The sequence below is a fragment of the Apus apus genome, chromosome Z (genome assembly GCF_020740795.1).
Source record: "Apus apus isolate bApuApu2 chromosome Z, bApuApu2.pri.cur, whole genome shotgun sequence".
Lineage (NCBI taxonomy): Eukaryota > Metazoa > Chordata > Aves > Apodiformes > Apodidae > Apus > Apus apus.
Window position 1 is genome coordinate 11,804,159 of NC_067312.1, and position 144,179 is coordinate 11,948,337.

Sequence of the window (144,179 nt, forward strand, 5' to 3'; positions counted from 1 at the left end):
GCCAGTTGCAAACTAAGATGAAAGTTAGAAAAAAAAAGTAGTGAAGAAACCCAGCTGATGACTGGTAATAGAAATACATCCAGCAGCCTAAGAAGGTGGCCACATTGTGGTCCAGGAACCTCCAAACAACATGGATGCATCTGCAAGTGAAGTCCCTGGCTGCAGCAAGGAATGTTTACTGAAGCACCAGCTTAATTCTCTTTGCCAAAGGATAAAACAATTGTTTTACTTAACAGCTATTTACTACACAGTAAAATATAGTAAAAAAAAAAAAAAGCCTGTCAGAAATTATATTTTTAAAATCCTTTTAAAATCCCCCCAAACTAAAACTAGTCTCATTGTTCATAACTGAAATTATGGAGCTGCAAATGTAATTCTTGTGCTTCTGCAGAACTTCACTGGCCTTAAGCATCAAAAGGCACCTGTAGCTGAAGTGCAGAGGTGATCTTGCACTGCTACAGTAGGAGAGCAGGACAAGGCACTGCGCCAAAGCAAAGATAGCACTCCTTATCCTGGAAGCACGGTCTCACTCTGAAACACAGGTCTGTAAAAAACAGATGTAGGACTTTCCCTCTTCTTTAAATCAAATGGGCTCTGCTTTCTTAGCTGCAAAGTTTGTCTGGAACTGGAGAACCAACTTGGCGCTGCAACATCAGTCATAACATAAAGATCATGCAGCCAAAACCAGAGCATTATTACTTACATCTGCAGAACTCCAGGATTGTGAACTGGCCTCAGATATGAATGTTGTGTTTGAATATGTATTTGCTAGTCATTGTTAATATAAGGTTAATACAGGTACTAAGTGTTTCTAACATCCTGTTCTGCCATAGAGGCTATTTCTGATGCTTCACAAGGCCACAGCTATACTACTGCAACTGAACTGAAACTGTCAGCAAATAGTTTTTATGAAGGTGTACTCCAAGCTGGTAGTAGCAAGGACATGATTTTGCCATGAACATCAGGAAATACAGCATGGAATATACAGGAGGACCAAAACTGTTTAAGGAAGAAGATGCCATTTTTACCACTTTTGGCAAAACCATATTGGAAAAATACTGTAGAATGGAAATAATTCTGACATTTGAAAAGACATAGATAGATAAAACTACTTCAAAGTAGAATTTTTACCATGTCTCTTCAGCACAGCTGACAAAAATAAAAAAACAATCAAGATTCCTAGTTCTGCTCCATCTGCCAGTTTCCCTTCCGCAGGAAGAGATCTTTCTTGATCTGGGCTGTTGGCCAGCTCAGAGTCTGATAGGTTTCTCCAGTTAGGAATAAAGCATCTTTGATGCAGTTTGGTTTATTTACAAAAATATGCAGCCCTGCTTCTTTCAGCACAGTATAAATCAAACAGCTGGAGACAGTTTCTTTAAACACAGCCCTTTCAGCAAGCACTTGACCCAAGAGCCCTTTTGTGATGCTTCTCCTACCAGTCCTCCACAGGGCAATACATGTCAGGCTGCTTCCTGCCATTGAGTACATCTCAAAGTCTGATCTGATTGACACACCAGAGTTACTGATGAGCAGTTGCACAGCTATTGCCGGCCCCAACGTGGGACAGGCTGCTTAGACTTCATTAAGTCAGCAGTGAGGATTTGGTGATAGGCATGGCGAGATTACTTGCTTGTTAGTGCAACATGTGCCTTCTCACAGCAGGCCCAGGGAGACATTCAGGAGACTTGGAAATATGAATCAGTAAGAGATTTTAACTGAGAAAGATACTCTTATGAGTGTAGCTATCTGGGTGGTACCTGCTGGGGAACCAGTAATTAAATTACTTCAACAATATAGATGCATGAAATAAACATTCTACACCTTTAAAACTCAGCAATACCTGTAAGAACTGAAAATCCCACCATAAAAGCTTTCAAAAAACTCACAGCCAAACAGACCATGTTAAAGGGTGCAACTATTAAAGCGGTCGTGGTGGGTTGACGTTGGCTGGCTGCCAGGTGCCCACCAATCTGCTCTATTACTCCTCCTCCTCAGCAGGGCAGGGGGACAAAATATGGTGGAGGGCTCATGTGTCATGATATGACATGAGCATGAGCTTCTCAGGTGGTTGTGACCACAGCCTCCTTCAGACACGACTGCCTATTCTACCACGGACCTCATGTGCTGCCGGGTGGATACCTGCTCCGCTGTGGATCTCTATGGGCTGCAGGGGAACAGCCAGTACATAGTTTCTCTTCTCCCACCTGTTGATGAGAAGAGCTAATCCTCGCTTCCTCACTCAGAAGAGTTCAGGTGCACTAAATAATTCCTTTTCAATCCTGTGATTAAATCAACCTTATCAACACCAGTTAAATACACTCAAGATATTATTTAACTAACAATATAATTTTAAAAATAAATTTCTTGGCACGAGTATCAGCTGAATTGAGTGTTCCTCTGACTAATGCAAAGGTGCAAAAGTCAACTTTTCCCTTTGAATGCACTTTTCAGTGGGTCAGACATTTGCCTTGTGAGGGTGGAGCTAGATGGCCAGCAGCAAGTTGTGTATTAACAACTGAGAGGGAAAACTTTCAACAAAGGGGAGGGTATCTACCAGCCTAGACTGCAGCCAGCACCAGTGGAGCTATTACTACTTTAATAAGATCCAAATATAATGAAGAAATGTTTCAGCTGTTTCCAGCATCCATTATTACCTGCAGAAATTCAGAGGCTTTGCATATACATGCAACCTCTACTTAATACCAAGACATTAAGTAATGGTTTTACTATTAACATATTTTATTTCAATAACTAGCCCTTTTTATCATAATTTCTGCTAGGTAGCTACTTACCTGCAATTTGAATCGTAAAAATGACACTGGAATGACACTGAGTGGTTAAATAACCCTGGAATGTTATAGTCTCTCAATATAGAGAGAGCTCCATCTTACACCTGAGACAGATAATGGGCTGTGTGTGGAAAAGCACATCACCCACATTGAATCTAAATAAAAATGAGAAGTAACTAAGTAAAATATTCTGAAAAGGTGGGAGGAGGGAGTAACCAGTCATCTTGGCTATGTGGGGCTGAAGCTTAGAAGGGAAACACAGGAATGCATCAGGAATCCAAAATCACTTTCCCAGTGATGACTGTTTTCAGATTGCAAGTCAGAACATGATTTTTGCTCAATCCCTGCTTTATCACAGCCCAGGCAGCATGATGGTATTTAAAAACTCTGGGCAGTCCAAACCAAAGCACAGCCTGGGGAACAATAGGCCTGAAAAGCATTGAAGTGTGTTTGATGGCCATAGATTGGATTAACTGGACTTGTTTACCTTCTTGCTGTAGCAAACAGGTCAGATCCAGCTGTTCATTACATGACTCTGTAAGGCTTCTACAGGCAACCTCAAACCAAAGCTATTTTGGGGTTGGTTTTGGTTTGGTTTGGTTGTGTTTTTTGTTGTGGTGCTGGTGGTGGTTTGTTTTGTTGTTTGGTTGGTTTTTTTGTGGGGTTTTTTTTTCCCCCTCAGAAGTGTTACACAGCTGGTTAGTTGTGCATGTTATTTAGAACACTTCAGCTAGCCACACACTAGTTGTGTTTCCTAGGATTTATCTTTTTCTACAACATGGCAGCTCTAGAACCAGATTTACTTCACCTCATCTGCTGTAACTGGTGGCTGCCTGTTTAAAAGGACATCGTCAATCAGTCTGCTCCTGTTGTTTCCTTGTGCACCCCCATGGGGTGATTTTGATCAACAAGGGCATCTGATAGAAACCAAATCCACCAAAGCAAAATATGTATTTCCATAAAATCAGCTGGCAGCTACATGAGACTAATAGCAACAGTGGTGGAAGCGCACCGCAGCACACAGCAGAGCACCCTTTGGTGGCCCTCTGCGGTTCCTGCACATCAGGTGTAGCTCAAACCCGAATCCTGCTGGTAGAACAGACCATCATTCTTCACTCGTGACTTCCCACTGCAGCATCAGCACAGCAAAGTACTGAAAGCTAGAGGGGAAGTGCTGCATGCGAAAAAACAGTTTGGGATTATTGCCCTGCTTTTTCTTTGATGCAGTTCTTGTTTGTATAAAGTGCTGCACAAGAAGATTTTACTTATTCTGAAAAATTATTATCACAGGACAACTTCCAGTGCTGCCATGCCCTACACTGGCAGGGAAGTGAGGGGCTTTGTACTTTGAAAAGAAAATGTAACAAAAAAACTAAGGCAGGTATAAGAACAACCTATGGCAGGTATAAAACCGATCTTTTTCAAACTTAAACAAATAGCTGTCAGAAAAGCATGTCAAGAAGGATTTTCTAAGAGTGAACCCACAATGGGAAGTTTGGATGGGAAACTGGAAAATGCAGGAAGTGGCTTGTAGGAATCCCACTGGGTTCATCTGTGTAGGGAACTGAAGGAGCTTGGTAAGGAGCATCCTGTTTTGTGAACTGAGGTCAGAGTGGAAGTTGAAGCACCTTCTTGTGTCATCCCTAAAACATGAAGCAAAGAGCACTTACACCCTCTGCATAAAATCTCTGTCATCACATTCATGTGTACATATACTTTAAATCAACACTGGTAGAAACACAAAATTGAGTGAAGTGACTGCAAAGTCAGCTAGCTAGCTAGCAAGCCCACAAAACTCTGACCTTTTAAAGCTTACCAGTATTTCTAAAATACTTGAAGATTTACACTCTTAATTAGCAAAACTGTACATTAATTCTAGCTCTGTTAGCTGTTCTTGTTTGGAAATTTTCTTCAGATGGGAATAAAAAGAACAGTGAGGATTATGAGTGACCTTTCAGAAGCCATACAAATGTCAGATGATTTCCAGGAAACTCAGTGGTTCCCTAGGCTGAATTTTCATTCGTACCATATAATGAAAAGTTAATTTCAGAACACAAAACCAGACATTACCCAAGGAAAAAAAAAATTTAAAAATTGCATTAACAGAAGAATGGGATTCCTGATCTGACTGTAAATGAGCAGATTTTTCTATCTAGGAGATGCATTGCTTTTAGCTTGAAAACCAGAGATTGTAGTCATGCCTGAGCTGCAGATGCAGGGGTTTTAGTTTCATTCTCTCACCCTGATTTGCTCATCAGTTTCCTCTCCACCCACCTGAACCAAAGCTTTGGAAACCAGTGGGTAAGTCTGATGATATTTGATAGAAATAGATTTCAGAAGTGACAAGATTCCCCCATAAAACATCAGCTATCCTCACCTTCTGTATTGACTCCTTTCCAAGATAACTCTACCATCCCACCAGGTTAAGAGTTCTGTCCTTCTGCAAACACTGACAAGAAGCATTTCTCATGACGTAACTTTCCTGTAAACTATGATAAAGGACCTGAGACCATAAGAAGGGTTTTGCCCCCCAACCAGCCAACCACTATATTAATCCTGGAAGGGCATATATAGTTCTGTCTATAGCACGCTCTTTTTAGACTCATGAGTTCACTAATCCATCTGCTCTCTGTCCACACCACATGGCTTATAAATACACGTTTTAAACAACACCTAGCTCTTTTCTAAAGAGAGCACCAGGCAGTAAATACTACATAAGAAGTTTCCAGCTAAAGATTAGAATGAAGGTAACATCTAGTGTACAAAACTAATCAATCATGAGACATTTAGAGCACCAAGTATTCTGCTGCCACCTGAAGTTATGCTTCTATGCTTTGAACAAGGATTGACAAAGTTATAACTGCAGCGAGAGATCAGGAGGCCAAATTGGTTGTTAGTTCCTTTATGAAGTACATTGCATTCCAATATGGTGTACATCAATAGCTGAACATCTTCACTAGTAAACAGCCTTGAATCACAGCTGTGCCATCCAAGTCCACACACTGATGTCTAGATGTGGGTCAGGCGGAGGCACACCCTGCATTACAGCGTGACCTGGCCCTTCACAGAGTAACAGTGTGTGCAGATGCTATGAGACTTTGGGAACAAGTCTGTCACAGCCTTGTAACACTCCCTTCAGGAAATACCTGAAGTGGCATGATTTTGGAATGTGTGATTTGCACTAGTGCTGTTCTTGTACAGAAGCTAGTAATCTGCAATCTCTGGAAAAAAGCTGAAGTTTAAGCTCATTGTCACCATCTTGCAGTCCATGCTCCAAACACACTTGGCTGGAGAAATACCCTGCTGTAGTGACTGCAAGTTGCTTAGTTTAACACAGTGTAAGAACGATGTTCCCCCTTGAAATAGGGGTAACATTGCCAAGACCGAAATCAAGTGTTCAATAAAACCCCAAACACTGACATTCAGCAGACACTTTCTAAGCCACCTTAGTAAATTCCAACAGCCATCCTGCAACACTGCACTAATCTTTTCCTCCTTCCTGAGCTGACAGGAAACAGGTGTAACAAGGCCAAAACTATGCATTTTCCTCCTTTTAACAGCCTGTAAAACCCAGCATGTAACTAGAACAGCCTTGTCTCTGCAGATGGTGAAGTCTGCCATGATTTACAGCATCATTTGCAAAATACTACTTTAAACACACACACTAATTTCTGGACAAATAAAGTATATTTTATTGACATTCTCCAAACAGCCTGCTAGAGAGAAATGACAGTATTAAAAAAAACCAAACTGTAAAGCTTCTAGCTTGCATTCAGTGTAAAAACTTGGGAGGTATAAACAGAAGCCTGGAATAAAAATATTAAGTACATTTTCAATCTGACAGTGCAGAAAACTGATAACAATGGTATTTTCTCTACATTAGAAGTGTTTCCATGTTCAATTCTACATATGTTTCTCTTTTATATAAACTTCTGATAACTTATGTACAAATAAGATGTCCAACATCTGTTCTTTAATATAAATATGTAATTTCCATGACTGAAACATTACAACAGTTTGATCAAAACTATAGAAAAATCAATTTATTTTTTTTCCAATAGCAGTGTTCAACAAAAATCCTTTATCCCAAATGACCTTAGAATGACAAGTATTTCTTTGCCATAAAAATGCATTGCTCATTCAACATGCAAAGTATTATTGCATACACAAGTCACTGAAACTACAACAACAGTATCTGACGGACATGTGCTGGACTGCCCAATCTAGCAAGTGCTAGCTGTAACACCATATGTATCACAGAAGAAAGCATAAGTACTAGTGTATTTTTAAATAAAATGCTACAAACTCAAGTATTGTCCTCAGACTACTAAGACTTAAGGCAATCAAGAGTTGGAAGCTTCAGCTTGGCATACTGGCATTAAGCTCTCCCACTTTCCCCATTAATACATTTAATTTAACTTTAAAATTTATTTTTAGAGGGCTGCTGATAAAATTTTGCTACACATATTGATACAACTCAGTGTGAAGTGATTAAGCAGTAACCTAGTTCAATATCCCCAATTACACTGAGCTGATCTAATGTAAGCAACAACAGTTTTTCTACCAGCTAAGTTTTCCAGCATGTATTTCTAAATTGTTATGAGAATAGAGAAAATATTCAATGTCTATCCTCTCAGTGTTAACTGATTGTACGATTTCAGTCCATTTTCAAATTTACAGGTTCAAAATAGATTTGACAGTCAAGTAACATTCAGCTTTACAAAAGATTATTATTTGCAGTAAAAATACTATATATATATAAACATACACACAGTAGATTAAAGTCAACAGGCATTTCTTTATGGCTTTTTTCACTGAGGTACTGTTATAACATCCAGCAACAGGATGCGAGTGTTCATATGGTATGAACGCCACATTCATAAGCTGTACCACCAACTCATGACAAGTGGCAACAGACTGCAAGTCTAGCCTTCACTGCAGGATTAGATAAAGAGTCTTCTCTTCCACATGGAAGGTCTCAGTGCAAGCTACAGAAAGCCTCAAAGGCAACTGGCATAAATGGGGAAAGTCAAAGTCTCAGTCTATTAAAAGGAGAAAAAAAATACTCATGGCAAATTAGAATCTCAGGGTCAGGCCATTTCTTACAAATAACAGCAAACATTTGGGACTTAATATTCCAAGGCAGCGAGGGCATATAGCACAGCAACCAGGCAGTTAAGACTTGAAATGTGTAGTTAAGCTCTTGCATCTGATTTTTAAGCTAAGTGCATGCACAGGCCTAGAGCAGCCAAGCTGCTATTGTAATAGCACACAAGGTGAAGTGCTGCAAGCCAAAGATGAACACTGTCAGAAAAGATGAGGTTTACAAACATTACTTCAGTTGATGCCACAGCAGACAGAAAACCCCTGGTGACCAAGTCTATTCCTCAGCTGTAAAAAGCTTATTTGTGAATGCACCTTTTCCTGTTTGTTTTACATGGGGAGCAGGGGCAGAAATGCAGATTTATTAACTTCCTAGTCACAATTCCTCCAATCCTAGTGATCTTACAGGTTATGTTAAGATAGTGATTGTTGCTGTATGTATTTAGTATTTTACCCATACATCAGAAAATATGGGCATTTTGTTGTTTCTTCTTGTTTTAAACAAAGTAGCCATATGACTTCTGTTTTTATTACACTAATGCTAAACTGTATTTGTGCAATAAATACTAGAGTGAAACAGAAGTTAAAAATACAAACAGTTAATCATGGCAACTAGTTCTTTCCAACCAAGTTTTCTTTTTTAACCCCACAAACCCATTAAACAGGCTGCTGATGTTTGAGTGACCTCCTTATATGAGGATACAGGACAACATCTAGAACTCAGAGCTTATCCACTTACAATTTATACTTTATATACACCTTAAGACATATCACCACTTAGATCAACAAATTCATCATCCCTCTTGACCAAGTCCTCTTCATCTTCCAAGTCTTTCCAGGTGCTAGTGGGTAAAGCTGGTTTGACAGACTGTCTCTGAAGTAAAGCAAATGGAAACAAGGATGACAAACGGGCAGAATTTCTCAGCAGTGGAACAGAATGTATATCCCCAGAAATAGCTTGGCTATGTTCTTCATCCATTTTCACCTGCAAGCTTTGCACTTCCTCCATCAAGTCCAAAATCTTGGCAGCTGTAGCTATTGTTCCACCACCATGAAGCTGGGCTTCAGGAATCCATCGTAGATACCGTTGTGCCCAGACTTTGATTTCAGGGCCATCGATGCGAGGTAACAGAAGACCGTGATAGTCAACAGGTTTGCTATGCCAGCTATCATAAAATTCCCTGAAGCTATTAGGAGGTTCATCTGAAGAATTTATGAACTTGCCAATTCTTTTGCCTAGAATGTTTTTAATTAAATGATCTGTTTCCTCCCTGAAAAATCCTCTCTTCGTGGAAGGTTTTGTTGGCGTCAATGGCAATGAAAGCTGCCGCTGATGCTTGAAGAGGAAAGAAAAGAAAACTATACTGAGATAAATATTGATGGCACTTGGGAGACAGCTTAAGAGAAAGAAAAACATCACTTGCATTCAGAAAATACTTACAAGCAACAAAGTCACTGAGAACACAGTCAGTGCTCTGCTATATAGTCTGAAAGTGTTAACTCTTCAGTGGATAATACACCAAATATTTCACACAGCATACTTGGTATTCCCAGATACTTCACTGCTGCAGTTAGTGCCAGGAACGTAACACTGAATAAAGCCTTTTTCTTTGAGAAAAGAGAATTCTTTGCATATAATGAAGTATTACGGACTTCCATGTTTAGTTTAAGCTAGCCACACAAATCAAAGAGCACTTGATTTATAAGTTTTAATCCAGTGGGTCCTCATTGCATCCCACTGCGTAAGAGCTCCTGATTAATGCTGTAGGTCACACTCACAGTGTCTGACCTGAGAATGCTTTGTACAGAATGGAATTTAATCAACAGGAATATTTCAGGCAAAAGAGGTTACTCCAGACAAACCTTTGTTACTGAATTTGTGCTACTTTCCACTAATGCGGTCACTGACCCATAATCCTCCACACCCTACACAGTTTTTGCTGTTGGTCACTGTTCCTCCCCCTCCAAGTCCATGCACATACTCCAGTTACACTCAGGGAGCCAATGACAAACCTCCTATACATCTCAGCTAGGTACTCTGTGGAACAACAAAATAAAGTCCCTTCAAACATGTTGGTGCAACTCACCTGGATGTTAAATCCTACGAGTTATCATTACACTTGCACAAAAGTATGAAGAAAAAAAACCAACATTCAAAGCTATGCAGGGTAACTGCAAAGCAGTGACTTATAAGTGGACTTGTAAGCGAGGTGGGTGCAAACTGCTTTCACAAGATCCACGTGAGTCAGATGTGTGCACATACTCTGTCAATTAAAAACTCTGCACCACTGCTTCCACTGTAAGCACATTTGAAGTATGAGCTGTGCAAAATATTTTTACCATTAAAAAAACAACTATTTAAGCAGCACATATCTTACTTTGAATCGTGCAGTTTTCCGTTGACTTTTATCTGGTTTTGGCTTCTCTGCATAAAGAGGGTTGTTCAGGAAAGCCTGGGCCTTGAGGTCAAACTGCACAGACCAGTCCCACACAGTAAGAAATCTGAAAGGACCGCTTTGTGTCTTGAGGCTTTCACCAGTCTGCCAAAACAAACAGGTCACAATGAATACTGCCAGAAGGGAACTCTGACCAAGTCAAGGTGAAAATGAGAAACTGGCTTTTTCCAGAAGAGGCCACAGAGTTGCAGCAACACTCTGATTTCTGTGTAATCAATAGCTGAACTTTATTAGATGCCAGTGAGTACAGACACAAAGGCTATCTATATATCATTCTCTGTAACTACAGATAGTATTTCAACAGTGCAATGAGACAGAACAAATAATTTCTTTCCCGGTTGAAAGTAACATTAACTAACCTGAGGGGGAAAAAAGCTTTGAAAATTGGGCAGGAGACAGACACTTAAAATTATTTAAATGTCAGAGGTATGATATGATTGTGAAATAAACTTCTACAAACTTCACAACTCAACTTCAGTTATGAAGTGCTACCAGTTTAAATATTGTGACCAACATTTTATTTATATGCAAGACAGTGATCTTTACTTTTTTTAGCCTCTGTGCAGCCTTGCAGAGGATACTCCTACTGCTTTCCAGCTTCTTAAGACTAGAGAAAAGCGTGAATGTAATGTAAATCAACATCCAGGAAATGCTGATTTTGGAACAGAAAATACCATACGTGAGCTTTGTAGATAATTTAATTCTACAGGACAGCAGAATATTCCTCTTGGGTTAAGGAGCTCCACTGTCATGAAAGAATAAGAAACATGAATCCAGAGCCACCTATTAGAAGTAATATATTCCTAAGTTATTTTCCTTCTGTCATCATAAGCACCTAAGTCCTGAACTTGACTCCTTTAAAAGCAAAGCTGCACTCTTTCACCTTTCAAGGCACCACTCTTCAAACAAGTATGGAAAAAAGTGCTACTTAGGAATTTTTTTCAGTGTACCTTTGCTTGTTGGTCAAACCTCTTCTCCAACACATTGCACCCAGCAAATAACTAACCCTTACCGTACTAGTGTCTTTTTGATGTTGCGAGTTGAAGAAGAAAGTGCTAAAAATAGGCACATAGAGGCTGTCTGACAAGACAGTTAAGTAAGTTTCTGTGAACTCAAATGCTGGAGGATACTGTTGTACCAATTGCCAAACACAATTTAGCAGGAGCAGAAAAACAGGAGCCTAAGTAAAGAAAATATTGCATTAGTTTCAGAAAAAGTATATTCTACTCCACAGACTATTTATTTTACAGTATTCAGTGTCTTCAAATACAAATCTTAAGGAAAGCAATCTGGTTAACTACAGAACTGCTGCATACAACTCTGGCTGAACTCTAAACAACTATCATGTGAGCTACTCTTGGCCAGCTGTTGACAGAGGAACACTTTCTAACATGAATTTGCACACATTAACTTGTTATGAAAGCTGCTACTATGCAGCTTTTTCTTCAAGTTAGCAAAGCAGAACTAGTTCATAGCAATTCTTGATCAGAACAAGTCAGTTTACACTTTTGATTTCCACTCTGTATAGCAGTCTGATCTATTCCCAAAATATAAACAAAAATGGAGAGGTGGGACTCCAACATTTAGCAAGACTGTATAACATTAAAACTAGATGTGACAAGAATAGGCAATTAAGTTGTGGGGTTTTTTTGACACTACTACCATTTAATGCAGTTTAAAAGGCAGTGAGATACATGTCTTTCAAAAGACTCTAAGACTGAATGGGAAGGTTTACATTTGTTCTCTTTAGTTATGAAGACACTGCTGAACTCTAAAGGGCACTGTACAGAACATCAACCCATAAAGCTACAAGTAAAATTAAAGATACTCAGAGTAACTGGAACTTTTGAACCGACAACTAAATCCCTTCTTAGGCTGAGTAAATTTTTAAATAGTAAATAAAGTAATAAAGAAATCATACCTCTTCTTTGTCACTTTTATGTAAATGGTTACAACGATCCAAAAAGCTATGCCCTCCAATTACCCACTCCTTCTGAATGAGGCTCTGAAACCCTGACTTTGTTCTGCTGTATGAATCCATCATCACTTGAACCAGACTAGAGATTACACAGCACAGATCAGTAGCACTCTCTTCTACAGAAAAAAACAGAAACCACATTGTTTACTAAGCCATTCCTAAAACTTCGGACAAGAAAAAAAAGTATTGCTATTTTTACACAAACAAAACTGTATTTCAAGATCCAAGAAGCACACAACTTCTTACAAGTGTTACAGCACAAAACTTATGTTTCCAGTACTTCCCTTTGTAAAAACAAGGTTCCTGATACACTTCTATTAGGATACTACTTTGACAATAAAACCTGCAAACAAGCTTTTACTACTGTAACTTTGATGCCTATGCTCTTCCATCTCCCACAATGCACATACTGCCCCTCCTGCCCTATGCTACCATGGCAGCTATCTGCCCTTACCCTTCCTATCTTGCTTGCATCTTTTATTAGGATGTGAAGTTGCCTCCTCATGTAACATGCATTCTTGACCCTTCAGATGCCTTCTAGAAGCATCTCTTCCCCATGCTAGTTTTCTCAAATGGCAATGTATGGAAAAAAAAACAACTGCATTGCTAATCCAAAAATAGCTTAATGGTTAACACTGAGTTTGGTTTTCCGTGTGATTACTTTACTTAATCTAGAAAAACTGCTCAAGATGTGTGCAGTAAGCACGTTCTTTCATGTGTTCTTAAGACAACATGGCATTCAACGTGTAGAACATAATAGCATCCTTCTACAAAGTTTTCATACTCTGTGTTCTTTATGTATGTGTTCTCCCAACCCCTTAAAGTACAGCAAAAGCTCTAGGACACCTTTAATAAAATAAGTTCAGAAAAAGGAATGCATGAACAAGAGGCAGGATGACTCTCCTGCCAATTTAATAGTCTGCTAAGGCACACAGAAAATAAGGAGGTGACTGGTGGCAGCCAACATAGTTTCACTAAGAGCAAATAATGCCTGTCCAATTTGGTGGCCTTTCATGACAAGGCTACAGAGATGGTAGGTAATGGCAGAGCAACTGACTTCATCTACCTGGATTTGTGCAAGGCATTTGACACTGTCCCAAAGGACATCCTGGTCTGCAAACTGACAAGACATGGAATAGATAGGTGTGCCACTCGGTGGACCTGACTGGATGGCCACACCCAGAGAGTTGTGGTCAACGGCTCAATGTCCAAACTGAGGCAGGTGACGAGCAGTGTCCCTCAGGGGTCAGTACTAGGACCACTGCTGTTGAACATCTTTGTTGGAGACGTGGACTGTGGGATTGAGTGTATACTCAGCAGGTTTGCTGACAATACCAAGCTGTGTGGTGCGGTTGATACCCTAGAGGGAAGGGACACCATCCAGAGGGACCTTGGCAGGCTGGAGAGGTGGGCCAGTGCCAACCTCATGAAGTTCAACAAGGCCAAGTGCAGGGTCCTGCACCTGGGTCAGTGCAACCCCAGGCACAAATACAGGCTGGGTGGTGAATGGCTAGAGAGCAGTCCTGAGGAGAAGGACTTGGGGCTGGTAGTAGATGAGAAGCTCGACATGAGCCACCAGTGTGTGCTGGAGCCCAGAGAGCAACACATCCTGGGCTGTATCAGAAGAAGTGTGGCCAGCAGGGCCAGGGAGGTGATTCTGACCCTCTTCTCTGCTCTGGTGAGACCCTACCTGGAGTACTGTATATAGTTCTGCTGTCCTCAGCACAGGAAAGGCATGGAGTTCTTGGAAAGGATCTTGAGAAGGGCCATGAAGACGATCAAAGGCCTGGAGCAGCTGTGCTATGGATACAGGCTGAGAGAGTTGGAGAAGAGAAGGGTTTGGGGAGACACAGCACCTTCCAGTACTTGAAGGGGCTACAGGAAAGCTGGGGAGGGGCTTTTCATCAGAAAGGGCAGTGACAGGACAAAGGGTAATGGTTTTAAACTGAAAGAGGGGAGATTTAGGTTAGACATGAGGAAGAAATTCTTCACCATAAGGGTAGTAAGGCACTGGAATAGGTTGCCCAGGGAGACTGAAAACTCCATCCCTGGAGGTGTTCAAGGCCAGGCTGGATGAGGCTTGTGCAGCCTGGTCTAGTGTGAGGTGTCCCTGCTCATAGCTGAGAGGTTGGAATTTGATGATCTTTAAGGTCCCTTCCAACCATTATGATTCTATGATTCTCTAATTTGTAAGCAGCTTTCACATTCACAACATATTATCTTAGCCTGGAACTATGCGTACCATGTTTTTTTAACTACAGGAAGCATTTCAAGTAGTTAAGAGATACTGATGTCTGGTACTTGCAGTACTCTGAATTTTACCAGCCTCTACCACAATAAACTTGCAGTTTAGGCTACATCTAAAAAAATTAAAAAAAATAATTAAAAATACATAATCTCTTTAAATTCTTACCTATAAGGAGAACATTTGTATGCTGTCTTTCCAGACACTCAGCAACTTCAATTGCTTTTTTCAAGACTCGCCTGTTGTGGTACAGAAGATAAGCAAACATTTTTGTACCATTTTTACAATTCAGCTTCTTATATTACTTTCCCCTAAAAGGGGCTAGAATGTCATACTACTGAAACTTGACTAGTCCTTTAAAACAAAAACCATGCTCAGCATGTGAATTAAGAACTCTCTATCCTCAAAAGCAAACTTTGAAGAGGTATCTTTATTTGGCCATTGGTCATGCATGTCCAACTGTTGTCTTTGTACATCTGTAATACAATACTTGACTGCATCAATAGGAGCCATCACACACACCAAAGTATTACAATTACTAAAAGCCAGATCTTTACCCTGCCAAGAGTCAACATCACCACACTTATGTTCTATCTACCACAAACTACATTTCTCCCACAGTCTGGCTTTAAGAGGCAGAGGGAAGTATCAGCAATCAGATTTTGTAAACATGCAGACAAAATTTATTCAGAAACTATCATTACACGAGGAACACTGAGTGGAATCAAAGATCACATAAAACCAGATGTAACAGTGTTGGTTTCTAGACCTAACTCTTCATAAGGTTGGTTATTTTCAGCACAAGTTTGCACCCAAATTAGGACTCTTGCAACTGCTTAGGTCACTAATAGAAGCTGACAACTAGTTTTGCAAGTGTGGAGTTGTCAGATTCTTTCTTCTAGCATCTAGAGTAGGTGAGAAGGCATTCCTGCTAACTGCAGGAGTCAAAAACATGCTGATCCAGGAAGCAACTGGATCCAAGTATGGAAATGATCAGCTTCAAAGCAGTGTAAGGATAGGAACTTGGGCTGGCATTTCCTTTAAAGTACTTTTAATCTTGATTATGTCAGTGCATTTCTCAACATATGACCTTTACTAGAACCTCTAATTCAACATACATTTAAATTATGGATAAGGAATGAAAAAGATCAGTATTTATTAAGGCTAGAAAGAACTGAAGTTTACTGCAGAAGATTGCAGATGCAATTAATGGCAACAAGCTGATCACAGAATGAACTGGCATACAATAGAACTAGCACAAGTAACACTGAAAACAAAGAAAACTCAACATTCCAGTATAACAAGCCTCAAGGTAGCCAACACTATTCCAACACTTACTCACTGTGGACTGCTGAGAGAAGAAAAAAGAACTTGAGGAACAATCAGGAGAGGAAGGGGACAAAACTGAGAACAACTGTCATTTTATAAATCTTTGGTGGGCTAATATCTTGAATACTGCAGTTCATCCCGTCCTAAAGGATATTACAGAAGTAGAGAGTACAAAGAAGAATGGCAAGGCTAGTCAGAGACACGGAATAGTTTCATGCAAGAAACAAACAGGATTCTTCAGTTTGGAAAGATGACTAAGTGCAGGAGGGAAAATACTGGACCTATAGTTTTAACAGGTTTTCTGGAAGAGTTGTAATTGGAATTATCTGCTGCTTCTCACATCCTTTCATGTGGAAGGCTTATCATAAGCCTGCACTGTAAAAATACTGTCTCAAGTTGTAGAAATAAGATACATAAATGGGACCATAAGTCTGTCTTAAATTTATTTCCTACTGGAGGTGAAGAACATAGTAGTATTTCAAGGAATTAGCTAGAAAACCCACTACAAATGCATTTAATAACAAACAATCTGAAACCCAGAAGGTGAAATATAGCAAACCTGATTATCTCTAGCCAGTTTGTGCTCTCCAGTAATGAAAACCATTTCACATCAGTTGCCCAGAAGTCTGCACTGTTATCTGAAAAAAAAAAAACAACAACCCAAAAAATTGGTTTGTTCACATACACAGTGCTAAATGATAGCCATCCATCTTCAGTTATGCACTGTTCTAAACCAGCCAATACTAAGGAGTCAGTAAATCTAAATCACTGTTAAAGTCAACACTCAGTAACTAAATAAGGAACTGAAGTATTTCTAACACCAGTAATTTTATAGCACCATAAGCTTTTTAAAAAAATATGCTGTAGGTTGATAGCAACCAAGCCAAGTTAATAAATCTATTGAAAAAATGGGAAAGGAAAAGAAGTTTAATCACAGGTGATGCTTCTTCCAAGTTCCATTTGCCTTGACTCTAAAGGATTATCTATACAGAGCTTAGTATCAGGAGGCTGGATTTTGAAAGTCACTACCATTAGAGCCAGAAACACAAATGAGTTTTAGAAGGGGGTTACACAGATTTACCAGATGTAAGACTACCTGAAATGTTTTAAACAGTTTTCACTGAAACTGATGAGGCATTAAAATACGTCTAGAAGGCAGTAGCTAACAAAAAACAGGAGTCCAAGTACAAATTTAAGAATTTCACTCAGATTTTTGTAGCTAGTTAAATGCAACCTTAATCTCTATTGCTTTTATTTCTATCAAAGTCAGTACTCAGAAATTGAAAAGCTCTCGGAAGATGATACATTCAACTAAAACCAGAACAAATTACCTTTTCCTGCAGAAGACAACAACTACTGAGAAGCAATTGAGATACACCACATTTCCCTCCTTCCCTTCACTGCCCTGGTAGCTTCTGTCCTGCATGTTTCCATATAACTTCTTTTCATCTCCCAAAGCCTCTCCATATGCTTCCAGTGTTTACTTCAAAACATACTCACTTCTGTCTTGTTTTCTGGAGCTTATATCTATGGTCCTAAAGTGCACAGGCATTTTTCTGTTTTGTTGCTGTAGCTGTTCTGCCTCTGACTGCTCGTGTCCCTCATTCTGTTCATTACACATTTAAAAAAAAAAAATTTTTTTTTCTTTCCCTGATTCCTGTCTCCCTGGCCATAGAAGCTAGTTCTCAATAAAATAAGCATTAGAATACATCTTAAAAGCTCCTTAGTCATTTCTGTTCACATTAGATGTAGTTTTTTCAATTTTTTTGGGATTAACGTCTTCAAATTCACTTCCAACTTTTAAGTGTTATACACTTTGAAGACTAAAGTATGTACATTTCAGTAATTCAAGTAAGATATCCTTTACTCCCCAGTTCACCCTGTTTCCATGCGAATTTTAAAATATTGCCTTGCACCCAAGTCTCACATTTCATTTGGCCTGCCACCACTATTTGAAAAACTCTCCCCATTCCAAACCAAGGCAAAATTACAGTACTAATTTCTAGTCCTTCAAAACCACCCAAAAAAACCCAACAAACACATGATAAGGAAGAGGAATTTCTGTCTTTTTTCCTGTAGAAATAAAGAGGCTTCATCTATAGCAATAACATTTATATTCCATACAGAAGTTTTTCTTTAGTTCTCTCTTACATTATGAAGAGTATAGAAAAGTTTTACTTCAAAAAGTTGAGTAGCCACATTAAGTGTGGCTGGCTGTTTGTTTTGCTAAACTGTGCTCGAACCACAATTAGATTCAACCACTAGTTTGCAGGTGTCTACAGACAATTGCTTGGTCTGGCAGTTCTGCCCCAGCCAAACTCATCTGCAAGTCAAAACAGGAACTTCTTTTTAAAGGCACAATAAAACACCTGCAGAATGTTTTACCCCATAATCAGGGTATTTTGCTTAATATTATCATAAGAAGGGATCAAGTTTTCCCTTCCTCCTTGTCTTCTAGGACACTGAAGAAATATTCCACTAGGATTTGAGAAATGAAGTGTAGGTATGTGGGGAAATGGCATACAATAAAACTTGTGAGTAGTCTAGCAAAACTAGCATCTGCCTTTGCAACACTTCAAGTAAGAGGAATAACAGAAGAGGATCCAAGCTTTCCCCATCAAAACCCTCTTTTAAGCAGCTACATACTATTGTGGTTTATACTTTGCCTAATGAAGACTCTTACAACTGAAACTTCAGTTTGGGCATGTGTTCAGGAAATTTAAATTACACTGGAAGTTACCTAAATAACTAGACCTATAGAACAAAAATAATGGTTAGTGTTCTAAGACTTTGAAAAAATAGTAATGTAGTCAATTCCTGTAAGATCTTAATATTTCTGCAAGAAGTTACCTGAATGGTTTTCTCAGACTGCTAGAGTGTAGTGCCATAGTCTAACAAAGCTTATTTAAAAAGCTGCATGACAAAAACACTTCCTGGAATGCAGTTTTAACCTATTCCTTTTTGTTTCAAGTAATGTAAGACAAGGATAAACTTACACCATGGAAATATGCACTGTTTCCTGAGAGAATTCAAGCTTTGGCCTTTTTCTACAGGAAGGAAACTACATGAAAATCTAAGTAACTGCTTTTAGCTCTTCAGTTTCGCTGTGGATCTGACAGTGTGTTCCAGACAAAATCCTCAATGTGAAACTCTGCCAAGCCTTAGACTTCAGAGCGTCACTCAAATCTTTACCACATAGTTACCAGAAATAATTCATACTAATTTGCATTCAATATCAATTTACCAGTTAAACTGCATGTATAAAACTACTTACTGTCTGTATGCTACACTGCAAATACACAGTTCCTCAATGATAATCAGTTCAATTATGCCCAAAATCAACAGCCAGAGCTGAACTGCCCCAGTGTTCAGCTGTGGTCCTCAAAGTAAAGATCACAACAAGCTAACAAAGGATAACAAAGGAATGAACTGAGGCCATCAAAGATTAATCACGCCCTGGCCAGAGGGAAAGGAGCAAGTAGGGTTGCTTGAGAATAATCTCAAGTAACCTAAGACTAATTAACATGATAAAAATCACACTCTTGAGAGAAGGGTCTGCATGCTAATTTCAGACCACCTTTCTATAATGAACCAGGCACTAATCGGAGCATGTACAAAGGGCATTAGTTACATAAACAAAAGGTGACCAATGAACAAATACTGTATACTTCCCTTTGCTGTAGCCTGTATAAAAACCTGCAACCCCTCTGAAGGGGTGTGCTAGGTTTACAACAATTGCCTGGCACCCCTTTCTGTACAGAACTGGATTAAAAGTGGATCTCAACTTTATGTGCCCATTTTGCAGGGGCCAGTGAGCATGAACCTAAGCCCTCACTGAGGGGCAACACAGCATGCCAGCAGAGGGTACTGCAGCATTTCCGCATTATCTGGTAGGAGACCCCCAACGCTAAGGCACATTGCACTGTCTCAAGGTGGTGTCGAGCTTTTTACATGCCAAGAGGTGACGTCAAAACACTGTTTTCTGACAGCAAAACAGAGTCACAAAAAAAGTCTGAAATCCTTGATTATACTTTCTCATGGCTTTCATTTTTACTCCTTTCAAGTGGACTTACTATTTACAGCAGTTGAGTTTAGCCCTGCAGTCAGAGTGAAGGAATTTTAAGCAAGCTCAAGTTTCCTGTTTTGAGAGGTGAACAGTTTGTAACAAAAGCTAGGGCAAAAATTAGAGCTTAGACTTAACTCTTGACACACCACAAAGACTTAAAAGGTCAACACTTCACATTCTATTTCAATGGACTACAGAAAACTGAAAAATCTCTCCTATAAATTTCAGTCCAACTAACTTTCAGTCACTCTTTTAAAAGATATTTTCAGATAATGTGACTGCTCAGCAAGAGGTAATAAGTCTAAGACCTACAAGCCTCCATTAACACACCAGTCATAAGCAGTCTTCAGTTACATATTTAAGAGTCTGCTTTTAACTACCGTCAAAAGCAAGATACCAATCAAGACAAGGACTGCTTTCATGAGACATAAACCAGCATTGTTATGCTTCGCATCACAGTCACTTCAGAGACAAAAGACTGAAGTTTGACTTACCTATCAAAAACAGCTGTTTAAATTTTGTGTATGCAGTCTGGATATCTTGCAGAGATGGAAGGCTGCTTGACAAGTCATCCGTCTTCAGGAGTTCATAGGGAGGTTTGCTAATTGTCTTATAGATTCTAAATCAGATCATCAAGATATTAAAGCTTTCTGCTTCACAAGTCAAATAATGCATTGTTATCACTGAAGACAAAGTTAATAAGCATGGATTGGGAAATAGCTGTAAGATGGAAAGATACACACCCCAGAAAGCTAATGGCCTCTGTGCACTTTGGAATCCTGGCTGGAAGCTTGCCAGCAAGTGTTTGACAAGTTTTTCTGCTCTTAACTGTTACACCAGCAAGATAATATTAAGGTGTATTTGTGCATTTATGAATATTACAAGCATGACCTGATTTTTTTTTTACTACTGCTTCTTTAGTATTGTCTTCACTAGATAAACAAAAAATTGGTTTACTAGGGGGCTATTTAGAGGTGACTCCAGAAAGAGGATATGGATAGAAACACCCAAACCTCCCAGCAGACACGTAAAATTTTTCTTAAGTTTTACCAACCAAATTACATTCTGATACCTAGCTGTCAAGTCTGCTAATGAAGCACATGAGTAAAAGCAAGAAGAAACAATTCAGACTCAAAGTCAGGATTCCTGCCTTGTACTTTCCTATGCATCTGCTAATTTTTTTTTTTTTTTTCCTTAGGAAGAAAGGAAAAAAAAAAAACACACTAGATGAAGATTTGGTTTGGACCAAGAACATCCTCTCTCAAGCAGTTTCCAGAGCTCAGATGAACATCGGTGTAGCAAACACCTCTGTTGACATGATGGCTTTTCATTGTCAAAACTGCTCTAGCTCTTACTTCAGAAGTGAAGCCTTGTGGGCACTCACCCAGAAAGGACAGTACTTTGTTTCCTGTATGTTGTAGCACAGAAGCCTGCTTTATGTGAGAACTACAGAAGGCCACAGCAGAAATGCAGATTACTAGATCAACCAGGAGACGCATTAGATAAGAGAACTGAGGGAAAGCAACCACCTGTCAATTATGATACTTCTTCCAAATTGAAGTTAACAGTAAGTGATAAAAGACCTGGCTCTAAACAACTTTTTCAATAGAAAAAGTTGAATGTCAAGCTGTGCTGTGTGGTTGAATTCAGACTACTCTACAATGGCATGTTAAGACACTTTTATGGACAATTTGCAGATACATTTTTAAATTAGTGGTTAACCACCAGTACTCCATAACAAAAAAACCACACCCATACTGCCCCAAGTCCAGATGGCCACAGACAAGAGATTAAAATACCAATTACAGTTTACTGCTAGTTTTACTTACTTTCACACAATGAGCTCTAAGTCATGTAAACTTCCCCATTTCAGGGGAGAAACATTAGAGGATCAACAAAGGGTCAAAAGCCTTTCCTATGCAAGTATAATTAATTTTATAAACAAAAGCATTTTAAGAGCCTTTCACACTATTTTCTGTTAGTTCTGTGTGATTCTGTGTGGAAGGTTGCTCCCTTCCAAGCCCTAACATTTTGTGATTCTGTGTGATTCAGTCAGTATAAATGATGCATAGCCTGATCTAATAGCTTGCTGCCAAGACAGAACTTCTCACCAGGACACCCAACAGGTTAAAAAAAGCCAGAAAAAAGAGCATCATGTCACTGGTATCTCTCAGCCAGGCAGCTGCTGTGCTCTTCCCCTTATGTTAACTTAGGCATTTTTCAGACTGCTGAGCTAATTCAGCCCACTAACGTATCTGAGGCAAAGTGCTGTCTGCCATTGCATCTAAAAGTAACAGTACCTAACTGCTAAATGGTCTCAGTCATCTTAGGCCACTTTCTCTAGAGTTACTGAAGAACACAAATCTAGTTCTGAGAAAACAGAGCTCAGAGAGATTTAAAACTCAGCTTGCAAATTCATGTTTAGAGATGGAGTCTAGAATTCACCTACCTACAAACACTATGGATCACATCAGCTACTGACACTTTACTGAAGACCTACAGGCTTTGGTGCTGCTTTACCTAATAACATGCCACAATTTGTGCACAGATTCATCTGATATATAGATTTTTTTTCCTCCAATATGCATTCAGTGATGTTACAGTCCTGCACAATTAGCTGTTAAGCCAAGCGCTTAAACCCATTCCACTACAGAAAACTACATCTAGAACTTGCTTCCTGATGTGTGCAAGCTTAAAGATACAGCATTTATGTGAAAAAGAGAAGCAAGGTCCATACCAAGCAAAGTGTTGCGGACAGAATAGCTATTACTGACCCATCCAAGAAGGCTTTTTGCATTTGTGATGTGCTGTCATCCTGTTCTTTGGGAAATGCAGACATTTTGAGAAGAGCAGCACCATTATGGCAAGACCAACACCAAATCTGTAGGAAGACATTTACCAGGCAGATAAAAATTGGTAAACTGTCCCATCCAAAGTATTTGCTTAAGTGACTAAGTGATTACAGGAATTTTCTCTATGCTGTGCCTACAGAATTTTTGGTATATTCAACAAACCCATCAGTAGAAGCAAACTTCAACTTCTGCACCAAAACTAAGTAACTCAGTACCACTGTGTTACCACTTGCAAGTTTTAAGTTTTATACAGGCACAGGGAAATATAAAAATGTCAGATTATATCAGTACATTACTTTCTCAACTGTGCTCAAGACTGAAAATTGATCAAAATGTCTATGTCTTCCAAATTTTGTTGGAAGACAATCACCACAGCAAGATGGCTCTTACAATTAACTCCTGTATTAGCCATCAATTTCTGCACACAGAGGAGCAGTGTTTTTCCTATTGGTCAGCCTTGAGATACCTCAAAATAGATACACTCTCATGCCTGTCCAGGTGGCCTACACATGAAGGGTCATTTAGGGATATGAAATAAAGATACTGAACAAGAATTCCATGACTAAATTAGATTGCATAGTTACAGGTATTTCTAGTGGTAAGTCAGTCCTCAAAGCTTCTGACCTCCCCTTACACATTCTTGACTTACACCTACTGCTTGAAGCTCTTAAGTTGATCTTTAAATTTGCTATGAAACTGGGAGTCAGAATAATTTTCATCAGGAATATTACACAAGTCAAATCAGGAAGTTAGAATTCTCCTACAAATTTACAGTAGCCAAGGAGTGCACCTCAGAATGATGCAGAAACCTCAAAATCATAAGGAGTGGAAAAAATTACTATGCCATCTCAAACTGATATAAATGGTCAAGCTATTTTGACAGTAGCTCTCCAAAAAGGATTCAGAACTAATTACAACAGTTCTACAAGACCTCTGAAGAATGCAAGATGCAATAAAAAAAAAAAATCACTTCCATTTCTGTGTAACAACCACTGTTATTTGTCTGGTTGACTATCTGAGAAAAAGTGAAGCAAACTATTTTTAACTTCACTATCTGAAAGGACAAATTAGGCAGGACAACACAGCACTGTCTTCTCCATGTGTTGATTCATTTAAGACCATGAAGTGAATATGGTTTTCCTTGGCAAACTTGATGGGCATGCAGCAACTAAGGGAAGACCTCACAAGCGAGATGACTTTGCTCCTTGTTTCTATCTACTGTCTTACTGGTTCTCAAACCCTGGTACAGGGTAGGAAGCCAAAGGCAGCTTGCGGGGTGCACAACAATATACTTAACTTCATTTACTGTTGAGACTAGTAGAACTAGTTTTTCAGCTAGGCTACTTGGCTGTGTAAAGATGCTGCATCATCACAGCTATACTACTTACCAGTACCCAAGCTGGGCAACTGAAGGTATTCCACTACACCCGCACATTCATGGTCTTCAATGCAATATCCAAACAGCATTTCAGGCCCTACATCCTGCCCCAGCGAGATGCCAGTCTTACGAAAAACGAGCTGGTGGATAGACAGACTAGTATATATGAAGACTACAGGACTTCAGACATCTGATATAAGTAAATGGGGGCTGTGAACCCCTATTTTGCTTTACACTCTTTAAGGTGAATTCAGAATACTTTGAGCACCTCTTCATCCAGCATCTACTTCCTGTGCTATAGATGACTAAGTCTAAGTGTGAGCTGTTAAAAATAATATTCAGTAACGTCTGAAGTGCTCATTGAAATTACACTTTCTCAGTAAGATTTCTTACCCTCAGTCATGCATATATACTTACAGGAATGCCTCTGCCTTCATACTTCAAGATACTCTCTTCAGAAACACATATGGGAACAACAAAATACAAAGGCAGCCTAAGATAAAAAAAAAGTTTCTTGCACTTAATCTGAGCAGAGCAGTCACCAAGGTCTTTTCATGATGGTCAGTGTTCAAGCCCACATGCTAATTATATATTCACACTTACAGCTGTGACAATCCTTACTGCTACATAATTGTATTGTCCTCAACACCTTCTGCTTATTTTGAGCTAGATAAGGTATTTTCATTCAATCTTGAGCTGTTCATTATTTTCACTGCAGCACTTCCCTGACTTCCCAAGGCTGCGATTAAATCCTACATCTAATTTTAATATCCAAGACTGACTGTTGAGACTGCCTTGGTACTCTCACTCTTTGCTGTTTCAAAAGATGCTCTTTTACCATTAGATAACTAGTGCTATTTCTGAGCCTTGTAAGCAGTTCACATCACAATTCAACGAAATAATTTAATGTATAGTGATTTTCCAGTATCAGCCAACACCTCCTCAGGTCCCAAATCAGAAGTATCCTTTAAGTCAAAGTGCAACCTTATCCTGAAAAACCCTCTAAAGTAGCCGTGTAGTGCTCAGTGTCAAAGGTAGCACAGATTATGCAAGCGTTAATGAGAGATATATCCAAAGTTCACTATTAACCAGGGCAAGCTTACTTTTCAGAGACTCTGTAGCCTTCGTTGGTAGTCACTGCTTTGTACTTCACATTTCCTTTGGTCCGCTCCAACTCATCACGCCAGTCCTCAAGAGTATCAAACATCACAGTTTGGTTTCTTCCATCTGTGCAGACATCAATGTTAATTGTGCAGGCTATCAAAATTCTAACATGAAGTAGTTCTTAAATCAGTCAGTTTTTGTTAAGGTCAGCAAGCAAAACCTCTCATGTGCAGAAAGCCTCTATACAAAGATCTCTAGAACTACCTGAGAGGGGGTTGTAGTGAGGTTGGGGTGGGTCTCTTCTCCCAAGTAAGAAGTGACAGAAGAAGAGGGAAAGGCCTCAAATTGTGCCAAGTGAGGTTTAGATTGGATATTAGGAAAATTTTTTTTACTGAGAGGGTTGTCACACACTGAACAAGCTGCCCAGGGAAGCAGTGGAGTCATCATCTCCACATATTTTAAAAACATGTACATGTGGTGCTCAGGAACATGGTTTAGTGGTGGATGTGGCAGTGTACTGGATTAATGGTTTTACTTGATCTTAAACATCTTTCCCAACCAGAACAGTTGTATGATTCTATAAAATGCCTTTGTGTGACACACTGCTTCTGTCTGATCTTAAAACAATTCTTCTGTCAAATACTTACTAAACTAGTAACTTCAGGAATAGTTTCTCTTACAGAAACTAATCAGGTCTTACAGAACTTCTGTACAGTTGAGGCTGTTCTCACATCTAGCCAGGATGCTGTGCAGCAAATACCACTGCATACTAGTGCAGCTGACTGCCATCTAGTAATACAGACTTAATGTAGAATTAACAATCATACCAAAAGTCCTTCTTCAATTCAGATACTGCATTTCATTTGAAGTTTATTCTTTCATCATGGATGATGAAAACTCCATGGATGGGAGTTTTGTACTGAATAGAACATTACATTTCAGGCATTTGATAAGAGCAGAAAATAAATTACAGCAGAAAATTGATTACAGCAATTCAGTCTTAAGTCAATTCAGCTAAGAACAATTCCTGATTTTAGCCACCTCAGCAATAGTTAAGACAGCAGGTAGATTGAGCCTCAGATCCTGCATAATAATCATATAATTTATGGAATAAGGTCAATTGTTTTAGACACCTGACATAACTAAGTATTCTGCAACATCAGCTAACATTGAAATATTAAATAGACCTAGAATTTCTACAGCAGATGCATTAGAGAGTTTCTACTTGCTATTGTAAGAAGATAAGCTAGATGAAATATTTACAGCTGGAGACAGAGCATTATTAAGGAGCTATAAGGGGTAAGTTAAGATCTTGAGACTATCAGATCATAAGAGGTCTAAAACCCAGTTCCTGAAGCTTACTTGGTTTGTCCCTAACAACTTCATAAAGAATGAGACCTAGGAATTTATTAAGACAGTTACTAAAATATGAAAGAATTCTGGTGCAACACTTCAAAGTTGCTATAAAACATAGGCTTCTACCACATTTGCTTAGTGTCTACCTGGAAAAGCCTCCTGATGTTTGTAGTCCAAACTGAACACCAGTTACAGATGAAGCCTGCAGAAACTATCTGAGCCAGAAATACACCCTTGAAGCAATGGCCACCAATGTATTCCTGGGCTGCATTAGGAAAACCATGGCCTACAGGTTGAATGAGGTGGTGGTTGTTCTCAGCTCAGCACTGGTGAGGCAGTATCTGGAGTGCTCAGTCCAGTGCTGAGTTCCCCAGTCCAAGACAGGCACAGGCCTACTGAACCAAGTCCAGTGAAGGCCCATGGAGATCATTAAAATGCTTGAAGTGCCTGATCTGGAGACTGAGAGCTGGGAACATTTAGCCTGGAAGAGTAGGCTTGGCAGGGGAACAGAGGGGCAAGAAATCCTTCCAGTGTATATAAACAACTGATTGGGGATGGAAGGAGGAGAGGGAAGTAAAGAAGACCCATCTAGACTCAGTGGTATCCAGTAACATGACAAAAGGCAGTGTGCACAAGCTTAACTACAGCAAATCCTATTTAAATGTAATAATAAACTTTTCACTATAAGGACAGTCAGATAATCAAACGGGCTGTCCAGAAAGGTTGTGGCATCTCAATCCTTGGAGATTTTCAAAACCCAAGTAGATGTGACCCTGGTAAGTTTGCTGTGGTTAACCCTAGTCTAAACTGGCAAGATGGACATGAAACACATCTAAATTATCTCCAGAGATTTCTTCTAACCTCAATGATTCTTTAATGCCACCATATATTTTGGTCAGTATCTGACTAAGACCTTCAGTACAACAAAACTTCCTACCATAAATGGAACAGGTGTTCCTGGTGCACTAAGAATCAGATTCCTAAAAACAGAGCTATTACTTCAATTGAAGTCTGAACTGTGAAACACTAGAAAGCACACACAAATTCTTATTTTTAATTTTGCAGCTTACTGTATTATTCAGCCAAGTTTGATCAAATGGGAAGATTATGTCATAAGTTAGCTGTAGGAGGAAGTCAGATGTCCACTGGAATCTTGCTATGCAAACCTATGCTTTTTTTGCAGTTGCCTGGGAGAAGTAGATTGCTTACAAATATGAGCAAAAATAAGGGAAATACTTTGTCAGATGCCACTGAAAATGTAGTAATTCAAGAATTAAGAGCAGGAATTTTGGTTCACTGCAATAATACAGAAAAAAACATTGATAAAATAAGCAAAAATATTTTCTAGATGAGAGCACTCTAGACAGCAGCACATGAAAAGCATTTATACATCTTGACCACAGCTGAGCTTTCAATCCAGTCATGTCACTCTTGCTTGGAAAACTTCTGTGCAAGTACACTATGGGACAGAAACCAGCAGTGGACAATTTAGATTTTTAGCAACAAGTCTACAATGCATAGTGAGATAATCTTTTGAGGCTATCTGCCAGCAGGGAAGAGTCATAAGCCAAGTACAGACTCGGCTAGCAAGTGTCCCAGACTGCTTAAGGAACTAACAGTATGCAACAAATGCAACTCAAAAACAGAAAAAACATTTACCTGTGTTGTTTGGGGCAGCTGATGCATAAGAGAACAGAAACAAGCGTTTAAGCAGCTTAGGAGTCTGGCTATGATGAACTATACCACTGACGATCTAGGAAAGGACCAAAAATTAATACCCAAACAGACTAAGACTGCCATGGAAAAAAAAAAAAAAAACACACCAACTTTTTTTTAACCCCCCCTCCCAAGTCTAAAACAAAACTGTTCAATGAGTTTTATTCTTAACAGCTGAAAACTGACTTTTAGAAAGCCTCCTCCATTGTCTGCAAGACAATATACCTACTTAGCTTAATGAAAAGTATTACATCTGTTCAACATCCAGAATGATGTATTATTTAAATAAAGGTGGTAGATTCCTAGTTTGAAGTTCCTATTAACCTGCTAAGAGAACTTAAGTTATAAGGAAAACTGCTTTCATATGAAAAAGGCTGAAATCTAAAATTGTAATAAAATTGTAACACAACAGAACAGCTTTACAAGTGTGCCTGAGCTGAAGCTAATCTCATTTGGCACTCTCAAGCTCCAGTTTTCTTCAAAAAGCCAATGCATCTCATTTTTAACTGCTGTATGCAATGTTTAATTAGTGAGGTTAGCTAGAAATCAATGTCTTACTTTCTCAATTGTGAATGATAAGAAAATAAGTTTAAGGGATATCTCAGGGTGAATTCCATTCTTCCCTCATCCTCACAACTAAACACCCAACACTAAGCTTAAAAAAGAAAAATTAAGTTGCTATACTTACTCTTTTCACTTCCTCTTCTTTTGTGTATCTCAGGCAGAAATGAAATACTCTAAGGTCTTTACAGTAGATAATTAGTGTCTCTGGGTATTTTCTCAGTTGTCCAGTTAGTAGTTTCTTTTTCTCATCATAAACTGCAACATCAAAAAGTCTCAGTAAGTATCAAAAAGGACTGTCATCAGTGGATAAAGCTCTCCATGCTTGACTTTTCAAAATTCTCAAGAAACTAATTCAAGCCCAATGTTAAGCAAGTCAAAACAAGGATACTACAACAGACTCAAGTTTTTCAACTAATACACCCACCTTGCTTATTTTAAACCCACTTAAACTACTTCCTGCATGATAGAAATCAAACTTGCCAGCCACTCAGTGATTATTTCTGCTCACAACCTGGCTGCATAAAACATTCAAAGTTTTGAGATGCGTAAATAAAATAATTTACTTAGTTTTGCCTGAGGGAACACTCCCAAACAACTGAGATAATTCTAAGTTCCTAAATAAATAAATAAATTATAGTTTTTTAAACCACCATAAATCCCCCAGGGGAGTCCTTTTTTCTGTTCCATTTGAGGATGTATCATTTATTGACTTCCAGTGCTGCCAGCTAAGCCATTGTATATGAAACTACATAGTGTTTCATAACCAGACTCCACTAGTCTTTCCATAGTTCAGTCCTTCACCACCATTCATAAATACTCAGAATACTCTAGTCCAAATGCAGGCTTCTCAATAAAGCTTTCCTTAGTATTTACAGATTACCAGCCCCATTTTTGTTTGCCTTTTTTTAGCAATGCAAGCATACCTGAATGTCCTATTACAAAACACTAATTGATTTATTTGTAAATTAAAGCCTTGTTTTCTATCTCCTGTACCCAGGGGAAGTGGTCTAGTCACCATCCCTAGAGATACTCAAAAGATGTGCAAATATTGTACATAGGGACATGGTTTAGAGGTAGCCTTAGCAGCATGCTATGTTAAGAGTTGGACTTGATGATTTTAAAGGTCCTTTCCAACCAAAATGATTCTGTGATTATATTTTGAAGACATCGTGAATCTCTTAAAACAAAGTCTCCTCAGATAAACAAAATATATTGTTTGGGAAGCTGGTACCTGTATTGCTCTGCAGTGCTATTGCTCAAATGAAGTAAAAACCTCCATATTTTTAAAAATGGTTGGTACACTGGAAGAAACTTGTGCACCAATCTTAACCAAATACTTTCCACAGTACATTCTTCTCTGCTTTGAATCATGGCATTTTGAAGGAATTGTTTCGTCTGTCCTAGCAAGAGGTAGCTCTGACAAGCACGAGGGTTAAGACTGGACTCATAGATCTCTTCTCTGTCATTTTATTATTAAATATAACTGCAGTTGTTTTTTTTCCACACTACCCACTCATAGTTCCAAAGTTTGACTATTATCAATTTACCAAAAACAATGTATGTGTAGAGGCAAAAAAACAGCATTACAAGACACTTAGAGATGTGAGGCCTGTTAAAGAGGAGAAAACTGACCTACCTCCATATATTTGGTCTACACATTGCAGGGTTATGTCATTTTCTCCTACAATCTTATTCTTAAATTGTGGATCCTGGAACATGAAAAAAATGCTTAGAAATTTCACCCTACTAGGCAGTAACAACTCACAAGTAAACGATGTATTCAGTACCTATTTTAATATCAACATTACTACTTGTTCTCATAAGTTGTGTAAGGCAGAACACTGGAGAACAGTTACCAAAATAGAGACCGATTGCACAGGCATAGTTTATAAAAGTGCAGATTCATATTTATTTAAGCCTCAGCCATGCTTGAAAATGTTGAGCTTTTACTTTTCATATAGCTTCAAAGCACGCATTTGCATGGAGTAATTTAACAAACTAGAATCATTGCAGTAAACAGGAAATACAGTAACTTGATATAATCCAAGCCCTTTTACAAGTTTCCTTGCTATGGGAATCTGGCAGGAAATAGAAAGTCTCTTAAAAGAACAAATATCCCACGAAAATTCTAACCTAACAGCCAGATTTATTAGTGACTAAAAGGAATTCTCTTATCTACTTTTTTTCCCAAACTCAAATTGATTTGGAGCTCCCTTCACTTTTATAATTTCATGAGTTCAGAGTTAAAAATTACATTTCAGACAATGCCACACAATTAAATGTTGTTACACTAAATATTACCAGAAGGCTGATGTACACTACATCAACAAATTACATTTTACATGAAGACAGCTCTGAACAGAGTTAACCTCAGTCAAGTTACTTCCAGGTCTATGCTACTCTCAATCAGGTGGCTAACACCGAACTTTTGTTAAGAGAAGCACAGCTGACTTGGCATGTTACAAAAGCAAGACTTAAGGTTAGTGATTCAACAGAAATTAGTATGGTCACTACCAACTTCAGCGTAAGTCTCATGTGATCTGTGGAAAGGGCTCTGCAGCTTTGTCCCAGTTAATTCCAGAAGGTTCGTATTTGGTGGCAGAAGCCTTAGTTTAACATTTAAACTCCCTAAAATTTTACCCCAAGAAAATTCCATCTACAATCAGTGTGAGTCAAAACATATTATTCTCATTCTGCTTCACTGTCAAGATCACACGGCACTCAAAAGCCATATACTATGCTCCTGTTCACTTTTATCCCCTAAATGGACCAGGCTGTTTCAGATGCTTAGGCATATCAAAAAAAGTGTGGTGTTACCATTCCCCTTTGACAGCTGAATGTGAACACCTAAAACAGAGGAAAGAAGAGTCAACTGATTTCTAAGATTTGGAGACTTTTCAGCTTTTTTAATGTTTGCCAGCTCAACAGTAAGAGGTTTTTAAATCTTTGCGGTCAACACCTGAAATTTGAATGAAGTAATTCAGAGCTTTACTAAGTCACACAATTATCTAAAGCATTTCCACTGAAATGTTTCTAAATCAAGTCAGTCAGATGTTACACATCAGAAGTATGTATGACATTACACTTTTGCATTTGCTACTAGATAAGCAGTCAGAAATCAGGTTTAAACCAACTGTTAATTCAGTTTCCAAAATATATCATTCTTTTAACTTCATCTTCACAAAATTACCATCTCACAAGGTTTAAAGTCATAAGCTATGTCTAAAATAAGAGTCTGAATACAGGCTTGCAATATTTTTACTCAAATAGTCACTAAAGCTTGAGGAACAACATGCATAGACCAAGCAGATAAAGCCTGATTAGAGTTAGTCTGCAGCCATTAAAACTTTTTATAAATCAATATTCATACTGCATCGTGTAAGAGGGAAAGACATAATTTTTTAGTCAGAAACACGGTAAGTCTTCAGAGCCTATTTGGTCATAATTAGAAGACTTGTCCTCCTACATTATCATCTGAAGAAGAATCATCATCCAGGAAAGCAATCTTGAAGTTTGTGCATACAAGTTTTCCATAGGTGCCACGATTAGATCCATCCTCTGGTATATACTTGTATACTGTGCTTGCCTCACAAAGCAGCAATTCACCTGTATAAAAGAAACACTAACTTGCAACATAATCAACTGACATTTGTAATTTAATTATTTCAACTGTTATCTTAACATTAACTTCCTGACAGCTTCTCATAACCATTATGCCTGAACATATTTCATCACTGTTACACAAAAAGATTAAAAGGCAGCTCCTGGAATCAGCACATTAAGAGTTTTCCAGGTTACTAGTATTACTCAAGAAGGACTGAACGCTGTTTAACTGGACACATTTAGTACAAGTTCTGTAACTAGAGGTACCTGTTATCATGGTCTGCTCAAAGTGGTAGGAGAACAACATGTGAAGCTGCAGTGCACAACCAGACAAGTATGCAGTCACAAAAAAACAAAGCCCACTGAAGAGTAGTTAATACAGTCAATAGACAAGTTGAAAACTGTTCCAGTTTTCCTTATTATTAAACTCTAAGGATGCTGGATGATTTGAGTGGATTATTACAAGCTCATCAGCATTAATTTTCCAAAGCTTTGACTGGAGACATTGCTTATCTTACAGGTCCAGGGGCTATTTTAACGTTCTCAAACACAAGTCTGAATAACGGCCAATGAAATTCTAATCTTAAAATTAGCAGGAACTGAACTTCAAGAAAATAAAAAAAAGTTTTAACAAGGCATAATGAGCCAGACTACTGGTCTTTCCTACAAAGTGCAGAAAACCCAACAGAACAATGCTAGTTTATTCTAAGCTTTTACTTGTATTTTTATCTTAGTAGTATCATCTTCCCTGATCTTGGAAAACATTTTTTAAAAGAATGAGTTGTAAATTTTATTTTAAAAAAATCTTAACTGTGAATGAGGCATCAATAGGCCTAAGTATCTTATAGTAGAAGCAAAGCAACTAGAACGTAGATTTCCACTAGTTCTTGGTCTTCAGTTCCCAAATGAAAAAAAATCACCCAATTACATCTTTTAAGAAAAAGGGCAAACTAAGTATAGACAGTTCTTCCCATGCAGCTTACCTCAAGATACTTCATAACAATTTCAATTTTTATCATTTTTTCCAACAACCTGACAGATAAAGATATTTAAAACATTTCAACTTCTGTGGGTTGTTACAACAAAATAGTCTACTTCCTGAGACATTGACACTGTTTACATGACTGATTTTTTAGTATTTAATTCAATTAATACAACATGCTCCAGTTACCTGGTAATAGGCGAGGACTTACTTCCTTTTCTATGGGTTCCTTTATGTGTATTTCCTAAACAGAAAACAAGTAATTATTACTTTACAGACTGTACCTTCAATTCAATTCAGTGGATTGACACCTACTGTGTCAGTTACAGTTGTGGACACAAAAAAGGAAATGCATTATTTATGTAAGTAACAAGACAGAAATAAAGCATTACCCACACTTCTTAAACTCAGCAGATGTAAATGGATAAGCATAAACTTAGTATTACAGCACATCTCCCAGGGTTCATTCATAGCTTTTCTGTTTATGACAATATTTGTTTCTAATGTACCTTCAGTTTTTTCAAGTGTCATCTTTCATTACCTGTTTTTCTTACTATTGCAATCAAAGTACAAAAGTTACTTAAACAGTACTATCCAAGATTATAAGGAAAGGGATTTCAGAACCTCAGAGCGAAGAAGTAAAACCAGTCACAGGATATCCTTTAGTCTGGACCCAAATTGCACAAAGCAAACCTATTAAATTCTTAGTATCATTTATTCTAGCCTTGAGGCACTGATAGTTGGGCTAAAAGCTACAGCCAAAACACTATTAAGCTTGAGGACATGCTACACCCTTCCTGCTCAGCCAGTTCAGAACTTCCTCCTCCAACTCCAAAGCGCTTCACATGCACTGTAGTCGTTCTGGAAAACTGTTAGTTAACTGAAACCCTGCCACAGCAGCAGTAGGCAGACTAGTTTTAGTTTGTCAACCAGCATCCAGAGTCAGATACTGCAAATACCAGCAACCAAAAGGAGACATAAGGTGTAACAGTTTTGCTGGATTAAATACAGGGAAACAACAGGCTCTGAGAGCATTAAAAAAATCCCCTTTGCCATTCAACACTCAGAAGACTCAAAACAAAGCTTGAAGGCTGCACAGAAAAGCTAAAACCACCAGGAAGCCATGTCATGAGAACAAGAGACATTAAAACAGGTTGAAAAGAGGCAAAGATTATAAAATGAAAGTGGTGGTGGTGGTGTGAAGGAAAGAATCTGCAACTACAGCTGGCAGCAAATGCAGAAACCAAAACACGATTTGCTGCCTTTGACTCCCAAGTCTGGATGTTCTACAAGTCAAAGTTAATGCTTGTCAGCTAAATAGGTTACTATGCAAACCTGGCTCAAGCTGAACACTGCTACATTCAGACAAGAAGTACATACACTTTCACCCAATGTTGTCTCTTCACCACTACTGAAGGTTCACTAGTGCCTTTACACCTATGCCTTCTACTACCACTATTCACATGCAAGTAAATGCGACACTGTGCTCACAAACTATGTGCCAACAATCATTGCTACTGAACAGTAAAAGCAGTATATTAACTAGGTATTTTCCCAGCAACTTTTAATTTAGGAGATAGCCTAAGGCACATAATAGCTACTGCTTACGTAATACACACTGCTGAACTTTCATACTTACTGCTATCAGTGCCAGTTTATGCTAGTGTTGCCACATAAAACCTGAGGAAAAAAAAATTTACCCCAAACAACTTCTTTGAACTTGTGTCCATTTGTTAAAATGCAATTAACCTTTTATAATAAGGATATAGAGGCAAAAAATTTTGAAACAGCAGTTTGTCATTGGCATACAAGTTAAAACTGTTATCTTCGGGAAGGAACAGATGCAGGCTGCGCCAGCGGAGGTTTAGGTTAGATATTAGGAAGCATTTTTTCACTGAAAGGGTTGTCAGGCACTGGAATAGGTTGCCCAAGGCAGTGGTGGAGTCACCACCTCTGAATGCATTTAAATGGCATGTGGACCTGGTGCTTAGGGACATGGTTTAGTGTTGAGTTTGTGGTGTTAGGTCTAAGGCTGGACTGGATGATCTTGGAGGTCTCTTCCAGCCAGGAACATTCTGTGATTCTGTAAGTTAAAATTTTAATTATATAGCATTACAGCACAAGAGAGACCTCAGGCAAACACCAAGATTGGCTCGTGAAGTCCAGTTTCACTCTGTGTTGACAAAAAACCACCGACATTGAAACGCTTACTACAGAATCACAGAATCATTGAGGCTGGAAAAGACCTCTAAGATCACCAATCCCAACTGTCAACCCAACAGCACCATGCCCACTCAACCATGTCCTGCAGTGCCACATTTTTGAACATTTACAGGGTGATGGTGACTCCACCACTTCCCTGGGCAACCTGTTCCAACACTTGACTACTCCTTCAGTAAATAAATTTTTCCTAAAATCCAGATTCAATCTGAGCCTCCAGAAGAGTTCTACTTGAAAGTCAACATTCATATTCCTGCAATAAAGTCCCAATTATTTTAAAGACAGTTTTTATTCATGCACACTAGAGATAGCTAGAATGCAAACTGTGAACACTGCTGAAGAATCCATGCTGCTGTGCTTTTTTTCCAAGGGAGAATATTAGAGCACATTAATGTCACATTGTGCATTTGCTCTTTTAAGAGAGATCCTTTCTTCTTACATTTTTAACTCACTGTGAGTCACTAAGGTGTGTAGGAACACCCATAAGTTCAGCTAATGTGTCTACTCGTTTCAAATTTATTTTTCTAGTGGATTTCAGTCTTGGGGCAACATAGATCTTAAGACCAATTTAAAAGCCTGCTGACACTAAAACACATGCTCCTCAATACCCTTTTAATCACTCATACAGTTAATACTCAACCACCCACTCATTTTATCACTGGGTTTGTCTGACTACACAGTGAGGTAACTGGGTTCTTAAGATCAGCTGGAAATACATTTGGTTTTGTTGTTACTGCCTATTGTTAGCAGAACTGGCTCATCATCAGGTCAGATGAGCACAGAAACAAAAGAAAGGGAAGCAGGACAAGCAAGTCTCTCCCTGTCCACAAGCTACTAAATCCACTCAGACCTCAGGAAACTTCATCCTCTGACTCTTCATTGTAGTTAAGCATGCAAACACTTTCCATATATGACCACTGAAAGCCACATACACCTCTAGATAAGATACTTCTTCATCTGTAGCTTCGCTGTTACACATGCCCCAAGCAGTATTTTGAGACTTCTTAAGATAAAACACAGGAAACCCAACTGCAAGCAACAGTTAAAAGCATATAACCATAGGACACCATACAAATGAGGAAAATTTACTTTCATTTGCCTCAGAAATTATAGAAACAAAGACCTCAACCTGGCCGAAGGTTTTAGAAATTTCTTACAGATTCTTCCCATCTGTGCACTTACCTGATGCTACATTCCTTTTTCCAGATGAGAGTGAACAGTGGTAGGCAATACAGCAACACCTCAAAATTATCAGTTGTAACAGTACAGAGAGTACCAAACCACACCAAACCTGCAGGCTGACAGGTCACACCATATTAATTCATGATCCATTATCTCTCATTAGTTCAAACCTACTTCAGCTGATAGAAGTATGAAACCATGAACCAGGGAAGGGAGACACTATGCTCCTTCAGATTCTCTGCTTCAACAGACAGGAGATAACAGAGAAATTGTTTGTCTTAAGGAAAGGCTTTCCTCTTCTTCCCTTCCTCCTACCTGAGCACAGGGAAGAACTATACAGTGTCTAATACCCAGGGACTATATTCAGCTCTCCTGCAAACACAGATTTAAGGCGGCTAAAATATATTTCCAAAAGTTTGTTTGGAGAAACATCTCTTTCCCAAATTCTGAAGCATAAAAGAGCCACCATGTGTGAGGCAACATCAAATGAAAGCAGTAAGAACAAGTAGCACATTTGCTGTAACAGGGTCCTAAGCGTTAGGGTAGGAGAGGGTTCCCACATGACCCCTGCTCTTTGTCCTAAAGCCTCACCACAATTGAGAGCAATTCTTCACCTGCCACTGCACAGGGAGGAACACAACTGTGGAAAACAATTTAGTAAAAAGTGAAAAACATTTCCTGCATGCAAGTATCCAGATTACTCTGATCTTGTCACAGAAATGGGATTTTTTTTTTAGCAGTATTGCAAAATATGTATACAAGCTAATTGATACTGGATGTTGCTCACTGCTCTTAACAGGTACTGTGCATACAGTCTGCTGCTGCAAATTGTATGCTGTAAGCTTTGAACCTGCCCTATCCAGCAGTGATGTTTCCATTTATCCTCAGCCAGATTTTTGTGCTAGAGATAATTCCAACAAATGAAAACAAGGGTTGTTGTTTTGTTTGTTTGTTTTTTGTAAACGTACTGGGAAAAACATTATTGAATTGAAGACTGAAGTAAGGAAGGAACCAGTTATAACTTCACAGGTTTCAAGAGCATTGGCTGAAACATGCATTCTTTAAAGGCTGACAGCAAACAGTGGTGTTGTGAGAACACAGAATATTCTTATGTTATTACATAGTTTTCCAAAAGTAGTATCTCCACAGAAAAGTTCTACATAATGGTGAAGCTTGCATTGAACATCCATTTTTAATTCTTCACTTATACTTCCCTAAACAACTAACAGAGCTGAGATAGCTTACTTAACTATACATTTATCTTCTTTACCAGCTGTAAAACCCAAACTGTATAATAAAACACTTGCAAGTTGGTCTTGGTGCTTCAACAAGCTGATACAGTATTCGTGAGTAAAACAAAGCAAACTTCGGTCTAACAGGTCTACTGAAATGTCATGCAAAAAAAGGAAATACCTGTGCATATGGTTAGCACATGCTTTGTATTCAGAAATGAACCAAAATACATATTTTGTCTTTTCTGTTTTTTGGTCAAACAAGCCTAATCCTGTATTGTAATCCATGCAGTCCAGAGCTTACTACACTTTAATAATAGTGCTGAAAATAATCTCTAAAGACTTTTTTCCTTCCTTTCACATTTTTTTCATTATCCAAAAGCCCATTAGATCATAGTTCATGTTTTCCACGTCTGTTTCATCTTTTATCCTTTCCTCTTTCCTTTCATTGTCCTGTCCATCAGTTCTGACATCAACACCCAGCTTCCCCTATGCCAATCCAGAGCTCAGCTGTCTGTTCTAGTATCTCCTACTCCTTATGCTACTCTTAAATGCCCTCACTCATGTTCAGAAGGAGAATCACACCATCATAAAAGTTATCACTGCAGAACACACAATACTGTACCAAGATTTACACACAATGTGTTTGTAGCTGTTATGAGCCAAGAGCAGTGTATGATTTCAGATCAAGCACAAGAGAGATAAAAGTTATCCTCACAACTTGGCAGCCTAAGGTATGCTCTAGATTTCACAAAAAAGCAGCATGAAGCAGAAAAAACTCTTTTAAAGTTTAAGGGCTAATACACATCCTAAGATCCTATAAGAATTATCATGAAGAATTTAATTTATAAGAATGCACACACAAAAAGTAACATTAAGCTTCACACCAAGTTTAATAACCAAACTTTTATTCAAACTGAGATGTCAAGGAAAACATGATCCAGGTTGCTAGCCTTCTAAATGCTTTCAGTTTTGAAACATTAGAGTTAAAAATCATGAAGTAATTCACTGGTTCTTGTTTCTATGTCTCAATAGACAAATATTCCTAGTCTATGATCAGACATGTCAAAACATTGGCTTTCATACCCTAGTATTCACCCCACTTCCTGCAGGGTAGCCAAGTCTGTCCTGAGGGGAAGTGTGTCACTAGTATCAACATCCTATGTTCTCGCTCTCAACAAACCATTGATTGATCTGGGGCTCCATACAGCAGAGCATAACTAGGTTATATATAGTCAGATGTCAAAAATGCTGCTTTGCCAGACATTCTGGGGTTTCACAGCGGAAATCACTTATGTTCCTTTCAAACAGCATTTTCTGTTCACTTCTTAATTCCGTCTTGCCATAGATTAACATGAATAGAGTTCCTGTTTCTTTTCATATTTAAACAAACAAATCCTAAAAGCACTTTAAAGCTAGCTTCATTTTATTTTCTGAAAGTTACCTAGTGTATCCTTCAGGTATTTGAGGACAGACTAAACAAGCTGGGGCTAGAACAACTCAGCTCTCTGCCTGTTGCATCTTCTTATTGGAGGGCTCCCCTAACCTCAAAGAAGCAGCTTTAGACCTCAACTTTCCAGACAAATGAGGACAAGCCAAATGAATCTGTAGGCTTCAAGCAAGGAGGATGATAGCATAACACTACTTCTTTTTTCTTTGTACAGGGGTTGACAAAATCCTTTTGCAAGTCAGAAGTATACAGAGGCAAGGCTCCAGAAGTTCAGAGGCAAGTCCATCGTAACTCAAATGCTATTTGGCTGTAACCTCAAGCTCATTAAGTCCCTGAATTGCTATTTCCCACCTTTTTACAGAGTCTACTAGAATAAGCCTGATACTAAACATATCTGTCATATATACTCTTCCCCAAGCACCCAGTACTGGAAGAGACAGGGTACTAGCCTGCCCTAATACAGAATTAGAGCATTTCAATGAAAGGAACGTTTCCAGTTGACCAAATTATTTTCTGTGTAAGGTGGACTGAAGTATTTCCACTGTTCTATCAGTCTAGAACCAATTTTAAATCTCGACTACATGAAATTTAACAGGTACAGGAAAATTGTGTTCAGGAAGTTGTCTCACATGCACATGGAATGCAGTTGCTTAAGACACACTTGCTTCTGCTTGTTTTAGGATATCTAATCAATATTTTTTTTTTCCAGATCCCAAATTAGCCTCACAGGTTTCATCACATATCTACAGCTCTATTTTTGATCGTCAAAAAACCCACTGAAGTCTTCAGCTTCCTGTGTAACCAACCCACTAAGTCAGTTACAGGCTGTTGAAAAGAGAGCAATAACCAGCAGAGGAAAGAGTTAAACTTGCTTTACTTGTAACTGGAATCTGACCTCAGTTTCAGCGAGCTTTCCAACCTGTATCAGAGACACCAATTCTATGGCAGAAGTCAGGTCTGTATTTCAAAGCTTCTGCTGCAAAAGCCCATGAAATTATTTAAGTGCATCAAGGAGATAGTTAAAAGCAATATAAATAAATAAAGTGAATTACTGCAAGCACTGGTGCATCAGGACATTTAATTAAGATCTTAATCTTCCAGTATTAAATACCTTTGGTATTCTTCTTGCAGCCATTAGGATCATCTTTGAAGAGTTACATTACTGTAGTTAGAATCAAGATAAAGTACACTTTACTGTTTGGTATCTTACTGCATTACATATATTTGACTTGCGCATTTTCCCCCTGGACGTTTTTTCCAGCAACCTTTAATCATCCACCATCCTTGCTTAAACGGTGAAGTCTCTTTCAGTAAGTCCAAGCAGTGAAGTTCTTACCTTTGCAAAATTCACTTTTTTTGTGTATTTGCAAAACAGACATCGTAAGGTGAAAGACTGACCTCACACAGACATTTGCTGACTCCAGAAACATTTGCACCTATCATTTACACACATTTTTCACTGCTAAATACAAGACTGAAAGCTTTTAAAGTAAACTGATGAAACTACAAATCACCGGGGCAGAACAATGTATAAAAAGAATTGCTACCATAAAATAAGGACAGAAGTTTTCAACAGCACAGCTGACTTCAGCCGTAGTAACTGCATTGGTATTTCAAATTGAGTGAAAAACAAGAACAGCAGACTCTCCAAGGTCCAATCAGTGACAAACTCCATACTCATTAACAAGACACACAAAAAAATCTCTTAAAAAGCTCTTGAGAGAATCGAACAACTGAGAAGAACTAGTGTGACACAGAGTGCAAAGAACTAAGGAGGAAAAAACCCCAACCACACAAAGGGCTAGTTTTCATGAAGACTGGTCTTCCTAGAAAACAGCTGTTTATCAGGAATAAGAAGGAAGGAAAACTGAATAAAAATACTGATCTAATACCACCTGCTAACAACACGACCGCAGTACATTTAGTCTAAAGCCACTTCAACCGAACTGCTAACTTCAGTTTCAATAAATAAGTGAAAGGGTAACAGGAAGAACAATACTATGACATGCACAGCCAAGAGTTCATCACCAAGCTGCTAAGGGAAGAGATCCAGGGCTTTCCAGAGACAGGACTGAAAACAAGGAACGTGCAAAGACAGAGCACGCATTGGGAGTGATGTTCGGGGACGCGAAGAAAAAACAGGTTCAGAAATTCCCAGCTTACAAACTGAACCGCCACAACGACAGCCTGACGTGTGTTCACTGGCTTACTGAAACAATTCAAGCGAATTACCGGGAAAATAATCAGCTTAAAACTCACCAGCCAACTACACTGCGAAAACTTTCTCGAGAAGCAACAAGCATTCGGACAAGCACTTTCGAGACACCAGACATGCCCACCCCCCCCGAAAGAGAACCCCTAACAACCCCGGCACCAGCCCTGCACCACCCACACGCCCGCCCCGTCCCGTCCCACCACCGAACTCTCCACAACTCCCCGGGAAAAGCCCCGTCCCGGCACCCGAGCGGGGCGAGAGGGCGGGGGGCAGACCCCCCGGCCTGGCCGCGCACCCCGGCCCAGGGCTCCCCCCGCCCCGCAGGCCTGGCCGCCCGCCCCTCCGCAGCCCCTGCTCCCTTCCCCCGCCACGGCCGCGCCCGCCGCGCACCTCCGGGCTGATGTAGGACACGAAGGAGGGCTTGGCCGCCTTGGCCCCGCTGCCCAACATGGCTCCGGCCGCCTCCTGCCTGTCCCCGGAGCCCGCGGCGGCACCGGCCGCTAGCGACGCCGCTTCCCAAGGCTCCGCCTCAAGCCTGCCGCGGCGGGAGGGAGGCCGTGGCGGCGGTGGCGGCGGTGGCAGCGGCCGCGGCGGCGAGGGCGGCAGCAGCAGCAGCCCGGGCGGCAGTATCCGGATCGAGCAGTTCACCCCGCCCATGGCCGCCCGCAGCCCGCCCAGCCCCGCCGCCGGCCATTTCTGGGCCGCCGCCTCCCCGCCGCGCCCGGTCTCATTGGGCAAAGCCTCTGTCAATCATGAGCGTGCGCTCTTCCTATTGGAAGAGGGCCTGCAGGGGGCGGGACGCGGGCAAGGGGCCGGGGAGGCCGGGCGGGGCGCGGCCCGGCCGCCGGGGGGCGCTGTTCGCCGCGGGGCCCGCGGGCCGCGCTGGGGCCCTGGGCTGGGAGCGGAGCGCGGGAGCCGAGCCCCGCAGCGCCGGGGGCGGCGGCAGCTGCGGGGCAGCTGGTGGGCACCGGCTTCCCGGCGCTCCCTGCCCGCGCAGGGCGGCGGCAGCCCGCCGGGAGGGCAGCCACACCCGGGGGCTCTCCAGGGAGTATCGCCGCCGCTTTGCTCGGTGCTGCTGCCGGTGGGAGAGCAGAGCAGAGCAGAGCAGAGCAGAGCAGAGCAGACACCAGTCCAGACCGTCTGGCTTCGAGATCCCCCCCCGAAATGTTTCGTCTCAGGGCAACCACCTCGGCTCTGTGCCCCTGCCGCTGCTCCTGCCGCGTGGTGGTCGCAGTTGGAGCCGTCGAACCGTTCGTTCCCTGCTCGGGACAAGCTGCCCGCCCGGTGTCCGGGCGCGCTCAGGAGCACACGCCGGGAGCCAAGCGTTCAGGTGCTCTCGGTGCTTTTACCTGGGCCACGGGGACAGGCATGAAACGAGCCCTCCGTGAAACCATCCTCTGCACCCCCTAAAACCTGCCTGCTCCTCCGCCCCGCAGCCCTCTGCCCTACATCCATCGGGGTGTTCCCGCTGCGGCCCCCCCGGAGCGTCGGCTTTGGGCGCCGTGTCATCGGAGCCGTGAATGAACACCGGGTTCAGCAGGTTTCGAGGTTACCTTTAAAAGCTTTGACAGCGCAATGCAAATACTGTGAGCTGCCCGGGGCAGTGCGGCCGGAGCAGCCAGCGGCTGAAGTGGCAAACAGTGACCCAGGTGCTCCAAACCCAGACCTAGGAAAATTAAAAGAAATAAAAAGAGGTGCATGGAGTCATAAGGCAGCATTTATAAAAGTAACATGGAGTGACTTTTAGTTCAGAAATAAATTAATGTCCCTACTTTCAGTCTCAGATTGAAGGTATGAGAAATCTTTTGCATTTAATCACCCTCTGCCTGAAGGAAAAAAAATAATCAGAGATTAGGTTTAATTAATAGTTCTGCAGCAAAGGCCATTCTGGTGTGGGATCCCACACGGAAGAGCTCTCATATTTCACTACACAGCTGCTTCCACATAATTCCTTTGCTTTGCATCTGACCTCAGCTGCATGGGTCAAAGGAACAGCCCGTGAGATTACACTGGTGTAAACCTAGGGGGGGGTGGGAATTGGGACAGCACCTCCGTGCTCTCTAGTGTATTAAAATACACAAAGAGAATAATACTATAAAAAAAAATCCTTGGAAGTATCTGAATTTACAGAGGCAATTGCAGGATTACCTCTGAGCAGAGCCTGAAGTTGACAGCAGACTGAGGCAAAAATCAGCTACTTACTGCATAGCATGTATCAAAGAGAAAGGCAAGTTTTGACACTAGGCCAGAGTCTTAACTCCAATAGGAAGTGCAAAAGGAGCTCTAATTCCCACATAGCACATGGGAATTCATTCTTCAACATCTCATAAAAAAAAACTACAAACAGTACATCCAAAAAATTTGAATGTAACTGCTATTCTGCACCAGCAGAATACCCACATAGTTCCGTGTCCTGTCCCTGGCAATGAACAGGGAGTGCTCCTTCCTGGGGTTTGCTCCCCAGGCTGCCAAATATGCCAGGCTGAACACGTTGCGGAAGGGATTTGAAGTCTTGTTTTCTGGAATTTGAGGGCCAGATTCAGGTCCTCACTTTCATTAGTCACTGTGTTCATCTTTTCTGGAGTGGATGAAGTAAAGCTATCACACATGCAAGTTACCTTACCTCAGAAAAGTACATTTGCATCTGAAAAGGCCAGCTGCAACCCACACACATCGAGCCCCAACAGATTTCAGAGCACCGAGGGCTCTAGCTCTCTTCCTTTTCCCCAGAAAGACCCCTGTGCAGTCTTTACCCTTTCTCTTTTAAAAAATTAAGTGCCCATGAGGAGTACTCAGAAAAGACAGCTTCAGCCCAGCCACCCAATCTCTGTAAATTCCCCCTGCTGTCTGCAGGGGGAAATAGGCTCCTTCTGAAGGTAATGTGGGTACCCAAAGAAAATCCTTATTCAGAAACAGCCTCAAAAGACTGCCCCAGTGCTCAGGGCACCACTGGAAATCAGCTTAGCCAGGCTGGTGTTGGCCTGAGTGTCTCCTTGCCCTGCCTCATCTTCACGCTCCCTATCCATGAGGAAACAAGATGTTTTGGTGTAGTGTCATCCAGAATTCTTCTCTTCACTAACGAAGACTTATTTAAAAGATAATTTCTGCAGCAAGTTGAAGTTCCTGGGATGGTGTATTAACAGGATCTGTCTTGCCATGTTGCTTCTAAATGGGAAGTCTCATTCCATACTGCCAATAACTTTCTGTCCATTAAAAAAATAAGTGAGTTTATAAAATCCTGCAATTTAATTTTATTTAATTTTTGTTAATTCAGGTGTATGTTAATGACAGTCATGACAATGTAGAAGAGTAAAACTTTTTCCAAGTCAAGTTCTAGTTTGCCTGTGGTGCGTGAAGAACACACGGCATTTCACTGCCCCCATTTTATCCTTGTGTTTTGCACTCTTTCTGTAAGATAATCACAGTATTTACCTTTAAAGCAGTCTGCAGAAGGGGAACTCACAGACCAGCTCTGCTCTTCCCATGAACAGAGACTGCTTTGTTTAAAAAACTTACATGCCATTAATTTGAGTAATTCTGTGGGCTGAATTCTGTGCCCAGGCTCAATGGGAACAGCTGATGGATGGAAGCCACAAAGGAGTTGTTTGCAGTTTTTCTATCAGTTTTTTATCAGGGCTTCTCTTAATTACAACAAATTGTTTCTCATATTTTCCTTTGTGGCAGTCCTGCTTGTCAGTGTTTCCTTGGCTCTGGGAAGTGAGTAGCCTGGATAAGGCATTATCCTAGGCAATATCTGGAGCACAGCTGGCAAAGATCCCCGAATACAGCTTTATACCCCATTTCAGCTTTCCTGAGGCTGTGGCTTTGAACACCTCTGTGCCTTGGGGAGCCCCAAAGGTGCTCAGTTGGACAGGGGTGCAGGCTACTGTGTGTAGTGAACACTTTAATGAAGGTTGCACAGGTGTAATGAACTTGTATGACTACAGCTGAATTTCTACTCCTTATTTCCTTTTATAAAGGGGGGTTTGTCTTGCTGTAGACTGGCAAAAGCACAGGGATGTGCAGAGCTCCCATTCCAGAGTGTTAAATCACTGGCAGAACACTGCAACTGTGCTCCCCCTTTGCCCTGCACCACAGCTAGATCCAGGTGTGGGGAGTGTTCAATGATTCACAGGTAAAGATTTTGAAGTACCAGCTTGAGGGAGAATCCCACTAAGTTACCATTTGACAATGTTTCCCTATCCTCTTTTTCTGTCCAGAAGAGCTACTTGCATAGAGTTTGAAAATTTTAAGACTTTGGGTTTTTTAAGACCTTGGGTTTTTTAACACTTGTCCAAGCATTACCAGAACCATTGCCCTTATGTGTAGAAATGTAGGCATTTCTGTAGTATATGCATAATTAGTCTGACACTCTCCAGAGCCTCATAGATGGCTGTGCATGCTCAGAAGGTAGGAGGTGTCCCAAAAGTGTTGTTTTTCCCCAGAGTATACAGAGATCAATCATGCATGATGGGTCTGGTACTCCGTATTTGTATTGTTCAATTAAACAGCTCAGTTCAGGGTTTAGTATATTAAACAGCATGAGACCAGATTAGAGTAGCTGAAATCAGCATGCAAGAAATGTAGACTAAGCTGTAACTCAGATGACTAGAAACTATCAAAAAAAAAAGATTGGAAATGAGGAATGTCCTTTGGGAAAAGGTCAGCAAATCCACCTGCCTATAGACAGCCAGAAGCTATCTCTGCATTACACAGGTTTGATCATTTCCTGCTAAGGTTATGTATGTTGGCTTTATGCAAGTTGAGATGATTGTGTAATGTCATGCTATATGAATTCTTTATCTTTTTGTTGCAGTATTCTTTCTTTATTGACTCTATTGTTTATTTCATTTTTTTAAAGCAGAGTTTTCTATTAATTCTATTATTTCCTTGGGGAAAGCTGTGTGAATCTCCTCTAGTAAAGATGAAGTATACTGCTCTATACCAGCTTTCTTCAGCTGAAACCTCCTGCTCTGACTCCTGCACCATCCCATCTCTCAGTCCCCAGACATGATGTGCCCAGTTCCTCCCTGATGGTGGTTGAAGAGATGAAGAGATGCATTTTACTTCTTGAGTGAAGCTGCCTGGGAGGTCCCAGGTGGCCTGTTTGTGACTCAACAGCAAATAGCAGTTCCTTCAGCCATAGCAATTCAGAACATTGCAATTCTGTGTCTCCACCCTAATTTATGAGTGTTTTTATTTTACCAGGGCCTTCCAGAGCTAATGAACAAACTGAAATACTACCTCTTGGTCAAGTGTTAATCTAGATCTTGAAAAATTGTGGAAAGGGATTGTGGGAGCATCCCACCACTTACCAGGAAAGTTCAGTTGCCATTTGGGGCATAAATTGCCAAAACAGGAATGCAGGAGAGTGTAAGACTAAATGAACAAGTACACAATGAAGAGTAGGATGGAGGCATTAATCACGGAAAACACCCTGGTCCAGAGTATTTAGTTATAGTGACACAGCTGGGAATTACATGGTTTAAATTTGAGGATGGGAAACAAAGTATTACTTTGAGAGCTGTGAAAATTGAGGGCACAAAGCACCTCACATTTAATAGCAAAACCATCTGCTTTTCTTAGCTACCAGTGAGAGAAGAGGAAGTGAAGAACTAGTAATTCTACTCACACAAGGAAGCATGAGTATCAGAAAGAAGAACTTAGGAGCTAGGGAACTTCCCCACCTTTTTTTTAGCTGTCTTGAAAGCAAGAACAATTACTTGCTCACGGGAACACAGAGATTTCTTTGTGGTGTGTTGAACCTCTACCTTTTATTCTCCAGAAGGCTGTGAATCTGAATGACTTCAGGCTGAAGTCTTCTTTTTAACAGTATGCAAAGGGTGAGACAAAGCCCATCCATATCAGGAGAAAACCCACTCCACGGCTGGATGAGAGGCTGAATTAAATCAGGGCTCACCTCTCACCCTCAGTTCTTCTCAACCTGCAGCCCAAGGGAGGTACTAAGGATCATAAGCTCATAGAAAACTAGAACAATAAATAGCTATAAGTGCCTTCTGATATAAAGAAGTGGAATTGATGCTTCTGTCTTGGAATGAGCCCTAAGAAAGAAAAGAGCAACATTCAGCTCTCAATTTGGATGCCAGTCTCAGATCCAGGTGGTGGAAAAAGCTGCCAAGGGGATCCTTGCTGGAGTTAATGGGAGGCCCTGGTTCTTTCTGCCCAAGCAGCTTCTCCAAACATAGTGAGGACAGAAAGTCCTTGCAGAAGATTTCCAGCTATTTATCACCAGCTGGGAATCTGGTCCATCTGGTTAAATAGCTACTTTTGTAGGACTCTTCCTACCTGCCATGAAGACTCCTGCTGTGGGAGAAGAGAAGCTAGTGCAAATCTTCTAGCATCTGAGTCATACGGTACAGGACAAGTAGGTTACAGGGCAGGGAGAAATACTCAGTATTAAGCCTAGACAGTAGCCTGTTCTCTTTGTCAAATGCACAGGGAGACCTGAAGCTTTTGCTTTCAACTCCCTATCTCTTCTCTCCTTTAGCAGTGAAAATTCTATCTACCACATGACTGCAGTAAAAAATGTCCTTGCTTTATTTTGCCTACCAGGTCCTTAACATACTCTTGATGTCCTTTAATTTCCTCAACAATTGATGTGTGAGTCACTCATCATGGACGCTGGGTATTGGGAGAAGTCATCCAGCTAAATGCTCATGCTGTTGTTCCCAGCTCCCATGCAGCTGCTGTAACTATAAAATCCAGCCCAGATAATTGAAGAAACAGGTACCAACCTCACCCTTAAGGAGATATATATGGTCCTTAGCAAATACCAATGGTAGAACACAAATGTGAGTCTAGAGGCTGGCTCTAGCTTACATTTTTTGTCCCTGACTTCAAAGAGGCCTTTGTCTAAGCAAGGTAAACTTTTATTTAGCTAAGACAAACCAACCTTTGAAGCAGCAAACTTTGCAGAAGCAGCAAATCTTGTAAAAGAAGTCTCATAAACCCATACATTCTTTCCTGTTGGCAATGGTCATTGATTTGATAGAACATTTTTCTCCAGAACTGCTGTGCTTTTCAGCTACAGAGCTTTGGAACATTTCTTGATCAAACTTCCTAGAATTAAAACATATTCATGCTGCTTTCTGCAGGGGAATTTGACAAGCCTGGATAGGTATTTGGAAACATTTGTCTTGGGGACTCCAGACTTGACCCGCACTTCCAGAACTCCAGGAAATTTTTCCAAGTTATTTTAAATCTCCTATTATTTTCCAATGCATGAGTGACATTTCTAGAGGGACTGCATCTTGGGGAGAATATATAAACCAGAGGAGGGGCAGTGGACTTTGCTTGCAAGGACTTTATTCCAAGCTCTTGGCTTTCAGGTCTGTTTTCTCTCACTGCTTCACTGCTGCTGAGGAAACACTTCAGTGCTGGCTACTCCTGTAACAGGAGCTGGTCACATAGCTTGTAAATTGGCACATCTTATGCCTTCAGATATGCTGGAGAACATGCTGGGGACATCAGTTAAAGCACCCAGAGTCTTAGTTTATGATTTACCACTTCCTTATGAGGAACACTTATCCTGAATCCATTGTCCTGAAATCACCCCTGGCAGCAGCTGCAAGTTTCATAAGACATGCAAGAAAGCAAAAATGGACACTATCTCCTCACACAATAATTACATCTGCAATGTCTCTCTCCTCCTGTTCTCAATGATTTGCCAGATATACTCTTCTGACACACATTTTATCAAGTCTTCCTTTATAACTGCTTTCTCAGGTTGCCTTCCTCAGCAGGAACTTCCTCAGAGAACTTCAATAGCTCCTTTGTTCTTTGCAGTCTGCCACTGAGTCTGGAAAAATGGAATTTTTCTCGTCCATCCTCCTATGCCTGCTCTGAAGTGTTTAATTTGTTTTCCTCCAAAAGTATTTACTTCTAGCTTATTGATGAGATAGCCCTCATTGTGTTTCTAACCATTGCTCTCTTCTTACGGACTAACAGAGATTTTTTATTGGATTTTGCTGCCATGGCAACTTTGATGCATTTTTCTTAAAAAAAATTAATTTTAATATCATTTGAAAATGCATTCTTTGGCAACAGAGAGGAGGACTGGACTACTGAAAGGTCAGAGTTTTCAGTTTGTGCTTGTCACAGCCAAGCTGAAAATTAACTGCCTTTCCAACCAGAAGCTCCTGCTAGTGACACAGCGCTCTCTGCTGCTGGGAGCAGAGGCGTTTCAAATATTCACCCAGCCGAGCCTGCTGATTTGCTGCATAGAAGTGCATTTAAATTTTTTTTTAATCTGTTTTGTTGTTGTTGTTTTTGTTGTTGTTTGGTGTTTTGCTTTGCTTTTTTTTTTTGTCTGTGCAGCATTCATTTTGATTTCCAAGTGTTTGGACAAGTGTGCTCGCACACTCTCCAACACTCTCCTTGTCATTCACGTGCAAGGGAGCAAGGCAAGGACACTAAGATGCACAGCTCTGTGAAGTAAGAGCTTTGTGAAGTAGCTTCACAGCTTTCTGAAGCAGCACGAAAGGTCAGTCCCTTCTCTTCATCTTTCCCTCCACCTTTCATCCCAGCTCCTTTGCAGTGACATTTCATGTAACATATATTAATGTTACAGCTCGGATCAACTGGTCTAAACCATTTCAGTCTCAGCCTCCTCAAATCACCTGGCACTTCTCTTTCTTCTTCTGTGATTTTTTCTGGAGTGCTGCAGTTGCTGCATGGGTAGTAAATCACATACTGTATAAATAGGGAGAGCAGCCCTGCAGAAAGGGATCTGGGGGTGCTGGTGGGCACCAGAAGGCTCAAGGGGAGCCAGCAGTGTGCCCTGGCAGCCAAGAGGACAAACTCCATCCTGGGGATTACAAGACACAGCGTGACCAGCCAGTCAAAACAGGTGATTATCCTGCTGTATTCAGCACTGCTGTGAGCTCACCTTGAGCTCTGTGTGCAGTTCTGGGCTCCACAGCTTAAGAAGGATCTGAAGGTCCTTGAATGCCTCCAGAGGAAGGCAACAAAGGTGGTGAAAGGGCTGGAAGATGTGTCCTGTGAGGAGCAGCTGAGAACTCTGGGTTTCTCTAGGCTGGAGAAGAGGAGGCTGAGGAGCGACCTCATTGCTCTCTGCAGCTTCTTGAGGAGGGGACGTGGAGAGTGAGGTGCTGAGCTCTTCTCCCTGGGATCAAGGGACAGGACACCTGGGAATGGTTCAAAGCTGCATCAGGGGAGATTTAGGCTGGACATCAGGAAGCATTTCTTTACCAGGAATGTGGTTGAACACTGGAAAAGGCTTCCTAGAAAGGTGGTCATTGCCCCAAGCCTGTCAGGGTTTGAGAGGCACTTGGACAATGCCCTTAACAATATGCCTTAACTTCTGGGCAGCTCTGAAGTGGTCAGGCAGTTGGACTAGATGATCCTTGTAGGTCCCTTCCAACTTAAATCACCTTGTCATCTTGTATTCAGTTCTGTTCTATTCAGTCTCCACTTATAAAACATACTAAAAAATAAATTCTTGGAAGGTACTGGGAGAAATTGGGATGGCATTTAATTATCATTGGCACTTAATTGCAAGAAGCACACAGGGTTGCTGATACCACAACTACTCCATCAGTAGTACACCATTCTATGATTCTCATATAGAAACAAGAGGTTTTTGTTTCCCTTCTAGTGTTACACTACTTAACTGTAGAAAAGGAGCATTGTCTTAGGCAACTATTCCATTCTACAGTCTTAGATTTTTAAATTCAAGAAACTTCAAGAATCTAGAGGTTCTCTCATGCCATTCTATGTTTCTTTGGATTTAGGATATCAATTTGAAATAGGACTGATGTAGGATATATGTGAAAGTATTTAAGCTAGGCTAGAATCATAGAATCATTAAGGTTGGAAGTGACCTTAAAGAGCATCAGGATCCAACCCCCTTGCTATGAGTAGGGACCCCTCACACTAGACCAGGCTGCACAAAGGCTCACCCAACCTGGCCCTGAACATCTCCAGGGAGGGGACAATCACCACTTCCCTGGACAACCTGTTCCAGTTCCTCACTACCCTTATAGTGAAGAATTTCTTCCTAATATCTAACCTAAATCTCCCCTCTCTGAGTTTAAAACCATTGCTCCTTGACCTACCACTATCTTCTCTGATGAAAAGCCCTTCCCCAGCTTTCCTGTAGGCCCCTTCAGGTACTGGAAGGACCCTGTAACATCTCCCTGGAACAGCCCCAATTTTCTTAACCTCTCTTCATAGCAGCGCTGCTCTGGACCTTTGATCATCTTGGTGGCCCTTCTGTGGACCCTCTCCAACAGCTCCATGTCCTTACTGTGCTGAGGGCACCACAGCTGTACACAGCACTCCAGGTGGGGTCTGACCAGAGCAGAGCAGAGGGGCAGAACCGCCTCCCTGGCCCTGCTGGCCACACTTCTTTTGATGCAGCCCAGGATGTGTTGCTCTCTGGGCTCCAGCACACACTGGCAGCTCATGTTGAGCTTCTCATCAACTACCACCCCCAAGTCCTTCTCCTCAGGACTGCTCTCCAGCCATTCTTCCCCAGTCTGTATTTGTGCCTGGGGTTGCACTGACCCAGGTGCAGGACCCTGCACTTGGCCTTGTTGAACGTCATGAGGTTGGCACTGTCCATGTCTCCAACAAAGATGTTAAACAGCACTGGTCCTCTGAGGAACAACCACTTGTCACCTGCCTCCATTTGGACATTGAGCTGTTGACCACGACACTCTGGGTGTGGCCATCCAGACAATCTCTTATCCACCAACTGGTCCATCTGTGCAATCCATGTCTTGTCAGTCTGGAGATTAGGATGTCATGTGGGACAGTGTCAAATACCTTGCACAAATGCAGGCAGATGACATCAGTTGCTCTGCCACCATCCACCATCTCTGTTACCTTGTTGTACAAGGCCACCAGATTGGTCAGGCATGACTTGCCCTTAGTGAAGCCATGCTGGCTGGCACCAGTCACCTCCTTATTTTCCATGTGCCTTAGCAGACCTTCCAGGAGGATCTGCTCCATGATCTTGCCGGGCACAGAGGTGAGACTGACTGGCCTGTGGTTCCCCAGGTCTTCCTTTTTCTCCTTTTTAAAAACAGGGGCTATGTTCCCTTTTTTCCAATCAGCAGGAACCTCATCAGACTGCCATGACCTCTCAAATATGATGGACAGAGGCTTAGCAATTGCATCCACCATCTCCCTCAGGACTTGTGTGTGAATCCCATCAGGTCCCATAGATTTATGCACCTTCAGATTCTTCAGATGGTCATGAACCTGCTCTACTCCTACAGTGGGGAGTAATTCACTCTCCCAGTCCCTGCTTCCACCTGCTGTGGCCTTTGTGTTGAGGCTGGAGCACTTGTCTGAGAAGACTGAAGCATAGAAGTGATTGAGGACCTCAGCCTTCTCAATATCCTGTGTTGATACCTCACCCGTTTCCTTCAGGAGAGGGCCTACATTCTCCTTGGATGTCCTTTTCTCCCCAACATACCTATAGAAGCTTTTCTTATTGTTCTTAACATTGCTGGTGAGATTTAATTCTAGCAGGGATTTGGCTCTCCTAACCTGATCCCTTGTTAGATCCTTAGAAGCTGATGGACTTCAAATTACCCTGCAATGAATATATCACTGGTTTCAAAATAAACATTAATTGCCATGGCTTTGCAAAATTGTTTAAGAAAACAGACATATTAAAACCAGCAGCACTTAACTATGACCCTTGCTAACACAAGAAATGTTAAGGCTATTTAAATGGGAAAGTGTGCACTGCGTGGGATAAAAATCCCCAGCAACAGCTGCCAATCATGTACTCATGAAAGACAATCACTTTTATCATGTTAGGATCATTCCACTCACCAGATACCTGGGCAGCATTTCTTAAAATGCACATTGCAAAACATGAGAAAGCAGTTCAATAATCAATAGCAAACTTCTCTCAATGCTAAGGCTATATACGCATGTTTTCACAATCCAAGTGAGAAAGTGGAACAAAATGGGAGATACAAATTAACAGGTATTTACAGACTTAAGTCTGGTTTTTGTTTGGATGCAAATGACAAGCATTGTGATGACTCTGTAGATGACACTCTTGGAACTGTTTTTTTTCCTTCCCAAAAGACCAGGGTTCTGTTTAATTTTAAAAAGGCTGAGAAATCCCATGCTAAAAGAAAAAAGAACTTGAGAAAATTTATGAAAGAATCTCTCAGGAGAAACGTGATTTGCTAGCCTTTTTGGCCAGAAAGCTCTTTGGCTTACAGCGGTCAAAGAAAAAAAAAATAACAGAAGGAAAACAGATGTTTTTTGTTGAATCTATAACTGTATTTTGTAAACATACAACGTAACTGGAAAAAACCAGACTGCAAATTGTGCCTACTACCATTTTTTCCATCTATTACTAATACTATGCTGTCAAAATCCATTTGGGTAGTCCAAACAAGTCTTAATAACAAAGAAGTTAATTTTGCAGTGTGAATATTTATCAGACTAATGATCAGCTGATAATTCAACCAGCAAGAAGAACATTAAATATGCCTACAAACTGTTGTGGGAACATTTAAAGTTGATTTCAACTCTCACAAAATCGATAGGTACAATAATTTTAAGTATTATTAAATAACTTCTGAGTGGTGAAATGGGTCTAAAAACAGAAGCAGCAAATTTACCCTTCATATTCAATAGCTCTGTAAAATTAACAGTTCATCTAGAGCTTTAAAAAAGGGCAAGGAGTTGATGGGAGTATGTCCAATAGACTTTAACTTTCAGCAATGCCTCTCTACACAGGAATCTATGTGAAACCACACTGCTTACAGACAGGACACACTTATAAACTAGACAGGCAAGTCTGTTTAAAAGACAAGTTTGAAAAAGCTTCCAAATAAAACCGCTCACATTTTTACAAACTGTTCCTGCAAGGTGAGAACTGAGGGGAAAAGTCTTGCTCTGTACATTTCTCTTTTGCGTAGGATGTCTATGACATCATGGCAAGACTCTAAGGTGTCTGGGATTTTGAGATTGAACACACCACACTGACGAATAAAAAAAGGAAGCACTACTTGCATTACCAAAACACAGGATATTAATCATAAATTGATTACTTGGTCTTGGTTTTGTCTTCCTGAGTGCACAGTGTAACATTTAAAGTCAAAGTTAAGTCTGTACTTTTACAAACCTTGTTTTTCCATTCTTCTTAGATTAACAAGAGCCAGAAGTTACCTAATACAGCCCATTAAAATCAGCAGGAAAAACAGAAACAAACTGCAGATTCAGTCTTCACCACACAGCACAAAAATAATGGTCACAGCTTCATGTTTAATGTGGAATCACTTTAAGTATACAAGATTTCAAAAGATCCAGAAACTGGTCAAGAGTTAAAAGCCCATAGAACAAAAATACAGGAAATCCAAAATACATCTTCATCCTTTTTAATCCTAAATTTTAGGGTCACATGCCTGAATAGACAAGTTTGCTTTATAAGGAAAGAAACTTTGGTATGGAGTTGGACTAGCCACATGAATAGCACCTGTAGCTTTCAAAATAAATAGTAATGGCTTACTAGACACCATGTCAGCATAATACCATCTTAAAGAAAAACAAAGACCAAGCATATGCTTGAAGCTATGCATCAATGCTGGACAACAGAAACTAGTGTAACCTCTTTTTAAAGTAACTTTAAAGCACTTCTGCTTTCTACATTTCTGATGCTGAACTCAGTAAGAAATCTTCCTTACAGTGAAAAAAATTTCCTTTTTAGCTAACCAATGGTAATTCCTTAACAATTGCAGTCTGATGCTTGAAGAACACTGTACTAAATTGTTCCTTTAAATCTTCAGACTCAGTTTTTCTAAAATATTGTATTTTTATTCCATAGGCCTATGCTGTTTGCAGTAGGTGTTGCAAACAGAAATATCCCCAAGAGTTACTTATTAAAAAGGTCAAAGATAAATTCGACCTCAAAGTGAATTTTTTTTCTTTTTTTCTTTTTTTCTTTTTTTTTTTTCTTTTTTTTTTTTTCTTTTTTTTTTTACAATAACTGGTACCAGGAGTTAACAAGTGATCTTTGTAATGTGTGATGCTCTCCCACAGCCAGTAATGAACTAGTTACCGGAATGTTAGTCTATGTTACTCGGTGTTTTAAGGGTTTGCAACAAAGCATAATACACATAGAACAGAATGAGTGAAACTTCAGTTCCCAGTGTATAATGAATTTTAGTAATTTAATAAATTTTAGTTTTTATTTGTGTATTCCACTGTAGTGCTGTGACAACAAATCACACCTGTGTACCAGAGCATACATCAACAGTATGATGTAACTTGACTTACACCACTGCTATATTTAGCTTTTTGAAAGAGACATAAGCATACACTATGGCCACATGAAATAATTTTCTGGGTTTTTTCTTTGATAACCTTCACTTTTTCAGTAATACTTCACTTTCAATTTTTGAGTTATTGAAAAAAAAAACCACAGAAGGTTTATACAGGAATAGCTATTAGGAATAACCTCACAGGCACTGATATGACCAACATTTAGTTTAAGGGCTGAGAGGCATTAATATCATATCAACAGTTTACTGAAAGAATGACTAACTTTGTCTACATGGGAAATGCCTGCTTCTGCTTGTATGTTGAGAAAAGAAATTCAGAAAGTTATTTTTTGGCCTTGCTATGTCACAAAGTCAATCGTACAAAGGCCTATGCATTTAAACTAAGGTGATAAATTTCAAAAGCCCTTCTATTAAAAAAAAAACAACAACAAACCATCATGCAAAACTCTGATCAATTATGCAGCTGCTTTAAAACTGTTGCAAGACCATACTGTATATATTAGCTTTTATACTGCTAATGCACAACTAACAGCAAACTTGATTAGATTAACACAAATTTGTCTTAATTACACCGTTATATCACACTAAGGAGACAAATGCCACAATATTGGCAAAAAACATTTAATTCTGAGCACTCAAATGGCAGGATAATTATGTGTTGTAACCCCTTCATGTTTAGAAAAAAAAACCATAATCCTGCAGTCTCACTTTACAAAAAAAAATTTTGTAAAATATTAACTGGAAGGGGAACAGTTTATCTATCTAACACAAAGTAACTTATACAACTAGTGTCAAAGGCAAACAGAAAAACTTCTCAATAAAAAGTCAAAATACACCTAGCAACAGAAGCACAAATGCTGCATTAAAAAGTCAAGATAAGAAGACAACGCACTTGTTAATAAAAAAGACCAAAAAAACCCAGAAGAAAAGTTACTAAAGTTAGCAACATATTTAAAGAAAATACAACAAGAGAAAACTATTTTTCTTAGTATAACAGTTTCCATTTGCAGTCTTGCCATCCATAATTTGTCTGGTACAGTACATCCATTAAATTATTCAGAATCTCTTGGAAGACCTAGGATGTTCTCTTCCAAATCTAACTTCTGAGTTGGTTTTGGATGTTTTAAACAGACATTATTATGAATGAAATAAAAGCAAGGCAGCAAATGGACTTTTTATCACCTTTGATCTTAGCACTGATGACAAACATTTTTAAAAGTTATCATAATCTTTTTTGTCTTTTTTTCCTTCCGCTTCAAATCCATCAACCCCATCACTGTCCCTTCTCCTTTTACGATTATTATGGATGTTGAAGCGTTGATTCATTTGTGGTAACGGATCCATTCCTAAAACTTTGTGTATTTGACGGAATGCAAGGAGTCGCAGTGCAAACTAAAAAAGGGTAGAAAGAAGACATTTCTGTTAGAAAGAGTACTTTGTCAAACAAATGAAGAACCTTAGTGGTCTATGATACTATCCTTAGCTCTCATTATCTCCTCTTCCTTCCTTCAACAAAGTCAACACAATAAAATGTGTGTGTCATATTCACTGCTTCTGTACAAAGTGTATCATCTTAGTGTAAAAATAATGTACATCAGTTTCGAGCTGCTGGACTTGCACTGAGACAGCCAAAGCCTGTTAAATGTCCCATTACACATTAGTAATAATCTTTAGCAAAAGGACCAAATGAAGAGGTAGGGGCAGTAACCTCTTAAGCTGCAGGTATGAATGGTCAACACTGTAAGTGGACACAACACATATTAAAAATTAAACTTACACGGACTTATTAATAAAATATTAAATGCCAACGTAATTTTAAATCTAGTAACATACTGCTGTGAGCATCTTTACAGATACATGCAGATGGAAGTACTCCAAACTTTTCAGGAAAAAATGGTAACTTTTGTGCAAAAATGAACACTATTCTACATCCTCCATTGTGACATTTTTATTGCCTAGCTTAAGAATGAGTATCTGAATGGTCAAACGATATTCTGTGAAAGGAAAATAGCTCCATAAAAAAACCCCCAACAACCAAACCAAAACAACCCCCCAAAAAAAACAGCCATAAAATTTACTTACTTCACACATATGTTTCCTCACCTGTGCACTTGAAGTAATATCCTCTCGTTGCTGATCTGTCATTACAGCAAGTGTATCAAAAGGATCTTTTTCACAAGGGTCCAGAAGGCCAGGACCACCTGCAATGGTTTGGCTGATTAGTAGCACATCTCTACCTTATTTCAACCAAGAATACAGATTTTACATTAGTTTACAATGAGTACCAAGACACTGATCAAATGCAACTTGCCTTTAAGGATGATCCCTGAAGATATACACTCAAAAACTCTTCTCAGTGCATCCCCAGGACTCTGTGGTCCAGTAGCGCTGCTAATTGCTTTTTCCACAAGCAGCTCCATAGCCTAGACCAACAATAAGAAAATACAGTCAATTTCCAAGACACATTAAACAAGAAAAAAGTTGCTACTGTTGTTCAATACAGTACTTTTGAATCTGGAATTCTGAAAAACATTACATCATAGAATGATTTTGGTTAAAAACCACTTTATTTTATAAAGATGAATAGAAAGAAAGGTGGTGGAAGATTTGAGTATTGGTACTGATATGCTTCTCCTCATCACAAGTTCTTCAAAAGTTTTATAGAAATGTATAGAGTAGTAACCTGCCTGTGAAGGTAGACAACTTATCCAGCCATTTTTCTGAGTGTATGAAACATGGTGGGGTCACCTGAATCCTGTCAGCCACATGAATATACTGCACACAGTGTATCTAATGAAATTAACAGGACGCTCTAGAAAGTTTTTGTGGTTTTTTTCTACCAGAGTACAGAAACTTAGAGCATCAACAATCTAATGATCTTTCAACATTTAAGTGGTTACTGGTTCTTCAGTTTAGCAAAACTGAAGTTCACGGCATGTTTTTTCCTGGGTATTGGCCAAAGTTAACTCAGATGTTAAACGAGTGTAAAAATGATAATACATAGGTTTTCTAAAATTTAGACTTTATTTGATATCAGTTAAAATGGTTTCAGTCATTAGCTGTATTTTAAATACGTTTCTGTGAACATTTCAATTTTTTACTTTTATTAGACATTTTTTCCAGAAAAACCTACAAAAGGTAGTTGTAAAAGTAAGGAACAGCTTTCCCGATTTTCAGCATTGAAATGATGTTTCAATACTACCTCTTGTCCAAATTTAATTCTCAATGTCTCTCGTTTTTTGGTTGGTTTTCTTTTTGAGGTTTGTTTTTTGGTCCTTCCCCTCCCCACTGAGTTTACAGTTGTTTAAATGTTGCCTTTTATTTGTTCTTTCCTGGATTAAAAGCCTATTCTGATGCCTGCGAGGAACTCAGGCAGTGATGATTACAATCCGTCCCTAGGGGCACCCATTCCTTTCTATTTGACCTCCATTTAACTGACAAATTTTGATCCTTGAGCATGGTTATTTCCATTATATCACTTAGGACTTAGCAACAGTAATATAGTTGTTTTCAAATATGAAATAAAACGTAGCAGGAAAGAAAAAAAGCAGCTAATGATTTTGCATTTATTCAAGTCTAGTTTTTTTGGATCCTTATACAATACATTGAACCCTACAACTTAATCCAAGGAAAACGTCCAGTACGATGCCCTGATGTTTATATGCACAAAAGATTGGACTTCAGGTTTGAAAAAATCAACCTTGAATAATAGTTTCTTCTAACTTCTAGGAAGCTGACAAAATTATTTTAATTTAGTTTTTTTAGTATACATAAACGCTACTAATGTCTGTATTTAGACTTCCTAATATCTTTTATTTTCACAACTACTTAGATTATTTTTGCAAAGCTCTGGTATCTCTTTGGCTTGTAATAGGCTTGTAGCACACAGGCTAGGAGAAGCTCTCTGACAAAAAAAATGGATTTCTTTGATCTATAAAATTCCACCAGTGACTGGCAGAAATTATATATGTATTTTAAACCACCATTTTAATTCTGTTATTTTTTTTTCTTTTCAGTAAGACTTTGCCAGTGGGCCAGAAAACAGCTGACAACACAGACTTCCATGTTGATACATGTCACTGACAATGCATCAGGTACCAGGAGCATATCAGGAATCACTTTTGGAGAGAACTGAGATGAATCTAAGCCTGACATACTGATGCATTCATTTCTTCTCTTCTGGAAGCACCTTAGAACAGATAATGTGAGAACTGAGAAGCAATATTCCTTGTCCTTCATCTGTGTGCCTGATGTGTGTTGCAACAGTTCTAAGGACACTTTTCCACAAGTATGCCAGAGCTTACTTTTCGGCAATTCAGCATCATAGTTGGATTAAGAGGACACTTGCGTATTTCCTCTAAGGTATGTTTGTACAGTGAAAGGCAGCGCAGAAACTGTCACTATTTTTTTTAACTTTAAATACTTAAAACCCAGAAATAACCATCCCACATTTATTCCAGAAGCAATAAAAACTATCAGAAGTGATTTAATAAAGTTGCCTGCAAGCCTAGTACAGTTGTAGAACATTTCTCATTGAAACAGTTCCAGCTGCTCTGTCTTGACAATGCTACTGCTCTTCCTATCAAAACTGAAAAGGAAGAAGCACAGTGCAACAGGGTTTGGTCTGTGAAACAAAAGTCAGAGCTAAGTGTACTTCCACATGATACGTGTTTCAGAGATTTTGCTTCAGACTAACTTTGTCGAGTCCACAGACTGAACATCTGTTAGTATTTGAAGCAAAAGTTGCACCCCTGGAGGGCATCTTTTAAGATAGTAAATGCAAAAGGAATGCCCCAAGAACACTCAGCAGCAAGAATGAAGAAGCAACTAAATACAACGTAGGAGATTCAAGTTCTGCTGATTAAACGCTAATGGTGACAGATGCACAGTGTTCATCTCACAGAAGGGACATTATTAATGATCACTGGAATTACTGTGATTTTTTTCTTTCAAGTAGCTTTCTGTTAGCACAGAACTATCTGGGCACAGCTGACATTATTTTAGGTAAGTTTCAGTAAACTCCAAGAAACTCGTGGTTAGAAAAAAAATAATTATTTTATACAGAATAAAGGAAAAAAAAAAGCTGAAATCCAGAATAAGAATGTGACCAACCAAGAACACAAAAGAACAAGAGAATTCCTTTTTCTGAGAAAAAATTTCCAGTTTCAAGTGACAAAGCTTCCTAACACTAAATTTTTACAGGAAACCTGGATTTTTTTTGTTAGGAAAAAACCTCAAAACCACCAAAAGAACCCCCTCCTCACTTCCTGAAAACGTCTACGTTTAAAAACTGTAGTAACGCTTCCCTATGGTTTACTTGCAGTACCATGTGCATTAAAAATACTCATTCAAAAGAACATTACTCACCCAGCTTGGAAAATCAGACCAAGTTGGAACTCGCTGACAAAGGTCACGAAGAATACGTATGATAATCACACAGGACTGCAGACCATTAGCTCTAGCCTTGAGAGCAATACAAAACCAAATTAATTAATCCCAGCACTTCCAGCAAAATAGGAATTGCTGAAAGACTAAAACACCACTGTTCAATGGAAGCTCAGATACAAGATTGAAACAAGTAATTCTACAACTTTATTCCATGAGCTGCCATTTACAGCAGTATTTTATACAGGGTTAGTAATTTAAGGTGGCAGAAGTCAAAGTGCACAGGTTATACAAGAATAACATTTCTTGATCCCCTGTACACTTTGACCTATGTTCACTTGTAACAATAAATACAGTATCTTTCTATATTAGAAATAAAAAGGATAAAGTAAAGATCTAAGAAATAGGTATAGAGACTGAAAGGTCAAGGGAATCTGTTTGGTTTCTTTATTGTGCCTTTGCCAGAATGCAAAGTCACTAAACCAAACAGTTGCTTCTCACCTTTCATTCCCTACACTTAATACACTTAAAGAAATAGGAAAAAAAGTCTTAAATTTAAACACAAAGCTTTAAACACATTTTCCATTATTTAAAGCAAAGTTACTCTGCAGCCTTATGGAATATATAACAAATATACAACATATGATCACCCCAAGCGAGTCAAGCTTTCAACATCGCCTCCTCAATGACCAGAAAAAAAAAATACCGTGTCAAATGAGCCATTAACTGCATAAAGCAGTTCCTCCATACTCAACCTTCTACATTTAAATTTAGGGACCAGAAAAATGTTAAGTATTATTAGCATGAGCAACGTTGAAGTGTTTTCAGACAATTAAACATTTATAGTGCAACGGAACTAATCTCTCATAAGGCTACACGAAGAAAGTAAAATGATGTTCCGAACCTGGAACCACTTAGCGTGGCGTAGAGCAGCCAGAGCGTCAAGGCATTTTTGCCTGTCCAAGACGTCCGGTGGGTCTTTCACCATACCCGAGGTTACATCTAAAATGGATTGAATTGGCAAAATGCAGTGAGGAATGGGTGTTTGACCAGGTGAGCAAGACACTTCCTTAAAATAGCTTCAATGTCACACATGCCATTTGAAGTTTAAACCCTTGAGTAACAAATGTGAATATTCAACAAAAGCCATTCAATTGGGATTAGGGGATCAACCCGGTATAAAGTTCAAGAGCATATAATATTTAGCTCTGAGGTTATTTTCAAATGCATTGCAGATTATGCAATGCGTAGTACTTCTTTATTTAAACTAACACTGGAAAAACACATATCCCCTAAAATTAAATACTGAAGGAAGGATGGTTGGACACAGTGCACCAGCACAGAGAACACAAGACAGAAGGAACACAAAAATCCACTTTAACCAAGTAGAAACATTGAAACTTAGTTTCTTTAAAATTTAATGGTTATGTGTTATTTAGGACCTCTTCCTAAAAGAAAATCTATGTATTAACAAGCTTTAAAAGCACTAGATGTTTAGTAATGATGTTATTTTCATCATATCTTAAACTTGGTATTATTTTGCTTAAAAAACCTGACTAAAGGAATATGAAATGTTCTTCAATATTACAGAGTTCCATTAACTTCTAGTACTCTGTCTTACTGATATAAACAAAATTCCTCAGCCCAATAATATATGTGCTCCAATATAATTTAGGATGCAAGGATCTGAAAAGGCACTGCTTTACTCAAGATTCAGCAGGAAAAAGAAAAGATAGAAAGAGTCTGAAAACCAAAGCAGAATGTCTGAAAGACAAATATAGTAGATATTTTCTTTTTAAATGTTCAGAAAAGGATTTAATTACTAAGCTGACTGCTTTGTTACCAGAAAGGAACAGACCACATGGAGTGGGTTAATCAATGAAACTGGAACCCCTGAACAATGAGTTCCTTAAAAACTGTACAGATATAATGCAATTATCAGCTTTAGTACTTCTCTTTTAATAATTATGAAAACTGTATTGGTAGGACAACTGGTGATTCACCAGAAAAGATGAAACAAGAAGCCCTCACTCAATGACACTCATTTCACAGGAACTGGCTGTATGGAACAATAGTTTACTCCAGCAAGATATAAATTTAGGTAAGTCAGAGAACAAAATCAATAAAATAAATAAATAAATAAATAAGACTCATGAAACATGCCTGCAAGGAGCTTTTAGGGATGCTGCAGAAAGACAGCTCTGAAATCACCTATTTTACACAAATATAAATTAAATAGTAGGATACTTTACTATACAAAGAGTTAAACAGCCATGAATTAACATGGTGGTATGACTTTGCAATATGATACTGAAATTTAATCTGAAGTACTACAGTCAGATTTGAGCATTACTACTTAAGGGATAGTCCCATTGCTCTGCACAGAGCTAAAAGGGATTTCAAAGTAAGACTGAAGCTGAGAAGAACAGAGGTATCTTCTCACACAGATATTCGAACTGATGAACTATCTATTAAAGCAGAAAGATGAAAAACTGCACTAACAAGGTACTTACAGAGCAAATGAACACATTTAAAGCCGTATTTCCTTTAAAACAGAACAAACTTAAAAGAACTCAAACCGAAACCTATGTAAGAAAGGTGCCAGATAAGGTAACAAGTACAGTCTGGATAGAAAAGACATTTAGAGAAAACCCACAGCAGGAAAAAAGTGGCAAAGTAAGGTTGAGAAATTAAAAATAGAAACAGGGATTGCTGGACCTAGTAGCCTAATCAGTCAACTGTTTTCATTATTTTAAAACTAATATGCAAGTAGGTGATGCTGTGCCAACTTTTAGCACAATAATTCATTATATAATTTGAAACTCCAATTACTTCTAGCTCTGAGAAACTTCAATTTGGAATATAATTTTACTAAAGAGAATTACAGCTGAAGTGCACAGAAGTGAATCTTTCTCAGTGCTGGAAACGTCGACCTAAAATGTGCTACTAATAGATATCGTATGAATACCCTTGAAACTTAGAAAGACTCTTGAAAGTCAGAAGTTGCCAAGGCACCTATTGCACTGAGACTACACGAGCTAAAAAAAAAAAAAATGTATCAAGGAAATTCTTGTAATATTTAATCTGTGGATTTTTGCATCTGTTTCACAGGTCAGGATTAACCCCTTAAAGACTACTTAACTAAATTCAGATGCCTAACCTACCACCCTGTTAAGCTAAGACAAAAAACGGAATTAATTTGCAAAACACAAGCACGAATTCTTACCCTATATAACTTATGACTAGCCTAAATATAAGGGGTTAATCTTATTCAGTTAGACATGCTGTGTCCACACTACCTCTTCATTGAAAGTTAAAAGGTATATAAATTTGGTAAGTTTCATTATGTGAAATACATCTTACCCAGCCAACTATTCCAAGACTAGTGTGAACACTGCTTAATTCTAGGAGAGAGACAAAGACGAAAAGAAAAAACAAAACAAAACAAAACCACAGAGTACAGCAGATGCTAGGACTATGCATCCAAACCCCCTCCTTTGTAAAGCATGGCAGGTGTGACACTGAGCTGTAGAAAACCTTGGTCAAAAATCCTTCCGATGTCTTGGCAGCAACCCCTGACAGGAATCAAGTCTCTCAGCTAGAAGGCTTTGGACCGGGGCTGTTAGCTAAGGATAAAAAAGACACACGCGCACACATATGTGTTTACAAGTATGTACACTTTGTTTGCTGAGGGAAGGGTTCCACAGCAGGGGTTAGAACACTTCGAATACATCAGATTTGGTAAACTGTCAAACGCACAATACTGCAAGGAACAGTAGCTATGCGGTTAACAATTTTATTTCACTATTTTTTCTTGTTTTTCAGCCTTTTATCATATAATGGGATTATTACACATCAAACATGATTCTACTCCATGTGCAAGTCTCAGTCTCATCTTTACTCAAACTGGTTCTTCCGGTAAAGCCTTCCTTGTCACCTGAACTAGCTCCCCAAGCAGGCTAAAAAACCCTTTAAACCATTGTAAGACACAGAGCATGAGAAGCTGCAGTAAGAAAAAACAAACACATACTGTTACTCTGCAGCAAATAAGGAGCAGTCTTCATGATAAGGCCTTCTTTGCTGCAATAATTTGCAATTCAGTCTTCTATTTGCTCTAGTTTGAAAAGTTTTCTGCACATCCATTTTAGGATGCTCAGTGTCTTGAAGAGAAATCTAACTTGATTTTGCTTGCCTAGAGGTTCTTTATTCAGCAGTGAATAAACTCACAATGATAATTTTAACTCAAGTGTGGGTCAGACAAAAATACTGATTTGTTTCCTTTAGGTGCAATAAATTAAGGGATAGATGGCAGTAACTTGAAATTCATTTTGCATCATAGAATTTCAGGCCTGAAACCACTTAATTGAAATTGAGTATTGTGGCAGGATCAATATTATACTTTTACACAGTATGTTAAAAAATAAACATGGTGTTTAAGGTTAACTTCATTTAATAGTTAATCTAATTTAATAATAAAATATTTTAAGTTTAATTATTCTTTATAAACTTAAATAATCTGTGAAGTCTGACTTAGCACAGACAAACCAAGAGTGATGTTACCTTTAGACTGTTAAAAAACAAGTAAAATTGGCTGAGTGTGACAGTACATGTACAAAGCCTTTGCAGCTAGGAATAATATGTATAGCTGAAAAATCATGTACAAAGCACTCTTACAGACTCTTCAGAAGTCATCCAAACCAGAGAGTGCATCTCTGGACTTTTCTTTCTGACTATGGAGGATGACTTTTCAACTCAGCTTGCTTACAATGCCCTAATCAAAGCTACAGGACATTTACTAATGCAATACAAAAACCTAAGGTATTTTAGAGGACATGTAATGATGACATGAAATAAAAAAAAACCTCAGTGGCTTATATAAATACGTATATACACAAGCACATGTATACATACACACATACAAATTTTTTCAACCAGTATATGAGAAGTGTTAAGATAGCCTCAGATTTCCTACTTGTATGTTCACTGTCAAACACCAGAACTCTGGTTGCCCTATCTCTTTCAACTAGGAAAATACAGGTTTGAAAGGAAACAAAAGTGAATTTTATCTGACCCGTAAACAAAAAGAACCAATGTACTGCAGACATTAATCATGCTTGTTGGCTTTAAAGCTTTTGGAGCTTTGAAAGTGTTACAGAACAGACCCTAAAGCAACACTGCTGGCACCAGGGAAACTGTGGACTTCAGAAATGAAAATTGATTTACAAGCTCCGCCTTCCACTTCAGCTCAACACAAAGCCATTTCTTATTGTACTAGTCTGGGTTTGCCAGTTGGATAGAAGACTGATTGTAATACCAGGAGCCTAAATATACTCAAAAAGCACTCCAGACCAAAAAGCAACCTCAGAGAGCTGGAAAAAATTGCAGTCTTTTAAAGTTAGAAGCACTGTTACCATCCAAAGTATTATAAAAGTGCAATTAAAGTGGCACTGCTATTTGGAATATGTAAATGATAGTAATGCTGATCCAGTTGAAAACCAAAAACCTGTGATCTAATTTTCTAAAACCATACAATCTTTCTCTTAGGGGAAGACTGCTCTAGTAAGCCAGTTTATAGCCACTTGCTATAAAATACTTAAGTTTTCCACATAATTTTAAAAGTGAGGAAAAAAATATTCAACTTTGTACCTTTTCCAGAAAGCTGAGGTTGGATATAAAGTTAGAAATTTAAAAAATTAAATAAATCAATCATATAAGCATTTATTTTAACCAACTGTTCTCTACCAAGACTTGTTGTTGAAAAATAAGGTTTTGATCAAATGCATGTGCCAGCATGTTGCCTTCCAGGACCTTAATGTCATCTTAAGCAGAATAGATAAAACATAAAAAAAATGGGTGAGAAAGAAGTAACATCTTTAACAGCTTCCCAACCTCCATCCCTCATGTTCTCCTCCCGAATGATTGGAGATGTCAGTGTGATAGTAACTTGCATTTTGGGTTCCACACATGAATTTAAAATTATTGCTGCTTCTGGGACTGCACACTTGATATCATATTTCTCAGGACTTATTACCTAAATATTGAGAAACAGAAATTTTCATTAGCATGTAGTCATGAAAAGTATGGGGAAGAAAATGGATTTCAACAGAAAGATTAACACAGCATAATTACATGAAGCAGGTAGCTCTGTATTCAAAGAAACCAAAGCATACACAATTAAGATATACATATGGATTTGCATACTGTTTCCAAATAACAAAAGAAAATACACAGCAGTCACCAAGACTGCAAAAGAAATAGAACTTCCTATATAGGAAATTAATATACAATTAAGTTTTGTTACAAGACCACTTGACAGTGTTTCGGATAAAGAAAATCCTCAGTGCATTTAAAAAGTCAGCTGGTATGTTTCTCATTAGAACACAGGAGCCTTTAAAAAGCAGGAAGGTGCAGTGGTCATTCTTCAAGCTCACAGTTACAGGATGGGTACTGCTAGGTAGATGCTATACCTGGCTATCACAACATGGTAAGGACCAAGGGCAAAATAAAAACCAGTGAAAAAATGAAAGAGTAATTAACCCAGCGGTTATTTTGAATTGCTTCCTGCAACTACATTTAATAATACCCTTAAAAGGAAGCTGTAGGCACCTCAGTCACCTTCTTCAACAAGAGGGACAAGTGACTTCTCCACAAATTCAGATCAAGAGGTGTAGTTTGAATTTTTTTTTCTGGTCTGTTACTTCAAAGAAGAGCAAACTCAAGATTATTTTCTAATTACTCTGATTCTGCTAAAGCTTCCACCATGCCACTGATTCTGCCAAACATTTCAGCAGGCTGCACTGAAATGCTGTGACAAGCATTCTATAATGGTGGTAGACAGGCTTTGTGCAGCAGAGGGCAGAGACTTTATTCTGTACTTGTTTTCTTATAGGAATACAGCAAATGGTTTATATTAATTCCACTGAATAGTCTAAGACTCCACGTTCTTTTTTTTTTTTTAAAGGGCCAAATTAAAAAAAAAAAAACAAACAAGAACACACAGCACCTATTTCACTAACTGTGAAACTACGAAATGCTAACACATACAAATTGGAAACAAGATGTGAGTACAAAAAGACTGGCATTAATGGAGAATTTTGACCTTCAGGCAGCATGTTTCCTGTTATCAATGCACAAATTCCCTATATTGCTTCTGGTTACTGGGTAACAATCTGTCTTCTCCTCATTTCTATTTCCCAATTAAATTGAATCTAAATTATGATTGATACTACACCACTGGCATAAACACCTAGAGATGTGTATGAATACAACATAGAGAAAGCAAAACATGCAGCACAGTCCCTTAATTCAAACATGCAGAAAATTGGAAGAAATTGAACCTGAGCTATAAATGTGGCACAGTGAGCCCTGCAGACATTTGACTTCAGGCTAGATTCATACAGTATCTTTACAAAAATTAGAATCCAAAAAAACTAAATGCTACTTACTGCAAGTTGTTTGGGAAGACTTTCAGCAATACGGCTGAGTAATGTCTTTGAAGGCTTCTCAGCACATAACAAAACAAGATTGACATTTCGGTCTCCACGGAGCAGCAAACCTTTAGCCAAAACGCCTACCCGTAAAACTCCTTTCAAAGCTCTGTGAATTACAGTTAAAAGTTGCATTTTAGTTAATATTGCAACGTTCAAACTAATCCTGAAGATAGAAAAGTGAAATAAAATCGGAGTATACTCTTGAGACCATGGTGACTTACACCATATCAAAACCCAAAGAGAAGAGAATCCGTAGAAGACTCACTGACAAGTGAAGCGATGAAATTCTTAAAAAGTAACTAAAAACATACCTGTCTTTACTGCCATCTTTTTTGTCATCTCCCTCTTTGTTCTTGCTTTTCTCATGATCAGTCATGTTGTCAGAAACAAGCTTCAAAGCACGTTCAGTAATAGAAACAATTTTTTGGACTGCCTGAAGTTCCTCCTCTGTTGGATATATAGCGGCATGCTTGGTCATCACATAGCGGTCATCAGAGGAGTCAGGGCGACGCAGAGGCTGGACAGAGAAAACAGCATATTTCTGAAATCTGGGTACACCTCCAAGTGTGAAAGTGTGACTGAAATCCAAACACGTGGCTAAACAACAGAATATGCAAACCTCAAAACTGCTGAAATGCAATAAAACATGAACAGAAATGCCCTTAGCAAGTTATACTGGTCACAGTCAATCATATCTGAGAAACTGTTAAATGTATCAAAATAAAACAAATTATGAAATCCCAGGATCAAAAGTATCTTCTCAACATAAATATCTATTGTCTTTCTGTCAAGTGGGAAATACCTGCCTACTGCTACAAAATAGTGACCATGACTGCCTTCACAGAATCACAGAGGAATTCAAATAGCAAGAGACCTCAGAAGGCTCCCTAGTCCAGCCTCTTGGGCAGACCATGGTCAACTATATGATCATATCATATTGCTCAGGGCTTTATCCAATTAGTTCTTGAAAACTGACAAAGGTGGAGGCTGCACAACATCTGTGTGGAAAAAAAAAATATTCCTGTATTCAATCTGAACCTCTTTTGTCTCAGCTTAACCTGGTTGGATCTCACCCTCTCTTGACTGTGTAGAGCCTGGCTCCATTGCCCTCATAACGCACAGATATCAGAAGGCTATTATGTCCCACTGAAGCTGTCTGTCTCTTCTTCAGGCTCAACAAGGCCAGTTCCCTCCATCTGTCCTCACAGGGCAAGAGTTCCAGACCCCTACACTGAACCTGCTATGGGTTACAGTATCTCTCTTGTACTGGAAAACCCAAAACTGAATGCAGTTTTGTAGTCTGTGTCTAAAGAAAGCTGATAACTTCCCTTCATCTATGGATTATAGTCCTGTTAATATAACCCAGGATGCTCTTGGCCTCCACTGCTGCTGCTGACTCATGTTCAGCTTTGCTCTCTGCCATGATACCCAGACCTCTTTCAGCAGGGCTGCTACCCAGCCCGTACCTCCCCAGCTTGTATCAGTGAAAGGGGTTATTCCTTCCCAAGTGCAATATCTGCCCTTGCAGAATTCCATACAGTTCCTGCTGGTCCATTACTCCAGTCTGCCCAGGTTACTCTGAACAGCAGCCCTGTCCTCGAAGATATCAACTCTTCTCCCCACCCTGAACTGATTCAGTTTCATGCCAGTTGCAAACCTTACAAGTGTGTAGCTACTTCATCACCTTTCAGGTGCTAATGAGACAAATTCCAGGGTAAACCCATGTGGTATTGCTCTTGCTACTGAAGTCCAGGAAGAGCATGACTCATCACTAACCATTATCCTTTGGGACTGAAAATCCGACCACCTTTTATCCATATATTTGTTCACAATTAGATAAATAATGTTGCATATTGCAATAAAATAAAAAAAATAAAATTTAATAAAATAAAATGTAGCATACAAATTCAGAGCAACTTGTACTTCAGAAGGTGTCTTTAAGGCATCCTTTGGTAATTTCAATGGAATTGTTTTGAAAGATAGGTCCACCTATAGTTTCATTAGCATACAATTCATTCTTCACTTTTCAAACATTTATTAAGAAACAACGGAGATAACTAAAGTAATATGGAACTATTTACAGATTTTAATTGTGAACCCTGGTGAGTGTGGTTTAATTTATTTTTCTCAAATTAAGAAACTCACAGCTGGTCCTTGGGGCTGAGGAGGCATTCCTGGTCTAACTCCCAGAAGGCCTAAGGGTCCTGGAGGGCCATGAGGATATCCTCCATCTGGTATTCTGCGACGGTCATCCCAGTGATGCTGCTCTTCCTCCATTCTTCTCCAATACATGTCCTCTTCGTATCGTCTGAAAAGCATCAATTAAAGCGTTCTCTTTATATAGCAGTTAATACCCACAATCATTCTAAATAAATTCTTGTATGTCCTCACTGACTCATTTCTAGCAGTCATCATCAAACACCAGTGAGCTTCGGAGGGTAAGTAAAATGAATAGCTATTGTGAAAGTGAGTCTGTATTTATAGCAAAATAATTCTACTAAGTTTGTGTTCTTCAGGGGGATAGAACACTAACAAACAAAAACCCCAGACGGATACTGACAACTTAATTTAAAACAAAACAATACGGAGTTCCAAAAACAAGTGTTCAAAATAAGTAACTAGAGAAGCAGATTAAGTTGTAGATCATCTGGCTGCAGCTTTGTCTCATTCACTGACAAAACCAGAATTTATTACCTCATTTCCATCCTCCAGCGCTCTTCCTCTTCTCGCCTTCTCCAGTATTCTTCTTTCTGCATCTGTTTCCTCATTTTCTCTTCTTGAATTTTTCTTGCACGAATACTGGGCTTTACTTCTACTTGTAAGTCCGGGTTTACTTTTTTCTAGTTTAGAGAAAAAATGAATGGAATGTTGCTTTTCTTTGTCCTCTTAAGGTTTAAAAGTGCTTCTGACATGTTTAACACACACTAGTGGAGTACAATAAAATTAAGGGGAGTAAAATGCAGTTTTGGAACTGCACTGAATGAGTGGTTGGAGAAAAATCTGTGTCTGGTATTTTAAAGGAAAGAAGTAACATATTACAAGTAGCACAAGGTCCTTATTCACTTGCTTGAGAACAAAGCAATTTATGATTAAAATGTTATGTGGAATACTAAGGTATTTTCTATTCATTTTATAGAAGGATGACTACTCTGTAGCCTGAAAAAACATTTAATCGTAATTACAATGTGCTCCCTCATGCTCTGTTCGTGAGGTTCCTCATATGGGGGAATAATCGTGAGTTACTGAATACAATTTTCTGGCAGTTTTGTCTCTTCTTTCATCCATTTCATGATTATTGAGGCCCACTGTGACTCCTGTGACCACAGTACATTTTTCCAATATAATCTTAAAATAATAATAATGATGTGCACCATGTATCAGTACAAGCATGTCCCCACTCATGACTAAAAAATCTGCAACACTTGTTTCTCAAATGTCTCCACAAAGGGTTTATGTGGTTTATTCTGCCAAAAACTTTGAGCACTACTATTTTACACTATTCAAAACTCATTGCAAGCAACAAAAAGAACCTACTGTTGCTTGCATAGGTTGTACTGTATTTTAATGTTGAAAAGGCAGTCTTAGAGCAATGCTTAAAATGTTTTAAAAAACCCAAACCAAAACGCAGCTTCACAGTCTGCATTACTTCTTTGAAGACCTAAGAAATATATTCCCCATCCTTTTTCTATATGCTATTTACTTAGAGAACCTACTTTTGCCTAGTCTTTAAATGTAAGGACATGCCATCAGTAAGCTGACATCTGGTGGATTTTCCATAGAAGCACTTGCACTAACCTTATACTGAAGTCTGTGACGCCTCCCTTTTAAGTGCATCTCCTTGGCATTAGGATCATTAAAACTGCATTCACAAAGTTTACAGTGAAAGCGGATCACCTTTCCTTCATCATTTCTAACCTGGAAAACAAAGTAAGAACACAGTTGGCTTTTTAAAAGAAACAGAAACAAAGCTGATGTGAAAATGTATCTAATTCAGTGAGACTGGATAACATCTACTCATCTCAAAACTTGCTAAAAAGTTTGCACAGTAACTGAAAGAAGGCAAAGTTGAACTTTCAATTCAGACAGACATACCATTGTGCTGAGTAATGAACAAAGTTCTTACATTCCAAAAGGTATACAGCTATAAACCTGAGCCTGAACATACTAAGTTGAACAATTACAAACCTGCAAATTATGAAAAATTTATGTTAGACTTATCCACTATCTCATGCCACCCACAGAACATAAAAAGAAATGTGCACTACAAAAAAAATTAAACACATGCACAAGCCTTTGCAGAGTCAATGCCATGACATTCTTATCTTCAAGGAGAACCCAGGGAACTACAGGTCAGTCAACTTCACCTCAATCCCTAAGAAGGTGACAAAGAACTATTTCTAGGAATGTTAAAGGTAAGAAAATCATCAGGAGTGGTCAGAATGGCTTCACTAAGGGCAAGACAGGCCTGATCAACTTCATAAACTTCTGCAAAAAAAATGACTGGCCTGGTAAATGAGGGGAGAGCAGTTGATATTGACCAACTGGATTTCCATAAGGCCTTTTACAGTCTCACACTGATACCCTCCATACACAAACTGTTGAAGTGTGGGCTGAATAAGCATACAGTGAGGTGGACTGGAAACTGGCTGATTGGCCAGGCCCAAAGGGCAGTGCTCAGAAAAACGAATTCCAGCTGGAATCTAGTAACTGGCAGTGTACCCCAGGGGTCAATACTAAGTCCAGTCCCATTTAACATCTTCCTTAATGATTTGGGTGATAGGGCAGAGTGTACCCTCTCCAGGTTTGCTGATGACACAAACTGAGAGGAGTGGCTAATATGCCTGTGTGTTGCACTGCAGTCCAGAAGGACCTCAGTAGTCTGGAGAAATGGGCTGACAGGAATCACATGGAGTTCAACAAGGGGAAGTGCAAAGTTCTGTACCTGGGCAGGAACCACTTCTTGCACCAGTATGTGCCGGGGGCCACCCAGCTGGAAAGCAGCTTGACAGAAAAGAGCCTGGGATGCTGGTGGACACCAAGTTGGACGTCAGCCAGCAATGTGCCCCAGCAGCAAAGAAAGCAAATGGTGTCCTGGGCTGCATTAGACAGAGACTGCTGTCAGCAGGCCAGGAGCAGTGATCCTTCCCCTCTAACTGTGCTATGTTGAGGCTACACCTGCGGCCCTGTGTCCCATTCTGGGCTCCTCATTACCAGAGGAACATGGACATAGTGGAGAGAGTCCAAGAAAGGGCAATAGAAGATGATGAAGGGACTGAAGCCTGTCCAGTGGCAGGACCAGATGTGACAGGCACAAACCGAAACACAAAAGGTTCCCTCTGAACAACAGGGAATGCTTTTTAATGTGAGGGTGAATGAGCCCCAGCACAGGTTGTCCAAGAAGTTGTGGATTCTCCATCACTGGAGATATTCAAAAGCTGCCTAGACATGGTCCTGGGTGAACCTAATGACCTCCAGAGGTCCCTTCTGAACTCAACTTTTCTGTCATTCTGTTTCATGTTGAACAGATTTTCACTAAATACAGTACTCATTTTCATATCAGTACCTCCTCCACATAGTCATGGCCCACTGGTTGGACATCACTTTGCAAGGCAGCAAGAGTTGTGGGAGTCACTGGTTCGGTTGCTGGGTCTGGTTTTACTTCCTGTGTTTGCACTGTAGCAGCAGCAGTTGTTTTAACACTTTCAGCTGATTTCATTTCTTCCAGTTTACTTCCTGTTGTCTGAAGCTTATTGCCACCTACAAATAAAAAAAGTTAAATCATTAACTTCCATAAAATGAGAATGTGATCACATATGATGTGCAAACTGAAGATTTAATTTGCAAACAGCAGTGTTCTCACCAGAGAATTATCTTTTAAAATTAGTTAAAACTTCAGTATATTTTAAATACAATTAAAAGATTTTGAAAAATAAGTTTAACAACATTCAAGTTATTTAAATACTTGGGTTTTTTGTTTTAGCAAGAAAAGCTTTTGCTTTTAGGTAACTACAATTTTCATGCTATTCAAAAGAGGTAGGACCGAAGGGGAACAACTCTGCAAATATGTTTTAATTATATCTTTTTTGTAATCAGATTATATTTTTTCATAAATGAATCAAAAAAAGTACTTCAAAATCTTACAATCTTTGTTCTAACAAAGGTAGTACAATCTCTGTTGCAACTGCACAGGTCTTCTAAATACCTGTCATGCTCATTTCAAGTCTCCAATGTTTTATTTCTACTGTAATAAAGTTGTTTTAGCTGTCCAGATATCAACTAACAACCCACTGCAAGTTGCCTTAACAGCCCAGGCTGTAAACTGAAATTTGGATCAACTGGACTATGAACTGCGATACTCCAGCAGCTACTACATAAGAAACCAAAGGTGAGAGGCTTCTTATGAAGGTGTGAGAAGCCTCCAAGACAGGGCAGCTGCAGACAACTGGGCAGAAAACATAAATTTTGAGGCAAAACTTTACTATATACATTCTTATTTTCACCTATCCACAATTCTCTTCAAAACAACAGAGTTACTCATGCATAAAGTTAACACATTTGCATTTGCTGCACTAACTCTTAAAAAATTATAGAATAGGTTAGGTTTCAAAATAAAGACTGACTTCTGTACTTGCCAACAAAGTTTATTTTCGGTGTAGATATTTTCTTTACAGCTATATTAGCAGCAGCTGAAGATGTTTTGTTGTTGGATGCAGTGTTAAGCGGTGTGTTTGCCGTGGGAGTAAGAATTTTCACCGCAGAGGATGCAACAGAGGAGTTCACAGTACTGCTGCTAGTTGCTATATTTGAAGCAGTGGCAGTTGGTTTGGAAGCAGATGTGGATGTTGAGGAAGTAGCTTGGGTAACCACATTTGGTTCAGTTGAAGGAATGGGTTTGCCAAGTTTTGTGTGCAATTTTACCACCTGTAATAATAAAAGAGAAATTTATCATATGATCTCCCTGGGACAATTATATAAATTACACAACATAATCTTCAACATAACTAAAAAACTGAATATAACTAAGAAGAGATCTAATGCTTCTTTACAAAAAGTGATCTTGGAAGGAAAAGAGGGAGAAGGAAAAGAGAGAGAAGAAAAAGAGAGGGAGAGGATTTTTTTATCCTTCTGAAGTGCGAAGAGCTACAAAAGCAGAATATTAATACTATATTTGTTAACAACATTAAAATTTCAATAGTTATATGAGAAAAATCTGTAATATTGTTCTGGTTTTGGCTGGTAGAGTTACTTATCTCCATAGTAGTTGGTACGGGGCTATGTTTTGGATTTGTGCTGAAAACAGCATTGACAATTCAGGGATATTTTTGTTACAGCTGAGCAGTGCTTTCACAGAGTCAAGGCCTTTTCGGTTCCTCACACCACCCCATCAGCGAGCAGGCAGGGGGTGCACAAGAAGCTGAGAGGGGACACAGCTGGGACAGCTGACCCCAACTGGCCAAAGGGATATTCCACACTGTATGATCACAGAATCACAGAATTTTTGGAGTTGGAAGGGACCTTAAAGATCATCAAGTTCCAACTCCCCTGCATGGGCAGGGGCACCTCCCACTAGAACAGGCTGCTCAGAGCCCCATCCAACCTGCCCTTGAACACCTCGAGGGATGGAGCCCCCACAACATCTCTGGGCAGCCTGTTTCAGTGTCTCACCACCCTTATACTGAAGAATTTAAACCTGATCTATAACCTAAATCTCTCTTCTGTCAGCCTAAAACCATTACCTGTTGTCCTCTCACTGCAAGCCCCTGTAAAAAGCCCCTCCCCAACTTTCCTGTAGCCCCTTCAGGTACTGGAAGGCCACTATGAGCTCCCACCAGAGCCTTCTCTTCTTCAGGCTGAACAACCCAAACTCCCTCAGCGTGTCCTCATAAGGGAGATGCTCCAGCCCTCAGATCGTTTTCATGGCCCTTCTCTGGACTTCTTCCAACAGCTCCACATCTTTCTTGTGCTGGGGGCACCAGAGCTGGACACAGTGTTCTAGTTGAGGTCTCACCAGGGCAGAGCAGAGGGGCAGAATCATCCCTCTCCATCTTCTTTTGGCCACACTTCTTTAAATACAGCCCAGGATGCAGTTGGCCTTCAGGGCTGCAACAGCACATTGGTGGCTTGTGTCCAGCCTTTGATCCACTAGTACCCCCAGGTCCTTTTCCGCAGGGCTGCTCTCAAGTGTGACCCCCCCAGCCTGTATTCATATCTTGGGTTACCTTGGCCCAGGTGCAGGACCCTGCACTTGGCCTTGTTGAACCTCATGAGTTTCTCCTGGGCCCACTTCTCTAGCTTGTCCAGGTCCCTCTGGATGGCATCTCGTCCCTCTGGCATGTCAACCGCACCACCCAGCTTCGTGTCATTGGCAAACCTGCTGAGGGTGCTCTCGATGCCACCATCAATATCGTTAATGAAGACATTAAACAACACTGGGCCCAGCACTGACCCCTGAAGGACATCACTTGTCACTGCTTTCCATCTGAACTTAAGAGCCATTGACCACTACCCTCTGGGCATGACCACCTAGCCAGTTTCTTATCCATTGAACAGTCCACTCATCAAACCCAAATCTCTCCAAATTAGTGAGAAGGCTGTTGTGGGGGATCATGTCAAAGGCCTTGCAGAAGTCCAGATAGATGACATCCATAGGTCTTTCCTTGTCCACTGATGTAGTCACTTTGCTGTAGAAAGTCACTAGGTTGGTCAGGGAGGATTTGCCCCTGGTAAAGTCATGCTGGCTGTCTTGGATCACCTCCTTGTCCTCCACGTGCCTTAGCATGTATTCTAGGAGGATCTGTTCCATGATTTTCCCAGGCGCAGAGATGAGGCTGACAGGTCAGTAGTTTCCAGGGTCCTCCTTTCTACCCTTTTTAAATATGGGCATAACATGTCCTTTCTTCCAATCACCAGGGACTTCACCTGACTGCCAAGATTTTTCAACTATCATGGATAGTGGTTTGGCAACTACATCCACCAGTTCCTTCAAGACTCTGGGATTTATCTCATCAGGTCCCATGGACTTGCATATCTTTAGTTTCCTCAGATGGTTACAAACCTTATCTTTACTTACAGTGGAGGGGACTTTGTCTCTCTGGTCTGCATCTTGTGGGCCATCAACTTGAGAGCTGTGAGAAGTGGTACTGGCAGTGAAGACTGAGGCAAAAAAGTTGTTGTGTTTCTCAGCCTTCTCCTCGTCTGTTGTTACCATTTCACCATTGTGGCTCATCAGGGGGGCTTCGCTTTCTTTAACCTTCCTTTTCTGGTTTATGTACCTGTAGAAGCCCTTCTTGTTTTTCTTAACATCTCTTGCCAAGTTCAGTTCTAGGTGTGCCTTGGCCTTCCTGACCTCATCCCTGCATAACAGGGCACAACCGGGTAGTATGATCTCATGATCAGCAATAAAACTGGGGGACAAATAAGAAAGGAGGGGGGGAAGGTAGGGAAAGGATGTTCAGAGTGATGGTGTTTGTCTTCCCAAGTAACTCTTACATGTGATGATGCCCAGCTTTCCTGAAGATGGCTGAACACCTGCCTGCCAATGGGAGGTGATGAAGGAATTCCTTGTTTTGCTTTGCTTGCACATGTGGTTTTTGCTTTACGTGTTAAACTGTCTTTATCTCAACCCATGAGTTTTCCTGCTTTTACTCTTCCAATTCTCTCTTCCATCCCACCAGGGAGGAGTGAGGGAGCAGCTGTGTGGGGCTTAGTTGCCAGATGGGGTTAAAACAAGACAAATACCTAAACAAACATTCTACACTGGCATTGAATTTGGAAAAATTTAAAACACAGGTCACAGGGGGTCACAATGCAGCCCAGTCTTTATTCCAGGGTGCTCACCTAATTGCACTCAAACAGTAGGGAAAACATGCTTACCTAAAGCCTTCTGAACATACCCACTACAAAATCTACAGGATGCTGTTCCTTGCTGCCATATGCCAATTTTCTTTGCAAGAAATACCAAGGAGCGATGCATAATAGTCCTGTCCCTGGGCACTGACACAGCTTAGTGTTTCAAGGTGCACTGAAAGCTTCCCAGCACCAGACTGGTAAGACGAATGTCAATGAAATTACTGAGAACACTTACGGGGCACAAGTATGCTACCTGATGTCCTCATTAGCTCTTTTCTCCATCTTACTCTACACCTCCTTCCTACAATTTGTATACTTTCCCTATTACATCCTCTTCTCATTGATGTCATGGCAATATTCTTCCTCCTTTCTCCCCACAAGGCCCTTCCAATACTGTGCTTAAAGATAAGTTAGAAACAAAAAGGAGAACATCTTAAAACAAAAGGATTCAAATTACATTGTTTCTATGTATTTTATCTCTGAGAAAAAAACTATGGGAATAAATGTAAGACTGACTTGTATAATAAGAACAAGAGAAAACTCTTACTTTTTGATGCTTGGCTCCACGGATATGAGCAGCATAAGCATCTGCTCCTGTACAAGATACATCACAAAGCTCACAGCGCAACTGATTCTGAGTTCCACGAGCAGAAGTGCTGCTGTTATTGGTGTTCTGGGAAGCTTTTAATGCTGCTTCTTTCTTTTTGTGCTTCTGGCCTTCTAAGTGTTCTTTATAAGTCTGTTTAAATAAACCATACACATAAAATAAGCTCTGTACTGCTCATTCATCATTCATGTGAACACATCTAATACAGAACATAGCATAAAACACATGCTTTGTATAAGAAACTCCCTACACTGAACGTTTCCTTACAACGTCTTCTAAGGCATCAGCAGGCCACTTCTTAGATCAATAAGTGTCCTTCACCACTATGATTTCACTTTGAGGTAATACAACAATCAAGTATTAGTCAACAGATTCTACCGTTGAAAACTTGGTATGATCAGAAAACTGCATCTCAGTTGCAGTTTCCTAAGTTGCATTAAATTACTATTGATTTTGAATTTTTTTCAAACTACAAGACCACAGTAATTAAGTGTATCCAAAGAACCTAAAATTAAATTAAAAATAAGGCAGTGCAGAAATAAAGCTGTGCTGAAAATGCAAGGCAGAAGCTGATATTTGTTTCTATACCTACACTGGCCACCTAGAGAACAGAGAAGGTGCAAAATAATGACAGGTTTACCTAAATGTAACAACTGGTTATCGAAACACACACATTAACACTCTGCATGAATTGCTGTATTATTTTCTATGCAGTTATACCCACTGTGAAACTAAACTGGGATACTGGAATATTTTTGTGAACTATCATTCACAAAATGCATTAATTTCATAGTTCTGAAAAAAAGTATTTTCTAAGAAGTTTGCTATGCTAAAAAGGCAAATCAGATTTAAAGTTTAGAGTATTTCTGAAGTTCAAAGCACAGCTGGAGCTTCTCTGTATAAGCTCAGAGGATGTATCTTTTTGTCTTTTCACAGGAATTCTTTCTGCAATAGCGTACATGTTCATTTAATTATTCCTTCAGTAGAATAATAGAATCAGATCTTTAAGATTAATAAATATTCTTAAAGGGCTCAGTTCCTCATCTGCAGAGATTATGACTGAAGTGCATAGCAGAATATTACATAATACAGGTACCTGTGGTCCAGCACAGCTGATCTTACAAACATCACAGTAGTGGATCTGGGGAGGTTTGGGAGGTTGTTTTGGTTTCAGTTGCTTATTTTGGAATGGTGCCTTTTTAGTAAAGGTGGTCCCTGTCCAAGCAGCTGTTGCAGCAGCAGCAGCAGCTGCTGCCGCTGCCTGTTTTTGTTGCTGCTGCTGCTGCTGGTAATAGGATGATGCAGCTGAATACACTGCAGCTTCATAGCCAGAATAAGAGGTACCTCAAAGATCAAAACAAAATAAATGTTACATCACGGTACATCATGTATCAATTACCTAATACATTCATTGAAAACATGTTGCCTAATAGAGTTGAGGGGCAGGGCAGAATATGAGATTTACTGAGATCTTGTTAGGCAGTCTGAATTTTTATGGATGTTTCACACTCCACAAATACAGAGCTACCAATTTTATCAGGAATATATTTTGTTTTAAATACACCTTTGCAGACACAGTTATGTTAGATATATGAAAGCATCCATAAAGAATATGTGAAATTTCCTACTACATCTGGTAAGACTGACTATGATTTAACAAAAATTGTAATACAAGATTTATCAAAGGTCACTTGAAATACGCAGTCTTCCAAAACCAGATTTGCTGTTAAAAGATTCCAAATGGCAAGGACAGACATTATGCAGAGGCAGGGGAAAAAAATGAAGATAACAGACAGAATGGCTAGTGCCAATACATTCTATTTCACTCATTTAAAGTTTTCGTACAGAGAAGCTGCTTCTCCACTACAACCTGGCTATGCAGTCCTTGTTTTCCTACTATCAAACTTGAATAAATCAAGGAAACTGGTCCTTTAAGCCAGTTTTCCCATAAACTTTTTACATCTATTGCTTCAACTATTGTAATCTTCTGATCAGGCTCTCTCTCTCAAGGAAGTCTTAAAATTAAACAGAAACAGAACACAACAAAAGTTCAAGGTAGCTATGGTATGCCAATTGATTACCACCTGGTCATAAAGTTAACATATTTTTAAATCTTTAACGATATTTTGGATTTCTAATGTATGAAGGAAAGTCTATTTTGTCTTTTTTTCAGCACACATTCTCATCCCGGCTTGTGTCAAGACAGCCCAGACTTACAAGATTTATATTGGACTGCTCCTCCCTGTCTCTATAACTGCTGTTTGATTGCAGCACACTCCCTTCCAACTCCCCTGGGTAATATTTGTGTGGATGTTTCTTTTTTTCTGTCCCACATCTTTCCTCTCCAAACCTTACAGTAAGTAGCAATGTCAATACTTTATATTCTCTCACAGGTAACAAAATAGGAACATGCCAACATCAAACCTCTTTTCAAAATACAGCAAAATTATTTGCCATTATAATGATTTAACTGGTTGACAAGTCTCAGTAGACTATGATGTAACTGAACATGAACTGTTATAATTTTAAGCATTTAAAGCCTCTCCTGTAGAAAATGTAAGGATCTGAACAACGTAACATGCATAATTCTTACCGGAGTAAGTAACCGCTGTTGTACTGTATGTTGCACTTTGAGTATAGGATGGAACAACAGTAGCTGCAGCTGCTACTGGCTGCACAGTAGAGGATACTGGATATATGGAAAAAGTAGTTGTTGCTGGACTTGGGGTTGCCGGTTTTATAGCAGTCACTTGTCGTGTTTGCTGGGCTTGGGTATACTGAGTTGCCCCTTGGCTATATCCTGCTTTAGGAGCTAATTAGGAGAGAACACAAAAGTGTACAAGCATTGACATGTTTTAGTTTAATGAAATGCAAACCATATTAAGTGATACTTCATGATATGCTAGGAAATTATTACACAAAAGTTGTCTGGAGTTTGGCTTTTGTTTTTTAAAAATTATTATCCAGTTTTTTGTGTTGGGGTGCTTCGTTGTTAATTTTTTTTTAAAGTTATGGTCATGCTACGTGTAACTGTTCAATCATGTCATAGCTCACAACAGTAGGCTTCAGGTTTATTTACTTTTAACTGTGGCGACATGTTTTTAAACAACCTTCTCATTCAGTGGTTTTACTGGTGCACACTAAACCCAAGTATGTCTAAACTTTCCTATTACTTCAAATCAAAGGAAAAAAGTAAGTAGGACTTGTTTTGCAGCATTAATGATACCAATAATTAAAGAGGTACATATGTAAGTAACTAAAGAATTAAAATATTTTCTATAATCATGTTATGACCTGAACCCACCATTGATTAGTTGAACCTACTTCAACAAGGTTTCCAGCCAAATCAACAGAAATTTGCCTAGCAGTATATTTTGAGTCTATCTAATAACAATCCAAAACCTCAGAGACTTATGGCAACATCACAGCAACGTTCAAGTTCCGGGTGCAGCAAATTTTTTCTACACATTGACAGAGGTTACATGACAAAACTGAAAAACAATAAAATATGGACCATGCAAAATACAAAAAAACCCTCTGTTTTTAAGCTGTTAAAGTGGTACCCAGGTTGTGCACACTGATAGCAGTTTGAATCATTCCACCCACCTGTCTGGTAGTAGGATTCGGCCACTGAAGGCTGGGGCTGGGCAGCGGCAGCCACAGCTGCTGCAGTGGCTGTTGGCTGCTGATAGTACTGCTTGCTGTCATAAGCTACAGCTGGGGCAGTGGATCGAACATAAGAATAGGAGTCCTAAAAATTAAAAAAAGGAAAATCCTGCAAAATTTTCCTTTAAGTATATACCTGGAGTAATAAAAGCCATTAGCAGACTCAGAACATCAGTATATTTCTTCTTGTCTACTGAAGTAGATTTTAAAAAAAGCATTTACAGAGACAGTATATACAAATAAGTGCATTAAATAAATTAATCTTTATACATACTTCAGGCTTGAAAGCAACCCTGATTGTCTTTTTCAGACTTAATACAGGAATTATCCACATGCTCTTAAATCACCTTCCCCACCACATTATTTCTGTTACTGAAAAGTAATTATTCTCACTAGTTTCTTCATAACAACTGTATCAGATCACAAATACACAGATCTCCACAAAATGTGAATTTCTACATACAACAATAAATTCTCAGGTTTACCAACATGACCCTTTACTGGTTTTAAAATTCTCACCATTAACTTCTTAACCACTTCTTTTAGAGTATGAAAATGATACTTTTAAAGCCTCCTTTACTTTGTGGTGTATCACCTGGTCCACTAGGGAATGACACCTAGTCTATAATGGCAAGTAGCCCAGTTGACACTTCCAGAACTCAGGAGATGGCTAGAAAGCTTAGAAGGGGAGGGCTTGGAAACCATTATAAGTATGTACATACACATGTTCTCTCATGCTCAGCATATTTATGGTAAAGCATAAAGAATTGATCACCTGAGGGCTACCAAGGTATGAACTACTATAGCTGTAATTTACCACTGTATTAAAAAAAATATAATAATTTCCAAGAAATACAGAAGTAAAATCTCTTTTCCATACAATCTGTGTAAACTAGAATTACTTTATTTTGTTTAGGGGACTCTCTTCTGTCCGGATGCATTTAATAACTGATGTCATACCAGTGCCCATGCTACTGTAAAGCCTCCTATGTTACCATTCACTACAAATGATAAAAGCTGTACAAAATAACTGAGAACATGAAGCAATGGTATAGTGCTTTTAAACAAACCAAAATACTAATTATAATCTAGATGTCTTGATAAATCTAGGGCTAAAAAGTAAAAAAATAAAAAAAAATACTACAGGAGACATACTAGTTCAACATCCAGAATTAACAGATAAACAGTTGCCTTTTCTGCAAGCCTGTAGCCACATGTGGTAGGGCAGTAATCTCATAAAGGGTACCCAAAAACTACCCAAATGATACCTCCTCTCCTAAGACAATCTTCTGTCCTCAAATGTTTGGTACCAGAAAGAACTACTGTGGCACACAGGAATCTGACAAGGGAACTATACCTACCTCCACTAAAAATTTTTATTGGAGCAGTTTTTTCAGCTACATTAGTTTCATGACCCAGCTTACTGTAAGCCACTCAATCACTTAAGCCAGCTAAGTACTACTCTTTTCAGCAGCAGTTTCAGAAAATCACTTGGAGGTAAACATCAGTTTATTGCTTACTGTGTCGATGTCCAAATCTTAGCTCCAGCATTACTAGTGCTGATAAACCTCTACATGAGCCATAGAATCTGCAGTCAGTTCACATTCTACCAGTTTTTGCCACTAACTAATTTGAGTTGCATCCACACGGTGATTCCCAGAAGCAAAAAATATAAGTATCATCCCATTCTCCCAAAGAGGCTCCCTCCTTTTCACATATCACTTAAAAATCACACAACAGAAGTAAACAGTTTTTTAACCCACCTGGTAATTCTGCGTCGTGACAGGAGGTGGTGGTGGTGGAGCTTCTTGTTGCCTCTGTGTATAACCATAATCCGTGGCTGTGTGTGCGGTGGGATAGCCCCCGTAGGCAGCAGCTGTGGCAGCAGCTGCAACAGCCACTGGAGCAGGTCTGGCTACGGCAACTGTGGCTGCTGCTGGGGCATAAGCTGCAGTAACGGTGTGTGCAGCCACTGGTGCCTGGTGGACAGTGTAGCTAGCAACTGTGGTTGGATGGGAATAGGCTACACCCGAAGCTGGCTGCTGGCTAGATTGGAAAAAGACAGTAAGTAAATAATTAGATTTTATCAAACACAGTAAGAGAACGCTTGCACATTTCAAGATCCTAGACTTGATTAATGCTTGTCTGTTCCACTAAGAGTCTTTCATGTTCATGGTTTTTATTACCTCTCTTCCCCCTCCATCAAAAAGGCTGTATAATTTTGAAGTTTCGGTGGACATACACATCATGCAAGTGATGACTTTCTTAGCAAGGGGGGCATTTGTGTTATGTTGTTTTTTTTTTTAAGTAATGGGACAAGAGCCTTTTATTTAAAATAATACAGAAGTCTTAAACCGTTATATTTTCATGACAGTTTTTAAATGCTTTAGTAGTTCTTCAGCAAAACTGACATACCTGTCAAATTAGCAAAAATACTACTTTTCTGTGACACCTCACTACTGGCTTGCATTTCCATAGTTTTTCAATAAACTGCATTAAAGTAATGAGATTTTAAAGACTTGCATGAATATTAGCTCAAAACTACTACATTTAAGGCAGACACACCTTAAATACACACCTCTGAAAGGAGACTTCTCCCACAGAAGCTGAAAATTATAAAAGCTGGACCTGCTTACTCATATAGCAGTTCACTGCTTTATTATGTAAAGCATCAAAAGAAAACAGAGTCAGATCAAGCAAAAAAGACTGCTAACAGAGCTCTGGCAATCTTCCAGGCACATGCTGAGATTAATCTGCATCTCTAAAATGGGCAGGTAGGACACTAATAGGTGGCTATTTGCAAAGAATGAGTAAATATTAACAGCAGAAATAAAAAATGATGGCTTCAAAGGTTTAATTATTTTAACAGAAACTAACATAATTGTGCTATATTGGTGTGTAACTGCTCATTTTGAATAGAAGCTTAGAATAGGTAGTTAGATCTTTAAGTAAACAAAGTTTCTCTTCAGATAGTATAAAATGAACTGAGAAAAATATCACTTAAGACAATGATCTGAGGTGAGGACAGAGTGATTCCTCTGAATTGTTCAGTACCCTTTCTGCATTGTTGTTTAATAATATTTAAGAACCTCTATAGGGTTTCATATCTTCATAGCACTACTAAGAGATAATTCCATGCCTCTGAAGGAGGTAGTATACCGTATTTTTCAAAAAATGAAATCTCATGTGAAACAAACATACTCAGTGGCACAATGGAACTGCTGCATGGTTATGTTCAAAACCAAATTATAGTACTTCTTCCTGAAGTCTGCAGTATTATCTCTGACATATCTAACAGAAATAAAGCACATTTTGACTATATATACTGTTACTTTTGCAAAGAACATTTCCATAATTTCCTTGTGTTCAGTAATTTTTATGTATTCATTTATTTATGGGAAAACTGATTTTGTAATTTTAATTACAACAGAACCCATTAACTTCATAGTATTAAAAAAAAACAACCCTTCTTACAGCAGAACAGAGAAAATTTTATTACTATTGGACTCCCATGCCTGGACTCCCACCTTCTTCTCACCACAGGCCCCTGACTGCTTAATCATCTGCATTCCATCCAAAGTTAATTCAGTTCTGAGTTGTACTCACAATAAAGTTTAATTTTATTTTCAATTTCTGAGCATAACAGCAGAAGGAAAAGACCTAAAATACTTTGGTGTAGATCCCACCACTGCATGAAACAATTCCCCCTACTTGACAGACATAGGAATATGCTCTGCTTTGTCAGTATAAGGTAAGAAATATTTTCTCATGGTAAAATTGAACCACAGTCTATAAAGTGAAGTTGCATTAGCTACGTAACAGTACAGGGTTGTAAAATATTCACAAATTCTGAGGTAATTATAATTATCATATATATTTATCAAAACCACATTACATTAAGAAAACAGCAGACTGTTTAACTCAGACGGCAGCTGAATACATCAGAAGTCCAACACTGCCAAAAAGGGCAGTCTTGCTCCACCCTACCACCACTCTTATTTCTCCCTCCTCCCATGTACCAAACCGGACTAAGCCACTCTATTCCACCACTGGTGCTAGTTCTGCTACTTGGCATGCTACTAACTACGCTGATTTAACTCATTAATCCAGCAGAAAATGATGAGAATTTTTTTTTTTACTGGCCTCATTTTCTGACATGGTAGAAATGTTAAAAACATTGAAGCTCACAAAAAAAAAAAAAAAAAAAAAAAAAAAAAGTCTGCTGAGTGCCAGAACCCACATAAATTATACTTAGTGAAAGACGGGGGGTGAAATGGAAGGAGGAGAAAGAACAGGGACCTGTCCAAGAAGCACTAACTTGGATTTTCCAAGTTTCATGATGCAGTGCTTAAGTAATTCTTACAAAATCTGATGCAGTGTTAAAAACACACTATGAAGTAACAGTACCAATCAATTTATCAAAGAAAATGCTTTTGTTCTCAGAATACATGTAATTAAAGCTACCTGACAGTTTATAGTATTTAATATTGTGAAGGGATTATCATCATTATTAGCAGGACTGTTGAAAATATTCTGGTACAGACAGTTTAATTTCTTCTGTGCTATTTTTGTACTAAAATTTCTTATCATGGTCTAGAATTAACAGCCAAAATAATGTGATTTTTAAGGCTAATACAGTTCTATGACCATGTTTACTTTAGCAAACCTGTTCCCCTTGCTTCTGCAACATCATGCAGAGCTAGTGATCGAGTTTGCAAGATTGTAAGAGAAATATTCTAGAATTGACTACTTCCTTCTTTTAAAAAGTTTTGTTACATTATGTTACAGAAATTCATGGTGACAGCTCTTCTAAATTTATCACATTTCTTTCTTCTCCTCATGGACTTACTGAAAACCTCTTAACATTAACATGACCAGACATTTTCTTGTAATTAATTTACATAAAAGTATTTTTGTGCCAGCTTCTTCATTTAACTTACAAGTTTTTATCCTTGTTTGGTGACTAGTAGCTCATCACTTTTGCTGAGATGAACTTACCTCCTCCTAGATTATTTGCCCAGACTCCTCATTGCACTGATCTTTCTTGCAGTTCATCTGTGCACCTATCCTAGTTATTATCTAGTCTTCTTTCTTGACTACAGACTGCAAGAACTGTACACATCATTTCAGATTAAGTTTCAGCTGTGCTACCCACTGTGCTCCAGAAAGCGTTTTCTTTCCAAAGTCTAGCTTTCTCAGACAGCTTATTGTAAAATTACCTGTGTACTGACAATATTTCCTTGCACCAAATATCACAACATGCCATACGAATACAAATACTAAGTAAGACTCAGAAGCGATCCCTAGGGAACTTCACTGCAGTTATTCCTATTTGGTAATCACTTTTCTAATTCCACTAACCACCTCTACCAACTTGTTCTCTACATCTCTTACTAACCTCTACTTTAAGTAATAATTTTCCATACTGCACCACATCAAGTGTTTAAAATTTGTCCTGATAAATAAAGACTCCAAAAGATTTAGGCACATGAACAAGTTATTAGAACAGCAATAAAATATTACAGTATGTCAGCTGAGCTATGGTAACAAACCACATGTGCGTTCTTCACAAGAAGCTCAGTATAACTTCATCCCCAACATAGTGGGAAAAAGTTAAACCAAATTACTCGGTAAATTCTATGGGCTTAGGACTTACTAACAGGGACTGCAGCACATCAGACTGTGCTAACAACTAACTCCTTGACCTGGTAACTTAGCCTGTTGTGCTGGGTTTGGCTGGTGTAGAGGCAATTTTCTCCATAGTAACTGGCATGAGACTATGTATGAGTTTTCTCACTCTTCCAATTCTCTCCTCCATCCCACCAGGGAAGAGGGAGGGAGCAGCTGTGTGGGGCTTAGTTGCCAGCTTGAGTTAAACCCCAACTCCAGTTTCTTTGCAGATTAATCCCTCTACTTCCTCTAAATAAATTCTAATACCCTTACTAACAACTTTGAGTTCAAGTTAATTCCAGCTCTCTTCATATGAAAAGATGGCAGAATCACAGAATGTCTTAGCTTGGCCTTAAAGTCCAACCCCCCTACAACAAGCAGGGACATCTCCAACTAGACCAGATTGCTTAGAGCCCCATCGAACCTCACATTGAATGTCTCCAGGGGCCTCCAACACCTGTCCAGGCAATCTGTTACAGTGATCCACCATGCTCATATTGAAGAACTTTTTCCTAATGTCCAACCTAAATCTACCCCTCTCTAGCTTGAAACCATTACCCCTTGTCCTAGCGTTACATGTGAACAGATCTTACCCAGCCTTCTTATAGGCTCCTTTCAGATATAGGAAGGTTGCTGTAGGGTCCCCTCCAGTCTTCTCTTCTTCAGGCTGAACAACCCAGACTCCCTCAGCCTGTCTTCATAATAGAGGTGCTCCAGCCCTCGGATCATTTTGGTGGCCCTCCTCTGGACACGCTCAAACGGGTCCACATCTTTCTTGTGTTGGGGGCTCCAGAGCTGAATGCTGTACTCCAGGTAAGGTCTCATCAGGGTGGAGTAGAGGGGCAGAATCACCTCTTTCCATCTGCTGGCCACAATTCTTCTGATGCAGCCATGGATGGAGTAGGCCTTTTGGGCTGCAATTGCACATTGGTGGCTCATGTCCAGCTTTTCAGCCAGTAGTACTCACAGGTCTTTTTCCACACTACTGCTCTCAAGTATGTCCTCCCCCAGCCTGTATTTGTATCTCTGGTTGCCTTAGCCTTGGCCTTGTTGAACCTCATGAGGTTCACCTGGGCCCACTTCTCCAGCTTGTCCAGGTCCCTCTGGATGGCATCTCGTCCCTCTGGCATATTGACCACGCCACTCAGCTCAACATCATTGGCAAACCTGCTGAGGGTGCTCTCAATGCCACCATCAATATCGTTAATGAAGATATTAAACAGCACTGGGCCCAGCACTGACCCCTGAGGGACACCACTTGTCACTGTTTTCCATCTGAACTTAAGAGCCATTGACCACTACCCTCTGGGCATGACCATCTAGCCAGTTTCTTATCCATTGAACAGTCCACTCATCAAACCCAAATCTCTCCAAATTAGTGAGAAGGGTGTTGTGGAGGATCATGTCAAAGGCCTTGCAGAAGTCCAGACAGATGACATCCATAGGCCTTTCCTTGTCCACTGATGTAGTCACTTTGCTGTAGAAAGTCACTAGGTTGGTCAGGCAGGATTTGCCCCTGGTAAAGTCATGCTGGCTGTCTTGGATCACCTCCTTGTCCTCCATGTGCCTTAGCATGTATTCTAGGAGGATCTGTTCCATGATCTTCCCAGGCACAGAGGTGAGGCTGACAGGTCAGTAGTTCCCAGGGTCCTCCTTTCTACCCTTTAAAAAAATGGGCGTAATGTTTCCTTTCTTCCAGTCACCAGGGACTTCACCTCACTGACAATACTTTTCAAATATCATGGAGAGTGGCTTGGCAACTACATCAGCCAGTTCCTTCAGGACTCTGGGATACATCTCATCAGATTCCAACCAACTTGTATTATGTTCAGGATACTCAGATGACCACGAAACATGTCTTTGCTTATGGTGGGAGGGGCTTTGTTTCCCTGGTCTCCATCTTGTGGGCCATCAACTTGAGAGCTGTGAGAAGCAGGGCTGGCAGGGAAGACTGAGGCAAAAAAGTTGTTGAAATTCTCAGCCTTCTCCTCATCTGTTGTTACTAGCTCACCACTGCTGCTCATCAGGGGGATACACTTTCTTTAACTCTCCTTTTCTGGTACCGTGCCTGTAGAAGCCCATTCTTGTTTTTCTTTACATCCCTTGCCGAGTTCAGCTCCAGCTGACCTTGGCCTTCCAGTCACAGGATTCATCACACCAAGTTTCCATAAGTGCACTATGTCATAGCTTTCCTGTAGCATGATAGCTTCCAACTCCTCCTGTTTGTTGCCCATGCTGCATGTATTGCTGTGGAGGTACTTCAGCTGGGCTGCCGGCCACGTCACCTTCTCAGAGGAACACTTCTTTATTACCCAAGGTGTTTAATTGATGCTACCCTGCTGTCTCCTATTACCTCAGAAGCCCTTGGCTCATCTCTGTAAGACTCTGCCTGTGTTGCAGTATCCACACCATGCTTCACAGCAACAGTTTGAAGGCTCCTACTGTCATTTCACCCTCTCAACCCTGGTGTGTCTTCCTGCCACTTGTCACAAACAATCTTGATAAGATTATCCTCCTCCCCCCCCTAACATCTAGTTTAAAGTCCTGTCAATCAGCCCACAACCCCTTGTACAAAGACCCTCTTCCCCCTTTGAGAAAGGTGTCTCCTGTTTGGTGTAATCATTTCCAGTACCATGTAGGCCACCCCATTATCAAAAAACCCAAATTTGTGCCAGTGACACCAGCCATGGAACCATGTGTTGATAGACTGGATTCTCCTGTTTCTTACAATGTCACTGCTTCCAACTGGAAGGAGGGAAGAAAAAACCAGCCTGCGCCATACGAGTCTCTCATTAATCATCCCAACATCCTGAAGTCTCTGTTGATTGTTTGTGGCGTACTATTTGCTGCTTCCTCTACACCCACATGAAAAATCAGCAGTGGGTAGTAATCTGTGGACCTCACTAAGCTATGAAGAGAGACAGCTGACCTCTCTGTGAGGAGGATCTACTTGGCTTATTGGACCCTCTGTTCCCCTCAGAACAGAAATGCCTACAACTAGAAACCTTTTTATTTTCCTTTTGTGTGTGGTAGTTATACAAGCAGTAGGCCTGACTCTGTATGCAACTCAGGTGTAGCTCGCCTATTGTCCCCATCCTAATTCGGCTGTTCCTTCTCAAACAGAGCTCTGTACCTATTGCTCAGAGGCACTTGGAGCGGCGAGGTGAGCAAGAGGATTTTGCCTCCTGCCTCTGCCATGAACTTGCCTCTGCTTGCTCTGTTTATTTAGGCTTCTGCCTTTGGCCCAACAGGGGCTGGATACAGAGGGCCCTTGATCCTGAGTACTCTCTGATGTTTCTGTTTAAAGTAGGGGAGAGCCTGGCTTCACCACTCTATCTCCTGTTCAGCCTCCCTAATGCTCCTCAATCTTTCGACCTCCTCATGCAGCTCTGCCACCAGGCGGAGCAGATTGTCCACCTGTGAACAGTGCATCATAGAATCATAGAATATGCTGAGTTGGAAGGGACCCATCAGGATCATTGAGTCCAACTCTTGTCCCTGTGTAGGGCACCCCTAGAATCACACCATGTGCCTGAGAGCATCATCCAAATGCTTCCTGAACTCAGGCTGGCTTGGTGCTGTGACCACTTCCCTGGGGAGCTTGTTCCAGTTCTCGACCACCCTCTGGGTTAAAAACCTTTTCTGATACCCAACCTAAACCTCCCCTGGTTCAGCTTCCTGCCATTTCCCCAAGTCCTGTCATTGGTCACAGAGTGAAGAGATCAGCACCTGCCCCATCTCTTCCCCTCGTGAGGAAGCCACAGACTGCAATGAAGTCACCCCTCAGCCTCCTCTTCTGCAAGCTGAATAATACAAGTGACCTCAGCCGCTCCCCATATGGCATCCCTTCCAGACCCTTCACCATGCCTGTGACTCTCCGTTGTACACTCTCCAATAGCTTGATGTCCTTTTATCTTGTGGTGCCCAAAACTGCACGCAGTACTCAAGGTGAGGCAGCACCAGTGCAGAGTAGACCGGGACAATCACCTTCCTTGACCAGCTGGCAATGCCCTACTTGATGCACCCCAGGACACAATGGGCCCCCCTGGCTGCCAGGGCAGACTGCTGGCTCATCTTCAGTTTGCCATCAACCAGGTTCCCCCAGGTCCCTCTCCGCCAGGCTGCTCTCCAGCCACTCGCTCCCCAGGCTGTACTTACCACCACGGCTGCCCCATCCCAGGTGCACAATCCAGCACTTGCCCTTGTTAAACTTCATGTGTTTGGTGATTGTCCATCTCTCTAATTTGCAGAGGTCTCTGCAGGGCCTGCCTGCCCTCAAGGAAGTCAACAGCTCCTCCCAGTTTTGTACCATCAGCAAACTTGCTTAGAATTCCTTTGAGTCCAAGTCCTTTGACACAGTCCAAGTCACTGATGAAGATGTTGAAGAGGACTGGGCTTAGGATGGAGCCCTGCAGGACCCCACTAATGACTGCTTGTCAGCCAGATGTTACCCCACTGACAGTCACTCTTTGTGCTTGACCTGTGAACCAGTTGCTCACCCATTGTATGGTATACTTGTATAGCTGTATGCTTGACATTTTGTCCCGGAGAATACTGTGAGAGACAGCATCAAAAGCCTTGCTGAAGTCCAAAAATATTACATCCACTGGCTTCCCTTGATCAACTAGGTGGGTTACTTTGTCTTAAAAAGAAATTAGATTTGACAAGCAGGACTTCCCCTCATGAAGCTGCTGCTGGCTGTGACCAGTGACTGTGTTGTTCTCCAGGTGTTTTTCAATACCTCCCAGAATAATCTTTTCCATAATTTTACTAGGCACTGAAGTTAGACTGGCTAGCCTGTAGTTTCCAGGGTCCTCCTTCTTGCCCTTACTGAATATTAGCCAGTTTCCAGACAACCCCAGATTCCAAGGACCTCCGAAAAATCAAGAGAGAGGCCTGGCAATGACACCAGCAAGCTCCTTAAGGATTCTGGGATGGCTTCCATCAGGTGCATGGGCTTGTAGGGATCTAACTGTAGCAGCAGACCCCACACAAGTTCAGGGTCAGCTAAGAGTTGATACTTGCTGCAGCCATGATCCTCCAGTTCCGGGTATTGAGGCCCCCTTGGTCTATCACCAGTGTTCAAGACAGAGGCAAAGAATGTATTAAATACCTCTACTATATCCCTCTTGGTGAGGCGACTGTCCTTATCCTGTAAAGGACCTATGTTGTTTCTACACTGCCTTTTGCTGTTAATGTATTTGAAAAAACTCTTTTTCTTCTCTGGCCAGTTTCAGCTCCAGTTGAACTTCGGCTGCTCAAATTTTCTCCCTACATTGGTTAGCAGCATCTCTGTATTCTTCCCACGTCACCTGAGCTAGCTTCCACTGGGCATACATCTTCCTTTTCTGCCTAATCTGCAAGACCAGATCCCTGTTCAGCCAAGCTGGTTTTCTGCTTCATCTGCTTGACTTCTGACACTGTGGGATTGCCTGCTCCTGTGCCCTTAGGAGGTGATGTTTAAAGAGTGACCAGCACTCAAGAACCCCCGCACCTGCAAAAATATTTTCCCAGGGGACTTGACTCAGAAGTTCCCCGAGCAGCCTGAAGTCTGCTGTCCTGATGTCCAGTGTTGAATTTTAGCTGACAGCTTTCCTTTTGTCAACAGATTTTTAAATCAATTGCCTTGTGGCCACTGTGGCCGAGACAACCTCCAATCTTCAGTCTCAAGATCCTCTCTGTTGACAAGCAGCAGATCAAGGAGGGCATTCTTCCAAGTTGGCTCCCTTACGATGTGTTTCATAAAGCCATTATCCAGGTTGCTCAGAAATCTTCTGGCCCAGGTTGTGCTAGCTGTATGCTGCTCCCAGTTGATTTCCAGCAAGTTGAAGTCCCCCAGAAGGACAAGGGTACTTTACATGGAAGTGTCTCTTAGTTCCTCAAAGAACAGGAATAGGTCATCAGCATCCTCACCCCGGCCAAGAGGTCTATATTTCCACAAGGACATGTGCATTATTTTTTGTCCCTTGATTCCTACCCAAAGACTCTCAACTTTGCCATTGCCAACTGCTAGTTCCATACACTCTAGCCCTTCCATTACATACAAAGCCACTTTCCCTCCTCTTCTGTCCTGTCTCTCCTGAAGAGTCTGTACCCATCCAGCAGGGCGCTTCAATCACAGAACTCACCCCACCAGATTTCATTTATACTAAGAATGTCAACTCTCTGGGACTGGGCCAAGGTTTCAAGCTCAACTTGTTTATTTCTCATGCTGTGTGCATTAGCGTAGAAACACTTCAGGTGTTGCGAGGCTAGCACTATGACCAACACCTTAGTGCTTGTTTCCTCAAGTCTTGTAACACCATCCCATTACTCACCATTGACAACCCCAAGTTTTGTCCCCTATCCCCTTCCAAGCTAGTTTAAAGCTCTTTCAACAAGCCCCACAAGATCCTGTGCTAGAACTCCTTTTTCCCCTCTGAGAAAGGAGCATATAATCCTGTTTTAGCATCCCAAGGTGTTGAGTAGATCACCCCGATCAAAGAATTCAAAATTTTTCTGCTTACACCACTCTCGAAGCCATGCACTGATGAGATAGATTTGTCTAGTCTTATTAATATCATCCCTTGTTAATGGGAGGATTGAGAATATCACAACCTTCAACCAAACATCCCAAGGTCCTAAAATCTCTTTTAATTGCCCTCAGACTTCTTTTAGTTATTTCATCATTGCCTGCTTGAACAACAAGTACAGGGTAGTAATCTGAGGGACTTTACTAGAGTAGGGAGTTCACCAGTAGTGTCCCTTACCCAAGCCCCTGCGAGACAGCAGACTTCCCCGCGAGCTGGGTCCAGTCTGCATATTGGGCTCTCTGTTCCCTTCAGAAAGGAATCTTCTTTTCCTCTTAGCAGAGGAGGTTGCAATGCGTGCTGCAGTTGATTTTTTTTTGGTAGGCACTTCTATCTCAGGACCTTCTCCCTCCTTATCAGTAGTCTGTTATTCTAGTTCCAGGACCTCCTACCTGTTATAAGAAGTGCCAGACCTACTTGTTGGATTTTCAGAGGGAGGAGGAACCTTCCTTCTGTTAAGTTTACTGACTCGCTTCCAGCCCTTGCCACTGGCAGACTCTTGACTAGTTACCATGCTTGGTTTTGGGTCCATCTGCTTCTCCATTGCACTGGAGAATCAAGACTCCTCAGAGTCTTGAGACTGAAACATCCTCATTACTGCCACTTGTTGCCAGAGCAAGGCTCTAGCACTCCTTGCAGCCTGTGATCTGGACAGCTGCATGTTTCTGCGGGACTTCTGTCTGGGTTGCTGTGTCCATTCTGGTGAGTGGTGCTGCCTTCTGCCAGGTGGAGACAACGGCTGAGCTCTCTCGCTGCCTCTCTCCTCACTCCTTGCGGTCTCACTTATCACTCTTTGGGAGGGCAGTGATCACTAGTTAAGATACCTCAGGAGCCACGAGAGGGCTGCTCGTGCGGAACAGCTGCACAAACTGCTCCGCCACGGCCTCTCAACGTGCCACACCCTGTTTGTTCACTGTGCTCCTTAAGGCTGCATTTGTACCAGGACCTGAGCTGGGCCATCAGCCTCGTCCCCACCCACGCTGAGGCAGAACTTTCCCCAGTCAGGAGCTGTCACTTGTCATTTCCTCGGGCAAGGAGGCAGGCTCCCTCTCTCTCTCTCTCTCTCTCTCTGTCCTTGTTTCCGTTGTCGCTGTTTGGCCGCCTTGGCAGAGCCCTGCAACGTCATCAGCCGCGACCCCTCCGCCTCGGTGACTGCGCTGAAATGGTGCCCAACTCACGCCAACTGGCTTTATGAACTACGTAGCACTTAAAAATCACAGAATAATTGAGGGTGAAAAAAAGATTTGGAGGCCATCTATTCAAACCCAGTGCTCAAAGCACAGCAAATTTTAAAGTTACATTAAGCTTCTCAGGGTTTTGTCCAGTCAGGTTCCAATAATCTCCAAGAATGGAGACTGCAAGACTGCTCTGGGCAATGTTTCACTCTTTGAGCACCCCAACTCTCAGGAATTTTTTCTTTAGTCTACAAAAACTTCAGTTTCAAAAGCAAATGTGCTCTGCATTAACATTTGCATAAGTCAGACCCAGCTTGTGACCACCCAATTCAACATAACTTCATATTGCCATTCTTAAAAGTGATTTTATTTGCTATCAAAAAAACATCATTCTTTGATTTAAGAAGTAATGGGTGAAGAAGTTGGCAGCTTCAAATTGCACTCTGCTGTATTCCTGTTATGTTACCTCTTCTGCCAGAAATTTTCATTCATAATAAAAATATTGTATTGACGCCACACCTATTTCTTTAGCTGACTTTAATTTCTATTTCCTACGAACACCGCACATTCTTTGGTGCCCATTTTTCAACTCAGATTTTTATTTCACTGTGTTTTAACTATCCCAGCCAGAGCCAGATTATAGTCTACGTGTTGCACTCAATTGTTCTGCTCCAGGCTCTGCGTATGTGTTTCAGTCAACTACCAGGTCATTTTCAGCACCTTACCTAATGCATTTTGTCACTCCCTACTTGCTTTAAACTGCTACAGGCATATTGCTACTTCCCCATGCTCTTTGCTTCCTCCTCCCAAATAAGCTTGCTTCTATTCTGTTTTATGCCCCTGCGTATACCTATCTTGCCCTCATCTCCCACATCCTATCTAAGTAACCTCAAGATCGAGATAATTAATTCTTGATTCACAATTACTGTATTACGGTGCATGAGAATAGTATTTGTTATAAAACACTTCTTTCTCAAATCTTTGAATTACGCCTAATTTCTACTGACACTAACGATGGGAAATAGTAATCTCTCTGATGCATTAGTATGAAAAGTGCCATATATTACAAAATACCACTATGATATTAAACCTCCTAGATAAGACTGACTGCCTCAAGCTGTGATCATGTGACACTAATCTCCAATTCCATGTCAATCTGATTTTCTGAGGGGTGAGGGGCCACACTAGTTCACAGACTTGCAGAATTCATCCCAAAGCAAAGATCAGAGCAAAAACTGGTCTTGTCCACATTGCCGTATAGTGTATGAAACTCTTTTCACCAAAAGAAAGCATGTTTTCCTGAAGCAGATGCATGTTTCGTCCTGGTATTCTGCATGCTGGATATGAGACTAACACTGCAGTTGCTTTTATAGTATCAGCACTCAATACTGCTGTGTACACTCAAAATTGTGATTCCGAAACAGTGCAATATTTCTCCCATTTCCAAAACATCAACTCATTGAACAGTTGTGAAGATCTCCCTGCACCAGTTCTACAGCACAAAACCAATTAGAACTATAGTACAGCTTTAATACAAGTGTAATTCTATGTAGATATGTAGCTAGGAGAATTGTAGCCTGTCCAAGTTGTTTTAGAAAAAACAGCAACAAAAAGCCCTCACCCCGAGAGCAAACTCTCATGTTTGCTGTCAGTTTGCTGCATTAGTTATTAAAATAACTAGATTAATTTAGTATTTCTGATGGTAACTTTTATTCCCCTTGTGAAAAACAAGAAAATTAAAGAAGCAATTAAAAAACTTTTCTGGACTGCACAAAGACCTTCAACAAGGAAACTAGCTATGTTTTTGATACAGAAAAAGAAGTATGGTCTTCCAAAGTGAAAAAAAAAACAACCCTGGCAAAAAAACCCACTTAAAATTATTAAATCAGAGGCTGGCTAGGAGGCAGAAATTGCTGATCAACAGCAGTTAATGAAGTACTGGTGTTCACTTCACAAAACCACACAGGTTTGTCTAACTTAAATAGCTGCTTTTAATACAGATGTGCAAATGTAAACATTTTTTCACAAAAAAAAAAGCTTAGATGAGAACTTGTATATTATAAGCATTAGATTTAATATGGCAGAACCCTTCTTTCATTTCCAGCTATTGGCCTTTTCTAATATAAAAGCATTGACGTTTTTTCTGTAGAAAAAGATATGTAAATTGCAAATAGAAAGCTTTATTTATTTTTTGCCAGGCAAAAACTTCAGATGACTTAAGACTGTATGATATTTTATATTCCACATTAGAATATTTGTGGAGTAAGTCATGCATTAAGAAACTTAATAACATATCTGTGGCAAATACTTTCAGAGGAATACACCTTCAGGAGAAGGCAGTCTATTTCCTGGTAAGATATATAGCATGTAAAATGTATATAAAAAAGAAGAACATAAAAGGTTCTCAGTAAGCCTTGCTTTTCATCATTGGCTGACTTAATTTAAAACCAAAAATGAATTGTAATTCCTGTTCATGTATGCCGAAGAAAAAAATGTTGAGCTCCAGTCCACCTACTAACAACCAACACACACACACACACAAATATAATGATGCTTCTATTTCAGCTCTGTTTAAGGAGCTAAACACTGAAAACAGTCTTCATAGAGCCAAATATCATATTTGTATTTTTAGTTCTAGTTTTCTGAAGAGTGCTATTTTGACATCAAGCTAAGATCAGGACTAAAACCAGTTTTGTTTGTCTTTATCCAAATTACCAGCTTCTTCAGAAAGGAGTGCAGTTCAGACTGGGATCCATCTGGCTGGAAAGTAGCTCTGTGGAAATGGACCTGGGAGTCTTGGTGGATAACAGGTTCAGCGTTAGTGACCAGAGCTCTCTAGGGGCACAGAAAGCCAACAGGATGCTGGGCTGCATCAACCAGGCTATCACCAGCAGAGAGAAGAAAGTCATCATCCTGCTCTACTCGGCGCTTGTCAGACCACATCTGGAGTATTGTGTTCAGTTTGGGTCCCTGCTCTACAAAAAGGATGTGGACAGGATGGAGAGGGTCCAGAGAATGGCCACAAGGATGATCAGAGCACTGGAGGACCTGCCATATGAGGAGAAGCTGAGTGGACTGGGTTTGTTCAGCCTTGAGAAAAGAAGGCTTAGGGGAGACTTCATTAAGATGTTCCAGTACTTAAAAGGTGGCTAGCAAGAAAATGGAGACTCCCTGCTTACAGGGAGTCACATGGAAAAGACAAGGGGTAATGGGCACAAGTTGATCCTGGGGAGATTCCAATTGGACACAAGAGGTAAATTTTTCATGATGAGAACAGTCAAACATTGGAATAGTCGCCCAAGGGAAACAGTAGATTCCCCCACACTGGCCAGCTTTAAGTCCCAGCTTGACAGGCTGCTGAGCCATCTCATATAAACTACAGTAGTATCTATAAAGGTTGGACCTCAAGATCCTTGAGGTCCCTTCCAACCTGACATTCTATGATTATGTGAAATTACAACTTCTACAATGTATTTCTTACCGTTTTGGTTTTTGTTTGTTGTTTTTTTTTCACTTAAAGAAATTATTTTCAGATTAGCTTAGCACAACACTGAAGCTACTCTTATAACATTTTAAAAAATACAGTTATCTTGAACTAAAAAGAACCCTATTAATTAAGGTTTACATCTTGAGTTCTAATTTTTAAGAACATTTTAACACTTAGCATTAAGGAAAACACATTTGTTAAGACCTGACTGCTAAATTTCTCAAAGTTTAATAGAATATTCTACTAGCTGCAGAACAGCAAAAAATAGTATAGCAGTTTTTCTTTCAGGGGTATGAACAGTGAAATAAGTATCACCTAACTCTGCAAAACCTGCAAGAAGCACTACAACCTGCTGCTTCTTCAAATCCCAGCCCAGGAAGAGGCATTACTGAAGATGAAGAGGCACAACTGGTCAGATGAAGATTTGTGTGTTACTAGCACGGGCACAAAGTAAAAACAAAATAATGATTATGAAAAAAAAAAAAGTGAGCTTTTTTCGTCATTAACACATTGACAATGAACAGCATAAAATGATGACATGAAATACATTACTACAATAGACTGTACATTTATACTTTCAGAAGAGACCTTACTTCTGTTTTTCTAGAGCCTGTCACTCACTACAAGCACAAAATTGCAATGAAGACTAAATGTATCTTTTTAGAACTTTCATTAACATTATTGTTTCCTCCTATTGCAATTTTGTACACAAAACACTGTAACACAATTCATCAAGAAGCCAAAGAGAGGCCTGAAGGCACCCAATGTGCAATCCCTCTTGAACTCTTGTTAAATTTCTGCAGCTCCCAGGGACCTATTCTAGTTTGACTACACATGGCCTAAAAAATACAGTTCTCTGTGGCAATGAGTTTCCCTTCCTCTTCCTTGTTTCTAAAAACATCCTTGCATCCATTACAAACAAAAAATCTTGATTGCTACTAGATAACTAAGCCACATACTACCAATGGCTCACCTCAAAGATCAATGCCTTTAATACACCCTTACTGCTTTGTTAATCTTCACATTTAGTCTCACAACATGATTAAAATAAAATAAAATCAAATCCAGTTCTTCCCTCCTCTATTCAAGGCAACAGCCATGTTCACAATGATAATACACAAAACTGAAAGAACTGAACTTGAGATGTTAAGTCTGCCTGAAAAATTTTTCTCTATCAATATCACTGAATCAAAGAATGGCTGGGGATGGAAGGGACCTCTGGAGGTCATTTCATGGACTCATGGAGTCCAATTCCATTCAAGCAGGGCCACCTACAGCCAGCCACCCAAGATCATGTCCAGACAGCTTTTCAGTATCTCCAAAGATGGAGACTCCACAACTTCCCTGGGCAACCTGTGCCAGGGCTCAGCCACCCTCACAGTAAAAAGTGCTCCCTGATGTTAAAATGGAAGCTTCTGTGTTTCAGTTTGTGCTCACTGCTCCTGGTACTGCTACTGGGCACCACTGAAAAAAGCCTTGCTCTGTCTTCTCTGTACCCTTCCTTCAGGTATTTAATATACAGGAAGAAGATGCCCCCTCAGCCTTCTCTTATCTAGGCTAGACAGTTCCAGCTCTATCAGCCTTTCCTCACAGGAGAGGGGCTCCAGCCCCTACACCATCTTTGTGGCCCTGTCATGAGCCAATGCCAAGGGGGCTATTGGCTGAAAGGATGCTTTCGTGACTCCCCCCCCCCCTCCAGTTTGGAGGGGTTTCCCACAGGTCCTTTCTTGGACTCTCTCCACTACGTCCACGTCCTTCTGATACTGAAGAGCCTGGAATGGGACACAGGGCCCCAGGTGTAGCTTCAACATAGCACAGTTAGAGGGGAAGGATCACTGCTCCTGGCCTGCTCTGTCTAATGCAGCCCGGGACACCATTTGCTTTCTTTGCTGCTGGGGCACATTGTTGGCTCACATGCAACCTGGTGTCCACCAGCATCCCAGGCCCTTTCCTGTCAAGCTGCTTTCCAGCTGGGTGGCCCCCGGCACATACTGGTGCAAGAAGTGGTTCCTTCCTGGGTACAGAACTTTGCACTTTCCCTTGTTGAACTCCATGTGATTCCTGTCAGCCCATTTCTCCAGACTACTGAGGTCCTTCTGGACTGCAGTGCAACACACAGGCATACTAGCCACTCCTCTCAGTTTGTGTCATCAGCAAACCTGGAGAGGTTACACTCCGCCCCACCATCCAGATCATTAATCAAGATGTTAAATAGAAAAAATGCTAAAATTGGCAAGTTCTTTATAAAAGAAAGGAAACTTCACTAGTATGGAAAATTGTATATAATGCTTAAAACATTCTATGTTTCCTGCTTTCCTGCTTTAAGCTACTACTGTGGTTTTCTAGTACCAAAAATGCAACTACACTTTAGCGTACCATTGTTGCACTTTAGTAGCAGACAACATTTTACACATAATTTAACACTCAGAGTCATGCCTACAACCATCAATCCATTTTGAGGTTATAACTACAGGACGTAACTATACCATTAACAGAAAAGCTTCCCAAGTGCTCGGTTCCTAAAGACATGATCTTCCTGCAAAACTCAATTAGCTGGCAGACTTCCTCCCTAAAAACGACAAAGGCTCACCTGATTAGCAAGGTGTCTTTCCTCCCCAGTTACCACTACCTCTTCTGTCTCCCCATCACTGGTTAACTGCAATACTGGCATACAGCCTATGCTAACAAACCCAGAGCCCCTTACTGCCTTTCTGATGTCAGCATACCTCCTTTGAGAGTGGGACCTCTGAAAATAAATCTATCAAAATGTTTTTTTTTATTAACAGCAGTAGTTTACTTAGATTTCTTCCGTACATTAAGCCAGAAGGGCATGTTTAGAATAGCACTGAAGATTTAACATTGGTTGAACCAAAGACAATCAGCTCAATGCAGCTCTGTTGCATCCAGTGATGTCCTTTTTGCAAATAATGCATAGACTTTAACATGTGATGCAACTCAAGATACGATGAGCATAAAATTTACAGAAAGAAAGCATTTCAAGTTTTTATACTATGATACAGGTCCATTGATCCTATGATAAAACTATGATTACTTTCATTTCCCAAGCACTTTAGAATGAGAAGTGTATCACATAATACCTTAAGATTAATATAAGTTTTTCTCAACTTAAGTCTAGCAGTACATCTTCACTTCAGAATAGAACAGCAGACATACTCAGTATTGTCCATAAGTTTGGGCTAGTAGGCCTATGTGAACTACAGCTCTAACACATCTGAAAGACTGAATGCTTTTGAAACCAGCATCTAGTTGAAGAAGAGATAACTGGGGCAGACATTTAAGACAAAGTAAAATTAATTAGAAGTATTAGCAAATATGAAAAAAAACACTCCACCCCCAAACAATTCTCAATATTTTACTTACCCATCCACAGTGTTTTCCCTTCCTTTGCTGTTCAACACTAGCCTTAAATATCCTGTAACATAATATGCTATACTTGAGTGAGAAAGCAGCTGTAACTGCAGAAGCTCACTTCCATATGGTTGTCTAGAATACTGCATCTCAAACCTAAACTCACAGGCACCATGGTCTTCTCTGGACCTGAGCTGCTACAATTGGCCTTATCTAAGAATGTTTGCCACACTTAGAGAATCATAGAATGTTTAAGGTTGGAAATCAGGTTCGAACCTCCCTGCTATGAGCAGGGACACCTCACACTAGGCCAGGCTGCACAAAGCCTCATCCAACCTGGCCTTAAACAACTACAGGGAGGGGGAAGCCACAGCCTTCCTGGGCAACCTATTCCAGTGCCTTCCTACCCTCACGGTGAAGAATTTCTTCCCGATGTCTAACCTAAATCTCCCCTCTTACAGTTTAAAACCACTACACTTCGTTATATCAACAGTACCTGAGATCAATTCAAAGTTAATAAATCCCTTCTAACTACACAAGAATCTCCCATCTGTGACCTGTCTTATAAAAGCAGGGTCATGGTATGAATATCACTAACATGAAACTAAAGACACTTAAAGATTGTCTTCTTAACAGAAACCAAAACCTTAACATGGTGAATTAAATGAGACTACCACACTTGCACACGTCTCCATTCAAATATTTCTCAATGCCCCTATCTCTCCACCAGCATCTGCACACTTCAATCAGCCAGATTTAGAATAAAAGCATAACTGTGCCCCTCTCTAGCACTGAATCAAGAATGCTATTTTGTACATAGGAAAGACAGTATTAGGCTGTTTATTTCAGACTGAATTGACAAACAGTGATTCAGGAGACCCACAGTGCACACACAAGAAAACAGTACTAGTGCCACCAAATTCCACATTTCTTTCAGGCTCCTTAATAGATGGATTAATAGAGTTACTTAAATAAGTAACAGATGAAGTTCACATTGCACGCAGGTTTATTTCCTTAGGCTCCAATACCACCACTAGCAGAAAGCACAAATTGTGAAGGTACTGCAACATTCAGAGAAATTCCCTCTATCGGTATTTGCATAATCTAATGTTTCTCTCATTAAACCATTATATTATTGCCAAGTAGTGCACAAAAAGAATTTTGAATGAGCAGACAGTAGGAAATTTTATGCAGTGACAACACTTAAAGGAACAAGAATGCTTCTAATCCACCATTAATAGGCTTGAAGGGCACTTAGTTCTTTTGCTGCCTCTGATTAAATATGAAACAAGATTTCAAATGTGCTTCATGAAAACTAGTATTTACGAACTAATAAAGACAGACCTCTATTCCCTCTCCTATCTGGTTGATTCAGGGAACGACACTGCTTACAGTTACAGTTACAGCAAATATGTTATCAACTCCTGCACACACTAGTCACGAATTTCCCAAATCCAAAGTCTAACATCTGAGAAGCTACCAATACAGCCTTTGTAATTGCTTAAATTATCAGTATTTAATATTAGGATGATGTTCCTTAGGGTTCAATCCTAGGGCCAGTCCTGTTCAATATATTTATAAATGAGCTGGATGCAGGAGTTGAATGCATAACTAGCAAATTTGCTGATAATACCAAACTGGGAGGTGCTGGTTCCTCTCTTGAGGGACAAGATGCCTTGCAGAGGGATCTACATAGACTGGAGCACTGGGTAGTCATCAATGGGATGAAATTTAACAAGCTGAAATGCTGGATTCTTCAGCTTGGGCAGAGTAATGCTGGCACAAGTATTAACAGGGAGAGGCTGGAGAGCAGCCCTGCAGAAAGGGATCTGGGGGTGCTGGTGGGCACCAACAGGCTCAAGGGGAGCCAGCAGTGTGCCCTGGCAGCCAAAATGACTAACCCCGTCCTGGGGAGCATCAGACATAGCACGTGTCACGGGAGGTTTAGGCTGGACATCAGGAAGCATTTCTTTACCAGGAGGGTGGTCAAACACTAGAACAGGCTCCTAGAGAGGAGTTTGTTTCCCCAGGCCTGTCAGTGCTTAAAAGGCATTTGGACAATGGTCTTTAAAAACATGCTTTAACTTCTCAGCCCTGAAGCGGACAGGCAGTTGGGCTAGGTGATCACTGTAAGCCTTCCAACTGAAATATTCTATTCCGTTATTTGAAATTATTTATCAGAAACTATCAGAAACTCTATTATTTCTGATGCAAAGTTTGGGGTTTTTTTTCTGCATGTCTGCAGCTGAAGATTTAACATCTTCAAACAATGAGGTACTCCCCAATACAGGCATGTATCCTAAAAAGAACTGCAGTTTTAACTTAGCTGAAGTAAGTGCTGAAATCAACAGGATTCTACATGTCATCATTAGGGAACGCTGACTGACATTTCTTTCAAGTTGCAGTCTAGAGTTCTCGCAATATATCAGAATTTTTCACAGCCATTTTGTCAAAAGAGTACCCCCAAACATATGACAAATAATGTGTTTACTATGAAAATTGCTGATACTTGCTATAAAACTTCTAAACACCATTTATCAAAGAACTTACATTTCAAGTGTCTGATTCACCCTCCTAAAACAAGTTGATGTTTTAAGTAACTTTTTTAAAATCCATGGGTTAATCCTGAGGCTAGAGTATTTTCTTCTAGATTTAGGAGGTTCACCTATGTATTCACTATGCAGATAAACATACATTTGTTTATCTATTATCCTGACTTCTAAGAAACAAGAATTTTCTTATTCTACAAACTGATAGTTCAGACACTGGTAACAGTGTTCAGAAGAAGTTCTGCAATATTAAATATTTTATTATCTTTTCCTGTCACCCCTGTCTCTTTCTCAAATAGACATTTTGTAGCACTCTAAACAAGCTACTAAGGATCTACCAAGTCTATTTCATGAAGGTAAGCTCTGTTTTAGATATTTTAAGTGACTCTTATGTTTTCTTCTCAAGAAACTAAATTTAGTTTTGTGAAAGGACTGTTTTAATACTGATTGCTGCATCTCTTCAGTTTCAGATGTGTTAGATTTACAAGCCCATTATAGGATGTAGGGTCTGTAACTGACAATAAATTAAATATCATCTAGCACTGGTGATAGCAAAGGAAAAAGCTTCTTCTGATCAGTTTTTCCATTTTCTCAATAACACATTTATGATTAACTATGAAGATAAGTTTTGAACTTGAATGTTATTCCAACTGTATGTTTTTATATTGCAATTTGACTGGAAATTTCAAATTAGTTGTTCAGGCTTGTTAAGTCTAGAGACAACCTCAGCTCCACAATAAAGGAGTAATCATTTAAACAAAATTAATTTTAATTTCCAAATCAGACATATGGATCTCAGTGCATTACTCACTTAAAGATAATTTGCTTACTTAGAAAGAAGGAAAAAAAAAAAAAGAAAATCCAATTAAGAACTCCTTCATAGCCCACGACAACCCAGTTTTTAATTTGACTTGAACTGTCAAGTAAAACATAAACATACTGTGAACACCTAATCCTCTCCCTTAACTATTAAACACTGAAGTAAATGAATTGTAATTCACTTTAGGTCCATTTCCAGTAAAAAAATAGAAAGAACAGACTGGGAGTCATTCCATGACCCCTATAAAACAGTGTATTCCTGAAACTATGTCAGGTATGCTATTTTGATTAGCTAGTTAACAGTACGACACATATGCATTCATTTCTTAATAAACCTTAATGTATTTTTTTTATTCTTCTGTTTTTCCCATGAGCCAAGACTCAGGAGTCAAGGAAGGTTTTTACAGATTTATGAAACTAGTAACACAGATTCAAATGTGGACTTCAAGGTGCTACTGAAATACCAAAAGTAAAAAAAAAAAGTGAAGATACTCCTGATAATGTCTTTTTTTGTCAAATTAAGCAACCTGATTTCAGAAAACATGATATGCCATATGCTACCAATTATTTTTTTAACACTCAGATACACCATTTGGATAAAACCTAAAGATATACTTAACAGCAGTGTGTTTATACAAGACGTACAGTTACCACAAGCTCCACTATAAGATCTACTCTTACCAAAGTAGGAAATGTTTTTAAAAGGTATCTGGCCTTAAAAGTACCTTCTCTACTTTCTTAGGCACACTGATTATAACATAGTTGTGATGGAACTAAGTCCTCTGCATTTTCTGGTGGTTCAGCTCCTTCCTTACTCATCCAGGCTCCCATAGGTTGGGTGGATACAATTCTATTCTGTGTCAGGAAGGATTCTGTCCTCCCACACTGACAAAAGCGGAGGCAAAGACCTGGGGCGCAATCCCCATCCCCCCTGAAGCTGGAGAAGGGGAGAGGCCCGGGGGCGGCAGCCGGTAACTCGCTGGCGGTGCTCACTGCAAGTGGCCATTTTAATTTCAGGGCCTTGGGACCCGATGCTGCCGCTGATCCTCCTCCCTCCTCCCTCCTCCTCCTCCTTCTCCCCCGGGGCGCTCAGCACCACCCGGGGGCGAGAGACAGGGAGGCCGCACCGGGAGGGTCAGAAAACGCTCCGGGGGGCGGGGCGGAGAAGCAGAGGGGTCCCAGGCACAACCATCCCGGCGGAGCGGGGTGCACAGCAGCAGGAGGCCCCGGCACGGCGCGGGGGCAGCGCCGAGCCCGCAGCCCCGGGGGCGGAGAGATCCCGGCCGGGGACGGGGGCCCCAGGGGACCGGAGGGGACAGGAGGGGACAGGAGGCCGCGGGCCCGGCCCGAGGGAGGAGAGGGGCGGGGCACGGCAAGGAGGGGTCGCGATGGTTACCTATACTGGGCAGCAGCCCCGCTATGGGTGAATCCAAAGTAGTTGCCGGTGGCCATTTTGGCATCTTCTCCCAACCGGCTGGGCACTGTGGCGACGATAACCAGGAGGCGGAGGCGGCGGCGGCGGCGGCGGCGGCGGGGGCCATGACAGGAGGCCCGGCAGGAGGAGGGGGGGCGGGGGAGGAAGAGAAAGGCACGGCAAGAGAAGGGACAGAAAGAGCGCGGTCAGACACAGCGCCTCCGGGCCCCCCCCGCCCCCTCCCCGCGCACGGACACACCGACGCCGAGCGCCGTTACTTACCATAGGTGAACGAAACTACCGGGCATATGGGAATCATGAGTCCGAGCTGGCAGCGACAGCGGCACCTGAACTCTCAACTCTCACCCCCCCCTCCCTCCTCCTCCTCCTCCTCCTCCTCCTCCTCCTCCGCACCGCCGCGCTCGCTCCCTTCCCCCCACCCACCGACGGCGACAACGGCGGAGCGCGGCCGGGACGGCGCCGTGCGCATGCGCGGGATGTGCGGGGAGGGGACGCTGGGAGTTGTAGTCCGGCCCATGGCCGCGCCCTTGCTTCCCGCCCGGAGAGCTGCGCCGCGGCGGCCGCCGGCCCCCGGTGTCGTCGCCACCACACCCCCCCCCCCCTCCGTGCGCATGCGCGGGGAGCGCAAGGTCTGCCGGGAGGTGTAGTCCCACTCCCCGAGGCCCAGCCGCCATGGCGCCTGCCCGCGCCCTCCCGCCGCCACCCGCCGGCTCCCTGCACAGGGCCGCGCCGCTTCCCCGCCCGCCCACTCGCACTGCAGAGCTGGGGCGGGTTTCTCATCCTTGCCTGCAAAGGCACAAGTCGCTGCAGCGGGTAGTGACACGAGGCCCGGTGAAGCAGGTCACCGCTCCCTCTGCCACACAGCGCCTGCTGCCCGTGCCAGCGTTTACCGGCCTTCCCACAGGGTCCGCAGGAGCCTGGAAGACACGGCAGCCACCTGCTTAGCACTCGCGAAAGGCCACGGAGCTCAAAGGCGATGGCTGCAGTTAGCGCCGGGCTCCCAGCGGGACCTCGGGGAGGTCAAAACGAGTTCTAGGCTCTCCCGGGCCCCCAGCTGCGCTGCCACCCCGGCACGCCAGCCCATCCAGCCGGAGCCGCCTGCGGATCGTCTGGGCTGTCCCCAGGGCGCCGCAGCTGGGGCATCTCCACAAATCCATCCTGCAACGCTGCCCCTGTGCTTCTGGCTCACAAGAGGTGAAGCCTCACGCAGACAGGGCCCGCTCCTCTGACGTTTCTAGCCACCAGCAGTCCCATCAGATGGCTCCTAAAAACCCTTGGGCTGCACGTTGCTGTCAGTGCTTTAACCTTTGGCTCGAAGCGACAATTTCCAGCTTTTTCTGTGACTGTTCCACCTTCAGCCAATCCTCTCCCCCAGCAGCACGTGCTTCTTAAAGCTCGGAACAAAGCAAAACTTAAAGCCTTAAACACCTGCATCTAATTTATGTACTTTGCACTACAATGTGCATTTTTCATAAACTAACCAAGACTTGCAAAACACATCTGGATTAATTAAGAAATTATCATTTTCGAAGTACTGTTTTCTGCAAGCTATACCTACTCAAAATACCCCCACTTACGATGTCCCATGGACCTCACAAAAGCAGGAATTTCCCTTATCCTACAGGACTTGTGGTTGTCTTAGACTGCCAAACATCAACAAAAATATTATTGTTAATAAAACAACAGAGAGGATGAGAATAATTTCTCACCTAAAGTTTACATTACTGCAGCTGCATATGAAGTATAGCTATTTAAGTTGCCAAACATCCTTGCCAATACACTTAACATAATTTTTTAGTCATTATTTTTAATTTTAGGAGCTAAGTAGTACCATACCTCTTGCTCTTTCTTGCCCTAATCAAGTACAATAAGAAAGGAATCTGCCTGGGAAAAGGAATCTGCCTAGGAAAAGAAATGAACTTCCAACTTATGTGGTACACTTCCACTCAAAGTGCACAGCTATTGGGAAAAGACATTTAATTGCCATTGCTTATAAAAACAAAATCCCTAACCCTAATGTTATCTACAAGAGTACTTTAGGAGACGGCTGTACACAAATCTTCTACAGAAGAACTTACTGGACATGACCTCAGCAAAGAAAACCTCAATGGACTCAGGATACACAAATGAGAGCTATCTGTATCTTCTCCTCCTCATTTTTATTAAAAGTTGTTCATATTTGGACCACTGGATCATGGTTCTTGGCAAGAAGGAAATGGAAGTTTTCTTTGTTGGGCTGTCTCTCAAGCTTTTTCAGTTATGAACTGGTAAGTACACTGTATTCAATACACATTTCATTAAAAATATAAGCATCAATATACATACACAGATATTCACACACCTTCTAACACTGTACTGTTAAAGCTATATTTTGCAGGTGTGTAGGCCTGACATTGCTTATTCCTTCTTCATTGATAAGGTAAACTTGGAATATTTACCCTCTTTTCAAACTTTGGCTCCACAAGCTGAGGAAAACACAACTTTCTCTTTCACAGTACAGATTTCTGTCTTAGGTTTCCTAACTTCTTTTATCCAAGTTATTTCTAGTAGTTCGAATTCAAACATTCCACCTTATATTTTGTAATTTCAGCCCTGAGCATAAGCTCTCTGAGCATAAGCTCCTGTTTCACAGCCAAATTCCACTATGATTTCAGCAGAAGTTTCAGATTACTTCTCTGAGTGCATTTTGTATACTGAATCTTTAGTGCATAGATCACTTTAAAAAGATTATGACATACTTTATGAGCAGTCACACTTACTACGTGTGATTAAAGAAAAATAATGCAGAAGGTTTCCCACTTTCTAAGGAAAAAAAAAAAAAACTCCTGTGGTATTATACAAGTCTTTCCCTCAGCAGTTTCCTAATAAGAACCTGATGCTTCCTGGTGACTTTGTGAACCGTTACATAACGTCTATTTATGTTACTGCTAGCTCACAGGATCAGATTCATAGTCTACACTTAAAAAACCTCAGTGGGTTATAAAACAAGATCGCATCTCTGTAAGACACATGCATCAGATTTCCTCCAAAATGATACAGTAATAAATTCAGATTAGATCCTTTAGGGCCTTTTAAACATTAATGATTTCTGTATCCCTAACTGGAAGGAAAAGAAATGGAGTCATAAAGTGCAAATCCTGTAGCAGAGGGGGAAGACAGAAAAGCTTTAGTGAAACATTAAAAAGGTTTTTAAATAGGAAAAAGAAGTTTCTCCATGCCTGTGCCCATTAAGATTACAGAAGAATAGCCAAGAATGTCTGGAATGAAAACGTATACTGTAATACAAAACTTTAATTTCGAATTAAATAGTACAGCTACTCTATTTGTGCAAAGCTCAATGCATCTAAAAATAACATAGACAAAAATGGCAAGTTAGTATTCAGGAAAAAAAAAAAAATCATATTAACTTCTTCTATACAGACCATCTCCAAAATATGGTAATAAGAAGAAAGCAGCATAGAAGATCCAGTGTCAACAGTCCACCTCTTTAATGTTCAAGATGCAAGTCCTGCTGCTTTTACAGGATTGCAGAAGTGTAGTTTAAACACAAGGGATTAAATTCCAAGTCATTTGCACCTCTAAATCTTTTGCATCTTCTCTGAAAACGACCAAAGGGGAGCAAACAACCTTTTTGTTTTGGTTTGATTTGGGTTTTTTGGTTTGTTGTTTTTTTAAATTTTTTTTTGTACGAGATGGAGGTAAGATTTTTCAGAGGCAACTTTCCAACCTTCCAGTTCTTGTAAAATCAGAGCCTGGGCTGGCAACTGTGTGACCACCAGAGGTCGGGACACGGAATAGCAGACACTTAACAGCTTTCCTGCGAAGCAGAGTACGGACCATGTTAACAAAAGCTGCACTTTTATTTCCTGAAAAGGTAATTTAGTACTTAGCGCTCTCTTTGTAAAAGCTCTAGAGAGTTAAAGCTATCTTCCTACCTGGAAATTATTTCAGATAGCTACAGAGAAAACATACTAATCAGCTTACCAACCTTCATATTTTAAGGTGAAATCACTAATTTCTTTTTAAGCAATGAACACAAAGACCAATTTTTCACAAAGATGTTATGTACTTTAAGAAAAAAAGGTGTTACCTTTTAACAACAGGGTTTAGACATCAAGCAGTGACCATAACAGAAGTGTTAATAAAAGAAAATAAAGTAATTTATTAAACCACAACTGGAAGTTATTAGTGTTTAGAATACCAAATTGCAACAGAAAACACTCCCCATCACCTAAACCCAAGCATAACACAACATTATGCAAGTGTGAATGCAAACTCAAAACACATCGTACACACATGAGAAATTAACTAGTCAGAGTATAGAAGCAAAAATACTGCCTGGCAATATCCCTTAATTTTTCTTTCCTGAGACTTCAATAAAATTAGTGTCCATACTATATGCTAATCTGCCCTACCTCAGCCACTTTCTTCATTCACCTTTTAAAGTACTAAGTACTGGCCACCAAAACTCTAAAGAGCTGTCCCTCGTTCTGCTTATCTCAAAACCTGTTTCCTACCACCTCTACTATTTTATAACCAGAGAAATCAAACTTCGCAGATAGTAATTGCTGTGTGATCAGAAACACGAGCTTGCATTTTTCATCATCCACATTCATGCTAAAACTTCTCTTTGAAGAAAAAGCTAATGCTTCAACATTCTTTTTGGCCAAAGGCGCGTGGTCCAAAATGAGGCAATCGGGCAGTAACTAGAAGAATTTAAGCCCTTTTAAGGCAGCTACAGAAGGCAAGTGTCTGATGAGGGAACAAACCCATTATAAAAATCTATTTTAAGAGTTCAGAAAGTGAACTATCCCCCTTGGGGGGACAGATGATTCACTCAGAAGGTAACAGAATAAATGTACCATGCAAAAATGAAGGCTCCTTTCCTACTTTTCTAAAGCCAGTATTTTTTCTTAGCACCTTATTTTTTCCTTTATAAAGAAAGTAAAATACAGTAAGGATAATTTACCAAAAGGCTCAAACAGCCACTACATTAAAGCACTGAAACAGTTCTCAAAGAAACCTATCATTACTGAAAAACAGAACATGAAATCCTCAGTTGTAGCAAATACTTCCTTTCCCTCGCTGACCTGTTATTTGGGAGTTCAGCTGTAAAAATAAACTTGGTGCTTACTTTGAAGGAGATGCTGCAGGTGGGAGAAGTTAACTCATTAAGATCTAGCAAAAAAAAAAAAATCTTTCTATTAGTAATTTTTATTTTATTTCAAGGCTGAAGGCCTTGATTAAAAGTGCATAAATAATTATACAGTAATAAAAATATATTTTCATGTTCAACTAATCTACCTCTTTCAGGGACAGTTAGAGTAGCCTTCCAGTACCCGAAGGGGCTACAGGAAAGCTGGGGAAGGTCTTTTTATGAGGGCATGGAGTGGTGGGACAAGGGGTAATGGCTTTAAACTGGAAGAGGGGAGATTTAGGTTAGACAGTAGAAAGAAATTCTTTTCGGGGAAGGTGGTAAGACACTGGAATAAGTTGCCAAGAGGAGTTGTGGATGGCCCCTCCCTGGAAGTGTTCCAAGCCAGATTAGATGGGGCTTGGAGCAACCTGGTCTAGTGGGAGGCGTCCCTGCCCATGCAGGGGGTTGGATGTAAATGATCTTTAAGATCCCTTCCAACCCATACCATCTTATGAGTCTATGAAAAGAAGCTGATCGTGAGTACCTGAAGCACTGGCATCCTGACTTGCTCACAGCACAGCTACATGACCCCTTGGTGCAAACGGTAATGAACAAGAACAAGCTGTGTTAGTCTTGTGTGAAGCTCTATGAGCTATGATAATATTTCAATGTTTATAAATCTCTTCATAAACTGAAAGAAAGTACAGGCTCAAAGGGGTAACACAGGAAGACACAACATCGTTAGAAAAGAAGCGTGGTGTTCTTTTCACATCTTAGTGTTAGAAATGAAGTGTTATTTTTGCACCCTAGTGTTAGGAAGATAATAGTTGGTTTCTGCCGTAGTGAAAAGAAACCTTATGATGACTGAAGAGAGAAGGGAGATACCTGGGCATTCCAAGGACACTGAGGTGATTTATGGTCTACGAAACTGAGGGACTTAATTGGGCTCCATGTGGGGGAGCTGAGATATCTGAACATGGCGTAGGCCATGATAAAGACAGAATAAATCCATTCCTGTTACTCCCCGGGACAGGATGGCACCAGACAGTATAAATCATTCTGGTGGTTGGGAAGACAGCCAAGGGTGCAAGAAAGGTCAGAATTAAACCTTAAAAGGTAACAAGGAAACTCCTAGAATGGAATGTGTAAACAGGGGCGGGAAGCTTACAGGATAAGTGTTGGATAGGCTGTAAACCCTGGACTACACAGCCAGTGGGGAAAGAGGGGAGGGAACTTTGCGTTGGGAATAGGGAATATAAACAGTTATTCACCTTACTATCAGGTCTGCCTACTTGTTTAGGTCACCCATTCTTGCAAGAGTGTAAATAAGCTGTGCTTCGCTGAAGGACCTGTGTGGGCCTGTTCATTGGCACCACAAACGTTTCTCACAACATGAAGCCACACATGTTGTAGCAATGTGTTTGGCCTATTGCAGTTTTTGCAAAGGCTTGAAAAAGTCTTCTCTTGTCCTGAAAAGTGGGGTCCATCACCCCATGTGCAGTAAGCCAATCCATACCAAGTCAAGCAATTTGCTTTAATATCCACTTATGCACAGAAAAGGGAGCAGGCTGGTATTCCACAAAGCAAACTCAGCTTCTCGAAACATAAGGGTCACTTTTATACACAGAAACATGTAAAATTACTTTAAATATATTCTACCATATATATATATATATATATATACATGATCGGTTAACCAATTTTTCTGTTTCATTTAAAGTCACAGTTCTTAAAAGTTTCACTATGCAGGCTCAAAGAGTAAGGGGCTTTTTGCTAGTAGGGGTCCATCTAGGCTATGAGTGGCTATTTTAGTATACTTATAGCTCATTAATATGCTGATGAGATGTCCCATTAGTCATGTTTCCTACCCAGTGCTCAAGGCTATAACCAAGAGAAGTTGTGGGGAGTGCTCCTTTCCCCACTGTTCATCTGTCTTGCAGGCTCATGTCTCAAGGACAGGCTGCTGACTACCTGGGACATGTTTTTCTCTAATTCTTGCCGTTTCAGTGTGACCCAAGCTCTTTTTCTTCTGCGTGCCTCTTTGTTCTGTTTTACTTGGTTTTCCCTCCCAAATTTTACTTATTTGAATTAACAACCAACATCTCTCTGACAAAGTTTGGAGCAGAGGACCTTTTCCCCACCTCCCTTTCAAAGAAGTGTCCACTTTTGTTTATCTCAGGAGCTGCTGCAAACTTGTTTAGACAAACTGAGCCTACAGCACCTCTTCAAGTCCTGACACACCATCACTGAATTAAATTTCAGGGCACTTCGGATGCAGTGTGTTTTGCTGTAAGTGTGCTGCAGAAATACACAGTCAGCATTTTCAAGGGTTTGGGGTTTGTTTTTTTTTCTTGTTTGGTTGGTCAGGGTTTTTTTGAGGATTTTTTTTAAAAGCAGGTGTTTCGAACATGAGCAGAAATTGTTTTCACCTTCTGTGAGGGACCAGCCCTCCCCATTGTAGCCGCTGCTCATATGCATCCCAAAAGGCCTGCCTGGAAGGATGGAGACTGCAGGAATGGCCTGCATACAGCCTGGGGCCTGCATAGATGAGATAACAACAAGGATGATCGAGGGGCAGAGGGGCTGTAGGTCCACTCCAGCTCTCACACATGTATGGCTCAACCAACCACAGGTACTCGTTGTGAAATCAAGATTCTAGGCCTGTAAAACAGGGGGTTGCAATGGTGGGCTTGGGGAGTTTCATCAACACTGACCATCGACACCGACCCCAACGACGCTGGATCCAGGACCGGTGACTTTCCCGTCCTTCTCATCCCTCTTGATCTCTCTTTCTGCCCCCACCTTTTGTTTAGGTTCCTCAATATTAACTCTTACTAGTGTAATGAATGTGTTATCTGTTACGAGCAGACCTTGTGTGTCGCTGCACCTGAGCCTGATCAAGGGGCACTGGACGCTCGGGCTGTCACTTGGCCGTCAGACATTCACTCTCTCTGGGAAAAGACCAGGTCTGGGAGAAGGATTTTGGGCCCAGCCGCACCTGGGCTCCTCTCTGAAGGAAGCCCGGAAAGCAAGGGCGTTCAGTCCTCATCTCCTCGGGCTGCCCAGTCCGAGCGGTGACACCTACGGGACCGGATCCGGCCGCCCCGCGCTCCTCTGTCGCAGCAGGAGCTTAGGAAGCAAGGGGCTCCAGTTCTGACCTTCCTGGGCTGTTAAATCCGGGCCGCGCCACCTTCACCGCCCCCTGTCTCAGCCCTGCACCTGGCGCCAGGCGACGCGGGGCCGGGGGAAGCCCCAGCGCCCGCCCGCCCCCGCACAGCCCGGCGGGGAAGCGAAACCCAGGTCACCCGGGGGCAGGAAAGGGGAACCGGCGCTTTCCTGAACAGCGAGCGCCGCAGCTGCCGCCCGGCCTCGCGGTTTCGGTACGTGAAGCCGCCGCGGGCAGGGCTGCAGGCCGGGCGGCTCGCGCCGAGATCGAGGAACCGCTGCAGCCTGCGGAAGGAAAACAGCCGCGGGCCGGTTTGTTTTTGCCAGGGTCCCCGGTCGGGCCTTACGGGGCCCTCCCCGCGGCCCGCGGCCAGGCGGCACCGCTGCTCCGGAGGGGCGTCCGGCCCGAGGCGCGGCGGCTGCGGGCCGCGCCCCGCAGGCTGAGCCCCGCAGGCTGAGCCCCACAGCCGCCCCTGGGCAGGCGTGAGGCCGCGGGGCGCTGCGGGGCGCTGCGGGAGGGCTGGGAGCCGCGACAAAGGGACGCGTCCCCTTTAAACCCGCGCCCCCCGCCTCTCCCACGTGGTGCGGGGCGGGGATTCCGCGCTGCGTCACTTCCGTTTCTCTCGGGCTGCGGGGGAGCCGCGCGTGGAGCAGGACGTGAGTGCCGGGGTCCCCCCCGCGCGCCCCCTCCCCCCGCCATTTTCTGCGTGTGTCCCCCCCCCCCGCTCCCCCCCCCGGGCCCCGCTCCCCGCTGCGGGGTCCCGGCGCGCCCCGGCCGGCGCGGGGCAGGCGTTTCCTCTGCCGCGGCGCGGCGAGGGCTGCCCCTGTTCCTCGAGTGCCCGCCGTGCCCGGCGGGAGCGCCGCGCCTTGGGGCCGGGGCGGGAGGAGGAGCCGCTCTCGAGGAGCAGCTGCCATGTTGGGGGGGCAGCGCCGAGGGTTTCCGCGAGGGAGAAAATGGCGGCGGGGAGCGCCGGGCGCCGGTTCCCCCCCCGCAGGGATCGGCCCCTGCCCGCTGACCGCCCCCGGCCGCTCGTTTGTTTGTTGGTTTGTTTGGGGTTTTTTTTTGGGGGGTTGGGGTTTTGGTGGCTTTTTGTTTATATTTTTTAGTTGTCTTTTCTCTCCGCCGCTGCGCCCTTGCTGCCACCCTGCCCCGGGAGCACCAGAGAGCCCCTGCCCGAGCCCTTTATTCAGGCCCGCGCTCCCGCCCCCTGGGGGGCAACACGAGCCATGGAAAAGGGGAATGAGGGGAGGAAAATGGCGGCTGGGACCCGCCTACCTGGTGTTTCCAGCTCGGCCCCGCTCGGCGTTCTCCTCTCCCTTCTCGTCCCGGTGCTTCGGTGTCTCCTCACGCGCTCCCTGCCGGCCTCTCCCCGTGGGCATCTGCCAGCCCCCGATTCTTGTTTCTCCGCTTTCCGACCCCACCTTCCTCCATATTGTCACTTCATCCTGATGCGGACCCTGGGGTTGTCCCCTGGGGGTGCCCGCACCCCCCGCCTATCAGTCTTTTCTTGCTTGGCTCCCCGACCTCGTGTCGGAGCCGTGCTTCCTTACGCGTTGTGCTGTTCTAGCTGCCCTCTGCCTCCATCCTGCAGCACGGCCTCTCTCTGCTGCACCCATAACCCTTTTATTTTTCGGTCCTACAGCTTCCCTTGTGCTCCATGCAATTACGACAGAATTTAGCCTGCTTTAGAACTCCATTAATTCTTCAACGTTACTCAGATTTCGTTTTTTTCCTTTGCACATGGTTTACTTTGTTGCCAGTTTTAAACATAGCTATTCCTTTTCCTTTCCTGATACATGCTGCTTTAATCTTTTCCTAGCCATTTCTAGCTGTGGTTTATTCTCACAGGAGTTCTCCGGGGTGCTTGCTTTTATTTCGAAACTATTCATTTGTTGCAGGAAGTACACCTGCTGTATCTAACCACATGCTTGCATACTAGAGAGATGTAGAAACACATCTGGCAGCATGCATTCAAAGAAAGTTGAATGTCCACTTGTCTGGCAAAGCACATAGTGACTGATGGGGCCGTAACAGTTAAAATTTGTGAATGTCACACTAAGAATTCAGCTGGAGGAGAGTATTGTATCTTTTACATTATGATTTCTGTCATACTTGGAGGTATATGAAACTGGTGAAAAGGTTCCTGGTAAACAGAAATTAAAACACTGCATTTAATGCAGTTGCAGCAAAAAGAGTAACAGATGTAAAAGGGACGAGTGCTTGAGATTGCACCTACCATATGTATTAAAGCTTATAAGAAAAGGCAGGAAAATCTTTAGGAGGGTTTTGAGTAAGATGAGCTTTTCCAAGCAGGTTTGAAGATGGCTTTCCAGCTGTAACAGGACTTGTTCTTTGTAGAGTGTTCTCACATTATTTTTCTCTTCCTAGAATGCCTAAGTCAAAGGAACTTGTGTCTTCAAGCTCATCTGCAAGTGATTCAGATAGTGAAGTTGACAAAAAGGTGAACATTGTATGCAGTTTATTACTACTGTATTAACTCTTCTCTTTCAGGCTGGGGTTAAGGAATTAGGTGAGCATTATGTCACAACATGTGTGTCATTACGTATGATTTACCAGATACTTAAAACAACCCCTCTCCCACCCTCACCCTCCCCAACAACAACAACAATCCTACCTCCCATGTTTGGGGTATGGGTGCATAGGATGCTTTTTACCTGGCAGTAAACTTTTTTTTTTCCTTAAGTTCCATTTTGCTCTCTTCAGGGTTTTCCATGGGATATGTCTAACCACAAGCTTCCTGGAATTTGTCTGCTTTGTGGCAATTGAGAGAAGTCTCCTGTATAAGCTGCCCCTGGTGGCAAGAATTTGGACTAAGTTTGATGACAAATTACCACACATATCCCCTCTCTTCACCCCATTTTGATATCTTCATTACTTGTCCAAACAAAAATCCTCCATTTGCCCTGTTCTACACGTGCCACTTGCTTATCTTGTTTGCATGTTCTTTTTCTCTATTTCTTACAGGTTCTTACATTTACAATACCATATGCTAGTTTCTCACTTAAAAGCTGAGCCAACCTAAGTATCTTTGAGTTGATTAATTTTAAAACATATTTTAAGTGTGTAAATTGAGTGTTCTCCTTTATTTTTGATAGCTATTTAAGTCATAAGTTTGTATGGATGTACCAGTTGTTATAAACGAGACCAGAAAAAAAACAGTAAATGTATCTTTTTAAGTAACACAGGCATCAGGTCTTTTAGTGTAGTATTTGAAGAGACTCAGTCTGTTCTACTGAATTGGCTCACACTTGACTTGGTTGCACTTTGTATGTCAGGCATTCTGTCAAATTTTAGTATAAGAGAAAGTGGTCAGGTGTTTTTTTGGGTAGGGAAATGTATTGCTGAAAAGATGTAGTCTTAACAGTCAGCTTTAGTGGGCAGTAAAGTGCTTTTTTTTTTTTCTGTTGTAACCTTCCACATCTGTTGGAACTGTTTGTCTTTAAAACACATTCTCCACAGTATGGTTCTAGCAGGTGAGACAAATACTTTGTATCTTTGTATTACTCTTTTTTGAGGTGGTCATGGTTACTGTTATAACCATTAGTAAAAATAGTAACTCCATAGCATCTGCAAGTAATCTGATTTAGACCTGATACCCTCTGAATGTTTTAAAATGTTTAGTTTATCATGCTATGGGCAGTGATTTGAAGCTGATGTAAAAAACCAAAATCTGCTCTGGTGGATGTGATTCTCAGATAATTTCTTCACTATCTCTTCTATTTCTTTTGTTTTTCTTTTTTAGAAGAGTTGTAAGCTGTCCTGCATTTTTTGTTCCACTCAGTGGAAAGGAGGGTGCAAATTCCATCACACTTTACATTTTTTTGTTAAAACAATTTTACCAGCAGTATTACTGTATAGAAAGAGTAGCGTCTTTGACATTTATTTTGATTTAATTCATTTCTCTCTAAGGCCAAGGTATTATGGTAAGCTTCACTGGAAACATTATTAGGCTCATTTGATGATTTATTTATTTATTTATTTTAATTCCAGTCTAAATGTTTTGTATTTGATTCCTGCCTTCACAGAAGGAGGGTGACAATGTGCCCTGCATGGTAGTAATTTGTGATCTCTAATGTAAACTATTTTGTAACTTCCAGAATGAGTTGTGGATTATGCCTTTTTAAATGTTTTTTTATTCTGGCTCCAAGGCAAAGCGGAAAAAGCAAGCAGCTCCAGAAAAGCCTGTAAAGAAACAGAAGACTGGTGAAAGTTCAAAAGGTGCAGCTTCTTCTAAGCAAAGCAGTAACAGAGACGAGAATATGTTTCAGGTAAAATTGATGACTCTTAGAGCCTGGTGAAGCTAACATATTACATTATATTCAGTATAAATTTCATTAAGGGTGCTGAATATCTTGAGAGCATAGTGCTCTCCTGACACCTAGCCGAAGGGAATTGCGATGCTACCATGCAGATGAGGTGCTCAGAAAAAGTGTTGTCAGGCTTCAGCAAGGTAAAATAATCTGAGCTGTAGCAACTGATCTAACCCTCCTGTCTTTGCACATGGAAGCTCTCTGGTTAGTAGTTTTGTCCATAAGTACAGCACCTACTACTGGTATACTGTAAATATTAGGTCAGGACAGTCTCTACATGGAAATGTTTTTTGATCAGTGCTCTTGAAAGGAAGGTTCTTGGAAACCAAAGTATAGACTCTTCATTCCTGTTTAAGTAGGTCAAGGGCAGCTTTGCTTCTGTATTACAAGATAGTATCTTTTGAGTACGTTTTACTTGTTACTTTGTTTTATGATGCAGGTTTTTCTCAGTGAACATCCAAGAAGATTGTAATTTTTGACATTGTCCTTCTTTTTAAGGTGGAGTGAATGTACGTTTTTCAGTAGCAAGCATTTGTGAATTCAGGGTGTTGCACTTCCTGGGGTTAGCTGAGGCAGTAGCAGTGTGTGCTGCAAGTTGTGTAAGGGTATTCATAACTCAGAATTACCTGGTTTAGGGTTGTGGATCAAGATTTTCTAAATGTCTCTGACTAGGTGGCAGGACAGGAACTTACGTTCTTAGAGACGTTGATTCTTAAGTTTGTGAAAGGATATGGGAGGGATGCCTGATAAGATGACCCTAACACTGAGTAAGGCAAAATAAATGTTTTTGGGCTGTAGCTGAGTAAAGTACTATGGCAAAAAAAAAGTCTTCTTTAGAGAGAAGACCTGTTTAACCAATACTGTAATACAGGGCAGTTATTTTTAATGCATCAGTTCTCACTTTCCACTTCATGTATAATTGGGAGCAAGAGCTCCAGTTGAAGGCAATGTCTGGGCTTGCACATCAAAAAAATTATAGTAGTTGTAGTCTGCTGGGTTACGCTTTGAACCACGTAGGAAAAATGAGATATTGTCTTCTATACTAAACAAGGTGAACTGCAGTTAGAACTCAAAAAACTGTGTATAAACGCTACGCTGTGTTTATAGTAAGTTGAGAAATTCCAGCCTTTGGGAAAGCAGTTAACATTGTTAATGCTCCCCCCCGCCCCGGTGCAAAACAAAAAACCTCAAACCTTGTCAAATAAAAATGAAAGAATTTGTGTGTTCTGATTTCTTTCAATGTTTTTGACCTAAGATAATAGAAGTTACTAAAAGCAGACCATAGAGGACGTCTGATAAGAAAAGAATTCTTCCAGTGTTGAGTAGAATACAAAAAAAATTGAGCATCACGTTGACCTAAAACATCAGTATTACTGAGTTTCTGTCTGCCATTTAGTTAATTAAAAACAAATTTTTTTTTTATGCTTTATAGTGTTACGTGAAGCACTGTGCGTTTTTTCATGCTGCATGAGCAAACTGTTTCAGTGAAGAAATAGCACTGTAGGTCTGAGAATACATCCTTTCTCTCCCCTCTGCCCAGGAAGGCGTGCTAGAAGATGTAACTGTGTGTAAATGTTTTAGGTATGGTTTTGTCTGTTGTAGGAATATTAGTAATACTAGAAACTCTACATTCTGCTTTTCCATGGCAGTAAAATAATCTCTGATATGCAAGTGACTTTGCAATGTAACTTACAAATGTGGCTTCAATTGATGGAAATCAGGCTCTAAAACATTTATAGGATAGTCAGAAGTTCTTTGGCATCCGTACTGTGTGTGTGGGAGTGGCAGCAAAGGATGTGAAGCTTGAAGGCTTGTGGTTCTCTGCCTTCAGGCTGTGTTTTGAGTATATAGCTTTCCTTAATATGGAGCTCATTGTGACAGCTTTATTCAGAAGACTCAGCATTTTCGTAATGATCCACATTTTATTTTTGTTGGAGGCTAATGTTGGTGTAATAGTATTCGTGAAACTAACTGAAGAATAGTATAAATATAAGTAGAAGGAAATTAATACTGTGTGACAGATCAAGACTATTTAGTGTATTTTATTTATTTACACGTCTTTGCCTTTTTAGGTTTTATAGGCAGTCTAGGATACTTGGGAATTTTTTAAGTATTTGGGTGCAGTTCAGGTATGGAAATATATCTTACTCCCGTTTGTGATGTGTTACTGGAGGCTCTAAGGACTAACATTAGTCATTTTAATGTGGAAGGGTTTAGTGTTGATCCATTAGATTCCTGTCTGTGGCTTCAAGTCAATGTGAGCTCTGCATCATGTTCTTTGAGTTTGACAAGTCATGTCATCTAACTGTACCTGATTTTAATAAGATTTGTTAATGCTGCCTGGATACAGTATTAGTGACTCTGCAGAGTGGAACTACTTTGTACGATCAGGCATTTCATTTGTTACTTCCAAAGTTGTGTGCTTTCCTGCCTCCCCGCACATCCTTTTTTTTTTTCCTTTTCCATTTAAAGTTTGGGTAGTATTTGCTTTTTGACTTGAGAAATAAGTTCTTCAGTTTCCTAGTGTAATGTCTTTATGTATCATAGGCTACTAAAAGTAGGTAATTATAGTGGTCTGGAAAGGTGGTTGATTTAGCACATTAATTCTGAAACTTAGGTGGTCACTGATGCATTTCACAATCAATTTGCTGTGTTGCAGATCTCCCTGTTTACAGAACTCTTTGTTGTCCTCCTTCTAAAGCTATACATATAGTTACCAGCTTAGAAAGAAGGATGCTTTTTTGCTGCTTCAACATTATGTATTCAGTTTAATCAAGACAAACTAGAAATGCGAGGAAAAAGAGTGAGCAAGGTGGTTGCTGAAACTCATACAGGAAGTCAGTCGCATAGCTGTGAAAGGAACTGAGACACAGTTCAGTGCATTTTATTGTAAGAAGCAGAAACCTGGAAAGAATGCTTTTACTGTCTTCTGATTTATGAAATTAAATAGAATAGTATAATCTAAGGAGCCGTAATGCTGAGTAAAAAGCCTGTGAACTTGTCTGTGAAGGTTGAACTGCAGTACCTATACTGTCTAAAATCAATGCAATGCTTGGAACACTGTTGGGGTTATAGAGAGGTACAAAGGTGTCTTAGATCAGTGGAATTATTCTAGCACTATCAGATGCTGATTTAGAAAATAATTGTTCAGAAATGTATCTGTGTCAAAACTGCAAGAACTGAATAGCAAGAAACATCAATTTACTTAAATAGTTAAACCTAAATTTTTGTTGAGGGTTTTAACTGTAGATGTTAATTGAAACTATGTATTAGAAGCCTCTTCAAAGCTTCTAGCAGCGGCAACTCTTGTGTACAGTTCAACTAAATATTTAAAATTTAATGCCAGTGTTCAGTTGAAATCTAGACAGTGATGTAAAGCTTTATTTCAGCTTTTTCTTATGGAACTGTTTCCATATAAGGTAGACTTACTGATTGAGTAAATGTGAACTTCACATTATTCCTCCTTGCCGTACTGTAGATTTATACTTACAGTTTTATGCTTAAAATTAAAAATCTAAACCTTTTTACTGTATTTGGAGCAGTAATCTGCTATATTGTATCAGATTTTATTTTTGAGAGCAAATCTGGAATTACTTGGCTAATTACTTGGCACTAAAATTCTTTGATAGCACTGGAAAAAAAAGATGTTGCAGAATACTATACTTGAAGCTGTTCTTAGAGGTGGCCTTAAAAGTCACTGAAGTGTGACGGGGTAAAACCAAGAAATGTTGTTCACGTAAAGTATTTAGGATATCCTTTGCCAGCAGTGGTGATGGTCTTGGGCATGGTACCAAGCTTGATCTGGAAGAACTGAACTACCATACCTTGTTGAATATTAAAATTTGCAGTATAATCAAAAATAGTGTCTTAGAAACCATAACGTCTAGTTGATTTTGAAGGACGTTTTGAAGTAGGAAAACAATGGCTTCAGGCTAATGGTATCTAAAGATGTCCTAATTGTTTTAAAATCATACTTAGAGTTAATTTAGCATGGTTTGCATAAGAAGAAAATCAACTTTAAGAAAATATAAAGCATTCTTGTTTATATTTTTTCATGACTTAAACTTCTGGGGTTTATATTAGTTGGAGAGTTAGTTGTTCATGCTTTCTGTTTAGGGCTAGTAGGATGTCTTTGGGCCCTAGTTACATCAAGATGCATAAACTAAGGAATTTTAAAACTAAAGTTAATGTTTTAAAATTGTTTACTTTGTAATGTCTTCTTTCTTCATAAGGTGTATCCAGAAGGTGCACACAGAATTCTTAGAATGTCCTACATGAATTGTATTTTAATGTTTTCGTTATCTAATGTCTGATTCTGAAATTCACATTATACATTGAATTTATGTAAACAGTTTTTAATAAGTTGGGAAAGATCTTTAATAAGCTTAAATATGTGGTATAATACATAGTTGTCAGTGTGCTTGCAGCCCCCCTTTTCCCTTCTCTCAAAAAAACACCCTTATAGTTCAGATAAGCCACTGGAGTGCAGAAATGAGGTAATTATTGGAACACCTGGTGCAGTGAGACTGACCACAGTTCTGCTGAAGTGCCATGAGGACTTGGAAGCAGGCATGGGAGAGTTGGTGGTTTACCTTTCATTTCCACCTGTATTTACTGTGTTTAAAAGGAGGGGAAAAAATACTCCAAACAAAAGGCCCTCTAGCAGTTGTGGTTTTCTCATGTAAATGTATTATATGATTTCTGTACATATGGAATGGACTAAAACTTAGATTTTGGCAATAGAGCTTTCTCGTTTCCCTGTGCATTTAGAACTGCTGCAAACAAAGATGGTTACAGTACAGGCAAAATTTTGTTTCAGAAAACAATGAATCTGGCTTTTGTATGAAGTAAGCTTGTTAAGAATATAGATATTTTTATTCCAGGAGAGCTACTTTTGTGTTGAGCTGTGGATGTTCAACTCATTCGAAGTCATTCATCCATTTATATTGTCATTACTTATTAGTCTACTGACTGCTCTGGATTAGGCTTTTGATCTAGTTGTTTCTCTGGTGTCTAAAATAAGCTGCAGTGTGCAATGTCACATGCCTGAGTCTGATTCTGCTGGGAAAAGTGAATGCTGTAATATGTAAATACCTAAAAGACCCTTATATGTGTTTTGACAGATTGGCAAAATGAGGTATGTCAGTGTTCGTGACTTTAAAGGGAAAGTCTTAATTGATATTAGAGAATATTGGATGGATCAAGAAGGTGAAATGAAGCCTGGCAGAAAAGGTATTGTTCTGCTCCATGTTATTTTCTATTAAAACATTGTCTGCAGTTTACTGGACAACTTTGTGTATCAGATATTTACATTTGACTACTGCATTTAAAAAAATATATATATATTTTAACAAATGATTCGTTTTATCTGGAGATTATAAACAGAAACAGAGTGGATTTGTTGGCCTGAGTCTGTTATTCTAAATGGATTCTCCATGAATTATGGAAAACAGCATCAAATACAAACAGATTTGGTATGGGAGTTAGAAATATAGCCATACTTCCCCTCTGTCCCCCATTAATTTAATCAACTCAATTTCTTTCTTTCATTATAGCTGGATTTCTTATTTAAAAATTCATCAAAACAGTTTCGTTTGGCTTACTCAGTTGTGATAAGATTTTAAATTCTTAAAAACAATTATGTCCTTCAGTTTTAATCAAATTTTAGGTTTAAAAACAATAGTAACATTTAATGTGATGAATTTTTGAGAAAAATTTTGCCAAGATTTTAGTTGAGGAGAACATATCTCAAGTACTCAAGTTTTGGTACTTTGCTTCTCATCTGCAGCACAGCATAAACCTGTGTACCTTTAATTGTCCTTCTACCTGCTTTTTGTGGCATACTTTGATTTTTGTGGACATGGTTTAGTGGTTGACTTGGCAATGTTAACGGTTGGACTTGATCATCTTAAAGGTCTTTTCCAACCAAAATGATTCCATGATTCTATGAACTGTTTTTGGAATGTTACCACCTACAGGATCAGGATGCGAGAGTAGCTAGTGCTATTTTGCTTGATGTCATGTTGCTTGCCTTAGAAAAGTCTGCTTTTAATCAGTTTTCATGTTATGCCAAGGAAAGAGGTAAGTATGAAACATTCTGCTCTGGGGATGGAAGACATTTAACGTAGAATCAGCACGAGGGTTGTTACGTTCTTACAGATGTCCAGGAGCAGCACAGTGAATAGGCATTTGAAAAGCCTGAGAAGTGTTTTCAACATTTCTTAAATAACTGTCAAAATGAGGTTTGTATGAGAAGGTGTACTGGTACTGTATAGGAAAATGTTTTTGTTTTAATGTGTTGCTGCTCCTTAATAAAAAAGATGACTAACTTCTAGGGACTTAAAACTGCTGCGTTGTCATGTGGAAGTCAGAAGTGTATGCAGTTTGAGGGTAAACTACAATGAGATTTAATGCATAGACCAACTGACAAAAATTACACAACATAGATAAAAATATTTATCAATGCAGCAAAAGGGTCTGAATTCTTATTAGGATAAAATTAATAAACTACAGTATGTGAGCCTAATGTTCCATTTATGCTTATCTAGCTATCCTAAAAATGGTATGAGCAGTTAAAATTGTGCAATAAAAAACCCAGAAAAAATATCCAGCAGTTTAATCTGTTGTGATAATTGTTTCAAACTGAAGGTCTGAACATTGTGTAGTTTATCTGGTGTGTGGTTCAGGGTCATCTTGGTGGCATTTAGTCCCTTAATAATGGTTAGCATACTTGACCAACTGTTTTCAAAATAAACCTGCTCTCTAAAGACTGGTAGGGAATTGCAGAATGCTCGGTGCTTAAAATTATGGTGGTGCTCTAATAAGACAGTGGTAGTAGAAGAAAAAAGAGGCGATAAGTCCCAATTATAAAATTCAAAGTTTCACCTGTTTTCAGGTTCTGCTCTACCTATAGGGAGAAAGCAATGAAGGAAGTCTGATCTTTGAGGGAGGAGTGGGGGTAAATAGTACCTGGCTGGAGAGAGTATGAGAGGTAGGCCTGCGAGTCTGTACTTGAATAGAGTTGCTGTAGGGATTGTAGGGGAAGAAAGAGGAGACTAAAAGCACAAAGAAAGCATGTGCCTGTGCTTGAGGATAAGGAAGTACAAATTTAAAACTAAGGAAATGAGTTGTGGGGATCTGAATTATTATTGATTGGATGTCAGTCGAAACTGTAGTGAACTTCAACTGGAAAAAATAACTTCCATGTTGTTTGTGAGTGCTAGAGAGTGGAATAGTCCTTCCAATATGTTAATTACAGCATGTTTTCTTTACAGTGCTTTAAGGAACAGGAGGAAAAAAACCACAAACAACCGAGAATTATAGCACTTTAAAAGTGTATAGAAATTCAGTCCGCAGAGATGTGGCTTTTAGGAGTCAACAGGAGTATAAATGATTTTCAACATCTCACTCAAGGCTTTTATGCAGCCTTCTATCAATGCCAGACTGCCTGTCATTAGCCTAACATTTGTGAATGAATTTGTTACACTGTACTAATTTTCTTTGTAATTTAAAATTGTTTAGAGATAAGCTAAAGTCTAAAGTTACCTTGAAGGGTTCCAAATTTGTACTTGCACTTTGTAACAGATGGTTGTGGAAGTAGCTCAACCTTTAATAGTTCTCATAGAATCATAGAATAGTTTGAGTTGGAAGGGACCTTAAAGATCATCTACGTCCAACCCCCCTTCATGAGCAGGGACATCTCCTCCCATGCTCAGGGCTCCATCTAGCTTGGTCTTGAACACGTCCAGCTTTGGGTCTTTAATGTCCTCCCTGGGCAATCTGTTCCAGTGTCTCACCCTCACACTAAAGAAGTTTTTCCTAATGTCTAACCTAAATCTCCCCTCATTCAGTTTTGATCCATTACCCCTTGTCCTCTCACTACAAGCCCTTGTAAAAAGTCCCTCCCCAGTTTTTCTGTAGGCCCTTCAGGCACTGGAAGGCTGCTGTAAGGTCTCTCTGGAGCCTTCTCTTCTCCAGGCTGAACAGCCCCAACTCTCAGGCTGTCCTTGTAGGAGAGGTGCTCCAGCCCTCTGAACATCTTTATAGCCCTTCTCTGGACTTGCTCCATGAGCTCCATGTCCTTCTTATGTTGGGAGCTCCTGAACTGGACACAGTACTCCAGGTGTCTCATGAGAGTGGAGTAGAGAGCGAGAATCCCCTCCCTTGACCTGCTGGCCACACTTCTTTTGATGCAGCCCAGAACACAGTGGCTTTCTGGGCTGCAGGTGCACATTGCCAGCTCATGTTGAGATTCTTGTCCACCATCACTCTGGACTGGTTTTGATTTATTCACCACCCAGCCTCTATTTGTGCTTGGGATTGCCCTGACCCAGGTGCAGGACCTTGCACTTGGCCTGGTTGAATTTCAAGCAGTTTGCACAAGTTCACTTCTCAAGCCTGTCCGGATCTGCCTTCTCTCCATGTCAACCTCATCACACACCTTGATGTTGTCAGCCAGCTTGCTGAGGGTGCACTTGGTTCTGCTGTCCATGTTGCCAATGAAGATGTTAAACAGCACCAGTCCCAGTACCGACCCTTGGGGAACACCACTCGTCAGTGGTCTCCATCTGGATATTGAGCCAGTTCCTTACCCAGCGAGTGGTCCATCCATTAGCTCCGTACTGCTCCAATTTTAATACCGGGATGTTGTGCAGAACAGTGTCAAAGGCTTTGCACAGGTCCAGGTACATGACGTTGGTTGTTCTTCCTTTGTCCATCTGTTCCATGACTGCATTGTAGAAGGTCACCAAGTTATTCAGGCATGATTTGCCCTTGGTTGAAGCCTGTTGGTTGGCACCATTCACCCCTTTGTTTTTCACTTGCCTTAGTAGAGCCTTCAGGAGGATTTGCTCCATGATCTTTCCAGGCACAGAGGTGAGACTGATTGGCCTGTAGTTGCCTGGGTCTTCCTCTATTCCCTTCTTGAAAATGGGAGTTATGTTTCCCCTGGGATTACTCCAGACTGCAAAGACTTTTAAAGTATGATGGACAGAGGCTTTGCAGGTTTGTTGGCCAGTTTCTTCAGAAGTAATGGATGAATCCTGTCAGGTTCCATAGACTTGTGCACCTTCAGGTCTTTCAGATGGTTGCAAACCTGCTCTTCTCCTACAGTGGGGAGATCTTGCTTTTCTTAGTCTATGCCTTTGCCATCTCTAACTTGGATGGTATGACCAAAGCCTTTGCCATTGAAGACAGGCAAAGTAATCGCTGAGTACCTCAGCCTTCTCTATGTCCTGCATGGACAGGTTTCCAGTTTCCTTCTGAAACGGACCCACAGTTTCCCTTTTTTTCCTCTTGTTGCTGACATAGCTGTAGAAACTTTTCTTCTTGTTCTTAACATCCTTAGCCAGGTCCCATTCTATCTGTGCTTCAGCTTTCCTTACCCAATCCCTTGCTTCTCTGACAACTTGTCTGTTCCTCCCCCCAGGATACCTGTCCCTGCTTCCACTTTCTGTAAGCCTTGTTTTTACATTTAACTGTCCAGAAGCTCCTTGCTCATCCATACAGGCCTCCTGGCACTCCTGCCTGCCTTCCTCTTTGTTGGGACACATTGCTCCTATGCATGAAGGAGGTGATCCTTGAATATGGACCAGCTTTCTTGGGCTCCCTTTCTCTCCAGGGCTTTGTCCCACAGTACCCTACCAAGCAGATCCTTGAAGAGACCAAAATCTGCTCTCTTGATGTCAAGGATAGTGAGCTTGCTTTGCTGCTTCCTTGCTACCCTGCAGATCCTGAAATCAACCCTGTGATGGTCGCTGCAGCCTAGCCTCCCATTAAATCTTACATCACCAACCAGCCCGACTCTGACTCTGTTGGTGAGAACAAGGTGCAGCAAAGCACCTTTTCTTGTTGGTTCCTCTACCATTTGGAGGTGGAAGTTGTCATCAGTGCCCTCCAGGAACTTCCTGGATTTCTGGGGCTTTGTCGTGTTGTCCCTCCCAGGGATATCTGGGTCGTTTAAATGCCCCAGGAGGACCAGGGCCTGTGAATGAGAAGCTGCTCCTATCTGCCTATAGAGGGCCTCATACTCTTGGTGGTCCTGGTCTGGTAGCCTGTAGCAGACCCCCGCTGCGACATCTGCCACTGTCTTCCCTTTAACCCTGACCCATAAGTTTTCATTAGAGTCCTCCTGCATCCCCAGGCAGAGCTCTGCAGACTCCAGCTGGTCACTGATATAGAGGGTGACAACCCCTCCTCTTCTGCCCTGCCTGTCCTGCCTAAAGAGCTTGTACCCAACCATCCCCACACCCCACTTGGAGGAGTCATCCCCCCGTGTCTCAGTGATACCGATAACATCATAGCTCTGCAGGCATGTACACATCTGCAGTTTCCTCCTGCTTATTCCCCATGGTCCTTGTGTTCACATAGAAGCATTTAAGATGGGCCCCCTTTGAAGCAATCATGCTGGCAGGGGTAATAATATTCTGGTCAGATGCTTTAATGTTGGTCTGCAGGCCCAGGGAAGGTTGAGGTCCTGATGAAATTTATGATTATAGACTTTGTGTATGCAACCAGCCTTGATAGTAATGATGCAAGATCCTGCACTGCAATTTTTTTATCTTAAGTGTTTATTTTTAATGCATTTCAGGTATTTCTTTAAATCCAGAACAATGGAACCAGCTGAAGGAACAGATTTCTGATATTGATGATGCAGTAAGAAAACTGTAAAGACAGAGCCATACAGAAACTTTTATCATTTTAGTTGTTTTAAGCGGTCTTTTTACATTGGCTTTTGTTTTCTAAAATATTGTTTTCCAAGCTATTGTATATTTGGATTGCAAAACGATTTGTAAGATGAATACTTTTTTTATGTGCATTAAAAGTGTATTCTGAGTGAGGCTATTTGTGTATACTTTACTAAAAGAAAATGTGTTGCTTTCACTTCATGGTGTAAAATAAACAAATCAAGTACTATGTAAAGCATACTTGTTCATGGGCTTTTGATTGAAGTTGTTTTCTGATAAGGCCACCTACTAGGTTTAGTCTTTGTTATAGTTTCAGTTTAGTTAAGTTAATATGAATTTGTTTTCTGAGGAGATTTCTTAAAATGTCTCCATTCTCAATTTAATTTTTTTCTTTTGTTTCATACTCTTTGGTATTGCCCTGACAGCTTTCTGCTTTAAGACTTGGTACAAATGGTGGATACTTGGTAAAACACATTTTTGTAGATAATTTTAAATACTGTATTTGCTAATTTACTCTTATTTATTCAGATGTAAACAGTCCTGAGTATATAGACACTTTTGCATTACTTGCATGAAGTGTTATGCTAAAGAGTAACACTTGAACACAAGCCACATGCTGTTTCTTCCCATTTTTTTCTGTGGCTTGCTCTACTTAGGAAATACTGCTAGCCTTCTTTCTTAATCCCAGGTTTTAGAATGTGATGCATAAACTTCTACAGTACTTGACATATACCTCAGAGTAAGATAGTATTTAAAAGCTCCAAATGTGATTGTTAGGTACCCTTTGCAACCTTTGCGTTAAATTAATTCTTGGACACATACTGCAAGTTACTTTATAGAGAAGAACAGTTAACCTGTCTTTGTAAGGCTTTTGTTTGATTGAGAGTATTGCATAAATTGTGCTTAAGCTAGGCTGTAACACAGATTACACAGTCAAGCAGGGTTAAAATTGCTTCAGCACAAATTTCTGGCTGTTGCAGTTCTGTGCTGTTCACACAGCCTGCCCAAACCACCTAACCTGGCTCGCATGCACACAGCTGTTTTATCTTTTGGGCAGAACATACTTGGCAGTTACAGTGGAGTGCTGGCACTTAGTGGATCATGACTGGTGGACTTCCCTTACCAGCTATTGTACTCTTCTGGTAAGAGAGGTTTTTGTCATGTGTAAGGCATATGAAGCTAGAGGCTGCCCCAGTTTACAGGCTTTGTGGTAGGTGTCACAAAGAATGCAAAGAAGAAGGGAGAATATGATGTTTGAGTAGAACTTGGAGAAGGAAGGAGCACACGGGTACAGGAGTTAATGCTGAAAGATCAAGGTTAGCTGACACTTAGCTGGCCAGCTGATCAGTTAATTGAAGGAAGAAGGTGAAACAACCTAATGAAAATAGACATTTCAAGACTATGTAGTGAACATGCAGCTTAATTGGTTTGGCTGTAATTTTCCCGTTTGGTGTCAAACAATGTATTTTTTGAATTTTGTATAGATAAACAGGATTTACTATGTGTTCAATTTTGGAATATCTTTATATAATCATTTATATTGCAGACATGCATGGAAGTGCCATACACAGACTGTTCCTGTGCTGCAAAGTTTATAATTCAATACAAAAGTGTGTTTAAGGGTGAGGAAAGGTGACTTAATCAAATTAAATATATACTATTTCATTTAAATGTTATGTCCGATACCTCCACCTGCTTCTTAACTTGCCCATTGTTCATATATTACAAATAAAGTTAAGATCTGTTTTTGTATAGCTCAGGAAATCTGGGTTTTAAAGAACTGCTTGAGAGTGGATAAAAAAGTGAAGAGGTTTTTTGTGGGAGCAGATGCATTTTTGCGCACAGCATTTTTTTTTTTTTTGAGTGATTTAAAGGTGTGTAGAGATACTTGGACCAAATACAATAAATATGAAATGTGCTAAAATTTCAAAGATGAGTGAATGAAATAAATTGCTTTGGATCACTGTTGACAGGTGCTAGGTGGTTTTTTATTTGCAGTAGGTGTATGGGATATTTTTCCATTACATCTGAAATTTTGCAGCCAGTTTTCACATCACCCATCTTACCTCAAAACTTCCATGTGGTTGCTTTAAAGTGAATAATTATATTAGAGGGAACATTTTTATCACTTAGATAACTGTCATAGTAGGTCACTGGATGGCAGTTGTGTATCAGAGGACAATGTAATTCTGTTCAAGAAAGTGGGGAATTAATTAACTTGAGGGGAATAAGTGAAAAAGGTTTAATACAGTGATTAGTTCTTTTGTGGAAAATGATACTAGAGATGTCCAAATAAATTAGTATTTGTTAACCAAGAACTATAGTTCCTATTGTAGATAACTGTCTTGCTGAAATTCTGGTGGTACTTACTGGAGCTGTTAATTCCATTTTTCTTGATAAAACCTGAGGCAGTTTTATTTCACTTGGGTTATGTTTGTTTAAAAGTAATTTTCCATCTGCCTCTAATAAGGATAATATATTGTATGTTTTATGTTTTTCTTACATAAAAAGGTAATTAAAGAAACCAGTCAGTTTTACAGATGAACTCACAATAGAATTAGTTGAATTGTGAGGGAATTAATTGCACCTCAGATGACTGATGTACTTGTTACTTGAAAAAAATAATAGACACATTCAATGTTACTTTGAAATAAATAGTTGGTAGTGATTTGTCATGTAACTGTTTATGGATATAGTCTCATTTAAGAAGAAAATTCAAACTTTTTGAATTAAGATTATTTTCTTGCAGACAAGGTGGTAGTTAGGGTACATGTAAAAGTGTCTAGGGAAGAAAGCTGTATGTGTTTGAAAAGGCTGTGTAATATGAGGTGAAGACACTGCTCTTTTTCCCATTGAAGTAGCAAAAGAAAGAAAAATGCATTTGATTCTTGATGTTTATGTGGGGCATATTAGCAATATGTTTTAAAAATTAAACCTACTGTGGAGCTTAGGAGAAAAAATACAGCACAGTTAAGAGTTGCCAAAGTACCATACATGTGATAAACTGTCATGTTATGATGTTGCTCTTATGTAGAAATATTCATATTGAAATTAAACCAATGCAGTACTAAGTTAGATATTTCTGTTAAAGGAAATACCCCACTTACATACTTATGTGATTTGTTAGCAAAAAAAAAAAATCAACTACTGTAATTCTGGTAACTCAAATGTCATATTGTTAACCATGTGGAATGTTTTGTGTTTTGTTCTGGTGGTATATCCTGCAGAGAAGCCACTGGAAATATGAGCTCTTCAACTGTAATTACCTTGGTGTTCAATAAAAAAGTTGAATGGCATATGTGTAGTAACAATTTGAACACTTGGAAATAAATGGAGATTTCTGTTGACATAGTGTTATTTTTAATAGAAACTTAGCTGCACTAGAACTTATGTTTTCTTAAATTATTATGGAAACTGCTGTTTGTTTTTTGCAACTGTTGTAATTTGGAAATTTGAAAACTCATGTCCATGTTTTTGGGTGGGGGACCATGTATATCTGGAGGGACAGAAGTTTTTGACTGTAATAGAAGAACAAGTCTCATGTAAATCAGGAAGCAGCAGATAAACACACCTTGAAACCTCACACAGAAGGGAAGTGCCTGCTAAGTTACCTACTGCTAAGAACATAGCTGGCTGTCTTTTGGTGGAGATTCTTTTTGATCTGGCAATAAATGTAACCATAGATTAGAAAAAAAGCTTTTTACCCATGTATTTATTATCGTTGGTCAGTTACGTCAGTATAGGCTTTGGTAGGAAGGATATTTGTTTTTCACATGCTTGCTGTGACTTTTGTAGGAAGTGGATTAACTGACTGTAGCCTCGAACCTAACATTTTTCTTCAAGTAATTTTGATTATCAGAGCTGCAGAAACAAATGACTGTGGCTTAAAGGGAAGAACTGGAGTTTGGGGTTGACGGAGCGTCATGTTCTACCTGTTTACTGCCATCTGCATCTTGATAGGATTTGCCTTTGACTATGCTCTGGTGACTATGTGTAGAAGACAAATGTGATAGGCCATGTCGTTCCTGTTGTGGATCAAGCTTGTATGTTCCCTGCTCTCAGCTCATATTGTTACACAGAAGTGTAAAGACACCGCTGAATAATGGAAATAAATGGTCCTTGGCTTAGAGAAGTTTAAATCATGTTGTCTTGTGAGCAGAGCAGCATGCCATTAGTCATGGGGATAACTTAAAAGCTGAGAACGTGGTGACAGCTGTTCCCTTCATATTGCACTTTGTTTAACAAAAGTGTTTCAACTGTTAAAAAATCTGCTTAATTTGGTTTTTGTTGTGCTCCCTTTTCATTTTGGCAAATGGCAAATGAGGTAGGAACTGAGGTTGGATTGAGGTGTCATGTTTTTAAAAGCATTGTTATCCTTTGGAAGGAGGTGGACTCTCAAAGAGATGAACAGAGCTTGCTGTAAAGCTACAAAATTTGGTGGGAATGAACAGACTGTTGTTAGAAATTTCTAGGTGTTTTTGATGGGGATAAATGAGAACATTTTGTGCCTCCCTGCCCAGTATACCTGGTAGACTCCTCTTAATTTTCAGTTCACATGGGCAGAAGTTACTTAGGTAAGAACTGTTGAAGTGAAGACATGGTAAGATTTTATGTAACTCTGTTTCTTGGGTTGTTAACATAAAGAAGAACTGTTTCCCAGCTTAAGAGTTTAAATGTTTTATGTTTTCCCTGACAGGTCAATGCGTCAGAATAATTTTTAGGCTGTGGAAAATACAGCCCATTTCATCTTAGAAATAGAAAGACCTAAGTTGTTCTGTTCTCTAAGCTATCATCACACAATATATCTGAGGGAGAGACAAATGATGTTGTCTAGTAAGAACAAAATTGAGATTGGCATGACCTGAAACTTGGAAGTAAGGCGGCTTATTGAAATAAAATGTCATGGTCTATTTGTGACATTGCTTTTATGCAATATTTGAAGCTCTGCAGTTTCCTTTGCTTTCCGTTTGTCATCCCTTTGTCATCTGCAACTCCCTTAGCATTTCCTCTATTACTTGAATTTTGACTGGAAGCATCCATAAATTTCTTGGAATACAAGTGTCTCTGGCTACATTCATGTTGTCACAAGACAAGGAATGTCTTAATGATTGAATCCTAATGATAATTCACAGATATAGGTGCTATTGCTAACACAGGCCAATTAATGGTCATATGTCTATTTTTTTTTTCCTTAGCATTATGATAAAGTATACTTAGAATAGTTGGATTATTCTTGCCACTATGCATACTTCCCAAAAGAAGTAACTTGCTTCATATAGTCTGCAGTGAAAGTACTAGACAAATGCTTTTTCCCCTGAAGTGAGTATTAACACCTTGGAAAATACCACAGAGAGACATTTCCTGGGGCAAAATAGAGTTATCAACAGGGTGTCTGCTTGCCATAAGCAAGGATATTTTTAGTTGCAATGGTTTGATTAACAGAAGGAAAACTCAGTTACTTGGTTAGCCTGAGAAGTTCCTGAAGATACCATGAGTAGCATTTATGGTGATGTAAAGACTACCCTCCCGTCTGCTCAAAGAAATTTTTTAACAATATTACTGTGCAGTATGCTTGTCCCTATGTATGCCCTACTTTTTTATTATATATATTTTTTTATTTTTATTTTTTTTTTAATAGAGATTTGGCAGTATATGTTGCATAGTCCTGCATAGTCTAGCAGCAGAACTAGTCGCTTGATTTACTCTGAGTTACTCCTTTGAGACTGTGTAGGGAAAATTTACATCTTTCTCGTTTTCACACAGCATCTGTTATGTTACTATTTCATAGTAATGTGCCTTTCATCTATCAAAACAATTTGTAGTGAAATGTGGAGAACATTAAAGCTGTTAAAATGTTTGGTAACAAGCAATTTGGGTTTTAGGGATGATATTCTGTAAATATGTAATCTAGGTATTTTTACCACTTATATGAATTTGATGATGTCTTGGTATTTTAATTTTGTGGCACTGTTTTGCAGGAAACAAATGATTTTTTTCCTGAACTAAGTTTTTAACTCCTTATTTTTAACATACTTCAGTTGTAACTTTTGAAAATGGACTTGCAAAGTCATGCTTGGATGCATTTCTCACTAGGTTTTGTTAGATTCCTAGGTTGTTTTCTGGCTGAGACTGTTTTGTAGTCCGAGCACCTGTTTAAGAGAAGGAAATGTCTTGCCAGGACTGTAAAATTGCAAGCTTGTGATATGCCACATGGAAAGGTGAGGAGAGAGAAATGTACAGCTAAAGAAATGAGTTGTTTTGTGAACTTCTTCAGGACATGTCCTGGAATGATTTTTATTTATTATTTAATCTATGTAAATAAACACGTTTAAAGCCACAGATTTTTTTAAAGCTAATTCAATCTGTACCAATATGTAGTTTTAAAGTGTTTTTATTTTTGCTTTTGATACTTGGAACTATTTATTGTAACTGAATAAGTAAATTTCTCTGAAGCCTTGTGACAACTTTTGAGGCTTTCACAGTTGGAGAGCACACACTTGGCTGAAGGCAGAGACCTTTAACTTCTTGTGTGGAAGTTCATGGACACAGGCTGCTGTGTGCTTTGAGCAATGAGTGTAATCTGCTCGAGATTGGTGTTGCCTCAAAGCCTTCATATTAGCATTCTGCTGTATTAATGATGGGCATGACTGACTTTTTGGTGTATTAAGTCTATTGAAGTCAAATTTGGGTGGATATGTACCTTTAAACTTTGTCTTCAATTGGATTGAGATTAGAACATGCTCAAGAAATTTGTAATTCTGTAATTGATATATAGTTTAGGTAATTTTCAGTCATATTTTGTCTGGTTACATTTCTGCTTAAGTCTTTGCTCATGTACTTCTATAGGCATCATTGATCCGTACGACATTTAGGATGGGAGTCCTGGTCCAAGGTAAGGTAACACTGTTCTGTTGCCAAGCAGATCTTTTTCATTTTGCATCTTTTGAATGTGATGTGTATGGAAGGTGTAAAGAAATGCAATAACTAATATCACTGCTTTTCACATTGAAAGTATAGAAGATTTGAATTAAAAACCTTCCAATAAAACAGTTTGACAGCCTGTTGGTTAATCTTCAACAATATAAAGTATTTCAGAGAAGTGAGGTTATTGGTTTTTCTGGGTGAATGTCAGTAATTCCTTTTAAATAGCTTCCATTTTTTCTAAAATATGTTCAGACAAATATCTATGTAAGTGGCTACTAAATGCAAGTTCTGTGCTGGCAACAATACTTAGGTAATAATTCGGTATAGGTTATTGCAATGTATGTGGGCTACAAGTTTGTAAATGGTGCTGTGATGGATTTGGTTCAGGCCTCACGGACATGCAGCCCTGAGTGGTGCCAGCCCTGCCCTGCACACCGTGAGAACCATGCTCGCCCGCATCTTCTCAGGGACCAGGGAGCCTCGGACACATCTTATCAAGAGATAGCAGCGCTCGCCTGAGCTGGAATCAGACAAAACTAGAACTGGCACAGCTGCACGTGTGCACAAAAACCAAGGGCGGAATTCGACTATGGGTCCCTCACTTTACACTATAAATGCCTGGAGCCTCCCCGAGCCCAGGGACTCTCCGGAACGGCAGCGGGCGGCGCGGCAGCATCTGCCCCGAGAGCAGGGACACCTCCAAGGCTCCTTCTCGAGGCTGAGAGACCCTCTGCCCGGCATCAGACACCTGCTGAGAGGTAAGGGACATGTTACACTCAGCCTAAAAGTAAATTGTATGCTAGTGACATTTGTATTTGTCCAGCTGTATGGATGGAATAAGCATAGAAAATAGTCGTAAATAGTAGAGTTTTGCACCGCTGTCTGACTTAAGTAGTCACTTAAATATGTGTTTAGTTAACCCCATACTGATGACTTATTTTTAATAATTCAGTGGCTACAGATACTAAATCTCAGTCCATGCACTTGGATTTCTTGGATGTTGCACAGTAGGGCAACGAAGTTGGTGAAAGGTGTGGAGAACACCCTTCTGGAGAATATGAAGCATCTGAGGGAGCTGAGGTCGTTTAATCTGAAGAAAATGAGACTGAGAGGAAATCTTTATCGCTCTTTTCAGCTGCCTGAAAGGAGGTTGTAGCCAGGTGGGGGTTCGTCTCTTCTCCCAAGTAACAAGCAACAGAACAAAAGGAAGTAAGTGGCCTCAAGATTGGGTATTAGGAAATATTTCTTCACCAAAAGGGTTGTCAGGCCCTGGAATAGTCTGCCCAAGGAACGGGTGACATCACTGTCCCTGGAGGTATTTTAAAGACATGTATGTATGGTGTTTGGGACGTGGTTTAGTGGTGGGCTTGGCAGTGCTGGGCTGACAATTGGACTTGATGATCTTAAAGGTATTTTATAATCAAATGTTCTGTGTTTCTATGAGTAGAAAGGTCATTCCAAGTATTTGTTGTAGAAGACCTGTAAATCTACATGTGTGTGGCCTATAATAATAATAACAATACATTATTGGATTGGAATCCTTCAATTGGGAAGTATTTCTAAACCTCCTAGGTACAATGGTCTTTAGAGGTCAACCTCCATGTTTTATGGAGAAGGACTCTCTTGTGGAAAAAGTCAGCTCAGAGGGAGTATTGGGTTATGATGGCAAATAGTTTTGAATAAAGCTTGTTTGAGTGCTCTGTACTGCTTGCTGCCAGTAGTGCTGAGGCACTTGAAGCACTTGGAAGTGAAACATCTGTGGAGTGCATTCCTCTACCTCTTGTCATGTGAACCTTTGGTCAATACTTTGGCTTCGGTGGGATAGGGATTTGAGTAACTGTTTTCAAAGTAATGAGAGTAGGGATGTTAGAGAACAGTTGTCTTCAGCCCTCAGGAGACACTTTATGGTGTCAGTTCCATTTGTTGACTTAATTGGCTAGTGTTTTGCTGATACATGAGAGGCTCCAACAGGAGCCTCTTGGCTCTAAAGAGTAAGAAATAATGCTGGAGGCACAGAGACATGTTTGCGAGACTCGCAGAGATGTGCATGGTGCAGCCAGCCACTAGATGTCACCATTATTTTACAAATTAACATCTCAGAGACCAATTGGCCATTCCTACTTAAAATGTGCTGGTGTGAAGCTGATTTCTGACAACGTGAGATTTGTTAATTAGTACCAAGAGTCTACACGTGTTTATATTTGTGAATTGTTCAGTGAAACCCATGTTGCTAGCAGCATACCAGGGCGAATTTTCCTAGTAATTTCCCCCATTTTAGTGCTCATGAGAACGATGCTGCTACCTGCTGAAACAGGTAAGAACAAAGTGATATTTAATAAAAGACTTTTGAAGTAAAGTTGTGGTTGCATTCAGGCATGGATCTATCAATGAGGTGAGGGAAGCAGCTTTTGCATCATGGAGCCCCTCAGCAAAGCTGAAGAGCTTTTGTGTGCAGATTAGGGCTGCATCTGTGGGGGAAGTTTGTTAGATCTATCAAATAGCTCACTGATGCAGAAAAGGTACAGTCCCGTTCCTCTCTCCCTTGCTCTTCAGGTGGCTAACTTGGCAGAAAAACAACTCCGCAGGAATAATCACATAATTTTATTTTGGAGAGAAAGTGACTCCTCTCTAATCAGATGAGTGCCTGTGTTAGCACCAAGGGTGAGGCTGTGCAGCTGAGGGCAGCAAGGATGAAAAGCAGAGGAGCAACTCTTTTTAACGAAAGCGAGTCATAAGGTTTTTCATAATTCCTGTTTGCTCTCTTTGCACCTGTCTGGCACAAGAATGAATTTGTATCCCCTCTAGCTCATCTTGCTTTTTATGGCTATTCCTTCTTGTTTCTGCTCTATGAAGGACGCTGCGTAGAGCATCTTTGCAGTTCTCTACTCTGCCAGATTTCTTGTCCTCAAGAGAGGACTAATCCATTATTTTACTAATCTATCTCTTCCCATTCCCATCACTGTTAAACATTTCCTCTTTCTGCATTTCCCACAGTAAGTGATTTGTAAAAATGCAATTAACTCTTTCTGTATTTCTAGCCTTGTATAATGTCTTCATTGTGGTTTTTTGCACAGTCGTTGCGTTTGTGTTGGCAGATCTCTCTTTATTCGTCCTGACATGAGGAGTTTGAGAGGACTTAAGAGTTGGCTGGAACGAATGGCAGAGGGCCTGCAGCTGTAAATCCATTAGGACAAGGGCTCTCTGGCAAAGAACTGAATACAACGCCAGTGCTTAACAACTAATAAAGAATAACATGGTAATAGCTCATTTCAGGCTCTGCTTTGTGTCAACATTGAAACTACCTCTGCTGACTTGCAAAGGATGTATAAACTCCCATGCGCTTCCTTTTCTGGTATATTCTTTTCCTTCCCATGTTGCATGGTTACTATACAGTTAATAATTTTAAGTGGTTTATAATATTTTGGATTTTATGTGGACTTTTGAATGCTTTCTGCTAGGTAGAATATATTATCTATTACTACTATTCACTTGGGGTGAATCCCACTTGAGTTTCTCAAGGAAGGAAAGAAGTTTGCCCCTGTGGCTTGTGAATCCCTTTGTCTCAAATGTATCCAAGATGAAGAGGGTTTGAATTGGGATTGAATCCTATACTCCCCAAAGCCCTTGTATGTTTAGCAAACTTGTTATGTGTGGTAGAATCCAGTAAATACCAGACATATACTTTATTCTGAGTTGGGAATTTCATATCCTTCTGGAACAAAATACTTTATTTCCCATGTGTTTTGACTACATTATATTGGCGTCATTCGTGTCACTCTACTTAAAATTGTGTCAACATTCTCATTATAAGTTGTTTTTCAGAGCTTATAACTTATATGCAAAAATTTGCTTCCACTTACAAACTTGGTCTCAGCCCAAGTAATTAGAAAAAAAAATAAAATACAGATTTTTCCATATAATTGATGTTGTTGTTCTGAGTGGGGAAGGAAGAAGCAAAAAAACCAACCACTTAGCACTGAAAAATGGTAAAGTGTACATTATAATTAGTTCTAATTTAACCAATAAAATGATGAAAAAAATATAAATTTGTCCATCTTCTTAAGATCTAATAAACAGCCATATGAGTTTGTTAGGTGGAAAGACTGAGAGAAGTAGATCTGAGTATCTGTGACAAGACATGTCTAATTCCTATCCTTGTGGTTCTAGGGGTAGAATCCCTTCAGTTTTTTTCAAAAGCTGTGAGGATCGAACACATTCAGAATTCCTACCACTGCTCTGAACTTTAAATCATGTCAATTTGAAAATGCCTCAGGCACTGAGTTTATTACACCTCTTATATGTCTTAGAAGTTAAGATGCATGTACCTTTCCCTGACAGTGGGAAGACTTACAGAACCAAGATATGCTATAAATAAGCATCTCACATATTTGTGGTAGTTGCATATGGAAGGACTGTCTGAGGGGAGTAGGTGGACAGAGGGATTAGGGGTGCCCCAGGTTGGGCATCTTTCTGGGTGAACTGTACCGAGGAGATACTGTTCCTTGGGCTTCCAAGTACATCTGTTTTGTTAGTGGTAACTGGCTTACTGAAGTTCCAGTGATTCTTGGGTTTTTTAGGATTGAAGACAGCAAAAAAAGAACAGAAGGATTGCTTTGTTGTTTGGAGTTCTTGAGGAAGCCCTGCAATAATCCAGCTAAATTGATGTATCTCTTGTCATGTATACTTGCAGAAGGTTTCAGGAAAAAGACTGGTTGTAAAATACAGTGGGGAAGCCAGGTGAATTATTTCCTGTAGCAGAGGTGGGAAGGCATGTTTCTTAAACAAATCTACTGCTGAAGTTATCTTTTACTGTGAGAGGGGAACCTAGGAGCAAGCTTTTACTGTCTATAAAGTTAATTACGATTAGGTCAAAGATGCGTTTCAGCAAGCAAGTATTCTGTGCAGTTAGGAGTTTAACTGGGCAAATACATTTACTGACCAGCAGAGACTTCAAGCTGAAAAAGATTACTGTCTTCTTACAGTGAAAAAATAAAGCAGGCTCTCTTCACATTTAGAACCCAGTGATTATAGTGTTTTATGCTTTACAGCTTGTATAGAATTTAGGAAGATAAAGTCAGACCTCACACCCAGACAGAGAATATTTGATCTTTCTTTACAGTTTGCTAAACATAAAGAAGTGCAAAAAATAATCTGTTTTAAAATTACCAATCTGAAAAATGCACCACCAAAAAAAGTGGTGAAGTTAAGCTTCATCCTGAAGGAAAGTCAGGTGATGTCTGTGAAAGAAAAAGCTGTGGGTTCAGGAATGTGAATAATGATGGATAGGACTGGAGAAAGCAGCGTGCAAACGTGCCTGCCTTTGCCCCGTGGCATTCTGGATTTGCTGTGCACCCTCAGGTAGTTTGTTATGCCAGGGTAGTTGCTTTGGATTGAAGCAAAATCTGGGACTAACTGGGAAAATGCATTTTATGAATTTCAGTGTCTAGTTAATGCACTGGCAAATAACTGTTCAGCAGGACTAGTCACCTGAATTTCCATGGTCTAAACAAGAAGAGGTAAAAACTGGAATCAGAGGGAGAGTCAGATATGTGGTGTTGCTCCTGATGAAAGGAAGCTTTATTTGTGCTGTCAAATGGTCAAGGGAAGTAGTTCTTCCTCTTTGAGTGGCACTGGAGAAGCTCAGCTGGAGTGCTGGGTCTAATACTCGGCCTCCCAGTGTGACAGAGAGATGGGATTGCTAAAGTGGATTCAATGAAGGGCCACAGAGGTGATAAAGGTTCTGAAGCAT

The 144,179-nt window shown here is 40.4% G+C and overlaps 3 protein-coding genes and 1 non-coding gene across 8 annotated transcripts; 1 reads left to right on the plus strand and 3 right to left on the minus strand.

Moving 5' to 3' along the window:
- Window positions 1-6,457: 6,457 nt before the first annotated feature.
- MTMR12 (myotubularin related protein 12) lies at window positions 6,458-42,468 on the minus strand. Of its 2 annotated transcripts, XM_051643038.1 has the most exons (17): window positions 42,211-42,468; window positions 33,711-33,765; window positions 32,403-32,542; window positions 31,754-31,783; window positions 30,573-30,645; window positions 29,061-29,191; window positions 28,316-28,409; window positions 25,300-25,423; window positions 24,614-24,689; window positions 22,741-22,847; window positions 20,461-20,585; window positions 16,460-16,538; window positions 14,740-14,810; window positions 12,270-12,442; window positions 11,361-11,528; window positions 10,271-10,432; window positions 6,458-9,228 (listed from the first exon to the last, which is right to left on the minus strand). In XM_051643038.1, exons 1-17 carry the CDS (start codon window positions 42,268-42,270, stop codon window positions 8,653-8,655), a joined length of 2,244 nt encoding a protein of 747 aa, XP_051498998.1. In that variant the 5' UTR covers window positions 42,271-42,468; the 3' UTR covers window positions 6,458-8,652. The 2 variants fall into 2 exon arrangements, with proteins under 2 accessions (XP_051498998.1, XP_051498999.1); XM_051643039.1 differs by lacking the exon at window positions 31,754-31,783.
- Window positions 42,469-55,081: 12,613 nt separating this feature from the next.
- ZFR (zinc finger RNA binding protein) lies at window positions 55,082-108,539 on the minus strand. 3 transcript variants are annotated; one of them, XM_051643612.1, is made up of 20 exons: window positions 108,449-108,539; window positions 108,149-108,233; window positions 84,878-85,160; window positions 83,055-83,199; window positions 82,042-82,260; window positions 80,545-80,792; window positions 79,389-79,580; window positions 75,625-75,913; window positions 74,556-74,749; window positions 72,788-72,907; window positions 71,687-71,832; window positions 71,138-71,300; window positions 69,304-69,509; window positions 68,948-69,098; window positions 67,392-67,533; window positions 62,407-62,504; window positions 61,485-61,580; window positions 58,429-58,540; window positions 58,221-58,318; window positions 55,082-57,509 (listed from the first exon to the last, which is right to left on the minus strand). In XM_051643612.1, exons 1-20 carry the CDS (start codon window positions 108,483-108,485, stop codon window positions 57,330-57,332), a joined length of 3,204 nt encoding a protein of 1,067 aa, XP_051499572.1. In that variant the 5' UTR covers window positions 108,486-108,539; the 3' UTR covers window positions 55,082-57,329. The 3 variants fall into 3 exon arrangements, with proteins under 3 accessions (XP_051499572.1, XP_051499571.1, XP_051499573.1); XM_051643611.1 differs by having other exon boundaries at window positions 75,613-75,913; XM_051643613.1 differs by lacking the exons at window positions 55,082-57,509; window positions 58,221-58,318; window positions 58,429-58,540; window positions 62,407-62,504 and having other exon boundaries at window positions 61,516-61,580; window positions 75,613-75,913.
- On the minus strand, window positions 87,696-87,832 carry LOC127396105 (small nucleolar RNA SNORA66). Its single transcript, XR_007891905.1, has one exon. It is a non-coding gene; the product is annotated as a small nucleolar RNA SNORA66 (small nucleolar RNA).
- Window positions 108,540-116,597: 8,058 nt separating the features above from the next.
- Window positions 116,598-131,741, plus strand: SUB1 (SUB1 regulator of transcription). Of its 2 annotated transcripts, none has more exons than XM_051643615.1 (5): window positions 116,598-116,704; window positions 118,879-118,951; window positions 120,660-120,779; window positions 125,945-126,053; window positions 131,410-131,741. In XM_051643615.1, the coding sequence occupies exons 2-5, from the start codon at window positions 118,880-118,882 to the stop codon at window positions 131,487-131,489; spliced, it is 381 nt and encodes a 126-aa protein (XP_051499575.1). In that variant the 5' UTR covers window positions 116,598-116,704; window position 118,879; the 3' UTR covers window positions 131,490-131,741. The 2 variants fall into 2 exon arrangements, with proteins under 2 accessions (XP_051499575.1, XP_051499574.1); XM_051643614.1 differs by lacking the exon at window positions 116,598-116,704 and adding an exon at window positions 117,040-117,146.
- Window positions 131,742-144,179: the final 12,438 nt, after the last annotated feature.

What these genes read in the sequence shown, in the direction of transcription:
- MTMR12 (XM_051643038.1), bottom strand. Translation starts at nt 42,270, where the DNA reads ATGTTGGGCAGCGGGGCCAAGGCGGCCAAGCCCTCCTTCGTGTCCTAC. An exon ending in TGTCCTACATCAGCCCGGAG is followed by an intron (nt 33,766 to 42,210) that starts GTGCGCGGCGGG and finishes TTTTCTGTTTAG; the next exon opens with GAAATACACATAAAGGAACC. An exon ending in AGCTGCCCCAAACAACACAG is followed by an intron (nt 25,424 to 28,315) that starts GTAAATGTTTTT and finishes ATGTCTGCACAG; the next exon opens with ATGGAAGAAACCAAACTGTG.
- ZFR (XM_051643611.1), bottom strand. Translation starts at nt 108,485, where the DNA reads ATGATTCCCATATGCCCGGTAGTTTCGTTCACCTATG. An exon ending in TCAGCTGTGCTGGACCACAG is followed by an intron (nt 79,581 to 80,544) that starts GTACCTGTATTA and finishes TTATTTAAACAG; the next exon opens with ACTTATAAAGAACACTTAGA. An exon ending in CTCAGCCCCAAGGACCAGCT is followed by an intron (nt 69,510 to 71,137) that starts GTGAGTTTCTTA and finishes TTCTCTGTCCAG; the next exon opens with CCTCTGCGTCGCCCTGACTC.
- SUB1 (XM_051643615.1), top strand. Translation starts at nt 118,880, where the DNA reads ATGCCTAAGTCAAAGGAACTTGTGTCTTCAAGCTCATCTGCAAGTGAT. An exon ending in GAGACGAGAATATGTTTCAG is followed by an intron (nt 120,780 to 125,944) that starts GTAAAATTGATG and finishes GTGTTTTGACAG; the next exon opens with ATTGGCAAAATGAGGTATGT. An exon ending in AATGAAGCCTGGCAGAAAAG is followed by an intron (nt 126,054 to 131,409) that starts GTATTGTTCTGC and finishes AATGCATTTCAG; the next exon opens with GTATTTCTTTAAATCCAGAA.